The 144179-nt window shown below is 45.8% G+C and overlaps 1 protein-coding gene and 1 long non-coding RNA gene across 2 annotated transcripts; one reads left to right on the top strand and one right to left on the bottom strand.

The window, feature by feature from the left end:
• Positions 1–24121: 24121 nt before the first annotated feature.
• On the top strand, positions 24122–132731 carry LOC125940274 (uncharacterized). Its single transcript, XR_007463505.1, has 3 exons — positions 24122–24206; positions 25049–25103; positions 132679–132731. It is a non-coding gene; the product is annotated as an uncharacterized LOC125940274 (long non-coding RNA).
• LOC119464392 (thyrostimulin beta-5 subunit-like) lies at positions 61242–113506 on the bottom strand. The gene is made up of 2 exons (XM_037725335.2): positions 113168–113506; positions 61242–66390 (listed from the first exon to the last, which is right to left on the bottom strand). Exons 1-2 carry the CDS (start codon positions 113456–113458, stop codon positions 66175–66177), a joined length of 507 nt encoding a protein of 168 aa, XP_037581263.1. The 5' UTR covers positions 113459–113506; the 3' UTR covers positions 61242–66174.
• Positions 132732–144179: the final 11448 nt, after the last annotated feature.

Raw genomic sequence — 144179 nt, 5'->3', positions numbered from 1 at the left:
CCCAAGCTTTCATTTCATTTTGCTGCGATAGTTCATAGTGACGTAGAAATTAACTGCGCATATATATCCTTTTCAGAGCCATTTCTTGTTCCCTTGTGGCATAACTTCAGATCATAATAGCAATAAGTTTTTTTTTCTGAGATGTCGGGAGTCAACTCTGGTGTTATATTCGCGATCGCGTATATTTAGATGAAATTGTAAATGTTGCCAACTATTGTGTCGCCGGCTTTTCCACGAACAGCAAATTGTACAATAATCAAACGTTGATAACATGAGGTGGTACGGGGAAAGAATGTATCGGTTATAAAGCTCATTTTGTAAACATGCTTATACTGGAACACCGACTGCCGGTGGAGACGGTGGGAGCAAAGGCACTTTTTTTTTTTTTTTTTTGAGGAAGACGCCTTTGTCTGTACGTTTTCTGCGCGCAGTCACACATTCGCCGTCTTTCTCTTTCTCTCTTTCACGCACACACAAATTATATATATATATATATATATATATATATATATATATATATATAGCAACCAACCAGACGCTTGCGGTCTGCTTGCTCGTTTTTTTTCTCTCTCTCTCTCTTTTCATATCTCAAATGGGTTTCTCAGAAAGAAAGCCTTGCAGTTGAAGAAAAATTGTCTAGGATAAAACACCGCAATACACAGTACAACGAGTAAGACAAAGTACTCGTGTTGTTTCGTCTTACCCTTGGTCCCGTGATTTGAGCTGTATCATCCTTGACGGTGCTGTACCAACTGGTCTGAACTTCGACAATTCTGAAGATAACTTCGTACTGGTCTGGGGATCAAACCCCTGACCAACTATAAAGGAAACCCATCTAGTTTTCCTTTATAGGGAGAAACTGTAAGAAACCACTCGCAGATAATTGCAACTTACGAACGCAGTAAATTGGAACTAAACGCCGCACTTATCTTTTTACTTGTTTCTCTGTCACCACAGCCGCAACACTGTCATTTTCACACTGGGTGGCATCACATGCAATCAGTGCTGTGAATAATTAGGCAGGTGCGAATAGAATCTTGTGGCGCCCTCATTAACATGCTGTGGTCTCAGTTTACCTGTCCTATTTCATAATGTTTGTTTCATATCATCATGGCATTGCTTTCATCTGAGGAAACAAAAGCGTTTCCAACTAATTCTACCTGTTCGTTACTGCACACCAATTAGCGTAGTTTGTGCAAAAACCATGACAGCATTACTGCGTTTACTGAATCGCTATGTGATTCCTTTTCATTTCTGTGTGTTACTGAAACGTGGATAGGCTCTTGATGGCAATCTGTATGGTTTTCGCTCATACAATTCAGAATATTGTCACCGTGAGTCTGGCCGCTATGGCGGCTCGGCTATATTTATATCGTCTGAAATTAAGTGCAAGCGTAGGTTTGACTTGTCTTTCAATGTTTTGAACTGTGAATCCGTGTGGATTGAGGCTAACTTTTCCCCTTCCAGCAATCTGAATAATTTGACCATTGCATGCATTTACCGCTCCCCATCTTCATCTATCCCGGATTTTCTACATCATCTCGCCGCAGTACTCAATATAATCTCTGCTGAAAACAAGAAAGTTGCTCTGGTTGGTGATATCAATATTAATTTATTGGATACTGATAGCAACTGCACAATAGCATACAGTGATTGCTTTTTTGGTTCCGGGATTGAGTCACTAATTTCATCCCCCACTCGATTTTCAGCCAATGGAACTGGTACTCTCCTTGACCATGTTTTAAGCAATATAACACCAACGCCACACGCAGGTGTAATTGATGTGCTTATCACTGATCACCTTCCCGTATTTGCAACTTTCGCCGCTTAACTACCTCGCAATAACACGTGCCATTTTACTTCTAACTTACATCAGGATAACTTTATCAATACAATTCACGGCACTGACTGGACTTCCATTAGCAACTTGCGTGATCCTGAAAATGCACTTGAGAATTTCTGCTCCTTGTTTCATAAAGCTGTGTATGCAAACACTAAAACTGTGAAATGCAAGAAACTATTTAATTTTTTCCATAATCCATGGTTAACCCAAGGTTTGTTAACTAGCATGCGAAAGAAAGATAATCTCTACAGGAAAACTAAAAAAAAACAGCCATTCAACGTGGGTCTAATACTTAGGTATAAAAAATATAATATGTTGAATAACCTTCCAAAAATATCAAGACGACTTTATTATGAAAAAGAATTTTGTAAGACAAAAAATAACCCCAAGAAAAAATGGAAACTTTTCAATGACTTTTTAAATAGACAACAGGTTAGTAGAATAATTGATAAAATAAATTATAAGCGACAAATCTATACTGAGGCATCCGGCATTGCTAACTCATTCAGTGATTACTTCCATGAGATATACAATAATAGGCCCGTAGCTTCTTCCTCTTATCCGTTGTAAACATTCATTTTTTCTCTTTCCTGTCACCCCTGATGAAGTGTGTTCTACAATCCTAAATCTAAAAAACTCTAGCGCCGGGCTAGATAACATTTCTGCATATCACTTCAAGCTCGCTGCTACATATATCGCGGAAACATTAAGCAATATAATTAATCTCATTTTTAAATGTGGTACCTTTCCGAGCTCCCTCAAGAAGGCTAAGTTAGTCCCAGTGCACAAAAAAAGGTGACATCACAGAGGTCCTAAATTATCGCCCTATCTCTATTCTGTCTGCAATTAGCAAAATTATTGAAAAATTATTTCTTAAACGCCTTAACAAGTACCTTAACAAATTTAAGTTGCTAAAGCCTTGCCAATTTGGTTTCCGTGCAGGTAGTTCAACCAATCTAGCTTTACTATCATTAACCGATTTCTTAAAGGCTTTCATTGACAACGGCAATGTTGTCGGTTCCGTATTTCTTGATTTCAATAAAGCCTTTGACACCGTTAATCATGATATTTTATTTCCTAAACTATAATCATTGGGTATACCTGGTCCACCTTTAGCTTTTATAAAAAATTACTTGCTTGATCGCGAACAATCAGTCTGCATAGATGGCGTTTATTCAAACGTTAAGGTGATTAATCAAGGGGTGCCGCAGGGTTCCATACTTCGGCCTTTATTGTTTTGCATCTATATAAATGATTTACCTGATTACATTAATCTTTCTAGAGTTGTCCTTTACGCTGATGATACCACCATTTCCATGTCACATAAATCGTTAACAATGTTAATCACTAAGCTGAACAATGAATTAACCCAAGTTGTTCAATGGTGTCGTTTAAACTACCTAAGTTTAAACCCACTTAGAAATCAGTTCATGATTTTTAAAACATCTCAAAAATTTCTCCCTTATCTACCCCAGGTAACCATAGACCATCATTTAATCCCCAATGGCTGAATACGTATCTTTCCTTGGCATAAAATTAGACCCGCACTTGGAGTTCAATAATCATATTGCTTATGTGAAACAAAAAACTGCTTTTGGTATAAGAGCTCATTAAATCTCGTCCATTTTTTTCTGTTCACGCCTTATTGTCTTTATACTTTGCCTTCATACATAGTCACATTACATATGGCATTACTTCGTGGGGAAATACATATAACTGTCACCTTTCGCCCATGCAGCACATTCAGAACCAGGCCAGTCGCATTATTACCAAGAGTTCTTTTTACTCTAATGCTTCTCCGCTCCTTCAATCGAACTTCATTCTTCCTGTATCTGGTCTGTTCAAATTTAATTTACTTATTATTGCGATAGCAATTATATGGACACTCCAAAGCAGATTTCTGCCGTCGGCGTCGCCGTCGTTGTCGGCGTCGCCGTCTCCGTGAGGTTCCGTATGACGTCAATGGAGATGAAATCGTCGCCGCGCGCCGCCGAACGCGGTATGTGCGAGTGAAAGGGCGCGAGGGACGCGCGCTTTCACGGGGAGTGAACCCACGGCGGAGAACAAACGCGCGTTCTGCGCCGTGCTCCCTTAATGGCTGCAGAAGTAGGCGTCTCTTTCCTCCTTTACAATCACCATATATGTAGAGCAAACGCGCCTTCTTCCGACGCGCGAAAGGCCGTGGGGGGGGGGGGGGGGGGGGGAGGGAAGGGAGGCGGCGTTTAGCTGCGGCACCAAGTGTGCCTATTTATATCAGAGGCTCCGGCAACAGTCACCAACGCCGCACGCTTTTTGTGCGAACGCGGGAAAAACGCCGACGGCGTCGACAACAGTTCTGCGTGTTGCCGGTGCTGCTGCATGTCCAAGTTTATACAGCTGATAAAGCTAATATCATTAGTCCGTATAGCTCTCTACAAATTTGCTATCGCAATTGATGCATCGCCTTTCAGGCGAAACTGCGACAGCTTTTATTCTATTTAAATTACTTAACAAACAGCTCGCGTTTCAAATAATACTCTAGGTTGCTCACAAATAGCAATAGCACTAGGTTTGCCCATAATCACAACTTTCTATTACCTAAATGTAACACAAACTATGGCAAAATGACCTTACTTCTCGGCGATTAAATTTTGGAATAACTTACCCTATGCACTTAAGTCATCATCAACCTTGCATGCATTCAAGTATGAACTTAAAAATTTCATTTTGTATAACTATGTATAATTTAGATTGATAATGTGAGTAATTTTCTTCGTTACATGTATGACTCCTTTTATAGAATCGTGTGTACTTCTTTCCACTACTATGTCCACTATTTATTTACTTGTAGATTGCATAATTTTTATACTGCTCTATCAATTAACCATTTTGTACTAATCTTCTTGTTAACCGAGGGTCCCGCTGCAGTCATACGACTTTGGAACCCTCGCCTGTATACTACTAACAACCAACTATGTATCCTGAATGAATAATAAACTGAAACTGAAGCGTAAAGCATTTGATATTTCTAAACTCTCATAACACTCGAGCTAAGCCTAACATTCGGATTCAGCCACTAAATAACGTCTTGCACCTTAGCCTGTTCGCTGTTGTGACTTCACCGGAGCACAATGCGTGTATGCCACGGATCAACACGATGCCACTTGCTGTCCTGTTTAGCCAACGCATGCCATTGATGATTGGTCCATGTTAAAGGCTTTCAACCAACGCTGGGGCTATCAGAGACACTTTATAGTGGAGGGCTGTGGTCTAATTTTCACAGCCTGAGGCGCCTGAATCTAAGTAGATGGGCGTTTTTGCTGTTGGCCCCCACCGAAATGGGGCCACAGGGGTCGGGAGTCAAAGCCGCGACCTCATGCTTAGCAGTACAACTTGCCAGCCACCGAACCACTGCGGTGAGTACGCCTACCATTTCACAAAAGCTTACTATAGGGTGACAGCTGGCACCAGTGAATCAACAAGCGTGACAATCAAGGGGTTTTGAGGCTTACGAGTGAAATCTCATTAGATCATGGATACACCACTGGTTCAATTATCCGTTTCTAAGTTTGGTTTCCTTCAAACCAACCTTGCTTTCCATACTGCCGTAAAGTTTATAGGTTTGCGCTGTTTTCACGAAGTGCCACAAAATTCTACAAGTGTTCTGGCTCTAAGAGCTTCTTTCCCAGTCAGCGCGGTGTGGTGGGCATCTTATCCATAGTGTGCCCTTTACGTAGTGCAAGCAAAGCGATTTTACAACTAAAATATTATCCCTGCAAGTCCCTGGTGCTTTCCAACTTGTGCAGAATTTGTGTCAAGCCGTTTTTATAATACGTGTAAATCTATCATTAGATTTTATTGCAAGGAACGAACGCCTTTGTTGCAAGAAACGCAATTTATGTATAGCTCCAACCGCATCGCGCATTAACGCAAAGTCAAACAACGTCGGTTCTTTTCTCACTGTCATGCTTGCTAAACGCCCCTGAAAAAAAAAAAACTTAGACACTTGCATAAGATTTCCAGTCTATAAGACCAGCTGCAAGCGTCATGGGCTAGCGGGGGCCTTCGAGAACATTGCACTGTTTCCGTGAAAGACGCAATAAGACTCGAATGCGCAGTAAGAGCTCATGAACCTAAGCGGTGGCCGGTTCTCTTTTCATTTCCTAGCAAATGCCTTGGGGCGGCATTAGTTGGGCGCGCAGTACACGAATCCTTTACTATTTAGGCTCCCCCGTTAATTTCTGACGGTGCGAGTAGGAAGAAAATAAAAGCCTCGACGTAGCGACCTGCGTCTATTCGTCTCGCGTTCTTATTCACGCGTTCACTGCCTGTCTTCACGTTCGCGGAAGACCACACCAGCTCACCCTATAGAGGTAAACCAAAAGTATCCGAGGGTTCGTTGGTGTCTTTCAGATGCTATTTGGTTCGGTTCGTCGTTTGGGAAGATCGCACATGCCCCAAATGCTTCATTTAGAGGGCGATTTTCTGTGGCATCGCTTATGTAAAGCCTATACGCTTATGTACAAACCACTATAGCATTACTAATGCATACAACAAATGAAAAGGATCAGATGAATTAAAACATTTACGCGTAGGCTGTAGTTCGCGCGCAGCGGAACTTCTCTGCTCACCTCGTGGGGATGTCGTGCGTGCGAGGGTTGTATAGGAAAATCATTTTCAACAATGAGTAGCCGTTACCACTGCAGTTGCTGGCCATACGCACGCAAGCAGACGTATTGCGTATAATCACGATAAACAGAAACAACAACAACAACAAAAAGAAAGCTTCGCAGATTTGCCTAAATCCGAGCAACTCCTACATCAATGACATCGAACCTGTATAGATGAGCTTTCACACCCTTCAGTCGTACTTGTGTCCTGTAAGATGGTATGCACACGTGCCTAAACATTCGTGACACTGGTTACATGCGACGCCACGCAGTGTGAAAAAGTACCGCACTTGCAGAAATATATAACGCGGCTTTTCGCCCCGAAATTTCTGGTCTTATAATGCGCCTCGCGTTACATTCGTGTTCGTGACACGAACATAACGTGTGCTTTTTGTGTATCACTTTGCGGATCTGGCTCGGTTCACCGTGCTCTCCGCGTCCGCTGGCACTTGGCCTTATATACGTGAAAGCTGCCTATCTGCGACTTGTCGTTGAGCATTTCGCGCCGTATTTCTTCTGATTTAGAACGCTGTTCCATCAGTGATTAATCCAACCTTAAGCAAGACGATCGGCGCTTATGTGGAGGGAGATGCGAGTCAAGCCAGCGATCTTGGAAGTCGCGTGATGGATAACCGTGCAATCCGTGAAAGACTTTGCTGCGTTCGATTGTGCCGCAGGCGCTTCTCAAGCGCTGCCTCACCTTGGCGGGTGCCACCGAGCAGCGACACCGTTCTCGGCCACAGTGACAACGATGCCAGTACCCATGCTTTCACTTTATTTTGCTGCGAAAGTTCGCAGTGACTGCCGGCATTCCCTTTTACGTGTCGTGTTTTTTGTTCCCTTGCGGCATAACTTCGGCTTATAATCGCAATATATTTATTTTCTTATTTATCTGAGGTTGAGAGTCCCCTCTCGCGTTGTATTCGTGGTCGCGTTATTTACGTGCAAATACGGTAATACACCTAACACAGCGAGTAAGGACAAGGAACAAGTCGGAACATGACAATATCTAACTGTCCTCACAGTTAGCGGTAACTTGTGCTCTAAGAAGAACGCGAATAGAACGTTAAAAAGATAAATGCAATTTGACGCCGTCATAAGAGGTAACCCCCATTTAATTTCCCCATTTCGCCTCGTCGTACCTATTAGGAAGAAAAAAAAAACATTTTAACGCGTTTCATATCGTGCACTGACTGCTCCATCTCTGGCGGATCTCAAGATATAAAATAGTAGAGGTTACTTGCTATAAACGCGGCAGTGCGCGTGGTTAGACAAATGACCGGCATTGAGAAACATCCTTTCTTGCGGCAAGCGGTGAATGTCTAAATTATGCAAAGCGCGCTAAAAGAACCGACTGCAGCACAGGCGGCCACGCGGAAGCGCTCGGTCGACCTTCCTGCTAGCGTAGGAGGAAATCGACAACGCACCGCGCTCAATGTTGACACTTGTTATCTCTTCCGATACGTCGCCGACTGGGTAATACGATGTGTAAACAAGATTACATGCCAGCCACGCTTTTCGCCGCTTATTCGATAAGGCCCCACACGAATCGATCATTCGTTTGTCTCTTTAGGCGGACGTGTTTTCTAAAACAGTTTGCGCAGTCTCGAAATGCACGACAATAAGGAGCTTAGAACACTTCCTTAACCACCTAAGACCCCTTTGCAATGAATTGCACACTGCCTTCGGGTTTTTTTTTTTTTTTTTTTTTTCAAAATGCACTCGGAAGCGATTACTCGAAATATTCATTCTGAATATGAATTTCGGCGCATGATGAACTGCACGGAAGTGGTTTACTCATATTGGTGTCATCCGCTTTCGAGCAAGTTCGCACTAAATTGATCTAGACCTCCGTGTTTTCGCAGACGGCGAAACGGAAGCTTGAAGTGCGTTTCAAGTTCTTTGAAATTCCTTGTGAAAATCCAGGATGCAGCAGCAACATGGCAATGCACTGCGCATAGTTTCATCTTCACCTCCGCGTTTAAGCAATAAATTGAATTTTTACCTCAGCGAACATGAGCAGATGGTTACTATACTGCCCCGCACTAGGAATGCAGCTTCTGACATCTAACTAGGGTATTTATATTTTTAACTATGTATTTCCCATTCATGACATACCAGTAGACAATAAACAGCTTGAAAAGCTGTTTTGTCCCCTGGCTCAATTCGTGTCTCAAGAGGTTAAGGAATTCAAGTAGTGACGTCAAAAAAAGAACAAAGGAAAGAGAAGTTGCAACGCACATTTTGGACGTCTTATATAGTTGCACCTTAGAGCGCATTGATGGTGAAGACCTACTATTTATCCTAGCTCTAAGTGAAACGTCTATCAATGAGTTGCTTATACATTGAATGAAAAAACACGAAAAAAAACGGGAAGGTGTAATCGCATTGACGCAGGAATGCCGGAAATTGTTCGCGTATCTGTTTTCATTATTTTCTACATGTACGCGACTTATTTCCGATTCTCTCCGGTAGCGGCAAGGCAAAAAAAAAAAAAACATGCACATTGAGATGCGTGTAAATTGAATTTCTTGTACATGTTCATTGCGATGTAGTGTAACCACTATGTTGACAGTATTGTTACACACTACACCGTATTACTTGGTGTAGGTGTTTTTTGTATGTTACGCAGATGTTTGTTTTTCTGAACGAACTACTGCACTCAATATTTAATGTAATGGATATACAGAAAGCAAAATGAAATCACTTTTCACGCATAAAGTTTTATTAACGAGATGTATGTCATAAAGAAGATATAAATTGTTAAAATCAAGATTGTGCGATAAAATTGAACAATGTTTGTAAACACACGTTCATATCTACTAAGAAAAAATGTTATGAAAATTATGATATACAAAATGTATTGCCGTCTATTAGGCATCATCTCCGAAAAAATCAAAATGTTTAATTGGACAAGTATTCCGCTACAAAAATTTAACTGCAAGCACTACCGGTGGGCGTGCCGGGCTGCGGCCGCCGATGTTGCGGGCTGGTTTGCGTCATCGTCGCTTTCAGCACTCCAAGTCCGATGAAAAGTTAGCGCCCTCTGACTCACTGCTATTCGATGTAGCAATAATAACAGCCGCAGAGGCAGCGGAATCACGATATCTGCGATCTCCTGAAGCGCGCGCGCGCCGTTTCCGAAGCCGGACATTTTTTCGTTCTGCTTTCACACCAACAACACTAAGCAGGATCAATCCTGACCTCCCTATAGACTGAATGCCCACACTGCGGCCACGAATACAACTTCGAACACATGCTCTGGCTGTGCCCTGCCAACGCGGACCTTCCTGATCAGTACTCCTGGGACTCAGCTCATCGCTCAGTTCATGGCTGTCCAGAGGGCCCGGGCCATCGCCGCATGACTGTCTACCAGCCCCGACCTGGGTGGAGCCGCCGTATTCATTGGCGGGGCCTCTGGCCCCGCTTTAATTCTTTCTTCTCAGGACCTAATTAAAGTTCGTACTCACTAACTCTGCTTTGACCATCGTGAAACTTCGGACGCGTTTAAAAATGCGGGAAAAAAGCGAACTGCTTAGAAAACTGAAATATAGTTCTCCTCCTTCACGTCCGATAGCACAGTATGTCCGTGAGCGCCGCGGAAGCTCTCGAAAGCGGCATTTCAAACCATCGATAGAGGGCTAACCATGCCCAATATGCGCGGTACGGAAAGAGTTAAAACGCTAGTACGAGTACATGTTTTACGGGATGCTCGACTTGCCATGTTCCGTCACTAATGGTGAATTAATAGATTTTCTTTAATTATTTGTAATGTCGGCAGCCAATAATTTGTTTCCGAGGTTTGAGCCAATCATGCTGGCATAACTGTACTGTAGACTAAATCAAGATATACTCTTTAATTACCATCTCTCATTACCCTATCAAAAAAAAATAAACCCCTTAGCCCCATATCAGTATTCGCATATAAAGCCCATCTGCAGCTAGAGAGAAAGAGAAGACCGCTTCTCGGGCTCTTGACTTGTATTTGGTTGTACCCAAGTGGCCTTGGTGAATTTTTACCAGTGTTTCGCGCCTCATGCTGGCGCGAATAACAACCTTGCATTCCTTCAGCAGAACTCTCTGGACGTGGGAGAGCTCACCAGCAAATGGCTTTAGCTGGCGTTCGACCTGTTCGCCTCAGCCCAGACGTTCTAGCACGCTGCTCAGGTACTGAAACTTACTTGTCTCAGTGATCAGTCTCGTTAAAGTTCTATGACTCACACGAGACGAAACCATACTCACGGCGTGTACTTCCGCATCCTCAGTGTCGGTGTCAATGTCTATACGCTCTCGCCGTTGATTGAGGCCCGCGACAGCATGTCGACCAGGAAGAGAAGCTTTCCTGGAACAAAAACAATTCTAATGTAACGAAGTAGTCGCAAAAAAAAAAAAAAACGTTGTAGCCAGGATGGCATATCACCGATTGCCTTCTAGGATATCGCAATCAGTGATCGGTGATCAGTCTCCACAATAACGTTTCGTCCATATGTGAAGTGATTAATCTTTCACAGTCATACACAATAGCCATCGCTTCTTTTTCTATCTGCGAATATCGCTGCTGGGTTTCCGAAAGAGCTTAAGACGCGTAAGCGGCCGGATTCGATTCGGCATCATGACACTGTAGTAAAGCAGCACCCGAGCCGTTCTATAATGTATCGCACGTTATCTTATGGTACCTTCGACTGGTCGCATCCATCCCCCGAAGTAGAGTCGTGCAGATCCGCCGTTCCCCGAACTCAGAGGTAGAGGACAAGCGCGCAAGCCGAACGTGTGACTCGCTCTCGGAGGGGGAAATGGCAGATGTGAAACCACGTGACTACTGCTAACGTCCGATGTTTCGCCTATCCAAAGCTAAACCGGCGGATGCGCCGGTGGGACGACCGTTCGTTGAGCCACCAGCATGATGCGGTGGACGGTCGGTGAACGCTATGGTGGACTTGGCGACCGTCCACCAGCTACGGTGGACGGTCGCCAAGAACGACGACGCTGTGCTGTGATGACGATGCTGGAAACGCTCTCATCTCGACGACTGCTCTGACGACAGTGCGCGGAGCGCCTCAGAGCGCTCGACGCGGGAGGAGGGCGATCGAAAACAACCAGCCGAACGCAAGGCGCGCACCCTCTTTCAACCAGCCGAAGACAACGCCGCTCGCGAGAGCGATCTAGAGCGCTAGGAGGCGACCAGTCGAAGATACCATTAGTTTCCTTCGCAGGGTCAAAAATCGACAGTATTGGTTGTTCGGTCATGCTTTCGAATAGCTGTTTCCACTCTCTGGCGTGGTTCGCCGTCCATTGAAATACTGTGGCCTGCTTCAGTAAGCTTCGCATCAGTGTGGTCATGTGCGCCAACGATGGCAAAAATTTGCTGAAGTAGTTTGCCACGCCGAGCATTCTTTGCACCGATTGTTTGTCCTTCGGCTCTGGGATGTGCACCATGCATTGTATCAGGGAGGAACTCGGCCGTACATCCTCAGTGCTGATTACGTCCCGCCCAGGAATTCTATCTTTCTTCCGCCAGTTGTGCATTTGTTTGCGTTGAAGGTCAACCCCGCTCTTTCCGCCGCTTCTAGCACTAATTTTAGTCGTTCATTATGCTCTTTCGTTGACGTGCTCCAGACTAATATGTCGTCAACATAAGCCCTCACACCTGGGAGACCCTCGAAGATTTCATTTCGAATTTTCTGAAAGACTTCTGGCGCTGACGAAATTCCGAAAGGTAGCCTGAGGAAACGGTACCGCCCGAAAGGCGTTGCAAAACTGCATACTTTTGAGGTTGCCTCGTCCAACGGTATCTGGTGGAAGCCCGCGTTTGCATCGAGGCATGTGAAAAGCGTTGCTCCGGCCTGCTCCGCCTCTATCTTCTCGCTTCGGCATGTGGTAGTGCTTCCCTTTTGATGCAATCATTAATCTTCCTCGGGTTCATGCATACCCTAAGCCGCCCATCCTTTTCACGCACTATTACAAGTGGGCTATACCCAGTCTGTGGGCTCTGTCACCTTGGCAATGATCCCGCCTTGCTCCATATGCGCTGCAGCTCCTCACGCAGTGGCTTCCGAAGGGCTAGCGGTACCCATCGCGCTGGTTGCACGGACTGGCACGGCATCATCGCGGAGAACCATGTGGTAGCGACGCTCCACGCAACCTGCGCCGCTGAATAGATGACGGAACTCATCTGCTACTCTTTCCGTTGCATCTTGCGACACGCTGTGCACTTGACGAGAAAGAAGCCAAAGGCGTTCGAACGCTTGAAGTCCCTAGTAGTGCTTGCCCCTTCCTCACGATGAAAAATTGCAGGATAGTGTTGTGACCATTGAGCTTCATTGCCGACGTAATGGTGCCACAATGCTGAATTTCGCTTCCTCCGAAGGACCGCAAAGTCGCACCGCTGGGCTTCAATGATGGCTTTGGCTGCATCTTGTTGAAGACACCGAGCGGAATGAATGTTGGCTTGAAAACCGGTGTCAACTTTAAGGCGCACTGACGAGTTGCCAACTTTTGCTTGAACAAGCCAGTCACGTTCCCTGACTGTGTTCCTCAGAGCGATGTTTAGTATATCGAATTCCCCTTCGGCGCCAGTGAGCTCACTGATCTGTTGGTTTGCTTTACAGCAGACAGCAAAATGGTTCCTTCGCTGGCATTTGCGACAGGTACGCCCAAATTCAGGGCAGCTCCGGGGTGGGTGTGTTCGTGTGCACCTTTGGCAGTTGTATGCCTGCTGTTCTTTACGAGGGCCAGAGCGCATCTTCTGGACCGGGTCCACTTGCTTATGGTCCCGTTCCCACAATTCTTGGTGCGCCGATGTTGCTTAGGCAGCCTTGCAGATCTGTTCTGCCGTCTTATTATTATCTCTTAGTAAGTTTTCTCGTATTTTGTCATCATTTGTACCAAAAAAAATTTGGTCCCTGCCCATTGAATCGAGTAACTCTCCAAAGTTGCAGAGCCGTGCTTGAGTACTCAAATCCCGTAAAAAAAGTGTACGAATGGCTCGCCTTGATCCTGCATTCGCTTCCTGAACAAGTAGCGCTCGTGTACTTCATTGCTTTGGGCCTTGTAGTTTTCGTCAAACGTTTTGACTATTGTCTCGTAGTCGCTGTTGCTCTCGCCGTCGGAGAAGGTGAAGGTGTTAAATACCTTAAGGGCTACTTCACCAGTAGTCAGGAGCAGCGCAGTTTTCGTTGACTCTGGTCGAGGCTTCGCTGGGTCCGTCACCGTCAGGAATAGCTTTAACCTCTGTTTGAACAGTTTCCAGTTCTTTGCAATGTCTCCTTTTAGGTGAAGTGATTCCGGTGGCCGTACGAAATTCATCACACTACTCCTTTCTTTGGTCCGTCCAGAAGTTCCGAGAAGTGGGCGTCAACGTTGGCCACTTCTGACACCATGTATCGTAGTCATGGTATGCCGAGTTCCAAGGGGATAAGAAGCGCAGCTTTATTGAGCAACAGGTATATTTATACTGTAAGCACCAACAGAGGGCAAGTGCGTATCACTCAGCAATGCGTATCAGCTGCAGTTCTGAGCCGGCACGGCGCAGGCTGCCCATCGCGCATACGATACAGTATGCAGAAAATGCCCACCCTGTCTCAGACGAAATACACCGAATGATGGCACAGGTGCCCGCTCATCTTCGGATACAGTGGATTCCACGTGACACTATTTCTGCCCACAACACCTCCGTGGACCATTTGCGTATACCTGCCCATATTGACCACCTCGAGCGTCCGCAGCTACAATCAAACACCTGTTGTTAGCATGCCCGTGGTCTAAACCAGATACGACGGCGCTACCTGCAAACAGTGGGCATTCATACCACGCGGCCACCAGACTGATTCTTGGCTCTATGGAAACAACCATCGATCACTATTGATGTTAATCGCCGAAACCGGCCTACATTTCTATATTAAGTTTATGCCGTTGGGCGAACTTTCGAAATAATAATATAATAGCACAAAGGTGCACTCGTAATGTTCACCTGCTACAATACACGTTGCCTTGCTTTGCTTGTCAATGTCTGAATTCTGGTGGCGCGACGTTTGCGAGTTGTTTCATCGTTGTTCAAAGTGTTCAGGCAAAAGTAATGAGTTACGACCCTCTACCAGATAATTATTTACCTTAGCTGCATTCGTGCTGCTGCTGAGAGATGCGATCAGCACTCAATACCCAAAGCTTTTATTGTGATAGCAATATATGGACACTCTAGGCGAATTTCTGCCGTCGCCGTGAGGTTCCTTATAAAGTCCGCGGGTGATTAAAATCGTCGCCACGCGCCGTACGCTGTATGTGCGAGTGAAAGCATGCGACGGTGAGCCAGCAATCGCGGCTCGCGCACACAAGGGCGGGAAACGGGAAGGAAGCGCAGTCTACGAACAACGCTCCGGAAGGAGGGTAGGGAGGTAGAGGGGTCGCGCCATCCGCGCACTCCCGCCGCGCCGTAAGTCTCCGGGGGGAGGGTGGGCAGGCAGAGGGGCCACGCTTATACTGCGGCCGCGCGGTCCCGCCGGTATGGAAGGCTCCGCGGGGCATCTGAGAGAGGGGGGCGGGGGGGCTGAGTCGGTCCTCCCTGTGTTTTCGGGGCTAAGAAGCGTTGATGCGAGCGCCGGCACGAAGCTCAATTCGCTAGCTGCTGCTGCTGGTGCTGCGCTTACTCACTCCAGCGTTTTCACAGCGAGTTTCCGCGGTCATTGAGTCAGATGCGTTCATGTTTGCTTGTGCGCGCGTGACACCATGCTTGTTAATTTAGCTAGTTTATACGGCTGATAAAACTACTATCCTTATTTGTATACCTATCCACTAATTTGCTATCGCTATCGATGCTTCGCCTTTCGGGCGAAACTGCGACTTCTTTTTCAGCATGCTAAGAAACGATGTTCTGTGCATCGGTGCAATATCGACACCCGCGCGAACTGACGTTTTGCTGCACCCCTTTCCGCTTTTGGAGATATCCACTATCAAACTAAAAAAAAAAGAACCCACTGTTGTTCCTCTCACTTTTTCAACAACCTTTTTTTATGCATTGAAGCACAAAGGTAACGGGAGCGCCTATGTGTTTCGTCCCACACTTTGGGAAATATCTCGAAACTGGTATCATCCTGGAATTCATTTCAATTGGAAACGTCTTGCACACTCACCGGCTACAATTCGTAAATTGCAATGCGCCGTAAAGTAATTCAGAATTTAATTAGTGATTCTTTAATTAGTTAAATATGTGCTTCGACTTGGTGCGCTAGTGGTGTCCGACTCTTCGAATACTCCAGCTCAAGGACAAAAATTATGCGTTATGCCACAGGTTATTTTTTAAAATTCCGGGAAACAAAACTGATCACCCTGTATAGTGTAGCTCAATGCATACAGTAAAGTTGTTAGCAGCGATTGTGAAGTGTTCTGTGTGTCTTTTCTTTGTGGTACTTCTTTTGCACTACATCATGTCATTAAGTAAACACCTAGCCCAACAACATCTCATTCGGCAGTGCATTTTGTTATATGTATACCCTTCAGCTGCATCATGCTATCCAGCCACCTGCATCAAAAATGCAACTCGAAGTGATTAGACTTGTACTTTCGAATAAAATAGTTATACGCTTCGCTTTATACCACAACAGGCTAATATTTATGTCATGAACATTAAGTGACGACTCTAAAATGATTGAGATATCGTACCTTTCGTCCCTTTAACATCGAAGAACTTTCGGGGCGTTTTGCATCACAGGGATCAGACAAGGAAGGGCTTCTAGTTACGCCTACACGACGACGCAAGAAGTGTTCTGTGGTATATAAGAAGAAGGAAGCGAACAAACGGGGTGTTTAGGTAATGCCGTTGCTGTTGCAAACTTTGTCCACAACACGCCGCTTTCTGCTGCGTTATCCCGCTATTCATGCAGACGCAACGTCACGGCGAGAGCAGATAGCACGGCGATGGTCGACGCTCGCAAGTGTAGACGCCACGTCATTGCAAAGCCGGCAGCAGTAACCACGGGAACTTAGTAAAAAGAAAAGACAATTCCTAGGGGACATCTAGAATAATAAATTTGCTTGCATTTTCAGCACCAGTTGAATTTAACAAATTGCAGTATAGGGTTGAAAATTGAGCTTGGTGCATTTTATTCATTTTTATCATGGTACCAACTCTATGATAGCGCATGAACTGCAGCTTAAAAACAAGTTGATTTTGCGCAATTGTGCTGTGTCAGTTGTACTCAGCTGGTTCATTATCACGTACGGTTGTGCCGTAGTTCCCGATTGCGCATTTTAGGCAATGAATGAATGAATCAATGAATGAACTAATTTCTATTTCTAAACTACTGTGGTCAGATGCTTTCTTTAGAGCAATGGTATTTGACGCATGTAAAAAGAATAATTGACATTGAGTATATCAAGGCGTGCTTCGTCATTACGTTGTAAACAGTGACGTAAACACAGCTGCCGGTGTCGGCCTGTGAGAGCTCATTAAAAGTTTCGATATCAAACAGTGCAGGACACAATCGGCCGGCGAGCTCTAAGAAAACATTGAGAAGATATGAGAAAAACATGCCGTTTTCTATAGGCTGCCCAATTTCATCGAACTAAGCCAGCTTGCCGAGTTCGATGTAGCAATTTTGTTTGAAAGTACAGACTGTATCTGCGTGACGGGTTTCATTTCAGAACAAAGGTTGAATGGCATCTTACAGGACGTGAATGCACTCTTGGGCCAGTTAAATTTTGGTGCAGTGCATTCTCCAGCGTAGAAACGGGACAGCCAATTACACAAGACAAGACTGAGCTTCTATGAACTCGTATAAAGCCAGCTCAGCTCAGCTCATAATCAGGGCTCTGTGTTGTCTATTTGATTACCCCGATCCTGCGCTAACAAACATCATTATAGGACATAATCTCCTGTTAACGTCGAATGTGAAACGACTGTTGTGTACCGTATGTAGGAAAGGCAACACATGGGTGCAGTGTATTGTGTTGTCTTTCTTGTCCCGTCCTTTACCGCTGTTCCAAATTTTTAGAATTTAATAAGCTTCCGGCTTTCATTTTGCACAACTATATATTTTATTGAAAAAGATAGTAGTATGACTCCAGCCGTTGGAATCATGTCGATTGAGATTTGTGGTGATCATCATCAAGCGTAGTTGGAAGGACACGAGAATTCTTAGCTTCACTGGCCTGCGATATGAGTTGGAAAAGTTGGAAGCAAGGCGCTTCCGGTAACACGAGCATGCCAATCGAAAGCTAGCTAGCTTATTCTGCGAGACGACGTGTATTTGCAAGTACTGACACATATCAGTAAGCAACGAAAAAGCGCTACAAGAAAATCACGGATGAAAAAGCAAACCACAACGTCTGAAGCTACAGAGGAATACCGTTCGATTCCATACTTCTGTTACTTGAGAGAACTAGCGAAAAAAATGAGACGCATATACGAAGGGAAGAAGAGACACCACACCGCTGGACAAGCAACTGACATATATTTGAAAAACAGACCATCCCTCGAACACCAAACCACCGACGAATGCGCAGAGCTCTTAGCAAGGTAGAAAAAGAAACTTTAAATTGATAAACACAATTACCCAATTTCTACTTCCTTATGTTTAAAGCTCGGCCTTTGAAGAAGTTATCTCTTTGTTGCTCAGAGAGATAGAAGAAACGCTGATGCATTTTCCTTCCTCTTGTACACTGATGTGAATCGCCTCAAGTATTTGTCTTTCGGTTTTCGTGCTGCCTGACTGTTTGGAAGCTGTGGTGGAAGACATTTAAACGAATTCGAAGTATGCTCTCACACTATAAATTTTACCTTTGAACTTCCTAAAGAAAACAAGCATTACGTTTTCAAGCGAAGATTGTATTGCCTCACAAGTGTCGGCGGCGGTGGTGGTGGTTGTGTCACGCTGAAAAGCGGGCCGATCCTCGCGATAGTGCAGAAAGGGCCCAACTGAATGGCACATACTTCTGTCATGTGGGCCGATCCTGGTGACAGTGAAGAAAGGGTCCAAGCTCAATGGCGCACACCCCTGTGGCCTCGGGGTCCTGGAACGCGTCCTTGAACTACCCTTGTCACGCGCGGGACCCAAAGAGACAAAATCACCAACCCTTCCTCTGTCGAGAAAATGGTGCGAAGCGAAGCTTGTCGTCCGATTCTATCGTGAGGGCTTCCGAAGCCCAGGCGAAACGTCAGCGAAGAGCCGCGGATCCCGAGTTGCGGGAGCGCGATGTTGAGGCCAAACCTCAGCGAAGAGCCGCCGACCCTGAGTTTAGGGCAAACGAAGCGGAACGCCTGGGACAGCGTCGTCTTGCCGCGATCTTCGCTTACCCCCATTTTCTCGACAGGGAAAGGGCTTGCGATATATATATATATATATATATATATATATATATATATATATATATATTAATGATATAACACTAACTTTACGAGATGACAGCCTCGTTTGCTGGATTTACCCTCGTAGAACTGAAAAGGTTTTGCAACCGTTTGAATCAAGACATTCTAAGTTATTAAAAAGGAGTATAGCCACATTATGCTTCCGGAGTGCACTACAGAAAAGCTGTTATTACGTCATCCAGGAAAGACTTGACCATCAAGTTCAACTGCAGCGGGTTTTCCTGCACAAGTGCTCAAGTTGGTAGCGGAGTGCCTACGTGGAAAACTTAAAATACAAAATAAAGGACACCAAAAATCCAACAAAAACATAGAAGAAAAATGTTCACGTGGTGCCTTATATTCATAAAATGTCGCACAATATCAAGAAAATTGCTGGGCGGCATGGTGTACAAGCCGCGTTTTCCACTCAGTGTAAGCTGTCAGGACTGTGCACGCGCACTGAAAATGCGGGAAAGAAGAGGCCTCCAAAACCAAGCATGTGAACAAATACGATAAGTGAGCAACGCATGTTATCAACAAAATCCCATTGACGTGTGGTAAGTTCTATACTGACCGAACCGGCTGATGCGTCAATGACCGGATGCGTGAGCATTGCCAGGTTACCAAAAGCTGGTAACCTGGCTTTTCACTGTCGTCAGTGTGACGGTGCACCACTTTTTGAAAATGTAACGATTCTTGGCAGAGGCAGCACGAAACCCGAAAGAGAAATACTTGAGGCGATTCACATCAGTGTACAAGAGGAAGGAAAATGCATCAGTGTTTCTTCTATCTCTCTGAGCGACAAAGAGATAGCTTTGCTCAAAGGCTGAACTTTAAACATAAGAAAGTAGAAAGAAATTGGGTAATTGTGTTTATCAATTTCAAGTTTTTGTATCTTGCCAAGAGCATTGCGCATGCGTCGATGCTTTGTTGTTCGAGGGATGGTCTGTTTTTCAAATATATCTCAGTTGCTTGTCCAGCGCCGTGGTGTCTCTTTCCTTCGTGTATGCGTTTCATTTTTTCGCTGGTTTTCTGAGATATCAGTATGAACCACCTGGCCCAGCAAGCTGCAACCACTTTTTGTTATCTCTGGCTGCTCCATGCTCTCGCTTGTTTCTGTCGGCTTTGATTTACCATTTTTTTAAACACGCGTAATCATAAATATTACTGTAATGTAAATAGATTTACTCCTGCAGGACGTAGTAGTATTTTTATTTTTTTACTCGTTTGATTGTTCATCTTGAAATGCGCGGGGGGGGACAGGGAGTAAGGCTACTATAACACGCGGAAGGGTACATCAGACAGGATGGCAAGGCGCCTTACTCGTGGTTTGATCGTGTTGACGGAACTGTGGGGGTAGATGAGAGTTCACTTCGCACTCGTTCGCATCTTGGGCGAAGCAATGACGATGTTGCAAGGCAAACTTCGCCTTTAGGTAACGCACGCCACGCACTCGCCCACGCCCCACGGGGAAGCGCACAATGCGCGCTGTTCTGTGCGGGCCGTCGCTTATATAGCATCCTTTGCAATAGGGCACGCCAATCAGGCCTCCGCTCTTCCTCTTTTAACGATCCCAAGTAGTGCATACAACTAGCGTTATTTTCTGCACGGAGACACGAAAGACAAATAGGACAGAGCGCTCTGCACTTCCTGTCGGATCTATTGTGTTGTCGCTTCTTTGAGCTCGAAAGAATGTCTATATTTCTAAACAAGTTGCCAAACACAATTTTTTTACAAATATAATTTGAAGCCCCGTTTACATAGATGTGTTTGTGAGCTCACTTCCGCGTCAGAGAGAAAGGGAAAGGTCTTTAGAGAAAGGCAAGGAGGTTAACCAGGCTGAGCCCGGTACGCATACCCTGCACTGGGGAAGGGGGGCTGAAAGATGAGAAGGAAGAGTGAAGTTGGCACTTTGCAATGGTGCACGCACAATCAAATCAGGAGTGCATCGTCAATCACCAGCGGTCGTGGAGGTTGGTGCTTTTCAAGAACCGAAGCAACTCTTTCCTCTGTGAACGCGTAACGCTTCCGTACTTTCGCATACAGGCACAAGTTCTCAAAAACGACAGGGTCATGCCCCACATACGATGCACAGCAGTCGTCGCACATTCGACGATGTCAAATGGTTATGTTATATACTAATGCTATTTTTCAGCACAGGAATGGGTTATTAGAAAACACAGAGCGCCGACTAAAGGCCGAGCTGATTTACTACGAGTTTACAGCGGCTCTGCCTTGTCTTGCCTAATTGGTTGTCCCGTTTCTACGTTGGAAAATATACTGCGACAAAACAATTGACCCAAGAGTGCATTCATGTCCTGTAAGATGCCATTCAACCTTTGTTCTGAAATGAAACCATCACGCAGAAATAGTCTGTACTTTCAAACAACATTGTTATGTCGAACTCGGCAAGCTGGCTTATTTCGATGAAATTCGACAGGCAGCGGAAACGCCGTGTTTTTCTCATCTCTTCCCAATGCCTTCTTAGAGCTCGCCGCCCCATTGTGTCCTGCACTGTTTGGTATCGAAACTTTTCATGTGCTCTGATAGGCCGGCATCTAGGGCTGTGTGTACATCACTGTTTACAAAAGAAGGACGAAGAACACGTTCCTGATACTCAATGTGGACCAGCCGCGGTGGCGTAGTGGCTATGGCGTTGCATAACTAAGCCCGAGGTCTCGGGATCGAATCCCGGCCGCACTTCGATGGGGGGCGAAATGCAAAAACGCCCGTGTACCCTGCATTGGGTGCACGTTAAAGAACCCCAGGTGGTTCAAATTATCCCGGAGTCCTTCACTTCGGCGTGCCCATAATCAAATTGTGCTTTGGCACGTAAAACCCCGGAATTTAACCTATATTGAACGTCGATATTCCTTCTTACATGCGTCAAATACTATTGCGTTAAAAGAAAGCATGTGACCACCGGACTTTAGAAAACCATTCAGTCATTCATGGTCCCAAATTCGCAATCAGCGACTACGGCGCATGTATGCAACCATACGTGATAATGAGGCAGCGGAGTAGAATTGCAACAGAACAAGTGCGCAAGATGAGTTCAACTTGTTTTTAAGCTGCAGTTCATGCGCTCTCATGGAGTTGGTAGAATGATATGTGAATATACTAATGTACCCTCATAAATGGAGAGTACTTAAATATCCTTTTAGTATACAGTCACGTCACTTTTGTTTTTTCATAAAAGGAAGTGTATGACCAGCTCAAATATAGTGAACAAGTTGCACCGGATGCACTGGCGCTGTCTTAACTGGCAGGCCGTTTTTTTTTTTTTTTCGTCAAGTATGTACAAATTCAAGTTTATATATTGTAATGAAGGCTACATTGAACAATCCATTAAGGCTATTATAACATTTGGGGAAATGTAATCTAAAAACTGCAAAGCTTACACTAGGCCGCGCAAAGCTGGACACAGTGAAGCTGGCCGATCGATTGCATCATAATCTAAGAGATACCCGGCATAACCAAGCTCCGAACTTAAACTTACAGCGCAAACACCTAAGACGGACCACAAAAGGAAGATACGACACACACGGGCGCTAACACCTGTTAGTCAGCGCCAGTGTGTGTCGTATCTTCCTTTTGTGGTCCGTCTTAGGTGTTTGCGCTGTAAGTTCATAATTATGTACCAACTAGGCCCAAATGAAGTTTTATGAAATAAATAAGCTCAACTCAGGCATAGTCAAGGCCGAACCTAGCTGCTACTACGTTCAACCTAGATACAACCAAGTTCTACCTCGACATAGCCAAGTTAAACCTAGCTCCTACCAGGAGACGCAACCGATCGGCCAGCTTCGTTTGTATCGAGCTTTGCGCGGCCTAGTGCAAGCTTTGCCTTCCTATTACGACGACAGAAGAGAAGCGAAATTGCACGCTGGAATGATTAGCGGACACGCAGCCAGCTGTGGAAGACGACGACGACGACGACGAACGCGAGAGCAGTGCTTGAAAGCTACCTTGAAAAGCCTCAATCCTTGCTCAATGTAATTTTAAATGCGAAGCATTTCTTGGCGAACATTTGCCACTTTGAAAGTATCTATCTAGCCGTCTACGTCTTAGTGCTCCTATAGTAGTTCCGTTAACTTGGTAGGTACCTAAATTCGCATGTTATGACAAGAGTATATGACAAACATAAATGATAGGTCATGACATGAATATCATGACGTGAGTGTCATGTAGGTCATGAAACACCCGCATACGTCTTGATGCTCTCATATAATCGTTTCATTAACTTGGTAGGTAACAAAATTGGCATAGTATGACAACAGTGCATGACGAACATAAATGATAGGGCATGACATGAATTTCATGACATGCGTGCCATGTGGATCATGAAACAGCCGCCTAAAAAGACAATGACTCGGCGAAAAACAACATTCAAAAACCAACGAGCCGGCTGCGGAAGAAGACGACGACACTCGAGCCAATGCTGATGGTGATAGTTTCGTGAAACGCGCACTTTTTAGGGCTGGCTTAAAGAGCTTCGCTGTTAAAATGAATTTGCAAAGTGTGCATTTTGGCTATTATTTAATTACCTGCATCCGCCGTTACTGCGGCAGATAAATGTTGCTCTCAAGAACATCTTCCGTGAATCCTTAAGCAACGAAGGCAAGATAAACAGCATACCAGTTTCCATCGTCCGGTATTCGCGAAAGTTTCGGTGCCGGCCGCAGCTGCCCCACGCAGTTGTCCCATCAGATGGAGCAGACATGTCTACTCTTCTTCGCGCTCGATTTCTTTCGGGAAACTCAGCTTAGTAGAAAGTCTACTGACGGCTTCATCGCACGGCAACGTAGCTCCTCTCAACGCGGCTTCTATCGAGGCGGCAGAAAAACTGCTAGCCGCACGACACGCGCGCCATCTTCCGATGCGATATTCCTAAGCGATAACTTTCGGGGACGCGATCGCTTTCGCGAGACATCGCGTTACTCGGCGGCAGCGTCCCTGAACCATGATCTTTGTGACGAAAATGATTGGTTGAGAGGACTGCCTCTACAGCGGCTACCTTGACCGTTCGAGCAGACGCTGAGTCATGGCGGCGGCACACACCGCTACTGCTGTGACCAGGGCCGCGATTTTGTAGCGATGTCTTATGACTTATTCTACACTAGACTTATCATCCACCGCTCACGACCGGCTGATTCCGTTGATAACGCGAGCGGACCGTCGCTCTGACCACTGACAAAGCGCGATAAGCGCGAAAAGGCATTATTACCGGAAAGGCATCGCTACAAAATACCGGCCCTGACGGTCCATTATATCTGAGCGCACATGCGTGATAAAAGGCATACGAATCAGAAAGCACGTAGCACGTGATACGGTGGAAGCTTTCCATCCATATCAGGAAAAACTTGGATACTTGAATGTGAGTAGCGTCTATTTCCTTCTCTTTTTTTTTTTTAGTGTGAATTAAGATTAGCGATGGTAATTTGGACTGGTCGTCTCCATCCTCCGGATCATAGTCTCGCAGATCCGGCGTTCCTCGAAAACGGAGGCAGAGGACAAGCACATAAGTCGAATATGTGACTTGCTCCCGGAGGCGGTAGTGGCAGAAGCGAAACCACGGGACTACAGCAAACGTCCGATTTCGCATGGCCAAAGTAGAGCGCTGCCGGAAAAAACGGCGAATGCGCCAATGGAACGAACGTTCGCATGAGACGCCAGTATGCAATGGTCTAGGTTACGGTGGACCGTCATCAACAGCGGCGACATTGTGTTATGTCGTGCACCTAAAGCTGCTCGACGCGGGAGGAGAGCGATCGAAAAGAACCAGACAAGTGCAAGGTGCTCTTGCTCTTTCGACCAGTCGAAGACAACACTGCTCGCGAGAGCGGCCTAGAGCACTCCGAAACGACCATCCTAAGATGCCATTCGACTGAGTGTCTGCGTGCGCAGGATTGCCTTCTGTGTCTATTCTCTCTGCTTGATAAATGCCTCAATTTGTGGTCGTCCTACATGGGTACTGGTGTAGCACCTGTCCTGTGTGCGCTCTTATGTGTGCTGTAAGTATGACGAATGTCAACCAACTCGCACATGGAACTGTTCCCCTTAATGTTCCACTATGCACTTATTATACAACTTCTTGAGCTTCTTCATTCATGTAGGTCATTCACGTAGCGTAAACAGCTTCTTCATGTAGCCCATTACTGCGCAACTTGAAAAATTGGGAGCGAATTTTGCTATTTGTATGTTTTGCTGTTCGTGCAGGCCGTCAACCGAACATGACACCAAACAGCAGCACGCCTCCTACGCACCCTTAGCGGTAAGTAAACCTTTCGCACAACTACCCGCAGGTTTGGGCGAAGCGAGCTAACGTAATTAGACGCAGTGTTCCCTGCGCAGAACAACAGGTCATTAGGGAGGTAGGTAACCGCCAACGACCACCGCCGCCGCCGCGCAAGTTATGCAAATCGTCGACTATGCCAGCGCTCAAACGTGAGTCGCCTTCGGAAACGGTGTTCCTCTTTAGAAGTTGCGCGGCGTCCTCCAATTTGGCACCCTGCCACACTATTGGAAGGTGCGACGCTGCGGAAACTGCAGTGCGTAGCAGAAGCTGGTGCGCGGAAGAATATAGTTCCGTACTTCGGCGAAGCTCCATCTTATGAAGGGTGTTTGTATGTCTACCGCGGCGAAAGCACTCGCCGTCGATGCCTCGTAAATTAACGTTAAACGATATAGCTAATAACGAGGATGGATTATAAACCGCAGCGAGTATGTTGCTCTCATCGATGAGCAAAACATGGGCCACAAGGTTCTAAACAAGAAGAGGTTTTAATTCGGCTCAACCGCCTTCGTGCGTTCGGTCGGCGCCTGCCGAGGACACCCCCGGCACGGTGTGCAGACCGCTTTTGCAGCCTTATCGTGGGAAAATCGCAAAGACTAGTGCGCAGGTGCGTGCGATTAGATGATCACACGTGCAGGTAGAACAGGCATGGTGCGAGTTCCTGCAACACACGCACACGCACAGCCACACACACTTGAAGTTGTGCAAGTTCGTCGATGCTTGACACAGCCTTTGTAGCGTGAATACGACAGACAAGAAAGACGGGACAGCACGGGCACTACGGGCTGCTGAATTATTACTTCTTAGAAAAAACAGACAAAAAATAAGACATGCATGAAATGCGCATGCGCACAGCCCCCGTCATGGCTCTCTAGGGCACGGGAGCGGTGCACTTTCGTGACCTTTTGCGTCGCATATAGGCGAGGAAGCTGGAACGACATAGTTGCCTCTGAGCAAGCGCTGCCAGGTAGACAGGTCAAGGTAAGTAGACCTTGGACAGGCCATCCGCACTCTTGGTCATGTGCCCTTCCTTTTATCGCTCCTTGGATTAGCAGGCTAAAAACCCTACCCCAATTCTAAGAGTTGCGGCTATCTCCGCTCTACTATAAAGATTCAAGAAATACTTTGATAAAAGCCCCAAACCAAGCTGTAAATTGTTTTCTCATGACGTCACGGGTGCAGCATCTCACCGTGCTAATACCCGAACATGGCTAACTCGATGACTGCAGTGCATCATATGATGAATCGCACATTGTGTTGCTTTTTGACGCTGACCGTTTTTCACCGGAGTATCGCTGTTGTTCATTTGTCGCTCGGCGCTAGACGCACATGTCGGGCTGACGCGTTGCGTGTTTACGTAGCTTCTCGACGTACTGGTGCCCTACGAGATCGCGTCCACCATGGCGTCAGTGCCAGCCTTGTATTGTAAACCTTACTTTTAGATGCGAAGCAGCTTATGGTCGGGGCTATATCCCTCCCTCAGTCCGCCGTGCGGCGTCCACAACCGCACTGCACATGCGCATCCTCCTCCTCCCCCTCCTCTCCTTGTATGTATATGTATAGTATATGTACGCCAAGCTCCGGCTTCCGGAAGCCGGCTTCCGCTTCCGGTTCTACTTCCACTTCTGGTTCCGCTTCCGGAAGCCAGCTTCCGGCGTTTTGCCCGAATGATCCCCCGGTGCTTCGCCCACTCATCATCATTTAATTCGTCCTCTCATTCTCCTCCCTCAACGCCGCGATGAGTGCCACGGACAGCGCCAGTGTCAGCGCCGTGGACAGCGCCGCAGAGAAGAGGGCTCGAGCCGCTGCCACGAAACAGCAGCAGCGACAGGCCGATCAGAAAACTAATGGGAACTTGAGTCGGGGGGGGGGGGGGGGGGGGACCCCCATGGCTGCTTCGCATACTACTCAGGGTTCGATCACATTACGATCACATCTTATTATTGCGATAGCAATTATATGGACACTCAAAGGCAGATTTCTGCCGTCGGCGTCACCGTCGCCGTCGCCGTGAGGTTCCGTATGACGTCAATGGAGATGAAATCGTCGCCGCGCGCCGAACGCTGTATGTGCGAGTGAAAGGGCGCGAGGGGCGCGCGCTCTCAGGGGGAGTGAAGTGGTTCTTGAGGGAAAGGAAAAGGTTGGCGCTATCTTCTCAAGGGCTGCAGAAGATAGCGCCAACCTTTCCCTTTCCCTCAAGAACCACTTATCATCATCATCATCAACGCACGGCGGAGAACAAACGCGCGTTCTGCGCCGTGCTCCCTTAAGGGCTGCAGAAGTAGGCGTCTCTTTCCTCCTTTACCATCACCATATATATGTAGAGCAAACGCGCCTTCTTCCGACGCACAAAAGGCCGTGGGGGGGGAGGGGGAGGGAAGGGAGGCGACGTTTAGCTGCGGCACCAAGTGCCTATTTATATCAGAGGCTCCGGCAACAGTCACCAACGCCGCACGTATTTTGTGCGAACGCGGGCAAAACGCCGACGGCGTCGACAACAGTTCTGCGCGTTGCCGGTGCTGCTGCATGTCCAAGTTTATACAGCTGATAAAGCTACTATCATTACTCCGTATAGCTCTCTGCAAATTTGCTATCGCAATTGATGCTTCGCCTTTCAGGTGAAACTGCGACAACTTTTTTCTTACTTACCGTCAAAAGACCAACTGTGTGATTTTCTAAGTTCAATATAAACGAATAACCATTTATTATTTATAAGTATATGTATTGTGTTTTCGCACCCATAGTCGCATCACAGCCGGTCAAGGACTGCAGTTCGTTTCGGCAACTCTCCAGGATACTCGGGCTAGCCATCCAGCGATTGAGGATGACCAGTTACACCCTTGCGCCCACAAAATGATCGAACACTTTCACCGGCAATTCAAAGCAGCTAGTATGTGCTACCATGACTTATCCTGGTTCTAGGCTCAAACAGCCGTCACCCTAGGTCTCTGCGCCCCTTTCAAGCCCGACATTCAAGCTACAACTCTACAGCTCACCTACGGGGAACCACGGCTCCTTCCCTAACAATTCCTCTCGGAATCGTCTGACACGGCCACCTCGGATCCCTCCAATTTCGTGGGACAGCTCTGATGCACCATGACCGCCTTCTTGTCGGTCGCCAGCGGCAAATATTTTCAAACAACCCCCTTTGTTTTCAAGGAGGTTGCAACATGTACGCACGTCTTTCTCCGGCCTCCTTACGCGGCACCCTACCAAGTTATCCATCGCGACGACAGAACTTTCACCCTGCACATCAAAGAGAAAGACGTCCACGTTTACATCGACTGATTGAAGCCGGCATAAGTTCTCTCCGACGAGACGAACACTTCCAGGGCTCCCCATTGGGCTTCAACAACCCTCGAGAATGCCTCTGGGAACGTACGCCACCCGTTGTGGACGTCAGGTTCAATTCACGAATAACCATCAACCCTGAGGTTTCTTTACTTCTCAGGGAGCGTTTGATGTGGCGATACACTATCTCCACCAGTAAACGCACAGCTCTGCCGTAGTCTTCGCCGCGTCATCGCTTCCTTCAGCGAGGCACACCTTCCACGCCTGCGCACCTCACTGTACTGGATAACAGTAACGGATATAAGCAGGCTGCGCGCCACTGAAAAATAATTGCTCACCATGCGGACCGCGGAGCCAGACTTGCAGCCGTGGTTCACGGATTACTTTAGAGAATGTTGCAACGCATTCAGTGGTTCTTATATAGCAAATGAATAAACCAGCATATGGTTCTCAATGTTGGAATCCGTGGCTTCGTAATGCCACGTGTGTTAAATATATATAGTATGAAATGCCAAGTATATTTGTTACCGAATTTGTAGAACCTATTTACGAAGTGGCATGTGTGCGCAGCATGCAAAAAGCTGAAAACGTTTTCCTAGCGCTATTAAAAATCATTGAACGAAGGATGCCATTGAATGCATTAGCAGTGTTTGACGTGTTTGAGCAAGGGAAGCTTAAGTAGAAGCTTTGATCGCGAGGTCAACTCCGATGCCGCCTGTTCTAGTGCAAGTACGTAAAGCGCAGAAATGCTCCGTTTGAGTGATGTGAATGCAGTTTGCTGGTTTGAGAGTCAAATTCTACGAAACCTTGGAAACGAAATTTTGATTCAGGCCTTCATGAATTTTTACGAAAATCGCTGAAGCTTGATAAGTATACAAAAAAAAAGGAAAATAGAGAAGCACGAAGCTTGCAAATCCGTAACTTGACACTTAAACCAGACATCGCAGTTCTGTGAACTGCATCAGTTAGAGCACCTAAAGTGGACAGATTTGGTGTATATCAGTGATCTATAGCTTACGTGAAATAGCTAGTGTTTACGATATTTTTTTTTTCAAAAAGCGAGCTCGCACAATAGGGGTATATTTTAAAACAGTGCACAATACATCAAATACGTCCGCTTTAGATGTCATAATAAGTGCAGCTTACTGAATTGAGATATATTTATTCATTGCCGAGTTAGAGTTGAAAATTTGGGGTTTTCTTCAATTCGTTCAGGTTTCAAACCTTTATTGTAAAAAAAAAAGTGACAACCAAAAACACCTGCTTCCTACAGTCACTACCTTTTAAGGTTTTCATAACACGTCGAAATTACCCACTAAACATTGTCCCATTTATTTATGTCACATTCCGATCGTGTCAACTGTTTATTTTCCCCTCAAGCACAGAAGTTTGGAACAAATAGCATGGTTCGCTTAGAAAAAAGCCATTCAAAGAGTTCGCACAGAAGATTGTACAATACATTCTAGGCTATCTTTCTATTTTATAAGTTACTGAATGCGCTCGTACACTGCCCTGAATTGTTCTTGTACCAAATATTCATTGTATATTACATGTACGTGAATTGTGACGTTTGCTTTCTTTTTCGTTATTGTTATTTTTGTACCCGCTGCTGCTAAAAAGATTAACGTGCTCACAGAGTGTCAATTCGGTTCTTGCGAAAATAAAACTGTAGAATTGGCATTGCTTCAACAAAAAGAATACATTCTAAAAGAGTTTGGAAAGAAAGCTATAACCGTTTTAGACTATTTGTAGATTTGTCTAAGGGTGTTTCACTTTGTTAACTGTGAACTTCTGATCAAAAGCTTAGCCATCATGGCTAACGTGGTTGAACATTTGAGTTAGTAAAATTCTACCTATCCCCAATGGCAACAAATATTCAAAATAATGAAATTACTGTCATAGGTTACGAGGTAGTATGTGGAGTTCTGCAGGAGAATATATTCTTTCATGGTGGTATCATATATAAATGAAGTGGCACGTATTAATGGCAATCCAAAGTTTGTTACGTATACCGATGGGGGGATCGGTATTTTCTGGTAAGAACGTGCATGATCATTATATATCTGCAATCCCACTGTACAACGATTATGGCAATTATCGAATGTCGCGAAAGTTAGCGAGAGTAAGGCAAAGTCGATTATTCTTAGATCAAGCAATCCCGCAACATGAAAATATTGTTTCAAACGGTCGTAGCATTGGAGTTATTGATCATTTTAAGGGCCTATTCCTGGTGTTTTCTGCCACTATGTTTGGGGTAGTCATGTGAATCTGCTATATCACGTCAGTCTGATTTAAGCCTATTAGCATAGCAGGAATAGGTTAGTACTTGTGGGAAAAAAGAAACACCTTAGAAGAAAGCAGTAAGGACAACATTTTTTTATTATTATTATTCTGTTCTCAGAGGTGAGGGTGCCTGCAGACGGCACTGGCTTGTCCTTATTTACAGATGTGCCCCAAACAATGCAAAATTTTCGAACATTGGAGAATACATGACAATGTATCTCTGATGAAGTTCTTTCTCCTAAAGTATTTTTTTTTTTCAGAGCGCCGGAAATCTCTGATGCTTGACACTATGATTGTTCCTGCAACAAAGAACCATTACGACGAGCACATGTGACTGATGCTAAAGGTTAAAAAATAAGTGGCTAAGGGGTTCGCGTTAAAATATGCACTACAATTAGTTCAGTGAAAACCACTTTTACTCACCTCATATTACAAGTTAAGTTGCACCAACCAGGGCCCTTTAAGTTAAGTCGCACCAACCAGGGCCCTTTAACCCTTTAAGTTTTTAAACAGCGAAGCTGTTTAAGCCAGTCGTAATTTGTGGTTTGCGGTTCGTATCAAGAAACTATCAAGAAATAAAAGAAAATAAACTTTCCTGCCGAGGCGTGATTCAAACCCGCGTATACCTACGATCCCAAGGCTAGCGTCGTAACCACTAGGCTATACATATAAAGCCATTTTTTTCTTTATACATGGAAAACAAAACTGAAGATGAAAACTGAACTGAACAAAACTGAGGCAAACACACACATGCGTCCAACAAGTGCATCCAGTCAGGCGGAGGTTCCTGCGCAGCGTACACACTTCTTACATAATCTGCACTTTCAGTGAAAGAATGATCTTGTAGATCGTGGGCTTTCGGCTTGGCGATCACACAGTTCTAGCTCTCCATAGGCTTTACAAACCCAGTACTATGAAAATGTCATAGAGAGGACCGCCAGTAATCTTAAACGGTAGGAACCTAATTGCGCCATGCTTGCAGAACATGCATTTATGCGAACCATACGATTGCGTTTGAGCTTCGTCGTCTTCGTCCACAGCTGGCGCGTTCGCACTGCCCGTGCTCTGCGCGGTGAAGAAGATGTTTTTCGCGCTATGCTCGGGAGAGAGATAAAGACAATGAGAGTGAGAGAGAGAAAGAGAGACGCATTCACGGAGCGGGTCTGCTGGAACGAGTTGTCGGCATTGCAACATGGTGTCGGTGTAGCAAGCTGAGCTATGCAACATGCAGTGACGGCCGTAAGTCCGAGACGCGCAAAAAGAAATTATCATCATCATGAGTAATAAGATGAAAAGTTCGCGCGCACTTCCGTAAAATGCTGGGCTACGATCTCCCAGCTTCGCTGTTTCAAGCGTTGCGCGGCCGAGTGCAAGGTTAAGCGTTTTTCCCTCATATTATAAAACGAACACAACGCTTTATTTTTAGTTATTAAGTATAGGAAACGAATTAGACAGCTAATGGCAAATTCAGTCTTAGTATGTTCCTCCCTAGAGAGTGCAGAAGGTGCGGATGCGTCAATGACATGGTGAGACAGAAACACGGAAATGTACCGGTACGTCATTCACACTGAAAGGAGTAAATCCAACCCTGTCGAACCTGATGTATTCCACAACTCGAAGAGTCTGCTTGCAACGACGCTCTTGGCAAAGTACTTTTCCCTTGTTCCGGTAGTGAAGCGATCTTTGTGGAAGAAAACTAAACCGGCAAGTTCGATTTAATTTACCAGCGCACCTTAAAAAAGAAAACGAAAATGGCCATAATTGTCCTCGGTACTTTAACGCCTCGAGCCGCACGTCTGTCGCTGTCGTCTGCTCACTATTTTCTAGAACAGACGATTGTATGGAGCGCTGTACGCATGCATACAACACGGGGGAAGAAAGAGCACAGCCCCGCTCACTCATCTCATTGTCTGGCACTATAGATGTAGTTTCCGCAGTAGTGCACACTTTTAGCCATATTGCGTTGCGGCCTTCTTTCATGGCTCTTGTAGGCTGAACACTCTTGCTGTTCACCTTGGTTGCCAAGCACGACAGAGCCGTTGAAGAGCGCATTCATTTACCTGCATTAGACCACGGTGCGCGGCTTAATATAACGTAGTTGTCTCGAGTAGGTCGGGTACGGGCTGACATCGGTGTGGGCGAGCGAGAGGCTTTAATAAGGATGCAGTTGCGCTCGAGTATCTAGCGTCTGCGTGATTAAGCGTCAACACGTCGCCGACTGCGTGTCAGAATGTAGAGCACACCATATTTTTTTTTTTTTTTACGGCGAATATAGGCTGGTCATGCGAAAGCAAGCCTTTCCGTGCCACCTTTGGTTAGTAAAGGCTACCATTTGGTTAGCTTTGTCGTAAAGGTTAATATGTCGTTTGAAGTGCGTAGGACAATGTGTTGAGGTATACGTTGCGGGTGGCGGTTAGTCAAATTCTGCCAGCAGCCTTGTTAATTTATCCGCCACTCCTCCAACAACAGCAGCTGATTGTTAGTACACAACATATGGCAGACCACTGTTACCCCTGTGGTGTCTACGACAGCCACAAGTACACTCCACGATTCCGGGAATTACGAAGAAGATCCGTCATTCCACAGTGGCTCTACGACAGTTGACATAGTCATCACTGAACGATGCATATGAACAAAGAAGGCAGATTTAGACTGATGGATCTGTTTTAGCCACCAGCTCCACAGGCGCTTTTATCATCCCGTCCTTACAAGTGACAAGGAAGTTCAATGTGTCCCGCATAATGACCTCTACGGCAACAGAACTTGCCTCCGTACGTACTGCTGTTAATTACATCGTAGAAGCACCACTTCCAAAGTGCGTCATTTTTTGTGACTCCGAGGCAGCCCTTCAGAGCCTGCAGTCAGCATTACGATGCAAGACCCATAAGCAACTGGCGTTTGAGACCAGAGAGGTTCTCCATCAAGCCCTCATGAACGAACATGACTTCATCTTTCAATGCCTGCCGGGGCACTGTGGCATCGTCGGTAATGACCTTGCTGATGATGCCACCCGGTCAGCCCATAAGGAAATCCTGACAGTTCCTGTGCCCTTATCAAGAACAGACGCTGCGAGAGGTTTTCGTTTACTCGCTCAAACCAAGACTGAAACTTCATGGAACACACCGATTTTCTCGAACTGTCGTCTCCACCGGCTGGATCCTACACTGAAGCTGCAAATTCCATCGAACTTCATCCGCCGTGATGCAACTTTACTTTGCCGCCTCTGGTTAGACGTGGCTTTTACGAAAGCCTACTCATTCCCTATGGGCATGTCCGACACACCGATCTGTGACTCGTGCAACTATGTATGATGAGACGATCGAGCACGTGTTGTGTTTTTGTAATCTTTATGACATCGAACGCGACCCTCTTCGGAGTGTGTTGAACCGTTTAGACAGCAGACCATTTTCAGATACAAAGATTCTTGGGTCATGGCCCCACGCGTGGCAGGCTTACAAAGCGACGCGGGCGTTGCTACAGTTCATGAAGTCGACTGGCCTCAGTGACCGATTGTGAAGTGTTGGACAACCGCACGTGTTCATACTGAGAGTACTTCCTCTCTCTCTCTCTCTCCTTTCTTTCTTTTCATGCCTTTAATCCTCTTCCTCCGTATAGGGTAGCAAACCGGACGTGCGTCTGGTTAACCTCCCTGCCTTGCCGTTCTACGTTTTACAGCGAAGCTGTACACTTCTCGTTGCTCGGAAAATTTCGTGACGTAAACACAAAACTCCAGGTTAACAATTGAAAGCATGCATATATATATATATATATATATATATATATATATATATATATATATATTGTTACGGGAATAACGTTTATTTAGGGAGTACTGCTATATCCAAGGTTGGGACAAGCAGCGGCGACGGATGCAAGGCTGTCGCCGCGCGCCTCTGGCCACTTCGTCGCCGTCGTTATCGTCCGACCGATAGTCGCAGCCCCTTCCCTGTCTCGTGGCACTACCCCCCCCCCCCCCCCCCCCCCCGGGGGGCGAGAGCGCCGACCCGGTGCTTGCGTACGGCTGAAGTCTCGCAACGTGCACGATAGCAGAGGGCGGGGGCGTAGACGGCGCGGTGACTGGCTCGATCTCATACGTAACGTCGGTGACTTGACGTAGCACCCTGTAAGGACCATCGTAGCGGGACAATAGCTTTTCGGAGAGACCGATGCGGCGGGAGACCACAGTAGCCCGAGGGCGCCTGGGGAGTAAGAAACGTCTCTGTGGCGACTACCATACAATATATATACCGTATTTTCTCGCATATAACCCGCGCCAAAAATTGAAAAAAAGTGCTTAAGAAGTGGGGGTGTGGGTTATCTGCGAATATTCGCAAAGGGAGGGGGTGGGGTCGGCTTCACGGCAACGCGCGGCCTGCCGTGCAGAGTCCGCATTGTCCGCATGCCTATCGACATCTACGTGTGTTAAGCCAATAAGAGGCCAACACAGGTTATTGCCTGATCCATATTCACAGTCTGGTTAGACGCTTTTTGGCACGGAGGAAGCAAAATGCTTTTCGGTATGGGTGTTCTGTGCTTTTCGCACGCTTTGCGCACGAGTCAGGTGCCGTTTCTTGTACGCCCAGTTTGCACAGTTGGCCAGCCCTAGGCATCATGAATGTGTCTCGGCGGCAGTCTTTCACTGTGAAAGAAAAACTGAAGATGATAGCTGCTGCTGAAGAAATGGGCAACAGAGCTGCTGCGAGATGGTTCCGAAGACGATTACGTCTTCGAGAGCGGCGACGAAGCCTCGGATGGCAGCAGTGAATCGGACGACAGCGCTGACAACGTTGCGGCGGTCGTTTTGAAATAAATTTGGTTTGAAAACGAAATGATGGCTGCGCGTAGTTGTAACTTCCTAGTCCTCATTTTTTCGGATAAGCGTGCGGGTTATATATACGCCAGGTTATTTTTTCCTTTTTCGTAGAGTTCAAAGTTAGGGGTGCGGGTTATATGCATGAAAATACGGTGTATATATATATATATATATATATATATATATATATATATATGGTGACGTCACACGCTTTCATATATAAAAGGGAGACCCGTCTAGCAACTCATTCAGTTCGTTCTAATACTGCCATGGGTAGACCACAGAAATTAAAGACACCAGAAGAAAAGCGTGAATACAATGCTCGACCATGGGAGGTGTTTGATACAGCTTCGCTGGACATTCACGTTCGCAGGGCGGGATGGCGGCCAATTTTTTTCCTTCTCCTCCTCCTCCTTTGCATGAACGGCCTATCACGTCAAGATGCCCTGGTCAAAAAAATTTCATCTTATACTGTTCATATGTGCTAGCTTTTGCACTCAGGTTAGCCGTCCTAGGTGACTGCAGATGTCAAGGTTACAATCAAATGACGTTACTAAATACAAAGTATATGAGATATTCTAGTATATACAAAGCATTGATTCTCGCTCAAGTATGCACTCATATTATTGTTTCTATACCGTGTGTCCGAGCTAACGTTACCCAAGCCGTTCAACGAAAAAAAAAATAAGAAAACACGGTGCAAGGTACAGTTAACAGCTAACAGCAAGGCTAACTTTAGCTGAGACCCCCTATATGTGTTAAAAACACGTTGTGAGTGAGCGACTTGTTTCCGTAAACATTTTCTCACTTGTTTTGCAACACATGTCCTTCATCTTTGGAACGCGCCTATAGGTCATTCGATGGTGTGTCGTTTGTTCTTCGGATACTTATCTGTTCGTGGCTGGGTGAAATGCGCGTTGCGCAGACAAATTTCATCGTTTTGTACGTAGCACACTGCTTACGTGTAATAACCGCACCCACGCATTGTCAAATTGATTTCCTTATGAGGTCCCGCTCCCACCCACTCACGAAAGGCAATGGACTGAACATTTAAGATAATTTTATTGGATTTATAAATTAGATTTGTAACCTTGCTGGTTTCTCCTCCAGAATTTGTGGCTACCAGTAATGACGCTAAAGTGTGCTTACAAGTTGCAGCGATGAACGCGAGCGTTCATTGTTTTTTTTTTTTGCTGATAGCAGGTACGCACGCGTTCTATGTGCACGTCACGTAGACCTAACGCCCCTGCAACTAGCTTAGTGTCCCGTGTAAGCTCGTTTTTTTTTTCAGTTCTTACACTTTTAAAGTATGCTGCTGAAAAAGGAGAACTCTCTTGTAACAGAAACATCTGCAATAATTGGAAAGCTTACGCATGAATTATCATGGACGAATGTTGGTGACAGAGGAAGTTGAAACGAAAATCAACTCGACGGCACTCGTTAGCTTCGCGATTAATAATTAAAGCCACCTTTACCACACTCGCTCGAGGTGATTCGCTTGAAAGTTAATTTTTGAAAATTGACTGAATTGAAAAGTCCAACACGAATAACAGAGATGCGTGCCTCGTAATCAGATCGTGGTTCGGGCACGTAAGACCCCAGAATTTACATTTTAATAACAGAGACAGACACAGGTTTACAGGACAAATCATGGCTAGCAACTGTTTATTTTTCCGCACATTGTTATATTTACACCCGCAAAAAGGAGCGTGAAACACCATGCACCCTCCTTCACACCACATCATCTTTTTGCGCACACGCAAAGCAATTATATGATGCAAAGAAGGGTGGTGTTTTGTCGCTTTCATTCCATCCTTCTTTTTGCAGCCATAAAATTGACAACGTATGGAAAAATGAGCAGTTGCTAACCATGCTTTGTCCCGTATTCCTGTTTTTATATCTCTGTTATTCGTGTTGTTATTTCAAGTCAGCGTGTCAGGGCTGAGCTCGACAAAGCAATAATAAATTGCATTGCTGCGCACATCTGGTCTTTCTGAGATATCAAGTTGTTGAAATACTGCGGATTATTACACTACGCCCAAACTGCCTTCGCAACAAAATTGTAATCTTCTTAGCAACTTACCAGGGGCAGTTCCTTCAGTCATACAGGGCCCAGTTCGTACCAATGCCATTCCACATTCTCGCAGACCTTTCTGCTAATGAACAGTGGTCAACAGCTCTCGTGTTCAATCACGTGTCTGTCTGTGCATCGTTTTCAGCCATAATTTCTCTGAACAGTTATGCAAGACCAACTAGCCAAACAGTCCGTCTTAACTTAATGCAAGCCGTCAGCGGTGTTATCCCTTGGTCGTTGCAGTCCTGTCGTGGTCAACGTTGTCGTTCGTGCCGGCTCTGCCGTCTTGTCGTCATTGCTATAATAGTTCTTCTTTCTGGGGTTTTGCGTGCCAAAACCAGCTCTGATTGAGGCACGCCGTAGTGGAGGGCTCCGGAATAATTTTTACCACCTGGGGTTCTTTAACGTGCACTACAACACAAGCACATGGGCGTCTTTGGATTTCGCCTCCATCGAAATGCGGCCGCGCGGCCGGGATTCGATCCCGCGGTCTCGTGCTCTGCAGCGCAACGCCTTAGCTGACTGGGCCACCGCAGCGGGTGCTATAATAGTTGCCGTCACTAAATGGACGCATGAACAGACTGTACGCGCCTACCGTACTTCATTCGGAAACGTTTCGCGAATTAGCTCAGCGGTCGTCGGCGTTGTCGATCCAGCTGCCGCTCTTTTAACAGCGGAGCTGTTTAAACTCTTGGTTAGGCCGCGTAGTGCGAACAAAAAACTGCGCCTGGCGATGACGTCACCGCGCGTTGCCTAGCAACGCCTGGCGCAGCTGGTGTTAGGCGTTGCTAGGCGATGCAAGTGACGTCATCGCTTGGCGAGGTTACTCAACGCCACCTAAAAAATGTTATTTTTCTAGGTATTAGTAGTGATTTATTAATGAAAAATGCGTGCCCCGGCTGCAGCCGGTGTCGAGATGCGACATACTGCATTTCGCGCCGGCCTCGTCACCCAGAATGAACCGCATTCGCGTCTCATCGAGCAAGATGGGCTGGTGGATAGCCGTGATTATGGAAGGCGCGAAGACCGACTGCTCTGTACTCCAACGTGTGCACCGTGCCGCCTAGACGCATGCACATTTCATACGAAACTAAGAGTCTCAGGATGATACGAAACTGCGAACTCGCTGCACGTGCCGCCACCAGTATCCATCAGCCTATCTTGCTCGACGAGGCGCGGATGCGGTCCATTGTGGGTGACGAAGCCGGTCCAAAATGCAGCATGTCGCATCTCGACGCCGGCTGCAGCCGGCGCACGCCGGATACGTCGGCCTGCTGCGCTTTCGCTGGCGTGTCGTCCCCGTGACGAGTGCGCTCCCATGCCAACGCTACGTCGGACTATAAAGTGGCCTTTAGAAGGCTGCCCGAGTATCGGGACGATACTCGGAGTCGCCTAAGTTTGGCTAGGAATCAGCCAAGCCAAACCAAGTTAAGCAAAGGAAAGCAAAGACAAAGCTAAGAACCAGCCAAACCAAACCAAGTTAAGCAAAGGAAAGCAAAGTTAAAGCTATAGGGAAGGGCCACCAACTTCGCTGTTTGCCCAGTCTTCGCACCACTTAGTGTGAAGCTGCCCCAATTTTTTTTCTCTCAAACTCTCGTTTGAGCGGCTCGCAATTTCATTTCGTCTAGGCCATGGACAGCTACGCCATACTGATGTCACGCGTTCCGGCAGCCACGTGTTCTTCGTCGTCTGGCTAAGCGGGCAAGTTTCTTCGTACTGCGACATTATAAAACTTGCAGCGAACAAGAAATGGGTGTGCCATTCCCACGCTTGCGCTGTTTCACCACCGCCGATACTTCAGGATGCAATCTACACCGGTGCTCGGACAAGCACTGGGTCCAGCCGTGAGAGCGTAAGCAACCCGTCCACCCACGATTTCGGCGAAGGGTGTAGCGTACCGTGCACGTCACCTTCGCACTATTGCACAACACGCGAAGAAAAGACAAACTCGTTGGGTTTCGAGTTTCTGGGCGTCTTTGTTAGTGTGTGAGTTGTGTTACGATTGTACGACAGGCACAAGGTTCTCCGTGAAACGTTTATATCACTGCGTGGCCTGAAAATGGATCCGTGCTGCTAAACGTTCGCCACGTCGCCCCTTTAGGGCTGCTCAGGGGAAGTATGCCTTCAAGAGAAGCCCGCTATTTCGGTGAGATGAAGGAGAAAAAAAGAAAAAAAGAGAGGGAGGGGGGCATGTGGCTACAGTGTTGTCTTGTCCGATTTCCGAACGAACCGAATCGAGAGACCCTGAAAACGGATCAGCTTAGAGGCGACAGGAAAAGCGTTTGGTGTCGATAACTATACGATGAGAAAGTGTGCGAATTCTTTCAGAGGACCGCGTTCTAAAGAACTCCTAAGTGCTGCGCACAGCAACGTTAGCTTTGCCGATGACGGCTTCAGTGAAGAGTTTCCCTTAATCTGCACAGAGACTTCTACTTTTAAGTATTTTGTAGTAAAATTACCTTATCGTTGTCATGACGATAGGTTCATGGCAGTTCTTTTGCAGAGCGCATGGCAGGACACATCGAGAGCCTATAGACAACCTACTAGGCAACCAGCGCTGCAAAGCGAAAATGAGGCAAGGATAGAATACATCCTCCAGTTAGTGGCCTTGAAAGAGCAGCTGTCATTACTCTCATTGATTCCTACGAAAATGTGTTCATGGATTAGGGACTATTTTATACACAAGGTCTCTCATTTGTTATCAATGCTGTTCATGTTGTTATTGTATTTTTCTATCTCTCTTTCTGTCTATTTTGTGTCTTATAGTTCGCGCGTACTGAAGGGTCCTTTTTCTTTCATTCGTTTTTTCTTTTTCTTTTTTCTTGTCTATAAGCGAAATGAAGTAGCCAGAGACGTACTGCATCTCCACTTGAACCTTACGTATACGTCCCCTCTCTAATTTTGGAGGCATCCACTGTGGCGTCCCTCATACTATATTGTATAGTCCCAGTATTGCTGTGGGGAATTGAATTACACAAATAAATAAATAGATAAATCAGCATACTCACTTTAGAAGAAACCGTATCGCGTGACAGATCGTGATAATCTTTACTAATTCACAGTGTGTGCTCGGGAATTTCCTTTTACCTTTTCTAATTTTCTGTTGTGGCTGGCTATATCCCCCTCCCCCTTTTTTTATTGTGATAGCATTTACATTGACCCTCCAGACTGATTTCTGCCATCGGCTTCGCCGCCGCCGTCGTCGCCGTCGCCGTGAGGTTCCGTATAAAGTTCCGTATAAAGCCCGGGGGGTAAGGGTAGGGGGGCGTTCTATGCCGCGCGTTCCTGTTCGGGCCGCTCTATCTTGAAAGCTATCTGCGGTGGGGACAGAGTCCGCCCTACGCTGTGTTTTCGCGGTTTAGTTCGCGTTGATGCGAGCGGCAGCACGAAGGTCAATTCGCTCGCTGCTGCTCGCGCGCTTACTCACTCCAGCGTTTTGGCCGTTTTGACAGCTAGTTTCCGCGGTCATCGAGTGAGATGCGTTCATGTTTGCTTGTGCGTGCGTGACACCATAATGTTAATTTAGTTAGTAGGACTATGTTTACAAGTTTATACGGCCGATAAAGCTACTATTCTTACTTCGTAAAGCTGTCCACTAGTTTGCTGTCGCAATCGGTACGTCGCCTTTCGAGCAATACTGCTGCTTCTTTTTAACTGCAGGGCAGTTAAAAAAATCACCGCATATCTACGAAGTGAATCATGATGAGTGGGGCGAAGCACTGGGGATCGTTATACCATAAAATCACCCGTGACATTGCCCCACTCGCGCATGCGTGACAACGCGGTGTACAGTATATACAATGTGTTTTATTGCTCATAACGAGTATATCGTGTTGAGTTCTGGGTTGCGTTTCGATTTCATTATTACCGCTTTACGGTCGGTGAAATGCAGAGACAGCGGTTCTTATAGCGGATACATCCTAAAGTTTGCAAAGACGAGGTCTATGCACGTTCCCCTCGTGGTCGTGGGTTGCTTGTCGCAAGAGATCCACCGTAAGAAAGCAGCTTGTTGTCGGCGTTGCCGCTTTGCCGCCGCTTCCATCAATCTCGCCTCCGGGGTATCTTGGCCGCTTCCCGCGGCCTCAAATCCGGGTCCGCTTGGCGTTTTTGCTGCTTTGCCGATGCTTCCCGCGCCCTCGCCGCCGGAGTAGCTTGCTGTCGGCGTAGACGCTGAGCCGCAGCATTCCGCACCTTACGTTCGTCCATGGCAGAAAGAGATTGTGTGGTCTGGAACCCGCCATACACAGCAACGCCATCTCGTGTATAGCCGTTGATCCGCTGCATGCAACGTTTCATCCATGACAGACACAGAGCGTGGCAGTCGATGTGAGCACGGACGACGGCGGACGGACAAGGCTAGACCCTAAGGAGCTTCGCCCCTAAAACGCGTCAAGTGCTCAGCGCACAGCATGTCAGCACCCTAAATTGGCGAGCAGCTGTAAGATCGGCGACATTATGCGCAAGGGCACGAAGTATACACCCTCCGGTGCTAGAGCATCGCCTGCTACACTGTTCGCACAAGGAAGACACACGCCCTGACCTGGTTATCTGCTCACTTCTTCTTACGCAAATCCTGTATGAAAACATGCGTAGATATTTCTTTTAATCAGATACAGATAATGTGTGCGAGCGTCTCATCACTGCTATGTCACACGTGGGGCTATTGGCTATACCAATAAGGAAGGCATATGAGTTAGTAAATGCAACGCCTAGCCAAATACCGTACAGCATGGTCTGTTCACGTCGTGGTAACCCAGCCGGTAGATGCATCCGTATCTCCAGAGACAACGAACGCACACAACACATATTGCAAAGTATGGGCAAAGTACATTCATGACACGGGGCAAAGTACATCCACGGGGCATCAATCGCAGCCCAGCCGCAGCGTCTGTTCGCGAAAGCGGAATCAAGACACAAATGCAAGGCGTGTGCTCTTCTGAAGTGAATAACGTATAGCAGACAGCATTCGAATTGGAGGTTGTTATGCTCGCTTGTCATACTATTGTCGATCTTGCCGCTTTGAGGCGCTGACATGGCGTGAGGTCTGTGCGGTCGACGCTCGCGCGTTCTGGTTAAAAAATTGCAAGAGTGTACGTTTCTTCTGGTTGAACCATGTGTTCCTCCTCCTCCCCTCTCTCTCTATTGTGCTAATGCAGGTCAGTCGAACTGTTTCGCCGATTCCTTAAAAATTCCGACATTCTATCTTACTAGCCGGCGTTCTTGCGCTACAAATGATCATAACCTGGTAACTAATCAGAATTATTCACTGATTAGTTTGTTAATTATTGACTTGAGCGCGCATACGTCGTTTGCAAAATTTAAGCCGTGCAGTAGTCAAGTCGGGCCTGTTTAGCATAAGTCCTAAGACTAACTCCTCTTTCGAGATACCCACCCCCGAAGTGAGCTATAAATGCATTGGGTGTGCCTTCGGCCTAAGAGCACACGAACACGAGCTGAAAGTACAGGTCGAGTCATAGCGACACCTGTTAAACCATTTAATGGAGCTGCTCATCACACTATGAAGAAACGATATTCCTTAGGAGCCCAATAACAAAAACAGCGCGAGAGGTAGTCGAGGAAGGAAGGAAAGAAGGAAGGTTAGCCAGTCCTCAGACCGGTTGGCTACCCTGAGCTGGGGAAAGGGGTATAAAAGATAATATAAAAGAGGTGTTACAAAAAAAGGGAAAGAAGAGCACACACACGTACACAAATAAAAATTCGAGGACGCGTAAGCTTCGCGTTTAAGAGGGGAACGCGATAGCCTTATCGAGCCCGTTCGCATCGCATTTTTCTTTGTGAGTAGGCTTCACTGCAACAAAGAACGTGGAAAAGCCAGCTTACAAAGACCAAGCTTACACCGATCCCCTTTAAGTCAGCGTCACTATTAAACAGTAATGCATTGCTGGGAAGACGTTTTTCCAGGGGCATTATAAGTCGTCTTATATTAAAATGTGAAGGCCTTAGGACGTTTTTTATTATTTATTAATTGTTTGTTATTGCCCCGACGCACGCGCGTGTCCAAAACGCATTAGGCCGGCGAAGTCCCAATTTGATCTGCCGAGGGTGCGAGCGCCATCTGGATGTGATCTTCGCAAGTAATCTTCCCGAGCGCGCCGCTGTTGGTGTGGTAGAAATGCTGGAAAAAAGGTTTGTGGGATTGAGTTTCCTCATAACAGAATGATGTTTTCTCCTACATTACAATCCGCCGCCACCATGTATGTAGGTTTCGGTTAAGTCGTACTTTACCATTTTAAATGCGAAGCATTTCTTGGCGAACATTTGCTACTTTGACAGTATCTATCTATCTGTCTATCTGTCTATCTGTCTATCTATCCATCTATGTATCCTAAAGTTCCCTATAAAGCCCGGGGGGAATGATAAGGGGGCGTTCTATGCCGCGCGTGCCTATTCGGGCCGCTCTATCTTGAAAGCCATCAGTATCTATCTATCTATCTATCTATCTATCTATCTATCTATCTATCTATCTAGCCGCCTACACCTTTAAGCTCTAATGGTCGTTTCGTTACCTTGGTATGTGCCAAAATTGACATACTATGACGAGCATATGACGAGCATAAACGATATGTCATTACATGCGTGTCATGTAGGTCATGGAACAGCCGCCTATATCTTGGTGCTCTCGTGGTCGTTTCCTTAACTTGGTAGGTACCAAAATTGGCCTAGTATGACAGGAGTGTATGACGAACATAAGTGATAGGTCATGACATAATGTCATAACATGCGTGCCATGTAGGTCATGACAATGACCAAGCGAAAAAGATTAACACCCGCCGTGGTTGCTCAGTTGCTATGGTGTTGGGCTGCTGAGCACGAGGTCGCGGGATCGAATCCCGGCCCGGGCGGCCGCATTTCGATGGGGGGCGAAATGCGAAAACACCCGTGTACTTATATTTAGGTGCACGTTAAAGAACCCCAGGTGGTCCAAATTTCCGGAGTCCCCCACTGCGGCTTGCCTCATAATCAGATCGTGGTTTTGGCACGTAAGACCGCATAATTTTAAAGAAATATTAACACTCAAAAACCACTTAAATGGGTTCGGAAGTTGGTACTAGTGAAGGGACCACTAAAGGATGCTGGTAGAAGTCATAGTCATGAGCATGACTGAGAGAAAATGACATTCACTCAGTGAAAAAAAAAGATTAACACTCAAAAACCCACTGGAATGGGTTCGGACGTGGGCACTAAGTGAAGGAAACACAAAAGGATGATGGTAGAAGTCATGAGCATTACACAATGAGAATGACGCAGCGAAAAAAGAGTAACACTCAAAAACCAATGAAATGGGTTCGGATGTGGTACTAAGTGACGGAAAACGCTTAAGGTTGATGATCGAAGTCACAGTCATGAGCATGACTAAGGCTTTCGCCTTTAGGTCTCTTAGGTGTAGCTAAAGGGACTCCTGAGGTCTCATGACATGCGTGTCATATAGGTCATGAAAGAGCCGCCTACGTCTTGGTGCTCTCATGGTCATTTCGTTAACTTGGTAGGCTCCCCGCACACTGCTTCGCATAACATCGATTCCCACAGGGCATGGGATCTGCCGGCTTTTTCTGACGAGTTTCACTGTGAGAAATTTCATTTTGGTTCACTAACACCTTGCGCCACGCGGAGAGCCTGCGCAGTTGGGATGGTTCAGGATGATTTTTTCCGCCACGGACGCCAACACGGACACCGACGCTGACACCGACGCCGACACCGACGCCGGCGCCAACGCCTGATTTTCTGCGACACGTGGCCCTTAACTCTGTCGCGTTAAAAATGGAGTATACGGCACTGCAGTCTGTCTCTAAGACCAGTCATCCGCAAGAAGCGTAACAACGCTTTCAAAGCCTTCTGGGCAGAGGAAGGTCTCGGCCAGTGTCCCGGGACCTTTTCCTCTGACAAAGAGCGCTTGTCAAGTCCATCTAATACTCTTGAAAAGTTATTTCCTGGGCGCACTGAAGCGGGGGCACACACAGAGAAGGTGGGCAACTGTTTCCTCGCAGCTATATACAGTTATCGCACCAGTACAGCTATAATACAGTAGGGCTGTTGGCCATTCCGATCCGAAATTAATAAGAATTCGTGAAGGCCACACCAAGGCACAAGCGGCACAGAAGCGTCTCCTCAGCTCTAGATATTCCTGACGGAAGACGGAGCTATAGATTTGGATCCAAGTTGGGGAGACGAGCGTTAGTAAATTCCGTCGAGTTCCACTGTGCAAGTGTAAGTTCACGTGCAAGCGAATAAAGCCCTCTAGCTGCGTCTGTTCTGGATAGTGGTATAGTCCACACTGTGGAGACCATCATGATCTGATCGGGCCGCCTCATCAGCACGCTCATTTCCGTAGGTACCGCAATGACCCGGTATCCACTGATACACTATGTTGTGTTTTTTTTCTCTCTATTGCGCGATAATGAGCAAGTCTTATGTCCGCGACTAATTGGTCATTCGGTCTATGACCAAGTGGCGACATAATGCACTGGAGAGCGGCCTTGGAGTCGGAGAAGATTGACCATGCCTGCGAGCGTTCTTCAATTAAGAACTCGAGAGCAGCACTGAGGGCGGCGAGTTCAGCAGCCGTCGATGATGTAAACTGCGATGTCTTGAATTTTAGGGTGACGGACTTCGCGGGAACAACCACTGCTCCTGCTGAGCTTGCAGAAGAAACTGGACCATCCGTGTAAATGTGAAGGCGTCCGTTGTGTTTCTCATGCAGGAACAGTAGTGTGGCTTGTTCTAGGGCTAACGACGACGATTGTGTTTTCTTATGGATTCCTGAAATGGGTGGGGGGACTTCGAGGGGATCTAGGCACCACAACGGTAATGGTGGTCTTGCTGCAGGCGTGAAGTTCGAGGAAAGCACTGTACGATGCGAAGCAATAATATCGCTGAATGCAGAGTGTGGCCTAGAAGTAGGAAGTGAGGCGAGGTGGTGTGATGGAATCTGGGAGAAATGCCTGACGTGCGTTGTTAAGGTATGGATGCGAATATATGTTGTTATTGGGTGATCACGCGCGATGACGACAGTGGCTGCTGAAGATGCACTTCTTGGAAGGCCATGGCATATTCTCAGTGTTCGAGCTTGAATCGACTGGAGGATTGTACGTTTGTTTCGGGTTCTGCCCAGTACAGGTAAGCTGTAGCACATGAACCCGAGGAAAAGTGCAGTATAAAGTTGAATAATCGCTCGTACAGATAGAGACAGTCGAGGATTTTCTTATGAGAGATATTCGAGGCCTTTCTTATTAGGCAAGCGCGTGACGTTTGCGTGTTTGGTCGAACTCTAAATATCAGTAAAATGAATTTTCTCGTTGGTTATGGGGAGGGTAATAGTTATCAGGCCTCTATGGCTGTATATCCACAGCCACGCCACACATCTTTCTTAATCCAAAGAAGCATAACTTGAACGTATCATCAAAAAAAAGTTTGATGCAACGCACTAGGTAAACCCATATTGGTAAAATATTATTGCAAGGTTCTCAAGTCAAACCATGGCTGTAATAAATCCCGAAATATTAATTTGGTGTTCTCTTTAACAGTAGCTAAGCCATGCTGTAAGTTCTAACGGTTACGAAATGTCCTGAAGGTTTTGACGGGTAACATTTGCGAGTTATAAAGTATGTAATTTTTTATAATATAATTAAGTGAGCTTGTTGCTGGGCTCATTGGTTGACATTTAGGGCAGACAGTAGGAAGGGAAATATTCACATAAAAATGAGACACACAGAGCAGCGTTGCACATGGACGAGATCTAACCCTTGTGGTAGTAAGATAGGCAATGAATGCGATAGCAACACAGCAATGTCATACGAAGTAAGGTGAGCGGCTTTGGTAGCAATATGAATTGTAGTAAACATGAGCTCATTAAGTAAGCAGGTGTGCTGCGGCGTAAGTAGACAGACATGAAGAGAGACTCGATGACCACGAGAAGGCGCGTGTGAAACGGTGGTGTTGATGAGAAGCGCTTCCCGTGGGCAGCGCGCGTGCGAAGGGACACACCTGTAGCGCTGCACTGCCGATCCGGGCAGCATTACATGTGTAGCGTGCGTTGGAAAATGTGGCCCGACTATCACTAACTGAATGAACAAGCGTGGTGTGAGCGCGCACAAACAAACATGAATAGATCACACTGAATGACTGCAGACAACGACTGTCAAAACGCTGGCAGCAAGCCCATACGCTGCAGCGGGCGAAGGTACGTGCGGTCTATCGCTTCAACAGAAACTGAGCGGCGAATGCACAGTGCATAAAGGTCAGAGCCGTGTGGAGATAAGAGACGGTGCGGCGAGCGACGAGCGCGGTTGTTGGCGGAGTAGAAATGCTCCGAGAACTGTAGAACTGTTCCGAGAAGTTGTTTATGGTGACGCTATTTATATATAAAATGTGTATCAATTTGAGTTTCCCCGAAGTGCGCACCATGTGAAATAGACAGCGGGCTAGTGGTAGAGCGCCTAGTGGTACAGAGCCATTCTACTCTGTGAAGAATTTTGAACGAAGGTACGAACGCATTTATTATCTTGATCGGTTATCATCGTGACGATAGGTACGCATACACATTCTCCTATCACCTTGTCTCTACTTTCCTATCACTTTGCCTCCCCTCCCCTCTCTCTCCCAGCGTAGGTAGCAAACCGGACCTTCCCCTGTGGTTAACCTCCATGCCTTTCTCCTTTCTTCTGTCTGTCTCTCTCTCTCTCTCTCTTGTACCACTTCTGTTATTATTACATTGATTCCATCATATTCGCGTATAGTCTGGACTCCCGAGGATCAAAGCTCTCGCGAAGAGCGGTGGCAGGAACAATTAGCAGGCACAATTAAGAGATTTAAAACCAGCCGCTCTGTTGAAACAATCCATAGACTTCGACTTCGCGCATTCTATAATAAATGCTTCTTGTATAATATAGGAAAAACTGAACGTGCCGGGCATGTTCTAGTGAAGAAGCTTAATAAGACCAATAACATTTTTTTTACATTGTAAAAAAATGCCATACCCACCGTAAGAGGAAGCAACAATACCGTAGGAGGTTTTCAGCGAAGCTACACGGCTTGTATAGGCGACCATTATCATTTGGAATATCTTGACTCAATAGTCATCAGAAAATTGCAACGCAGTGCTGCAAGCGATATTACACATTTTTAAGGGAAGCTTTATGGGCTCACAAGTGTCGGCGGCGGCGGTGGTGGTGGTGTCACGCTGAAAAGTGGACCGATCCTGGCGATCGTGCAGAAAGGGTCCAAGCCCAATGGCAAAAAAGAAAGAGAGAGAGAGAAAGATAAAAGATGAGAGAAATAGACAGAGACAGAAAGAAAGATAAAGAAAGAGAGAGAGAAAGAAAGAAAAAATCGCCAGCCCTTCCCCCGTCAAGAAAATGGGGATAAGCAAAGGTTGTCGTGTGTGTACTTGACCTACTACTTTCCCTTCCCTTTCCTACTACTTTTCGTTCCTTTTCCTTCTACTTTTGTTTCCCTTTCGTGCAACTTTTCCTTCCGTTGCTGTGTATACGTTTCCTTCGCTCGATGTATACATTTAATAAACGTTTATGTTTTATTACCGTGACATGTCGTGAACTTTACGTTACCCTGACGAAGGTCAGATACACACACGACAAGCTTCGCTTGCCCCAATTGCTCGGCAGGGAAAGGGCTGGTGATTTTTTTTTTTTTTTAGGAATCAAGTGTATCAAAATGTTATTAAATTAAAATATGGCACTTTTCATCTCGTTCTTCTTGCTCTTCTGGAATCGCACATGTGCTTGTTTACGTGTCTATTTGTGCCTTCGCGTTTCCGTGGATTTTATGTCCGTGATCGCGAGCGCTGTACTTAGCATCATGGCACTCAAAAGGGGCCCCACTTACCACTGCCCGAGAATATTTCTAATGTGTGAACTGCCAGGAACGTTTGCCTGTACGTTAACTTTAGAAAAGGGCTATTTCTATCATCTTTTTTTTTTCTAGTATCATCCCCGTTTTTAGCCCCATTATCGTGTCAGGGTAGTAGCCAGCGTCACAAGTTACCTGCCCTGTACGTACGCTCGCTCTGAAAAAAACTTTGCGCAATAACCGCGAGTAATAGTATTTTAAGCATGAAATGATTTTAGCTATCAGCGACCTTCAAGTGACCTTGAGCCAAAAGTCAGAGCCGTTATCCGGGCACTCAAACGAGAACAAAACGAGATCCTCCAGGCAACCAGTCTTAAGAAAATGTGGTCTCTGGCCCCAACCCTTTGTGCAGGACCACGTTACAGACGCTAGATACTCCCCAAACAATTTACAAAATATTGCTCCGATTTCTTCCTAATGTTTGTTCACAATATCACTCAAGCTGCAACTTCCAGTACGCCGAAGCTTTATTTGTCATTTCCAATGGCGACGTTCAAAAGGCAGACACAGGGCACCATGTACACTTGATTGTCATCTTTTGGCGCTGAGACAGGGTTGCCAGTGCTCTTTCAACGCCAGCGGTCCGTGAGTTGGCCGCTCATTTGCAGCCGACCACTTTGACGCGACAAGAAGAAAAAGTAGCGACAGACGCTGAGCGCACTGCACTGTTGGAAGAAGAAAAGCGGTTAAAGGCGGCGGCACCGTGCACAGGCAGCAAGAGACGCCATATACTCGTAGTAGCCATTTCATGCTTACTACTCTCGATAACGGGAGAGCCCACAATTTTTAAGCGATGCTTTATACACTCACAAGTGTCGGCGGCGGTGGTGGTGGTGGTGTCCCGCTGAAAAGTGGGCCGATCCTGGCGATAGTGTAGAAAGGGTCTAAGTTACATGGCACATATCAGGGACAAAAAAGAAAGAGAGAGAGAGAAAGATAGAAAGAGAGAAATAGAGAGACAGAGAAAGAGAGACGGAGAGAGAGAAAGAAAAAAACAAAGAAAGAGAGAGAAAGAAAGAATAAAAATCACGAAGGTCGGGTACACACACGACAAGCTTCGCTTACCCCCATTTTCTCGACAGGGGAAGAGCTGGTGATTTTTTTCTAACCTCTATCGACTTGCGGCGAGCGCAATCCACGGGCACATGTCCGACAGATAAAAGTGAGAATGCCCGCTCTTATAGATGACAATGAATAAAAATTTAACGCCTGAAATAGACGCCTACGTAATCGTGCCGTAGTTAATCCGAAGTCGCATTTGCTGAAACCTAATTCTACAATGTGAGCGGGAAAAAAAACTGGCTGCGGTTGGGAGGCCGCGTTTAGTGTATTAATGCGATTACCAATCTTAGCCTACTTCCCAAACTACAGATTGCACATGAATGTGTCTTCAGCAATACTATGTGCCACTACATTACTTCAATGTTAATTGCATTAACGCCGACAGTCTTCGTGAGACGGTTTGGGCCATTTTTTCTTTCTTTGTGCCTTTTCCACGCTATCTAACCCCCGGAACAGCAAATTATTCTCTCGGGGGTCAACCCAGCTTACTGAAATCAGTGAAACCAAACCACATTATTCAGGTTATTCATTTCGCATTGCCTCCAGCAGAACCTGTTCGTTGGAGGCAACTTAGAGTGACCTGTTCGCTATCTCCGTGATTTCCGGCGCATTTCAACATTTCAGTTTGTTTGCCATAGCCCTTTTAACAACGAGGAGTAAGTCCCCTTAAAACTCGTGTGATTAGAAAAATCGCAACCACTTCGGAAAATAGAAAAACAAAGTAATAGCATGACACAGTAGCCGGAGAACACTTTCTTGCATTTCTTTATTTTCTTCACCACACTTCATCGGGGCAACGTTCCAGAAATGCGGGAGAACACACTCAGGATGGACAAAATGCAATTTTTTTTCGCTCACTTTCTAACACACATCAGCGACAAAAAGTGCATCACACGAACAATACACTCCGCAAGAAGCTTTCACGACGTAAATTTATCTCTCCTTCGGCTCAGTTTATCTCTTCTATTTTGTGCTGGCACACATTGGCCAGATACGAACACGTGAACGACTGTGCGAAGATCACGGGACAACTCCAGCACAGCCAAGTCCGAAAGAGGAAGTGCACGAGCAATGCCTTAGAGGGAGTACTGCTTCCTATTTTCGAAATTGTGGAAAACTCTACCACGCGATTTTCCCACGAAAAAGGATAGCAATTGGCAAGTGCGAAGTTTGGGAAGCATTTGGAAGTTATTTGAATCTCATGCTAAATTCTTTCTCTGAACTCAGACCCGACGCCATCGACGTGTGTGTGTGTGTGTGTGTGTGTGTGTGTGTGTGTGTGTGTGTGTGTGTGTGTGTGTGTGTGTGTGTGTGTGTGTGTGTGTGTGTGTGTGTGTGTGCGTGGTGCGTGTGCGTGTGCGTGCGTGCGTGTGCGTGCGTGCGTGCGTGTGCGTGTGTGTGTGTGCATTTAATGCTTGCTTACTGAACATTAAATTTCCGGACAATTTTTTTGGAGGTGGCTGCATTTTTCGTAAACACTAAAAAAAATCGGTGAAGCTTGACGGCTATCACTTGTTGCAGGGCTAACTTGCGCTGAAAAACGATGCTGAAAAATTTTTGGTGCGTCTTCTTGGCTCTGACGAGTGGCTGAGCATTCGTATGCAGTACTATCAGGATACCTAGAAACATGAACACGCAAAAACGACTCATTAAGGCAACTACATATACCGAATTAATTTTAACAGGACGGGGGAACTGGGAGCCAAATATTCAGAAAAAAAAACGCGACGAGCGGCTGGGGAACTTGAGTTGGCTTATCATTTTCATGGTTATCGAACAGTAGCTAAGGTATGTTCTCTCTTAAATTTTGGCTGTGTCCTCATGAGCTGTTTACGCCTGTGTTGTATTTTCGCTCTTCAAGCCCTTCTTTTTCTTTATTTTCTTCACAATGCATGAGCTTGCTTTGTTAGCATATTGTTACTTTTTTTACTTGTATTGACAGTGCCTTTTAATTAAAGTTCTTGTTCTGTTAGAAAATATTTTTAGACATGCTGCATTTCCTGTGACTACACTTCCTGTTGGTAAACTAGAAAAGAAGTAGATACACAAATGTTTGCCTGTAGGCTTTACAAGGGGAAAAACGATTCCTTCACAATGCATTGGTGAGTAAATGTGGCACGTCGAATACTCAAACAAAGAGCAACTTCAGCAATACGGTCATTTGTGGTAACGCCAACTGCCAATGCCGAACAGAACTGACAGAAGCATTCGCGTACACGAATGTGTAACCATGATTGAAAGAGATCGATATACGAAGCCTGCTAGGAAATCAGCTGCTGCCCCGGTAAGGACAAGTCACAGCTACATCGGACACACACACACTGTGTGCATGTTTTCATTTGCTCAATTCCTCGTACCATTTGTGTTTATTCCTTCGACGATCAAATACTGTGTAGAATCCTGAGACGGATGCTGCCAACGTCTCCGATGCGATCAAATAAATCAGTAATTAATAGAAGCTCCAAGTCAAAATGTTCGCTCCGGATTGAGGATTCCCTCCTTCGCCAACTGCATATCAAATACGATGGTTTGTGTAAATTCTACAAACCTTTAAGGGAGGGAAAAGAATAAGCAGGCAGCAGTTAAATCTACTCAGACTTGGTTGAGTGAATATTGACGCATGATTATCGCGGCAGTACGTCATGGTCATACGGATGTATGGTAGATTTGAAAATGCTTTCTCCGCATCTGTCCAACATATCTGCGCTTAAGTCGCTCTGCCGTATTAACTATAATAGCACAGTGGGGAGGCTTGATTTCTAATGATAGCATTCTAACCGTGTTATTTAAAAACGCTTGAAAATGTACCGATAAGATTAGTAAGAGTGCTGGAGATACTTCATATGTGTGAGTGAGAGTCAACAAAAGAATCTCAGATGAAGAGGTTTAAAATGAAAATGGGGCATATTTATTTCAAGTCAATTCAAGCTTACTTGCAACACTCACAGAGTACAGTGTTTAAGGCCACTCTGGCAAGAAAGCTGCAAGAGTACAGCTTGACGAGGCCGAGGGCCGGGCCACCACCAGGCAACAACAGCAGTGAGAATTTAGTATCAGAAGCGGTTCCATGCACAAACTTGTAATGTCGTAGTTGTTCTGAATTATTGAAATTACTGCGAAATTGATACTGAACATTCTCATAGACGGCGAACGTAAACAGCCCAGCATATTGAAAAAGTAGGGTTAGGTCTTTTGCAAGCAAGCTGAAAGTGTCTGCCAACATGAGATACGTGATTTATAAAACTGCCCGCTTGATTCACATCATGCTCTAAAGAACAATGTACGAAATAAAACGATAGAGCTATACCACTGCAAGCGGAAATGTTTCAGTGGAAGCTATCGGCACGTTTAGAGACCTAGCGGGAACTCTTTTCATGTTCAACAAACAAGCAAAACAAAGAATACCAACCGAAAACGCAGCGCTGTTCTCTATGCGCATAGGTGAAAACAAAATGCAACATGTCTATCACTCATCCTCGCACCTTGATTCGTGCGTGAACCTTGATCGGCAATATTTAGGGAAGTTCGATCAGGCTTGTCAAGCAAAATAATCTTGGATGTGATGGCTCGGAAAACACATCGGTAGCTTTCTTTTCTTTTTTTGCGTGAAACCAGCTCACTTTTATATTTCAAAATGTTCTTTTTTTCTTTCCATCATTTGAAAGTGCGTATTGATTTATTGTACCCAAATATATTTGAAGTACTACTTTGGAATCCTCAACAACTTGGCTCGTTTTGTCGTGACTGGAATGCTTATTTGGGTCCCGCACGTACCGAACTTGAAGTAATGAACTCAGTTCATTCACAAACGTACAAAATTCGGAAACAGCTCTCGTTCTTTCCAAACTAATGCCCGTAACATAGTTTTGCCGGGCCTTGGCATTCAGCGAACTTCTTGTACTTGGTGCTCCGATTGCATCGCCGGCAATAGCTCTCAGCAAAAAAAATTATAATAAAGAAGAGAAAGAAGCCAGCATAGATAATATAAAAAATGTCGTAATATATAAACAAAATTAGAACATTGTATCAAACGAGGCACAGCCAAAACATCAGTGGCCACAATGACTTGTTGGTGTCGTAAATGAAGTGTTTACTCCTTAGAAGCGCAGGCTACTTCTCTGCTGCGACGCGTAATAAATAGAAAAGAAACAATTTAACACTGTTGTAAGTAGTCAAGGAAAGGATAAAGGCAGTAGTTCACAAACGCTTACTTTCGTAGCCGCATTTATGACTAGTCAGCCACCTGCAGTAATTATAGTTTTCCTATTCATATTGCCTGCTGCCTGTTCTTATTAACCACTATAGCGTATGAAATGTTTCATGAATACTGGCCTATAACAAACAGAGCTGTTAACATTACTATTGCCATTTAAGGGACAAGGAACAGGAATATTGAGTTAAGCAGTATTTCTAAATTCAGGCTTCTATAACGCCAACATGGCATGTCAGCCTGTATTTCTTTAGGGAAGCCTCCTTAACCTTTAGAGATGCAAAAACAAAAGACGGGTGGCGAAGCTGCCCTGAATTTTCCGCACCAGCTCACCATGGCGACACCAATTTCGAAAGCGTCTGCTCTCGCCTAAGTAATTGTTATTTTGTTAATATATGTTTCTCAATAATTTTCCAATAATCCCAAAACTTTTTTCCCAATACCAATTAGCATATTCAGCTAAATGATTGAGAGTAGTCTTTTGAAGGAGGAGTTCACTTGTATAACTGAATTAGTGCTGCTCGTCAGTGTTAGTTTACACGCCAACGTGCATGCGTCGGTAAATACTACCTTTATAAAAGTTATCTTATTCGTTCCGATTGTATCGCCTGGTTTTGTTAGCTTCCTTTTAGCACAAAAATTCAAGCTCTGTGTACTTAGCTGCAGGTTTGCTTAATGTGACCATGAATATTGAGTGTTTTCGATGGTGCCTACCAATGTCACACGAAGAAACACGTCTGCAGTATCCTTTATATTCGTGCTTGCGTGTATTGCTGTACCCCACAAAAATTGTACGCATGACTGGCAGTCACTTTATAGATTTGTCCCTTTACGTGAAGAGGTTATGTATGTACATGTCAACACCAACGTAACCACTGGAGTGTCAGCCCTGTTTTTTGTAAAATGATTATATGACTCAAAGTTCATCAGCACAGGTATGATTCCGTTTTGCCTGGCCGTAGACTGAGGCCTCGAAAACTGTGTTTTGTACTCCGGCAGCATTGTGCCCAACTTAAACATTGAGGTTGGGATATAAAGTAGGCGTATCATCATGATCAGCTTATATTCATGTCCACTGCAGGACGAAGGCCTCTCCCTGTGATCTCCAATTACCCGCTCTTGCCCTAGCTGATTCCAGCTTGGGCCTGCAAATTTCTCAACTTCAAATAAGCGTATAGTGAAAAGTAAACTTCTGTGCAAAAGCAATCTTCGGCATATCGTTAGTTAGAATCATTCACCTTTTGTAATCAATACAGTGTAGTCGAACGAATCTGTAAATAATGAGTTCGGAGCTAAATATGTAGGGGTGTTGTAAGGACGCTCTTTGCAGCTCCAGATGATGACAATTTTCTTAATTTATAACATATACGATCTATGAGTATTTTGTAGTTAAGAAGACTAACTTATTTGCTATTCTTATTGTTTCATGGTTTCGGACAAGACCACTTCGGCATCTATGTGGAACAAGGGGAGACACTAGCTTGGTGCATTTGTGTGTAGCGTGATGTTCCTTTGTCTGGTTTTCATTTTGTCTGTGCGCGTATTCGTGTGAAGGACATCGCAAGCAAACGCAGGCACTACTAAAAATGTATCGTGCTTGATTTCGTTCTGTTGCATCAAGTTATTATCCCCAGCGCCAAGAAGTGGGCAACGACTAACATTTGCTTATCTTTTAGCATATTCATTTTTTTGGAGTTAGAGTCACGAAACTAGGGAAAACTTGTAATTAGTGTACAATTAAGTGCTGGACCACCTCGACTAAGATTAGCACAGCCATTTTAATCCAACTGGACTGCTCAGCGGGGTCAAAAACGACATTGAGGTGACGACAAACGTTAAGTGTTGTAATGAGTAAGTTGGTGCGTAGATGCTGTTAATACGTGTGCACCGCGCGCTGTCACACAAGACTGCAGGCGGGACTGTTTGAACAAAATAGAGACGCTTCAGGAGGCTTTATGCACGGGGCATCAGCTTTTAACAGCGGAGCTATTTAAACCGAGCGTTAGTTCGTAACGTGCGAACAGAAAATGTGGGCCGATCCTGGCGGTAGTGAAGAAAGGGTTCAAAAGCAATGGCACATACCCCTGTGAACTAGCGAAGCTGAGCCTGGCTAAGTCTAGCTAAGGATGGTTGGGACTACTTAAGCTTAGTCAGTCATCAATAGTCAATCGATAGCCAATCAATAGCTAATCCGGAAAATTCCGGAAATGCTGGGGATGACTTGGTAGTGCTTAACATAGCCCAAATACGTGGCCAATACCTTGCGATAGCCAATCGATAGCCAATCAATAGCTAATCTACAATCGATCAATAATCAATAAATTCCGGGATATGCTGGGAATGACTTGGTAGTGCTTAGCCTAGCCCAAATGCCGGGACTAGCTAGGTGCCCATCAGCTCCGCCGTCTCTTTAGCATTGCGCCTCCAGTGCAAGCTACGCTACTTTTTTATCAAGAAAGCGCGGACACAAACCTCACTCGAGAAAGATAACGGAAATGTCTTGTCTTAAGACCCTGAATTCTCCCGCACTCTTGCTTTCTTTCTTCTTATTCTATTCAATTCTTCATGAAGATCAGACAGGTGTTTTGTGCCTTCCTCTATCAGTTGCTAGCTTGCTTCCTTTTTCCATTTTGTTTTTACAGAAATTATTGTCAAAGCAACAGAAAGACATTTTGTACGACTGAACTTTTCATTACATATAGCGATAGAAGATTTTATTTTTGCGACTATGTCAAATTGTTTGATTGGTTGTTTTGGTCAATGATCTTAAACTCCCGGAGCTATCAGCTATGACATCTATGCGCTATTACATCTGTGGGCTATGAATGTGGCTCTGAGAGACGCCGTTGTGTAGGGCTACAATTTAATTTGGACAACGGGTATCTTGAACACGTAATCGAATGTTGGTACACGGGCCTCTTCTTTATTTTTTGTGACAGTCGAACTCTACGGCGTACCTGGAACTGTGCACAGCAGATGAGCGTCATAGACACTGAAGCAGAATGACCGCGTATACAATGAATTTTCTGCCATCGTACAGAAACCTTAAGGTTGCGAAATATGTTTGCATTGCATAGCATGAAATTCTCTGTCAATATCTTCGGCTGAGATGTCACAGAAGTAAGTTTTCAGGAAAGCGCACAGATGTACCATTTATAGTTACAAGTAAATCCTTGTCTCAAGGTACTGATTTATCTAGTTGAAAGTGCGAATCCATGGCAGGCATTCGGTGCAGAAATACACAGCAAGCATTCGTTTCCCCGTTCACTGAGTAATTCTGCCCTGGCGGACTCACGTATTCCATGAATCCACTGCCATGGATTAATCCATGAAAAACTACTGATTTCCATTTCTGTAGAGATCGCGCCGGCGTCTTCTTGCTCACCCAATCCCGTCAACAGTCTTGTGTTGCTGTCCAGTGTATGCATACATCATGACGAACACATGTGCTTTTGTGAGGCACGCAGAAGTAAAACTCGTGGCGAACGAACACAGGTGCTTGTGTACAAGAAGGCAAACTCTATGGCGAACGAGAGAAGCAGGCAAACCTGAGCTCAGCCCACAACAATGACACCCTTCAAGACATGAGTGACTAGCGTTATGAACCCTTCCTGCGAGTTAAAAGGAGTCGCGCTGTCCTGGAATCCCGTCAAAGAAATCTGAGCCGCACTCTCGTTCGATCACTCTCTTCTACACTCTCATCTTAGCATGACGTAATGTCCAACACGCCGACACGTTGTCACAACAATCAACCGTTGACGTCACGACATTTGTGCTGCTAGTCCTGTCAGTGCGTTCGACATTCCGGCGGCGAGAAATTGTTAAACATACTATTATGCGGACTGGTTCTTGCAGTCCCTGAAAAGCTTTGTTATCTCGTGCAGTCATTGGACATTCATGCATTTCCATGCTGGTGCTGGTTTGTATGCGCGACTTGTTATATCACGTGAGAGTGGAACGCAACTGCGCTGCTGTGGTATCTTATCCACTGCTAATAAATGAAATAAGCTAGATGGATGAAAATAGTTAGATTTAGAATAGCGTAGGCAAGAGGATTGTGCGCAATTGAGAGGAGCGCTCAACTTTCTGCTCATGCGCACTGCAAGCACAGGTTGCATACTGTTGCACACGCATGCCTTTTGCTATGCTGAAGCTAGACAGTTTTAACATGAACTTATGCGTATTAGAGTCGCTGTTTTACTGTAATACCAGGATGGAGCCGCGCAGCAACAAACCTTATGGCACCATTTTGGGATGCTTCGTTCGAAAACCACGGCGGACATTTTTTTTTTCGCCTTATCCACCTATTCATATTTGGTGTGGAAAATGTGTCTGCAGTGGCAAAAACTTCCAATTACAGCACGTTTTTCAGTTAGTATGCCGTAAAAAGCATAAATTACCTGCAAATCTTCGTTTGAGTACAAAGCGTCTGTACTGGCGCAACTGTTCAGGGCAGTGCAGCTCCCGGTATTAAAAAAATCTGAGCCATCTAATCAAGCTAACAGGAAGTGTGCCTTCGTACACACTTCTCGCCTGTTTACGTATTTTGTAAACAGGTACAGCAACTTATTGTTCTTCAATAAGATGTGCTTCGAAAACGTTCATCGTAGAAACTTGCTACCTGATTGTGACAGGCGACCTTTCTACTTGACGCCATTCGAGACTTTCTTGTCACAAATAGTTCACGTATGCGAGGTTGCAGTTTATAAACTATGTTGAAGCGACTAAAAGCTTCATGATAAAATATAAAGCCAAATGCAGAAGGTGTTGCTGTCACAGCGGTGTGGGAGCGGAGACGAAATGTTTGCAACAGCTAAACATATAGGCTATTTCTAAAAATGGACGAAGTTACATGCGATTGCTTTCATTGGCCGCTGGTGAAATTTCAGTTTACTTGTAGGTTCGAGAGCATTAGCGAAATGCAAAATAAGCTTTTCAGTTCGAGAGGTTAGGCAGCAACAGAGTGCTGTTCTTTGCAAAATAGAGTGCTCTGAATAATGTTATATGAAATGGAAAGAATTTCACATGAAGCAATTGTGGTGTACCGAGTTCATGAAAACTTTCAAAATTAAAGTACAATAGAAAAAATTAGTTTTCAGCGCAGTGAAGTGCTCATGCTACAACGATTTCTTTGAACCAAACGGTTTTCGTGATACTGAAATGAAAACTTACCGAGGCATTCCAGAACTTTTTATTCAACTTATATTATACCAGCTAAATAAATTTGAACAAGACTGCATGTTTAAATACGTAATTCCAGTTCGAATTTGGTCTAAGCCATAAAACAAGTTGGAGCAATCGGTAAAATATTCATAAACGAAGCGTTGCCGACTTTTGTCATTGCTCCTGCCTCGCCACATTTCTTCCCTCTGTTTATGCGCGCATTTAAGTTATAGAGCAATAAAAACCCCACCTTGGCAATGTGTGATTTGATGTGGACTACGCCCCATAATTTAAGGATGAAGGCTTCAAAAAATGTGCTTTGCAGAAGTTGAACCAACCGAGTCCTTGATAGTTCTGGGATCTAGGCAATGCACAATGTCCACACCACGTGAACTGCACAGATATATGTATATATTCTGTCTTTTTTGTTAGACGGTTAGTTGAATGACATCGTAGACGAAAAAATTCAGTTTGATTAAAATACGAGCGCGTTTGATTAAACTATTCGACTACTGATTACGTTATCATAAAATACACGCAAATACTTTTTCTCAAAAAATAATTGCTGTCCCCCTGTCTACACGCAAGACATCAATATCGCCGTTTTGAACACTTCTGCTCCCATTGGTGAAGAACAAACCTAGTTGCCTTGAAACGAAGCCAAGTAGGCGAGGTTTAAGCAGTGTCGAAATTGCTATGAATCTGCTTACCAATCTATTACAAGAAGTCAAGACAAATAACGTCGCTGATTTGAAATAACTTCGCTGAGCGGAAGCAGGAAAAGTATAAGGGCTCTAAATTTTGCTGTTTCTTAACCCCAATTTATAATGCTACATCATCGCTTGCGTTAAGCTACACAGGTGTAGCGTCAGCTGTTGACAAGCGTCCTCTTACTTTTCACTCAGTAACACTATGGGGTACCTTATTAATCATTGTGTACAGCTTGAAGGATACATGAGAATGCATTTCGAAGAATGGTAGGTAAAAACAGGCACCTTCTCTAAGCAAGCTACGCCTTTAGGGTTTTTTTTTTTTTTTTCCGAGCAAGACCAGTGTAATGAACGGGACAAGAAAGGCAGACGCTGCCGTGCCCCCAATTTTTTATCTGTTATTTGCACTGTTTTCATTCTAAATAACATGTACCAACACGGTCAACAACAAAGTAGCTTGAAGCCTTTAGTTTTCGCTTCTCCCTGGACGTATAGATAGCATACAAGTCTAATTTTAGTCTCAGCTGCAGACAATCTTTCGTTGAAGACACATCAATAAACACGTTAATACTTCAAAATATAAAAGCACGCGATACTTCACCTCGGAGCTTGTGAGGACCTTGAATAAATAAAATTAACGTTGTGCGGGAGTTCACAATTGCCAGTTTTTGTCACAAGGGTTTATTCATAGGGATCACCATGTAATGTACATCCAGTGCTCTTGCACTGCGCGATTCTGTACAAGGACCTCAGGAGTATCACAAGTGCAAAGGCCTGAACAGCAGCAAGGAACGCCAACCCTGCAACATCTGTCCCTTGTCACGCAAGGAACCTTGTGGAAGGCAACGAAAGGAGTGACGCAATCGGTAGCCATCATTTACCAAGAACTAGAATTACACTAGAGTCAGCGCTCTGTGTGTTCACTTCGTTCGTGACCGCTGTCTTTCTGTCGCGCTGTAGTCAATAGTAGAACTACACCGCCCACCATCGTGGCTGAAAGTGCCGAATTCATCTTGAGATTTGGCGATGCACTGTGATCGTCGTTACCCGCCTGAACGTGTCTGCTCGGATAGTTCCATTTGTGCTCAGATCACGATTCTGGCCAGAAGCAATGATTTCACTCCCAGAGAACTGATGGAAGCGTTCTATATCTCCTCTAAAGGCAGCGCATGCATGGAAGATATGGCAATTTCTTTATTTGGTAGTGAGGAGAGGCTCTTGCGCGGTATGTAGCAGTGACGCAATGACTTCATACACGTTTTATATAATTCCTCAACTATCAGGTGGTGGACCTCGGTAAAAGCGTGACGTTTATTTCACCTTATGCGATAGCGCAAGAACGTTCTTATGCAACCTAACAGCGAGTACGACAATGATCAATAAGCGTATTTTATTGAAAATCATGAAGGTAGAAACGTGTAGACAGGAGTTGTTTCTACCGCGGACATGAATTTATTCATAGCCTAACAACACGTAACTGGTGAAGCGTTCTGCTGGCCTGCTTGGTTCGTCTCGAGAAGAAACAAATAAACGGTTACAACTACAGACACAACCGACAGAAACTGTGACAAAGGCAATTTGCTTGAGCAGGATTGAAATGGCGTGATATACTGTAACTTTTTCAGTTCGTACCCTGTGGAATTTACGTACATTCCTTTTTACTTAATGGGACTCTAAAAAGCAGCAAGTCTCTTTTCACAAGCTAAACCTTCGTTCAAGGCTTTATGGGCATTTACTTAATGTAATGGGGATTGTTACTAGTGGGGAGAACGGACGGTCAGTTTCCCGTTATGAACTTGGCGCCTGACCTGCCGTACCGGTAAGTTAACGTGAAGTTATTGGTTTCTAAGTATACTTGCCTGTATTGGTCGTCTCTGCGCAGAAATGTCTTCGAAACATGCCAATTTGAATTCTTGGCTCCATTAGAATGAAATTGCTTTTCGTTTGGCCATAACTATTCTAAGCTGACGCTGTCTTAATTCATGACGTCATGGTTGGCTAATTCAAAAACTTCCAAGTGTCAACGCCATCTTTCGTTTTTGCGCATTCTCTCGCGTACTAAGGCTTACAAGCGTTATAGCGTCACAAGCTACATTGGCCTTTTGGTATTTCGAAACTGCAGTTTCCCAGTACAGCTTGCCTTCATGTTCCTTTGTAATGCGTCTCAAAATTTGCTTTTTTCCTGCTCGAAATGAAACTTAGTTGCGAGTTAAAGTCTGTCTCCTGCCTCTCTGTTTCTTGTCACTGCTATAATTTGCGTTTCTTGCCAGAATTCATACGCGTTGAGTGTCCAACACTTGTAATTAGTTCTTTGTTGAAAATACGCTCTGCGTCCAGTCTTCAACACAGGAAGAATAGGTCATTGAAATCGATGCAGTGACTAAGCAGTTCTTCAATATCCTCTCGTTGCCTTTTACATGATCCCAGCCCTGAAATCCCTTATAGGGGTTCAGAGATAGACAGACCGAGCGAGTAATTTTAGACATGCAGAGTTTTCTACATGGAGTTTGTTGCAGTTGTCATAGAAAGGCTTTGACAATGCACAATTATGGTCCAATAACACAATTTTTTCACGCTTGCCTTCAGCAGAATTTGAACACAGGTACTACCTTTTGTTAAACGTTAAACATTGATAGTAAGTTCTAACGTAATAATCGTCAGCACTCAATTTTTCTCATGTCCTTCAGTAACAAAAGCAAAATATGGTTTAAAACTTAATTTAAAAACGATTATTAAATGGTTCGAAGTCGTGGAGACAATGATTAAACATCGCTTGCACGTTCAGTGAGTTTTTTTTTTCTGCAGAAAATTAAGGAAACGCCAATAAACGCTGATGGTGAAGGACTTGGCAAAGGCATTGGCTTCCTTAGGGATTTCAAGAGCGCTAAGTTTTGAGAGTTAAGGGTCTTTAAGCCTTATTATTAAGGCGAAAGTTGATGCGGCAGTTTAAGCGAAAATATGGGCACGATATCTAATCGTCATTTTGGTGTCTGAAAATTTATTTCAGTTTGCTAGTTTGTCGGGCAAATAACACATCTCGATTGTAGGATTGTTAAAATTATATTGGCTCTGGCATCAAAAATATATAACGGTGAGATTTTTTTGTCAGTATATACCTTCAGCTTACAACCAATACGTTCAATACGACCACCCACATGCCGACAAATGCCTTTATGCGCGTGGTCACTACGCCGAAAGTGATTCAAATCTTTGTCTTAATTTTGACTACATTCATTATCACTGACAACACACGTACACTATGATGTCAACATTCGAGAATTCGGTACCAAATAAACTAACACTTATTTGGAATCACGAAACAACAGGTTGGTCGAAGTGCTTAAGTTGATGGCGAGTACTAATCTTCATTTATTAGTGTGTGGACCATGACAATTGACTGAATGGAAGTGAAGACTGCATGTCAAACGACATCCATCAGACAACCTCTCTCTGCCGTATATGGCACTAGTTGCTTTACGAGCAAAGCTTCCAATTTTTTAGCAGATGGAAGCATAAAGTTATTGTCCCGCTGTAAATGAGCACTTCAATTACCACATCATTTCTTTCACTTCAGCTTAGTCACAAACTTAATTCTCATGTCAGGCTCATACCGATGACATTGCTGGTTTTCACGTAGAATGCACTGTGCACTCGTCTGAAGAAAACAGTGGCACAGAAAAGGGAGTCCGGAAATTGCGCTGACTTATTCATCACCAGTACATGTGAACGAAAAAAAAAAACATTGTAGCCTTCTTCATCATAAACTCAGACGTTCTGCGCATATGACAAGGGCTGTTTGCCAGAGGGTCCACTATCTCTCCTATGCCAGACATCTGCAGGGTAAGGAACATATTTCTTCAATAACGCCGAACTTTGGTTCGGTTGGGGTAGCGTAGTTCAGGAATTCGTAGGATCAGTACTTAGACATAGCAGCGCAATGTGTGCGTCTAATTTGTTGCGCTTCACTGAGTGCTGGTCCTACAAATTCCTGAACCATATTCGTCCAGACCCTCCAGAGTCTTGCATATTTGAGCCTCACCCCAATGTCCGGCGTTAGTCGTGGTCATGAGGGCACAGAGGGCACCGGGAGGCATTGGACAAATATTCTGCATTATGCTGCGCAGGAGAAGCAATAGACGATATGTAACATTACGCAAGTGTTCTTCTCCACACATCTAGTCTGATCTATACAAGATGGCTGACCTCGGACTATATCGTCGTAACTAAGGCATCAACGTGCGGACTGGTGCCACTATCTCTGTTGCCTTCCGTACCCCGCACCACCCAACTTCGGTGTACCTCTCACTTTTAAAGGATATACTAGCGGGAGGTTGGCCATCTTGGCTGGGGAAAGTTAGATGCGTGGGAACGACTGCTTACGTTATATCGCACAGCGTCTAAGAATTACCAGCACTCGCATTGTTGTTGACGCGTACCGTGTTTTCCGGACCAGCAAATAACACATGACAATCATGTCCCGTCACCAATAGTTACCGATAGTATATCCCGTCCCTCTTTGCGCGTGTTCCAAATCACCGTGTAGACTTTGGTGTCGACGCCCTTTTAAGCCCTGGGCTAATCCTGATATAGACAGCAACATCAGCTTCGAGGTGACATCGAATACTGCAGTAGTGTAGGCTCTGAAATACAGGAGCTTTGGAGTGGAGGCGTAATACAACGAATGCTATTAAACCAGACTTGCATTCGTGTTCAAGTCTCCTTGACCTGACCGAGGCCTCCACACCTTAAGCGAGAGTGCTGTTTAAGCGTGGCTCCCCAGATTTGGTATGTGCGTGATTTGTCGAACTACAGAAGCCTGTCTCTAGTCATCTGTTGTGAAACAGGTTACTCAGAGCCAAAGTCTAAAATAATAGGTCTGAGAAGTAAGTCGTTATATTTCTACTGGTTTTGTATTCCTGTTTACATGGCTTCAAAATTTTGACACTAGTGTCAAGACGTTTTCCTGTTTCAATACTTGGGAAAGAAGATGTCTTAGAAATCAAGTTAGACAACTTTGCTCGCTGGAACTGATCCGAACATTTCCTTTGTTCACGTTGTTTCCACGCCGTGTGCACAATTCATTGTGTGTCACTCAAAAATAGCTCCAGTGGTACAATTCCCGATCACTTTCGGGGATACGACCACTGTCGCGAGATTTGCAGTGCTTCGACACCTGGCGGGTGAGTGTCTACGGGCGAAAGCGTTCTTGGAACTGTGCTAAGACAGCGTGTTTGGCACTATGCGAGGAATACTGTCGGCCGTAGACGCCAACGCGTCCGGTGCCGAGTCACGCTAAATCTCGCTGTGTAGTCGTAACCCCGAAAGTGATCGTTTCGAGAATGCAGCCCCGGGTTCCTCGCCACTCGTCGCGTTTTTCACCGCAGAAAGTGAGCTCGCTCAGTCCGTCTCTCTCTGTCCGGGCGTGGTGAAGATGACGACCTCCTCTCTCAATTGGGCAGCAGCGTCTTGCCGAGCGTCCCGTGCAGTCCAAGGCCCCAGCGCGCGTCTTCTTTAGGGCCTGTGGAGGGAGGCTGCTGTCGGTCGCCAACCGCCGGCAGAGTCTAGGGATGCCTGAAGCCCTCACAGCTGGTCCAGGTGGAGTCGCAAACCTGGCACGAGCAGCTGAGTGCCTCGTAGTACTCGTACGAGCGCAACTCGTCCCTTTCGTCCAGGTCCTCGGGGTCGCAGAAGCGCAGCTGCACACGCATCAGCTTGCGCGAGCCGTATGTGCAGACCGGGTGGAAGGATTTTTTGAACGGGAACCGCCAGTCGGCAATCTGCGAGAGAAAAGCGTACGAAACTGCATTAGCAGGCTGGTCTCGGCATGATATACTAGAAAACGTGTTGTCGGTTAATGCATTGTTAATTGTTTTTTTTTCATGGTGCTTATTTCAGGGCACGATTCAATGACACTCACTGGAACATAAACAAACGAGTTAATGACAGTCCGCTCTATTCGCTCATAAACAGGGACACATACAACGAGCCCCACAAAGACAGAGAGAGAGAAAAATAAACGAGAGGATATGCAGAGAGGTCGATCGCACGAGTGTCCTGAAAGGTAAAATAAAGAGAAAGGTAAAAGAAAGGAGGAATAGAAAAAGGAAAGGAGGGAGAGAGTGAGCACCCTAGTGCACACATGATACACAGGAGGACTATAAGCTATCAATCAGGCCGGTGCACTTGAAAAACTACATTAGGGCGCGAATAGCTCTTCGCATGGTCCCAGACTCAAAAAATAGTCTCGAGCCCAGCCAACTTAAATTTGTCTGGAGAGACAGGCATCGTACTAAGGACAACAGGTGCTCAATACTTTCCTCGCAACTACAGCAGTCGCCCTCCGGGCTATCGGTCATCCCAATAATGTAAGTGTAAGTGCTTGCAATCGCCACTCCCAACCATGGGAGCCACAGCAGCGAGAGATCCTATTCATTATTGGAGCACGCTGCTCAGACAACGGCCATGCTTCACAGAAAACATTGCTAAGAATAAACGCCTTACTAATACAGAATGTCACTCTGGACTAAATTCAGTTGGATCATGTACATCGCTCAGTTCGACAGTAATTTGACTGAAGTTGCATTGCTGAAGAAGTTGTAATTCCGGCGTTTTGGTCCAACATGCGTGTTTTTCACAGGCTATGCATTCCTGTTTTGCCTAGATGACAGGCTAGAGAAGCTAAATTTTTTCCCGTGATGTGATGAGTGGTTTTCGTCGCCGCCGTTCCGCTCTGTATAGCATTTCAGACCTTGACTCAGCGCTTGAATTTGCTAACGGAAACAAGAATTCCGCCTACATGCTCTTCCTAGACAAGCTTTCGACTCGGTTCCGCATAAGGCGATTATTTTCGCTCTTGCAACCGCGAGAATTTCGGTTCATCTGCTCCACTTTGTGAACAATTTCCTATCCGAGCGTCGGATGAAAGTGCGTGCCGGAGGAATAACGAGTGAATTCCGCACTGTGAAGTTCGGTGTCCCACAGGGCAGTGTTTATCGCCGCTTCTGTTTAACACCGTACTCTCCGCGCTTCCAAGTTGCTTGCCTCGGGACAGTGACTTCCCCGTGAGCATAGATATCTATGCAGATGATATTGCTCTGTGGATAAGCGACCCTTCACACCTTGGCCCGCGGCTTTGTGCAAGCTTGCAAAGAGCACTGAACGCGACTTCGAAGTACTTGGGTGAAGTTGGCCTACAGATGTCACCTGCTAAGTCGGCTGCAATAGCATACCCCCCTAAACAACGCGCTCGTCGAACAATGAGCCGACTGTACCTTGACGAAACGCCGATAAGCTGTGTGCGACAACGCCGTTATTTGGGCTTAATTGTGGATGATCGCTGGCGTCCTGCCAATTTGTACGACGAAAATCGCAATCCCTCCTTAAGTATGTGGCCTCCTTGACTGCTAGAGGTGCTGGCTGCGACCAAACAACGGCTCTGCAGGTGTACCACTACCAGTCGTCTGTACTCTCAGGCATGATGCACGCGTTACCATGTCCTGAACGTACCACCTAGTTTGATGGCCCAACTGGAACGAGATCATCGCCTTGCCCTTCGACTAACGCTGGGGTTACCTCGTGAGGCGCAATCTGTTTCATTACTCACTGAAGCGCATCAGTTACCCCTGAGGCTCCAAGCAGACCAGAGAGCTAAATATCGTATTGTCATGGGTGAAACAACAGAGACAGCCAGGAGTCCATTTCTTTACCGGCATCAGACCAAGGAAAAAACGTCCTCCTCTTCTACCAACCCGAAAGCGTGTACGTGCCACATCGGATGGCTGATATGTTACGGTATGTGCCATTACCCCCTCTCCTAAAGAAGCATCATCTCGATGCTGCAAATGAGGGTAAAAAAGGTCACAGTTTCGCCCTAAGGGCGAAGCAATGAATGCGATAGCAACACAGCAATGTCATACGAAGTAAGGTGAGCGGCTTTGGTAGCAATATAAATTGTAGTAAACATGAGCTGATTAAGTAAGCAGGTGTGCTGCGGCGTAAGTAGACCGACATGAAGAGAGACTCGATGACCACGAGAAGGCGCGTGTGAAACGGTGGTGTTGATGAGAAGCGCTTCCCGTGGGCAGCGCGTGCGAAGGGACACACCTGTAGCGCTGCACTGCCGACCCGGGCAGCATTGCATGTGTAGCGTGCGTTGGAAAATGTGGCCCGACTATTACTAACTGAATGAACAAGCGTGGTGTGAGCGCGCACAAACAAACATGAATAGATCACACTGAATGACTGCAGACAACGACTGTCAAAACGCTGGCAGCAAGCGCATACGCCGCTGCGGGCGAAGGTACATGCGGTCTATCGCTTCAACGGAAACTGAGCGGCGAATGCACACAGGTCAGAGCCGTGTGGAGATAAGAGACAGTGCGGGCGAACGACGAGCGCGGTTGTTGGCCGAGTAGAAGTGCGACCCCCCCCCCCCTCCCCCGCTCCCTCCGGCGTTAGCTTCCCGAGCTTCCTTGCTTGCGCGTGGGAGATTGAGTGCGTTCGCTCTCCGTGATAGCGCGCGTCCCCGCACGCTTCCGCTCGGGCATACGGCGCGCGGCGAAGATTTTATCTATACGGAACCTCACGGCGACGGCGACGCCGACGCCGACGCCGACGGCAGAAATCCGGTTGAAGTGTCCATATAATTGCTATCGCAATAAAAAATGTTTAAAAATGAGGGTTACAATATAAACGAAAGAAATGTGTCGTAACGAGAAATAACAATCTGCTGCTGTGAAAGACGGAACGAAAGCAAAAAAAAAAAAAAACATAAGACACAAGAAAAACGAACAAAAAAAAACAAAAAAACGACGCTAAGTCGTCTATGTAGTATAGTCACTCGACGGTCGAGTCACAGCGCAAAAAATATGGTTTGAGTCTTGAAACATGAACGACCTCAGATTGAGGAAGCCGACGGGAATTTCTTGGGGTGCCTTCTAGGAGAACCTCGTAGGTAACGTCGCTGAGTCATCGTACAATCTTGTAGGGACCGAAGTAGCGGCGCAGCAACTTTTCTGACCGGCCGTGCAGTCGGATGGGTGTGCACACCCACACTTCAGCGCAGGATTGTAGGTAACCTCTGGGTGGCGAACGTTGTAGCGGCGTGCATCGGCGGTTTGGCGATACTGAATACGACATCGCGCGAGGTGACGGGCCTCCTCGGCACGCTGGGTGAACATGGCCGCATCCGTGTGAAACATTCCGAAGTTGTCGGGAATGAGCATGGCGTTGAGCATCGTGGTGACCTCTCGACCATAGACTAAGCGAAAAGGGGGGAATCCTGTGCTTTCTTGAATAGCGGTGTTGTACGCAAAAGTAACGCAAGGAAGGATATCGTCCCAGTTCTTGTGGTCAATGGCTACATACATTGATAGCATATCCGCGATCGTCTTGTTAAGGCGTTCTGTCAGTCCATTTGTTTGGGGGTGATAAGCAGTCGTTTTGCGATATGCAGCTCCACTTAGCCTCAAGACTTCCTGTAGCATCTCGGCTGTAAAAACTGTCCCACGATCAGTAATGACGACAGCTGGCGCTCCGTGACGGAGGACAATGTTGTGCACGAAAAAAATGGGCGATATCTGCTGCGGTAGCTTTCGGGAGTGCCTTTGTTTCCCAGTACCGTGTTAGGTAATCGGTAGCGACCACAATCCACCGATCGCCGGACGAAGACGTGGGGAATGATCCCGGCAAGTCCTTACCAATCTGATGAAATGGCATCTGCAGTATTGCTATTGGTTCTAGCATTCCTGCTGGCCGCACAGGTGGAGTCTTACGTCGTTGGCAGTCCCGACATGTGCGAACTTACTGCTCCACAGTCTTTGCGAGACGTGGCCAGTAGTAAGAGCGGCGAATTCGTTCCAACGTGCGTGTGTAGCCTAGGTGTCCGGACGATGGTTCGTCGTGACAGGCACGTAAAATATCGTCACGAAGCGAGGCCGGCGCAACTAGCAGGCATGTAGCTTGCATATGGTCAAATTTCTTATAAAGGACACCGTGTCGGAAAACAAAATGAGGCTAGCGAGCGTGGGAAACTTCGAGGAAGGCTTGACGTGCGCCCTTCCAGGATGACAGAGAATAAGAATGAGAGAGCTGAGCTCCAAGTCGTCGCGCTGTTGCTGAGCCATGTCAGTTGCTGATACGGCAGAAAGAAAAGTGTCATCCTCTTCAAGGTCAGCGGGGGCACTTCATACTGGTGCACGTGAGAGAAAGTCAGCGTCGGTGTGTTTGCGTCCTGACTTGTGAACGATGGTGACATCAAATTCTTTCAGTCGAAGGCTCCATCGAGCCAGGCGACCTGAGGGATCTTTGAGATTCACAAGCCAGCAAAGAGAATGGTGGTCGCTGACTACTCTGAATGGGCGACCATACAAGTATGGCCGAAACTTTGTTATGGCCCAGACAACGGCTAAACATTCTTTTTCTGTGGCAGAGTAGTTTTTCTCGGCAGCGGATAACGTTCGGCTCGCATAGGCAATCACACGCTCTACGTCATTTTGCCACTGAACCAAGACAGCTCCAAGGCCGACGTTGCTGGCGTCTGTGTGCAACTCCGTGTCAGCGTTCTCGTCAAAGTGACCGAGTACAGGTGGGGCCTGGAGAAGGTTTCAGATGGTATCGAATGCGAGGCACTGATCCTGACCCCAAACAAACGGGATGCCTTCCTTCGTAAGTTGGTTGAGGGGTTCAGCGATTTTAGAGACATTTTTGACAAAGAGTCGGTAGTACGCACAGAGCCCCAGAAATCGGCGTAGATCGCGATGATTTGTTGGCAAGGGAAATGCGCCGACGGCGCTCGTTTTCTCGGGGTCTTGGCGGATGCCGGCATGGCTCACAACGGGACCTAAAAACTTCAGTTCTTCGTACCCAAAATGACATTTTTCGGGTTTCAGAGAAAGTCCAGCTGTTCGAATTGCCTGAAGAACTGTCTGAAGGCGCTGGACGTGCCATTCAAACGTGTCCGAAAAGACCACCACGTCGTCGAGGTAAACGAGACACGATTGCCATTTCAGCCCAGAGAGAACCGTGTCCATGATTCTTTGAAAAGTAGCTGGCGCTGAGCATAACCCGAAAGGAAGGACCTTGAACTCGTATAGGCCGTCAGGAGTAATAAAATAGGTCTTTTCACGATCACGCGCGTCAACTGCGATTTGCCAGTAGCCACTGCGTAGATCCATTGAAGAAAAGTAGCGAGCGTTGCGTATACGATCCAAGGAGTAATCTATCCTGGGCAGAGGATAAACGTCTTTCTTCGTGATCTTATTCAATTTTCGATAATCGACGCAAAAGCGCAAGGTACCATCTTTCTTCTTTACTAACACAACTGGCGAAGCCCAGGGACTGGTCGATGGCTTGATGACGTCGTCTTTAAGCATCTGCTGAACTTGGTGACGTATAGCGTCTTGTTCCCTTTGTGACACCCTATAGGCATGTTGTCGAACGGGCCTTTCGGTAGGTTCGGTAATGATACGATGCTGGGCAAGCGGCATCTGGTTAACCTTCGTCGTTGTAGCGAAACAATCGTGAAAAGAATCGAGTACGTCCAGAAGCCTTTCTCGTTGTTCTGATGGTAGGCTCGGGTTCACATCGAGAGTGCTCGCGAACGCCTTGGCAGAATGGTCGCACGGCGAAAGAGCAGCTAATACAGGCGGATCGTTTACGTCGGCAATTTCCGCAAAGTATGCAATAGCGGTGCGTCTTGCAAGATGATGATATTCCTCGCTGAATTTCGTGACCAGCAGGTGAGCCTGTCTGTTTCGATGCTTAATAACTCCTCGGGCAGCGCAGATTTGTCGTGCAAGAAGGAAAGACAAATTTTCCTCCGCAATTACAGCGTCGGGGACGTCCTGTTCACATTCCACACCGACAAAGAGGCTGCTGCGAGGGGCCAGAGTCACGGGTTCATCGGACACACGTAGCGCGGTCTTCGGTAACAGGGTGGTGCTGTCAGCTTCAGAAGTAAATGGGTCCTCGAACGACACCAGCAACTCACGTAAGTCAATGATTGCGCCGTATTCACAAGAAAGTCCATTCCAAGGATTATTGGGCGGGAGCACACAGGTAATACGAGGAAAGACCCCGTGAACGTCGACGCACGGATTCGAATACGTGCCGGGCACATTCCAGTTGGCATCACCAGATGGCCACCTGCAGTGCGTAACTGTGGTCCTTGCCATGGCGTGGTGACTTTCCTCAATTTAGATTCCAGTGCGCCGCTCATAACTGAATAATCTACACCGGTGTCGACGAGGGCAGTGACATCATGATTATCAACAAATACGGCAATATCGGCAGAAATAATCTTAGAAGTGTCGGAAAATAAAGAAAAACCGGAACGGTCGTCGTCGGGTCGTTGCGTCGAGGGAGGTTCTTTGAATGTTCGTTGGAAAGCGACCTCACCCCCAGAAGCCGCGGTTCCTAGTTTGCCCTGAGGGGATTCGGTGACCAGTTCCTTAGGAGAGCGTAAGACGACGAGAGCAAGCTAGGTGACACGGACCGGCGAGGGGATGGTGATCGCGATTGGCATCTCTCCGCAGCTTGCGAACATCATCCCACTCGTTGATGCTGGCAACCCGATCGAAGTGGTCCAGCCAGTCTTCAACATCCTCAAAAGTGTCTCCGTGGAATGGTCTGGGTGTCCGTGGCACATGAAAAACATGCGGGAGAGAAGACTGGGCATCGTAGGTTTGGCTCGCCTGGTTATTTCTAGTCTCGATGACAAAGGACCGAATTCGGGGGGTAGTCCTTGAAGCCGGCGGCTGCTTCTTGCTGTGGGAGCTGTGGCTGTCTGTAAGGTGCTAGGAGTGACGACGGAAACTTAGCAACCAAGGTGCATTTACCCAGCACCCTCCACCAGTAATGTCACGGGCGACACAACAGAGACAGCCAGGAGTCCACGTCTTTACCGGCACCAGACCAAGGGAAAAAAAGTCCTCTTCTTCTACCAACCCCAAAGCGTGTACGTGCTACATCGGATGGCTGATATGTTACGGCATGTGTCAATATTGAGCGTATGCATCGCGCATCGAATGGTCAATCGCTCCTTGATCGTCTGATTCAGCGCCCGTTTCCCGCTTGGGAAAAATGGCCGTATTATTTATTAACACTGCTGATATTCCTGAACATGATGCTTCAGTTACGCATCCGCCTCCAAAAGATATCGCCAAACACGTATTCCTCATTTACCTCACAATCCCTGACATACACAAAAAGTCTGATATGCCTGTTTTGGCAATATTCCAATTGGCGCAGTCACACATGTTCGAAAGATTTCCATATTATCTTCAAATATTTACATATGCATCTGTACACAGCGACGGTTAAGGCGCCTCTGCAGCTTTTTTCTGCCCTTCGACTGAAGTACGACGTATATTTAGTAAACCCCATCCAGCCTCGTCAACAACTGCGGAGCTAGCAGCAAATAATGTTGCACTGAAATACGTGCAAGATGAGTTAATCACATTGAATATTGCCATCTTTACGGAGTCCCGCGCTGCACTTAGCAGATTACAACGCAATCATCTTGATTGCCCACTTGTGAACAGCATTACTGACTCTGCCAACAAAATTTCATCGTGTGGGGTATCTCTCGTTGCTCAATGGGTACCTTCACACGTAGGGATCGCCGGAAATGAAGAGGCTGATCGGCTGGCTTCAACTTGCACTCATAACGACTGTGCTTGCCCTGAAATCTTGTGCAAGCTTGATGACGCTCGTCTGCTGTTTCGTCGCCACCTACTCAAGCAGCATCCAGACCAGCGCGCCGCAAATGGAACATTCCAGCCTCGCGTTCGCGGTCGAGGCTTGCCTCGTCGCGCTAGAGCGCAACTCCTGAAGCTAAGGGTTGGCTGTGTGAACGTGTGCGAACGTTTATACAGACAAGGACGTGTGGCCAGCCCATCGCCTACGTCTTGCGGTTGCTGCGAGACACTTCAGCACCTGATCGTGGAGTGTCCCGCTTTCAGTGCGCAGGGCATGTCACTGGTGAGGGACTATCATCTTCTTGGCCTGCGGTGTACCACTCTAGACGAATCTTTGTACCCGAGTGGTTGTGCGTCTCGACGCGATCAGGCTCATCGCGCTCTCCTTACTTTTCTGGAAGTAACGAACTCAAGGGCACGTTTGTAACCCAGAAACTATTTCTTCTATTTTGCATTCTTTAGTAGCGTGACCTTTATTCTTTGAGATCCATTATCTCGCTCTTTTAGGGGCGAAGCTCCTTATAGCGGCACCCGTTCGTCCCCGTCGTAGTAGGTAGCCACGTCTAGTTTTGTGAATTGCTCAATAGATAGCGTTGTGTGTCCCTATATGTATGTATACCCATATATACATATATATGTATATGTATAGTATAACCGGAAGCCGACTTCCGCTTCCGGTTCCGCTTCCGGTTCCACTTCCGGTTCCGGAAGTCAGCTTCCGGCTTCCGGAGAACGCTTCCGGCGTTTTAGGGGCGAAGCTCCTTATAGCGGCACCCGTTCGTCCCCGTCGTAGTGTGTAACCAGTCTTAACGCTAGTACCAGATGTCGGTATAAACTAAACGTATTTCTTTCTCGTCCGTAGCTAGGGGCGCTGCATTGCACAAGGGCGTTCGTTCCCGACGCGCGCTCTCTTTCTCTCTCGTTCCCGACGCGCGCTCTCTTTATCTTTCGTCCGTAGCTGTGGTTTACCCGAATGATCCCCCGGAGCTTCGCCCCACTCATCATCATTCACCCCGTGGATATGCTGTGATTTTTCTTTCCTCTTTCCTTCCTATCTGCCCTTTCTATGTTTCTGTCTCCTCCTTTCTGAAGAGTAGGCAGGCGTTGTGCCCCTTCCAGTGTCAGTTGCCAGCCTTGCTCCTCGCTTTCCCTTTCTTGTGTATATGTTTTCAAATCAAATAAAAATAATAATTCCTGCAAGTGAACACATATCAAATGGTAAATCGTCACAACCATAGTTGGCACCATATATCGCACGGAATGTGCGCTTAGATAAATCTTTTTGAATAATTTGTAGAAGCGCATCCGAAAATAAAGTGGCATCTCTGCAGCTTACAAAGCAATGATCAATGATTTCAGACACATTGCACAGGCGAGGATTAGTGGGTGACTCAAGCAGTGCTACGGGATATTATAAATTCAATGTATCAATTCAACGTAAAATATTCAACAGTGCAATATGTCAGTGAATGATTCAGTGATTAAACACATTTACGATATAAAAAATATGAAATTGTTTATTATGGAGGCCTCAGAAATTCAAGGTTGCACTTACTTGCTCTTACCAAAATAAAGGAGGCTCGAATGAAATCTTTCTGTTCGATTTGCACTAGTACGTAAAGCCTTGTCATCGGAACCACAGTAAGAGCCCCTGGGCAGACCGTCAGTGAACCATGTTAAACGTATTGTTTGCGCACCAAATTGTGCGAAGTTGCTTAGGTGAGTGGGAAGACTTCCGCACATACGTTACAGAATCAAGACACAGATAAAAACATGTTTAAGTACGCCTAATTAGTCGTGCCGCAATTTCTTAAAAAGAGCTTTTAAAAAGAAGTCTTAAAAGAGGTTTAGGTTAGCTGGCGACTGGCACGTTTCCTTGCCCGCTGATAGTGATAATATGATGGCAATGAATTCATTGTTTTACAAGTGAAACATAATTTCACCTCTGCCAAACCAACACCAGAACTTCGGGAACAGTGTTCAGCGCTCATTTCTCTTCATGGAATATAAATAAACAATGTTATAGACCTTCACAAACATAAACCGTGCAACTTGAAAAGCGCAATTAACTTTATTGCGGCTATTGGTGGTGAATATTATATCGTCAGGCAACTTCTTAAGGACGTATACAGAGAGCAGCATATTTCTCGATCCTCTTCGACTGTTGGAGTTATGGCACAGAATTACGTTGAAGATTGCTGCCGCATGCACGTGATTCGCGGCATAGTCACTGCTTTCATGCGATATAGACCGATTAGGGGCAGGATGTTTCAAAACTGGAGTTTGGTTAAGCAGTGGTGCGCTGAGTCTGTAGTCTCGTCTGATCCTCTGCCGTCCTAAACTTAGTCCTTTCCTTTGGCATCCGTTTCAATAAGGAGTGCCGTTATCTGTCGTACGCATGCCATCCTGCTCTCCGAGCTTACTTCTTTTTCTTAATTTCAGCTGAATAATCACCTGTGCAGGTCTGTTGTCTAATCCTTGCCTCTCAGATTTTCCGAATACACGCTGATAGAGATCACGGACGCTTCTCTCTGCGTAAACATTTCCTAAGCTAAATCACGGTTACATTTTGGCACGGCCGCTGGATAAAAAAAAAGGAGGGGGGGGTATCCAGCGGCCGTGAATTTGATTAGCGTGCAGCGACCAGGTATGAGTGTTTGAAAAATGTCTACGGTAGTAAAGAGCATAGAGTACACTTCGTGTGTGTGTGTGTGTGTGTGTGTGTGTGTGTGTGTGTGTGTGTGTGTGTGTGTGTGTGTGTGTGTGTGTGTGTGTGTGTGTGTGTGTGTGTGTGTGTGTGTGTGTGTGTGTGTGTGTGTGTGTGTGTGTGTGTGTGTGTGTGTGTGTGTGTGTGTGTGTGTGTGTGTGTGTGTGTGTGTGTGTGTGTGTGTGTGTGTGTGTGGTGTGTGTGTGTGTGTGTGTGTGTGTGTGTGTGTGTGTGTGTGTGTGTGTGTGTGTGTGTGTGTTGTGTGTGTGTGTGTGTTGTGTGTGTGTGTGTGTGTGTGTGTGTGTGTGTGTGTGTGTGTGTGTGTGTGTGTGTGTGTGTACAGGAGGAGGACGACTAACTCTTCTCCATTATCGTATCAGGCCACCTTCCTGTAGCAATGCTTGCTCTCACCGTCACCATATAGCACAAAAGAAAAAAATCACCGGCCCTTCCCCTGTCAAAACAATGGGGCAAGCGAAACTTGTCGTGCATGTATCTGACCTTGGTCAGGGTAACGTAAAGTTCACGACATGTCACGGTAATAACACATAAACTTTTATTAAATGTATACATCGAGGGAAGGAAACGTACAAAGCAACGAAAGGAAAAGTTGCATAAAATGGAAACAAAAGTAGAATGAAAGTGAACGAAAAGTAGTAGGAAATGGAAAGGAAAGTAGTAGGTCAAGTACACACACAACAACCTTGGCTTACCCCCATTTTCTTGACAGGGGAAGGGCTGGTGATTTTCTCTTTTTTTTTCGCTCTCTTTCTCACTCTTTTTCTTTCTCTCTCTCTTTCTATCCTTCTCTCCCTCTCTTTCTTTCTATATTTCTCTTCTCCTTCTCTCTCTTTCTTTCTTTCTCTTTCTCTCATTCTTTCGTACTTCCTCTCGTTCTTTCTCTCTTTCCTGCTTTTTTTGTCCCTGGTATGTGCTCTTGGGCTTGGACCCTTTCTGCACTATCGTCAGGATCGGCCCACTTTTCAGCGTGACACCACCACCGCCACCACCACCACCACCACCGCCGCCGACACTTGTGAGCCTCCAAAGCTTCGCTTAAAAAGATATGCAGATCCCACACACTCTGGGGAACATGATGGCCTCCCTGTCTTCCCTTTATCCCTTCTCTCCGTGTTATGCGAAGCATTTTGCAGGTAGCTGGCAATCCATCATCGTTCGGAGTTGAAGACGGCGTTGAGCGCTCCACAAATTAAACGTCGTTCTTGAAAGTATGGTGGTGTCCACAGCGAGAGCCTGCTTCTGTCACAGTAAATGAGTTCTGAACTCTGCAGAAATCCATGAAGTCTGTTGATTTTTTTTTTCAGGACTACTTTAGAAAGTGTTCAACGAATGAATGGATCAATAAATTACGAGTGCAATTTGAAGACCTTTATAGGCCGTCGCGTTGTTCATGAAGAAGAGAAGAGCCGGCAATGTGCTCTCCTACGGAGCGTCAAAAACGTTAGCTAAACTTCGTGGAAATTCCCGAATGGGAGAATACGTTTCGACAACAGGAACTGTTTTAATACCGGTTTTAATTTATCATGGTTCAAATATACGGTTTCAAGGTAAGAGCATCTCCGCAATGGTATTTATTGTTAGGAACACTTCTGTGTAGGGAAAAAATGGGAACTACAAAATATGGACGGCAACAAGCATGTCCAGCCCCTGCTTCTTTTTTTCTTGTTCGCGCGCGAAGAGTAACCACAAGATCGACTTCATCGGTAAGGACCAAGCAACGATTTTCAAGAGCACCTGGGCTGTGCCTGGGCTCCATTAGTGTGGCCCATTACGTGGAGGGGCGAAATCACTTCACCAGCACTCAACCATCCATTCACAAAGAGAACATAAGAGGAGACGTATACGACCCTCGAGGTTTCCGAGGACAGTGACAGGCGTTTTTCTTTCTTTCATTAACGTTTTCTTGAAGCCACTTTGCGAAATTACAGTCCTGGTTGAAGAGAACTTGAGGCCATTACCTTTTCTTCTTCTTTTTTTCTCTCTTTTTGAGCCTCCCCACGAGAATACGGTCCTTATTTGAGTAGTGGCGAAGCTTTTGTGTATTTTGCGCTTTTCAAAAGCTGTATTCTTTCAACGCAAAGCAATTCAGCGTCGTAATAATACGTGACGCCATCGACGTGTGTAGAACATGTATTGCGGTTGATTTTCTTTTGTTATCCTGCCCTTCTATCCTCCCACAGAAAACTCATAGACTCGTCTGCGTCACCGAAATTGCAGCCTCAAATACTACTGTCGTCTGCTTCACTTCAGGCTTCGGCTCCCACATCTATAGTTTCCCTACAAAAATTACTAGAAAAAAAAACTGTGGCGCTGCGATTGTTCAGGCATCATAGGAATGATGGGTTTGTGTAGTCTTCGTGCTTGACGTTTGACGCTTGACGCGTTCTTGTGTTTCTAGCCATTACACTTTCTCTGCCCTTATTAGCCAAAATGTTCGAGCACTCATATTTTGCTAAATGCACGAAGGCGATTAACTCTGCGCACGTGCATGTTCATCGCAAATTGGTCCATTTAAAACGCCCATAACGCCATGTTTTGTTTAACACGATTATTTGCTTAGTCACAAAGTCCTTTGATGTCAGAAGGACAAAATTTAGACAACTCCATGCATGCTATATTCATTATTGCCACCCTGCTTGACTGACTCGCCGTGCTGCCAGCTCAGCTCCCGCGAACACTAGCGCCCGACTTCCCTCGAGTATATCCTTCGTAGGAAGCTGAATTCCCACGTCGTCTGTGTTGGCTTAAACTCGTTCTGCTCCCGCTGAGCAGTACTACAGGCGCGACGCGCTTCTAAACTCCTGCAGCGTTCTTAGTCCCAAGGTGCCGATCGCTAACCTCAAGGCGTACTCCTTGCTGCGCATTTATACCGTACCCAACCAAAAACCGTGCAACGTCGCTGGGCCACGGTGGTTCAGGGGCTACGGCGTTCTGCGCACGTGGTTGTAGGCTTGAGTTCCGGCCGAGGCAGCCACATTTCGATAGAACGGAATGCCGAGACGCTAGTGTAGTTGCGTTTAGGTGTGCGTTAGAGAGTTACAGGTGGTTGAAATGAATCCGGAGCCCCCCACTACGTGTCCCTCGTTACCCACTGAATATAGTTTCGGGATGTTAAGCCCCATTGTTAGGTTTTCAATTTGACAGACGATTTCAACCTCGCCTCCTTTCTCTTCATTAAAATCTACTCCTCCTCCTCCTTGACAGACGATTTAACAAACACGCGTCTAATGGCGACAAGTTTGGAAGGCATTCATGTACGTTAGCATTGCTGGTCGAAGCGTTTAGTGATAAATATACTCATCAATTCACTCATAAAAGTACTTTCTCAGAAGATCTAAATTTTGGTCTAGTAGCTGCAGTATTTCCCTAACGATGAATCAATTTTGGAATATGTGACTGGCGATCATGTGATATCTTCGACTTGTTGCATGAGAATACCGAGGAGTGGAATCTCTCAGGTTGAAGGAACTGGAGAATAAAAAAAAATTGTGACCGCCTTTTATGATTGCCTCCTGATAGTGTGTGGTGGGGTTATTTAGTGACGTTACACCGTTATCATTACCGGCCTATGTAATCCAAACTGCAAGACCAAGGCCTCTCCCAGCGATCTCCAATTACCCCTGTCTTGCACCAGCTGACCTCATGTTATGCCTGCAAATGTACTAATTTTATGACCGCGCCTGTCCCTCTTTCTGACTCCCTGACTTCCTCGACTGCGCTTCCCTTGTCTTGGCACCAATTCTGCAACTCTAACAGACCAGCATTCGTCTACGGCACACTGCCTTGCCCAACTCCACCTCTTCCTCTGAATCTCAAATAAAGTATTGGCTACCGCAGTTTGATCTGTAATCCACACTATCTTCCTGTCTCTATGCGCTACGCCTGTCATTTTTCGTTCCATTGCTCATCGCGTGATCCTTAACTTAATCTCAAGCTTTCGTTAACCTCCAAGTTTCTGCTCTAAATGTTAGTACCGTTAGAATGCAATGACTACAGTTTTCCACCGTAACGTCCCACTTTCTTCGGTATTGTCTGCTAACTCTCAATAACAGACATGCCAGGGGATTCATCGTGAGAACAACGCACCAACGAACAAGAGACTAAGTGAAGCGAACATCAGCATCTCCTGTCTGTTGGCGCATTGTTCCTAAGATAAATGTTTGCCAGATTGCCCAGGTTTTGGTTATCTTACATGCTAGCGGACGCGTGCACCATGGGAGCACATCACGCACTTTTCTTCTGACAGGCTCATAAAACGAGGTTTTCATCTGACAAACGATGACGTCACCGCTCTCTAACTGAACATCATGCCCTGTGACGTCACTGCTGAAGGCAATCCAAAGGTTCTCAATAAACGTACAGGGATTGCCGAGTGCTTTGGGCAGCGATGTTTTACCTTTCGCTCACAGTCGCCATAATCATCAAATGGATTATTTGTTCTTTTCTTTTTCTTTTTGGCTGCTTTGTTCTTCATTCTTTGGCTTCGGATTGGTTTGGGCGCACTTACGTGATCGCTTCGGAAGTCACGTTTCATCACCCAATAACCGGCGGCCTCGTTAACGTGAAGAGCAGCTATATGCGACATCGTGAAGTGCTCATGGGCTGTCCAATGCAGTATCGATCAGTCTTGCATATGGGTGTCCCAGCTAACGTTAGCCAAGCTGTTCAACGGGAAAAAAAGGTTTAGAACACACGGTGCAAGATACGATCTCAAGACGCAGGTTGTTCGGTCGTCACACCTCTGACAACCTAACGCCAAAGATTGTATGTTGCGCCGTGTTCTTTTTTTTTTCGTTTCTTTTTTTTTATCTTTTGTATCTTTGAGCAGCTTGGCTGACGTAGCTGGGATCCACATCATATCTGATGAACATTTTTGCTTCTTAGCCTCAGTTCCGTAGTAGTGTGCTGAATATTTAAGCTTGGCATACAAAACATGGGAATGTTGAGAACTCCGTATGCATGCTGGTTTTGCGGCTCAGAATAGTTCGGGGTGCAATTTGTCCGCGGATTTTGTATTTGCGTGTTCCAGTGTGTCTAGGACTAGATGGCATGCGGACCTCATTTACTCTGTTAAGTCCAGTCTAGAGTTTTGAAGCTTGCGACGTTTCTTCTTTTAATTATTATTACTGTTATATGAAATGCAGTTTCCGTAACCATTGTAGGGTGACTAAAACTATTTCGTTTAATGACCGAGAACGAAAGATACTGAAATGTGAACAAAGGCCATGACGAATTTCAGTCATTAACTAAGCGATGTTTATCTATCTATCAATCCATCGATTTATATATTTCTTTCAACAACTTAACGTGGGTGGAGGAAAAAAAATAGGGGCAGCTTCACACTAGTGGTGCGAAGACTGCAGGCAAACAGCGAAGCTGGCGAACCCACCTAGCGTTATCTCGGTTCGGGCAAGTTTTTCCGAGGATATTCTTCGAGTCTAGGCCATGTTTTGCGCAAGATCGCCCCGGAATCATCGACAGCCCAAGGAGCGACGAACACTTGGTCATTTAAGTATGGGGGCGCTTCTGGACGCTCAAACACTTTTTCTCGGTTTCGCGGGCTCGTAACTCCGGATCCTCTGCGAATAGCCGATGTCTCGCCACCGCTTCGGCGGCGCGATTCTCGGGATACTACGCACGTCGGCGGTGACGTCATGCTTCGGCAAAACTAAGGCGAAGGAAGCGATGTGGCGCGCGCGATGATGTCACGGCTCACGCAGCTGTGGCGAGGCTCGGAGCGGTCGGTGCAGCTGGGGCGAAGCGTTGCTAGGCGACGCATGGTGACGTCATCGCCAGGCGGAGGTTTTGCGGCATACACTCGGCGGACCATCCTGGAGCTTAAACACCTTCGCTAGTTCACAGGGGTATGTGCCAGTGCGCTTGGGCCCTTTCTGCACTACCGCCAGGATCTGCAGCAACTGACTAGACCCCGCCCCTTTATAATTATGTTGTGCAGTGCGCAATACTGGTACATTTCACAGCTACCTGTGCAAGGTCATGTACTGATTATTATTTTTTGGCATCCCCTTTGAAACGGGGCGATGACAAATGTTCATTTAGCATGCTTGAGTAAATCAGGTACGCTATACATGCGTTTCATTCTAGCATATTGTATATATCTCCTTAATCTTTTCTTCTCTTCCTTAAACCTTCTATATCTACCTTGTACCGCTACCGATAACAGTAACAGATGTGGTCCCATCAATTTTTTTTTTTTTTTGCCAACGACACTCTAGACGTCTCTTGCTTATCTGGACTGCTGACCGGTTGGTGCTTCCATTCACTTCAAATTCAAGCGCTTCTGTAAGGTGTGTGTTACTGCGGGCCTCACCTTCGCATTCCATAAGGATGTGCTGAGTGGTCTCCGGATTTTTGCTGCACCAGACACATGCCTCATCTTGTTTCGAATGTTTGCTCCGGTATGTTTTTGTCCTTATGCAACCAGCTCGAGCCTCAAGTACAGTGTACTAGAAGTAGGGGGTAGTGGGTTCAGGAGAGGGCGCGCGCCATACGATGGCGTGAAGCGGCGAGTGTTGACAGGTCCCGGATGTATGCGGTGGCGCTGCGGTAGCGTGGGCTGTAAGCTCGGCATTCCCGGCACGGCGGCAGCGTGTTGCTTTTGCTTTGTTTGCGTCGCTGTGCTGTGCTGCTGTGCTCTCTGACGTCGCTTGCCGAAAGAAGCAACCCACGTTTTCTTCGCTGTAAAAGGGGTACGACAGATGCAATGCCTGGCCGCAGGCGTCAACGTCATTGCTTCGCTCCCGGGTGCAAGACAGGATACCAATGGACGAAAGGCTGACATTGATAACTGACATTGATAAACTCATCGAGTCGGGTAACCTGTCATTGGCAGAACGCAAGCTACATCGTATTTCTTTTGAACAGAGTGGCTACATCATAGAGAGGGGTGATGACCGGCTCATCCACTACATGGCAGGTTATGTAGCGCGCAAATTTATTGCTCGTAATGACTGTGTAGAATGCAAAAACTTCCTTCTGCAAGGACTAAATGAGATAACCGAAGACGATATGTTCACTGCTATTTGTGACAAAGGAGGGTGGCTTTACCCGTCACGTGTGCTTTTTTTAACAGTAAGAAAGTTGGAGAATGTGTTCACCACTTTCTTCAGCCAGGAAAAGCTGTGTAGCAACAGCATAGTAGATGTCATGCTGTTGGGCAACTCTCAGATTTCATATGGTGTAGGGTGCAGCGAGCACTCCGAAGTGCTTACTGCCAGCATAGTGAAGTTTTATGTCCCGACAAGGCTTCACTTCTATGTAAAATGATTTAATGAGTCACGGGAAGCGCGTAGGAAAAAGAACTTTCATGCAAAGATGAGTAAGTGCTCATAGTTGTTTCTCTAGCCTATGTTCAGTGCATGAATACCAGGAAGTGCTGTATAAACAGAATTTAATGATGTACATTTGAGAACTGGCAACACCTGTATAGCTTCAAATAAAGAATTGTTGTGTTCTCGAAAGTTTTCTCTTTTTTTGCATTCAGCCATGTTTAGAAAGCATGCAGACGCCCATTTTTTTCCACTCCAGCGCTTTGGCTTCTTCTGAGGGCAGATAAATTTGTTAAAGCCGTTAACAGCTCAATGCATCAAGGAAGCTTAATATAAATCTAGGACGGCACGAGAACCTGGAGGCAACTACAAGGTCGCATCGCCAGGCCTTTGCGAACCTTGAGGAATCGTTAGTTACAGGGAATGATAAAAATGGTTTATTCAGAAAGAGAAACATAACGATGTAGCTTAACCGTAATAATTCTCTTCGGTGGTTTCTAACAAATCCTGACCGCACCTTTCGACAAAATTACAGAACATGGTTGAAGCTTTAAAATTGTCACGTTTGCGATAACCAGTTATCACGCACGGAACGATATAAAAATAAACTGAAATAGAATCGTCTCGGTTTGTTCGTGGAACGCCCCAGTAATACATATTACATGTACCGACGCCGCGAGTCCGTGTTGGGCTGCATTCGAAAATCGGCTGTTCCATATGTTGGACGCTTGGCTGTCTCAGCGTTTCCTGCGTTAAGTGGTGGGCGTTCAAAAGCCAGTAAGCCCGGCAATCCCTGTGGGCGGCGGCAATTACTTACGTGAGATGCACTGAGATACAGAGCGACGATTCCAGGCTGCGATGCAACGCGTACCGCGAGTTTCATACAGCCCATGCTCTGCTGGCGCCACGTCGCGCCGTCAATGTGAGAAGGCTTGCATGCGGGCGCTCCCTGAACCCACTACCCCATACTTCTAGTACACTGTACCTCAAGTAACAAGGCATTCCCCCTTTGTGTGATCGTACAGATTCTTTCTTCTAATTTCTTTCTTGCCATTCTTGTAAATCTCCATGGTCTTTTTGTTTCCATTCTTTGCAACTAATTTACTGTTTCTGTTTCTCTCGCTTTCTTTTTGATGACTCCTTATTGTCTATTTACCCTTTAATTTACCCTGTACTTGGTTGATAACTTCCTGAGCGAAGTTTCTGAGCGGCCGGGTTGGTGGCACCACCTGGTGACGCCGACTTTAACCAGAGAGGACACGGAAGGATTATTTTACTTAGCTATACTGGTGTAAAGTGAGAGCAGTGGCACAATCGTTAAAGTACCACCTTTTAAATCGATGGCTTTATTTGGCTCTCCTCCTCCCGCTTTATTGCAGTTATGAGAGAGGAGTCAACTTGGGCCACTAGGTACGTGCTGGCAGCAGTCTTGCCAAGCAGACAACCTGGGCCATAGAGTATGCGCCCGAATAGAAACTTGATGCTGGCGGCTGTCTGGCCTAGTAGACAAGTTGGGCCACTGGGAATGGCGATGTTGATACGTGCACATTCTTGGCCAATTCCCCTTACTGGATGTACCAAGGTGATGCAAGGGTTATGTATAGCCTAAATAAATGCGTTCGCAACAGACATCTCTGCGTCGAGCGCAGCCGCTCGATGGATAGCCATTGTTGCCAAGCTTCAGCCAGAAAACTAGGGTTAGTGTGAGTTGCTATAGGGGGTTTGAACTGGAACGCTGTGATTACAACAAGATATATACTTTGTCGTGATATCATTTCGAATTGTGGTTGACAGTGAGATCGCCACTTCAAGTATCTGCTGATGTGCCCATAAGGTTTCGTTATTCACGAATGGCATGATGAATAAGCAGCAGGTATAAGGCATGAGGAATAAGCAGCAGCAAAAAAAAAGAAAGCTATCGCTGTCATTGAAGATAATCTTCGATGGTTTTTGCCACATCGTTCTTTTTCTTAGGATGAACACCCTACGAATGTTCGCGTAAAACATTAACCTGTCTTACGTACGACCTCCTCAATTGTGATATAACGCGTTGTGCTTGGACACAGCGTCACATGATGCCGCTACCAGCGTTGTTGTTGCAGTTCATGTAAAGTGTCATGGTGCTTAGCGCTAGGCTTTGCCAGTTCATTAAGGTGTAAGCCTTATACACATACGTCTCATTAGGCAGTCGACCTTGAGCGAAAACGCGTCGACGACACGAAAGGTACAAGAAGGCTATGAACCCTCGACCTTTGGTGGGAGTCGAACCCATGACCTTTGGTGCTAATGAAGACGAAGTTAATTAAGGTACGGTTAATTAGGATATAGTTAATTTATGCACTCAACCCACTAACTTGAGTGGGAGTCGAACCCTCGACTTTTGGAATTAGGAGGGCTCACTAACCGAAGTACACTAAGCGAATTAAGGGGGTGACTAAGCGAATTAAGAAGATGAGTAAGCGAATTAAGAGGAATGACTAAGCGAAGTAGACTACGCCGAATTAAGGGGGATGTGTACGTCATGTGTCCGTCGTTAATGCATCGGCACTTCAGCTTTCGCCTTAAAGTCACCTGAGGGATAACATAAGAGACCCTGTGAATTTTGTTTGTGTCTGCCCACCCCTTTGCACTAAGTACCATAGTCAGAATTCAGTGTATGTCTCTGGTAATTCAGTATACCGTTAATATATGTTTACGGATAAGCTAAACTCGCGAATATTGTGTTACAAATGATGCATGTCTAAGTTGAAAGTAAAAGAGCAGTACGTCATACCAGAGTAGTGAGGTAGAATAAGGTTAAAACACATTGCTGAAGGTATGGATGTTGAGAGATCAGTTAAAATTACTTATCACTTTGGTGCGGTAGGAAACGAGTGAACAGGTTGTGCATTACTGAACAAGATGTTATGCGCCTTTTATCGAGTACCACCTTCGTTTTCACTATTACCGAATTAGATATGAGCACGCTCCCAACTTTGTCTAACGTATTGACATCGGAATGAGCTGCTACAGTCGTGACCCACGTCCCAATAGTTGTCGCCTCTAAGCGGAGAGAGGCGTGGATAGGTGTTGATACGCCGAGCTAAAGCTAATGGTGCGCGTTCAGAATGGCATGCTTGCCAGACCCTATCTGTTTTGCATAATTCACTGGCGGAGCGTACTTACTCGTCATCGCGGTCAAAGCCTTATCCGATAGGAGAACCAGCAAAGCCCGCTTCCGCTTTCTTTTCATCCAAAACTGCAACCGCTACGCGAAACGTTCAGTGTGCCCAAATGTGGGGCACGCCTGGGAACTGCTTACTCGAAATGTTTGCATATCAAGCGATTGTTGGTGACGAACTGATTGTGGCTTCGCGGTGGCCTAACGTTTCGAATATCAAGTAAAGGTCGCTCAGCTTTGTCTATGGTTTTCTTGTATACGCTAATGCAAGCACACGAAACACCAAAGAGTAAAAGCTGCGGATCAGGACCCGCGTGTATACTTTTTTGTACTTTATACTACGTCGCCGAAACAGTAGCTACAAGGGCAAAAAAAAAAAAAACAACTATATATCCGAGGTAATGAGATCAGCCAGCCTCGTCTTCTCCCTAATATTCGTCAAACAGATGCGCACCGTTCTCTAACGAGTTTAGCGGCGACGTGGCCAGAATGACAAGGTATTCCCGATAGGCCTATAGCCTGCGCCGTCGAAAGGTCACGTGTTGCTCCGCTCTCGAAGGTTTGACTAGACTTGGTCTGGTCTGGCTCGTTCGCGATTGAGTGGGCGACCCTGGTGGCCTCGGCGCGAAGCTGTACAGCCGGATGAACTTGCTTTCTACTCGGCAGTGTATATGCGCAGTGCGCTAAAGTCCCCAGGCTCACGCTTTGTCTCGTGTGTGTGCGCGCCAGGTCAACTCAGAAGCTTTGGTCGTGTTGTGCATGTTATATGACAAAGTCTGCTGCTGAGGTCGTGAGTTAGCTTTCCTGCCGTAGCAGTCGCATTGTGATAGGGACGGGAAAATGGTGTTATGCAAAGATAAATTACGTAAAAGAACATAACATTTTATGCCTTGTCTGTCGCACCTTACTGCGTTACTGCTACCATAATCGGACTCCAATGATAATAATTAAGTTAGATTATCACTACCATGCCCGGTTTTTCTCGTAATACAGCTTTAAATATGTTTTCTACGACTTTTGTACCATTTTCGAGGCGCTCTCACACGACCGCCCAAGTTTCGCAGGTTTCCGAATTAAAATAAAGTGACTTGTACATGTATCAAATATACATTTAGGTATCTGTAACGGTGGACAGAAGGGCGGTGTCTGAAAGGTGAGGAAGACGAAGATTAAAGCTAGTGTTCGGGCTACCATATTATTAATATTACGAATATGATATTAGGCATTACGATCATCTATCAAAATAAAAAAACAATCGTGCTCTGTTCGCATTTCTTCGCGCTAGGAAGGTGCTACCAACGCCGTTAACTTTAAGGCCAATTAATATACACGTACGCGTGCCGGCGCACGAAAGCCCGCGCCCACTTGCCTCACGCATGCTCAGATGGTGCAGGACAGATCGTACGCGCCGAATCGGGGTTTGATCACAGATATCTAATGTTTACGCACGCTAAGACATAGCATTGTCCAACATGGCGGCACACATGGCTCCCTCTTCAGCGTGAATTCTCGTGATGGCTACGTTCGCACTCGCGTTGATGGCCAGTAACTGTTGAAACGAGCTTTCACTTTCTCTAAACTCACCTGAAACGTTAGTTATGACCGCGTAGCTCGTCCAATTTCTGAGATAGTTCTGCGATTCCGGCGCCCGTAGGCCTAACGGGACACGTCCGCATTATCTTGGCTTTAGTATGTTGGCACGAGGCACCAGATGAAACAATGTCTACCAACGCGAAAATGTGAGCCAAGTGGCGCGCGCTGGCGCGCGTCTTATAGGTTCAAACCACCATTACTCCCGAGGCGCGGCAAACGCAAGGTGCGTGGGCGCGTAGTTACTACGTACACGTAGTAACTACGTGTACGTGTAGTTTGGCCTTTAGACTCCATCGTTTTGATCCCGTAAGAAATTAGCGCCTCTCTAGAAGAGATTGCCAAAGGTTTAGAAAATCGATTTGCAGCCCAGCTTGCGGTTATTCACTATGCATTAGACTCTTCGGATGGCTTCACGTCAATTTCATTATCTGAGCTCAGTCAGAGTGCAGCATGTTTGCCGAATACAGCCTCTGTCCCTGACGGAATCACAAATGCAATATTGAAACTAGTGTTACAGGAATCACCTAACGTTCTCTTAGACCTGGTAAATTATTCGATTAAGAATACTTGGATTGCGTTGCAATGGAAGCTTGCCAAAGTAATAATGATACTTAAGAAACAAGGGGGAGGGTATACATTGGAGAACATTATGTCCATTGCGCTGCCTACAAACATAGTAAAATTAATTGAGAGGCTTATTCACCTCAGTATCATGAAATCTTTCAATGATAATTCAATTCTTAGTCCCTAGTCAGATTGTTTGTAGGTCCTGCTGCTCCATTTGGCATGCCCGCGTCGACTTAGAAAGCCAGATACAACTTGCTCGACGTCATAAGCAATACGCTGCCTTAGTGACGCTCGATATCGCTAAAGCATACGATACTGTGGAACGCACTGTTTTGATGAATCGGCTAATATCTTGTGGTGTTCCTGAATATATAGTATCGTGGATTCAATAATTTTCAAGTGAAAGAGAATTCTATTGCTAAAAAAGCGGCTTTTCCTTTTTTAGGTACAAGCAAACGAGAGGAGTACCGCAAGGTTCAGTCATTTCCCCGGCACTTTCTAATATTCTCATGAGCCCAATTCCCCGTCATGAAGAAGTAACAACTTATGTTTATGCGGATGATATTGCGTTTTTCGCATCTGCAAACGACATCCACACGTTATATCAACGACTGCAAACTTATTTTTGTGGCCTGGAGAGGTGGTTACATGTTAACCAGTTTTTACTCAATGCCAGCAAATGTGCCATTCTCGTTCTTCCGATACATGACCCAGTGCATATCTCACTCTCTTACCACCTTCAAGACATATACCACAGGTAAAGTCTATTAAACACCTTAGAATAATTTATAACACATCTCTCAACTGGCGGCTACACATAGATCATGTGACTGGAAAAGATGCTCGTGCAGTTGGTATTTTGCGTAGGCTGAGCAGTCATCGAATAGGATTGAGAAGAGATACACTTCTAATGATATATCCCATGTACGTACGTTCGCCCTGTATTAGAATTTGGTTACGTGCTCTTCTTTCGAGCTCCAGTCTACACGTCCCGCCCTCTGATCCTCTTCGAAAGAGAGGCATTACGTTCGTGTCTAGGGCTTCCTAAATTTGTTGCAAATTCTGTTCTTTATCTCGAATCCCGTGTGCCTCCTCTTTCGTGCAGGTTCCATCTTCTGACAGTGCAGACGCTCTTGAGAATTTACGAATCACCGCTGCGCCGTTCTCAAGCAATATTCGTTTCCCAGCCTGCGTTGTTGTTTGGTGCAAACTGGCCGCGATCACATACTCCGCAAATTACATTCGTGCAACAATTACTTGACCATTTGGATGTGCACATCTGCGATGTACTTCCGATTCTCGACAGATCTGTTACCACTGATATTCAATTCGATGACATTTTTCCTAAGAATGCAAAATTACTTCCACATTGTATTCTAGATGGCCTATTACAAGATCATCTGCAGACCCTTCAAACAAACATCGTTATTGCGACAGATGTTTCGCAATGTGAAGAAAAGTCAGCTGTAGGTATATTTTCCCCAATTCTTGATTGGACATTTTCTCTTCGGTTGCCAGATTGCATACCCATCTTTTTAGCCGAATTCATGGCAGTGGTTCTGGCTCTATGCAAATTAGGTCCGTCTAGTACGTCAGCCGTGATAGCCACTAATTCATTATCATTGTGCTCATCAATCACTGCTTCTCGTGACTCTCGCGTAATGAGGACGTTTACTTGAGAAGTGTGCGTTTAATTTGGATGCCTGGCCATAAAGGACTAATTATAAATGAAATTGCAGATTCTCTAGATCGCAAAGCAGCTCGACTTTTCCGTATTGTCCTTTGACTGCTCATGTCACTGCTGCTGCATTTCGCAAGAATGTCATTATGCAGGCGGTGTCAAGCTCTGCTCTAACTCTATGAATTATAGACATCTTCTATACCCTTGACACAAATTTTTGCCAAACACACAAAAAAATTGAAGTGTCCATCGATCACGAGGCTCCGCTGCCGTATACCTACGTTAAACGTTTACTCACACAGGTCTGGTCTGGTGCCCTCACCATAATATTATGCTCATTCTGTGGCGTAGCGGAGACAATAGACCATTTATCATCTTGTAGGCGTTTTTCTCTCTTAAGAAAAAAAAGACTACTAGAAATCCCGCTTCGGAATATTGGCCTACAGATTTATCGGAGCCTGTGATCCTATCTTTTGGAGCCTCTATTATTGGGTTCAGCCACAGAAATGCTTGCTTGGCAATCCAAATTTATCTGATTGAATCTAATCGATTATCACGCTAGACTGATAGTCCCCCTCCAAACTATAGTTTTCTTTTATTATTTTATTTATTTTTACCTATTATTAGTTTATTTTCCCCCTCACAAAATCTTACTTTCTAAGCTTCGGCGTTCAAATCGTTAATTCCTTCGTTTATATACACCGAATATAACCACCCGATTCATGGCCAATCCCCCACTGTGCCTATGTGCCACAACCACACAGGTAAACAACAGCAACAACAACCATGCTTGTCTCCGTCCGCAACCTCCTGCTCGCGTCACACAAGCCGACAGGATAAAGACCTCATCAGCCGCGCATCACCATGGAAGTATTCCTCGCCACCCTGTGAAACCTCAGCGCACAGATCCACCACCGAAACTGACCAGCATCATCCCCGCAAGCCTTGGCCGCGCCCGTGGAAGACTTCGTGCTCCACGCAACCGCTGCATCGCGGTCGGAACGGGAGATGGTCGCCAACTTCTGTGAATACGTGACCGGTGAGGCATTTCGTTTCTACCTCACCCACGTATTTGATTATAATAAATCATGGAAAGAAATCAAAGATGAAATGGTCAGTCGCTTCAAAGTATATGATGCATCATTCACCAACTGCAAGAATTTAAATGCAGTTACGCACGGTCGCAACATTGCACTAATGAGCGGGCTCATATGAGAAGATCGTCGGCGAGTTTTTCTTGTCGTGATTCCCCGCGAAGAGGACGCGCAATCGCACGCCTAGCATGAATTTGACATTCTCAATAAGAAAAAAGCCACTGCACACTAAACGATGTGCACGTCTATGCGTTTCTTCGAAACCCAATATTCAACCGGCTGTGACCTCCACACATCAGTCAACAATATGCGCGTCTTCAGCACGCTGCAGCACTGATGTCGTCGTTGCAGCTTCTGACGTCGTTGTTCTGATGTCGGTGTTGCAGCTCCTAGAATGCGCGGGCCACTACGCACTTTCAAGTCACACGACTCTTCTGTGAACATTACGCCGCAGTGCATGTTTTACACAATTGATCACGACGTCACGACATCGCAGACAGGCGACCTTTCTTTGGAAGAACATGGTCAAGCCACATCCGCTGGACACTACCCAGCGACCAATCACCAAGAATTGCAAACTGCATGAACACAAACTTTCGTAACAGCAACAAAAATCGAGGGAATAACGCAACAATCAGTTCTTCTGATGAAACGAAGCCAACTTGCTTTCTGCCGCGGTCCAGCTGCGGACCGTTAACTGGGCTTTGGAGGTCGCCGAAAGTCAAGGGTTTACGGCCACCTCACGCCGCCTAGCAGAAGAAACCCAGTAATTCAAATAACTCTGCATCTCAGGAAAATAAAGCTTTCCCTCCTCCTCCTTCTGCCAAGACGGAATCAGAATACCAGAGCCAGCAATAACGCACGTGCTTTTCAAGGCGAAGACAATTTTGAGCCACATACATCTGAAGGTCAAGCTGCTTCGCGATTCACAAGTTTTCTCCTGCGCACTCATCATCATCATCATCATCAGCCTATATTTATTTATGTCCACTGCAGGATGAAGGCGATCTCCAATTACTCCTGTCTTGCACTAGCTGATTCCAAATTGCGCCTGCAAATTTCCTAACCTGATCACCAAACCTATAGTTTTCTGCCGTCCTCGACTGCGCTTCCCTTCTCTTGGTACCCATTCTGTAACTCTAGTGGTCCATCGGTTATCCATCCTACGCATTACATGGCCTGCCCAGCTCCATTTATTTCTCTTAATGTCAACTAGAATATCAGCTATCCCCGTCTGTTCTCTGATCCACACCGCTCTCTTCCTGTCTCTTAACGTTAGTCCTAAGATTTTTCGTTCCATCGCTCTTTGTGCGGTCCTTAACTTGTTCTCGAGCTTCTTTGTTAACCTCCAAGTTTCTGCCCCATAAGTTAGCACCGGTAGAATGCAATGATCTTCGGCGCACTAATCCTCAACAATCGAATGCCGCTGCAGAAGTGTCGCACGCGCCAAGCAGCATCGCACGCTGTCAAATTACAGAAGCGTCCATTATGAATGACGTCGCAGCAGCTTCAGAAGTGTCTTCTCAGAAGCCTGGTAAACTACCCTCGCCACCAGACAAGCCTCACAAAAAGGAGCAGTGTACCAGCTACCAATTTATCCCCACTTAAATTTGCGAAAGAAATCAAAGGCGCCGTCATGCGTCAGTTAGCGCTCTTTTACAGGAGGCGAACCTGGAAACTCTAGAGGTAAGGCGATATCGACAGAGGCTCAAAATGTTATACTTAATTCATCGGGAGCATGTAAAACTACATAAAAATTGTATATAAAACCTTGTACACGGCGCCCAACGCGTTAAACAGATTCATTCAAGTTAGACGAGCATCCGCACCATAACAATTTATTTAAGCAGTAGTTCTTCCCCCCGAACCATGCATGATTGAAACGCCCTCCCTGAAAAATTTCCGCAAAGGTCAACTTTATCATCTTTTGTGCACGCTCTTGTCAACCTATGATCCGAAATCGTTTCCCAAGATCTCTGTTGCATTCCATATAGTATGTGACATAGATCATGTCACGTTAAGGGCACTCTTATTTTTGTTTGTATAAGCCACTGTGTAAACATGTGCTGTATTGCAGAATGTCTTGACATCTTCCTTTCCTTTTTCCATTGTTGTTTCTCTCTTTTCTTTTCTGCAATGTAATGAGATGACGCTTTGCTTGTTTCCACCTTTGAGGTGCATTACGATGACGCTTATGCCTAACGCGTTGTTTTTCTTTTCTGCTTACTGTTGTTATTAGTTCTCTATTGTCATTATTTGTTTTTGTGATTTTTGTATTTCCCAGTCAATAACTTTTCTTGCGCTATCCAATGTATTTTTTGAATAACATTCTTTTTTTGTGTTTAGCGTGTTGTTAAACCTTTTATGTACTATCGGCATCAAATGAAACGCGAACAGAGGAGCGCGTGGCCGAAGCATAACTGAAGGTACAGTGCGCCCCGTCCTGTCCTCACCATTGACAGGCGCGCACAACCGGTTTGACCGAACTGCAAAGTGATGCTGCCTCTTTTCGTTTCTGTTCTGGTTCTCTTTTGCTTCAAAGCGAGAAAATAAAAATCGAAAAATATGTACAGGTACTAAAATATCGCAGCATAGGGCGAGTATTATCGCACAGTGCGGTGGAACCGTAAGTGCTATCGGTTTCAAGTGAAACGCGAACAGCGGTGCGCGTGGTACGGTTCGCGCCATCATCATAACTGCGCCAGTATCTTTTCTTGCTTTGAACTAAAAGAGAACCAGAACAGAAATGAAAAGCCTCGCATGGCGGTCAAACCGGATGTACGCGCCTGTCAATGGTGATGACTGGACGGTGCGCACTATACCTTCAGTTATGCTTCGGCCACGCGATCCGCTGCTCGCGTTTCATTTGACGTCGATAATACATCCCACTCCTGCCTAGGGCCTGTAAAACAGGCTGGTAATGCGAAATAAATAAATAAATAAATAAATAAATAAATAAATAAATAAATAAATAAATAAATAAATAAATAAATAAATAAATAAATAAATAAATAAATAAATAAATTTCGATAGAAACGCTACCTCAATAAATGTCGCAACGTCACCAACATCAACAACTCCAAGATCAACTGCAACAACCACAACGACTTCGAAACGGAAGACGACGGAGAGCGTCGCCGAAAGCATAGTTGCAACCAGGAAAACGTCAGAGCGCAAGGCGAAAATACCCAATTAGAACACAACAAATACGGCGTTTTGCAAGAAAGAAACGTCGCCGAACACACCTTCAGCACCACCTATCAGGACTGCTCCCACCCCAAGGATTCCTGCGACAACGCTGTGCACAAGGACGACACGGGCACTTTCCCGGCATACCGGACCAACAGAGACGTCGCTTCAAATGACTCAGTCCAGCTGACGTTCGAACAGGAGACACCGCGTGTCTACAAGTCGGCCGACACCTCAGTTCCCACGGCTGCCATGTGTCCGAACCTTCTTTCATCGGGGCATGTATATATATGTCGTGCGGAGTGCAACAGCAAGCCTCGGCGACCAGAGCTCTTCTTGGGCCGTATTCTGAAACGTTCCACTTCGGCGAAATTTATTTTTTCGCTTTCAGGCGCGCGATGATTGGCTGTTTTAACAAAATTGGATGAGCTGATTGGATGGCTGAGCCCGACGTCATTCTATTTTGCTCAACCAGCCAATCAGCGCGCGCCTGAAAGCAAAAAAAAGAAATTTCGCCGAAGTGGAACGTTTCAGAATACGGCCCCTGGACGTACGTCACCGGACTGCCGCACATTTCTCGGAAGTAGTGATGACTTTAAAACCAGAACATTGTAGTATTCACAATCTCCTTGCTCCCTCTCACGTTGCTTTTTGCTCGCGCTCACTTGGGGAGAGGGGGAATGTGTAACGGTGCACAGAAGGACGGTGTGTGACAGGAGAGGAACACGCAGATTAAAGCTAGCGTTCGGGCGACCATGCTTGTCTCCGTCCGCAACCTCCTGCTCGCGCCATATATATATATATATATATATATATATATATACGTGTGTGTGTGTGTGTGTGTGTGTGTGTGTGTGTGTGTGTGTGTGTGTGTGTGTGTGTGTAATACGCTCTTGCAATATTAGGATGCAAGAGCAATCTTGTGAATTTGGCCCACACACGCACATATATGAAGCAAGTCGTGTTCTACAACACCAAAAACAACGAACACCATTTTTAGGCATCAACGGACCACATATTTAGTGAACTTTTTTTTTTCTTTTTTTTTCTTTTTTATTGGGGATGCGAAACGTGACACCGCGCGGCTCGGCTCACATAGTACGCAGCTGTAGGTGCCTCGGTGCTCCACGACGTTTTGTAGACGACTTCCGAAAAATGCAAATATTGCATAGAGCGTCTAAAGAAGCCTTAATGTGCGTAATGAATGTTATAAAGTACGAAAACTATACTCTGCTTCATAAATACGGTGTAATGCTGTGCAAGCGAGAGCGACTTCGTGCCCTGCCCATACCCGCGAACAGAAAGTATAGCATGTCAAATATCAGGCGGTAAGAAAGCAAGAGCATTAATTTCCCTGAGTTTTTAATGTCATACGTTAGAATAGTGAAACACTAACGTGGTATAGCGCATATTTATGCCTCATAATATTGTTTCGCTTTTTCTGTTACCTGTGTTCTTTGCACCAGAATTTCAATACAGATGCCATCCGCCTCGGGGCTGTCTAGACAAACGTTGCTGTTGCCATGGCGGAGGTTGGCGCCTGCAGCATTAGCGTTACGCGGAAAATAGTTCGTGCGCTCAATGTCGTTCAGATAGGAATAAATTGTAAGAGTCGTTAAACGAAACCATTAGTGGCTAGAAGTAAGTGTGACGTAACCAACCCCTGCCTTCTTGCGATTCCAAGAATGTGTAACGTCGTTTTATTGTCTGCACCTCAAAGGAAGCTTTCACGCCCTGCTTCTTTTGTCAGCCCTACTTTTCTGACACCCACCCTTTATATAAAGCGGTTTCTTTCCAGATTCAGAACTATTCCTTCATATTTAAATGGACATCACAGAATCCAAGTTGGTCTAAATTAATCCAATGTCCTGTGCTACGACACCCATCATGATCCTGTGTGTAGCTTTGATACAGAAATCCTTGTCAATCAATCAAACGTCGTGGCGTTGAACAATCTGTCATGACTCCTTCCTAAACAATCACGAGAAGGAACCGCTGTACCCTATAAACTGCCACGTGTCTTGAAAGTAGACATGTACTTACATGTACTTACTGTACTATATACTATATTATATTATGGGACGATTAATGATAAACGGAGGAAATCAGTGTCAGGACGAATTATTTGGAAAGGTCTCCAAGGCGTACTTGCATTAGCAAATTCCTAAAACAGATTTCTGCAAAAAGGCTGAGAGGCTACCTAGAAGACTTATTGTATATTAACTGCTGCAGAATGCGAAGTTTGGCTGCTCAAGTTTCCGCTATCCTAAAATCGTAGCTAGAAACAAAACTCCATACAAGAGAAAGATAGACAGAAATAATCAAATTTTTTCACAATTGCTTAGGAGAAAAGAAAACCTGATTTTATAATACAATCGTAAGACAACGTTGCAAATTTATACACGCATAAAATTCACGCATAATAGAGCCATTGCATGACCTGTTACTAGCACGAGCCTCTAATCATGCTGAATTGTTGAGTTCACAGCTAAGTGTTTCTCTTTCTCACACTTGCATCTTAGGCAACTTAAGTTTGGCGTCGCCCAAACACAAAGCGCAAGTAATTTTCGTCGCATCACGCTTGTTGACACCTTTCAGTTCGAATCCCTCTCGAGTGAAGGAGTCAAAGTGAAGAGCAATATCCCGCTTGCTGTCAGGGTTTAGAGAGTGTGCCCATCAAGCGACAGTGGACGGTCCTGTTATGGGTGAGCGAGCGGTCAGTCACGCTTACATAACGGTACTCAAGCCACGTCGCACTTTTCGGCCGTTTGCGTAACATACACTGCTTCGCGGCATGTTTCCGCTGTTTTCTCGTCGGGACGTCCATCTCGGGCACTATTTGATTGTTCCCGCCTGCAAGTGTAAACGCCAGCTTGGAATCATCATCCGACGAGGTTGCTTTTAAAGGGCACTAAAGAAAAACACAATTAGTTTAGATTGACAAATTATTTCAAAAATCTTTTTGCTAATTTTCGTGGTATGAGGTTGATTACTACAAGATAAAAGAAAGTCTGCCTTTTTTTTTTTAATTCATGCTGGAACTCGGCGCCGGTACGTCGGTGCAATGTCAGAAATTAAAATTGCTTCTTCTCCTTATTTGAGCCACGTGGCGCCGTAAAGTCCTCGAAACTTGCTACCTTTGACCCTAAATTGGCTCCTTTAGAATACAATGTCGTACATCTTTACTGATAAAAAAATTATATACCCACGTAGACGCCATAAAAATCTATGACATCACAGCGAGCGTGGTGCGAGAATCTCGAGGCAGCGTCACCTGTATTTCGGTCTTGCATATTTTCTGGTTTACTATCGCGGTAAGAGTGTTTTATTGCGTTAGCATTCTTAGGGTACTCCACTCACTTTTCGGAGGTCTGTGTGTGCATCTACGTACATTTGTATCTAACCAGTTTCCCGCCTACCTGGGTAAGTTTAGTCCATGGTCGAATGGGAAGCTGTGCGCAGGGAACGGCGTTTGAAACCAACCGTCGGACCAACTTGGGTGGCTGAGTATGTGGCACTCTTCAGCGAACCTCTTTCACGCCGACATGGGTCGCTGTAGACGCAGAACTGGGTCGGTTCAGTGAAACTCTTTGACGCCCACTTGCAACACTGGTCACGTGCCACTCGGTCTGCGCTGGTCTTGATTGAGCCTCTTTTGTGCCTACTTGGCTGACTGCGCATGTGCCGGAAGGTGTGTGCCGCTCTTCAACGGACGTCTTTGACGGCAACTTGACAAACTAGTTACTTTTGTGCTTTAATGCATAAAACGACGTTCCGTTAAAACCTGGAACGCCTGTGCATTTCTCCGCAAAGTTCGGAAATGAATATCTCGATATTGGTGTCGTCCTGAGAATTTCTTTCAAATGGTTCCGCCTTGCGAACTCCGCCGCTGCAATTTTTAAATTGCAATATGGGCCATAAGGTAATTAGCTTAAAAAGGAATTAGTAATTTTTTGTTAATTAGTTGATTAGGCATTTCAATTTTTCCGCATGTAATGTACGCCTCTTCGAGTAGACAGGCTCACGAACTAAAATTGTGCTATCTGCCACAGGTAACCTTTTAACATTTTTGACAGTGTTTGCTGGAACACTGTATAGCTATATCAATCAATATTGGGTATTCTCTGGCGATAGAAATCTTTGCAGCGGTTGAAGCACAACGTGGCACACCTAAATATCGAGGAGTCCATGTTCTTGTTGCCCTTCTTACAGACAAGTCGGGCAATCTGTATCCTAACAATCCCGAAGATGCTGCTCTGTGTAGTTCTATAGCATGGATCTTACTGATGCTCGCCCACGTCTACCTGCGAGGAAATTAGAGCATTTGTGGAATGGAGCATAGCTTCTCCTTTCACAGTGAACAATGTGAATACCGCGAAGGGTTTCTGTCGATGAAGATGCCTAGAAAGCCGTGAGATCTTGTATTTGAGCCCACCTATCGAAACTGGGCACCAGGCCTTTGACTTGCGCGTAAATGCCACTAATGCGCGAAATACTGTCGAAAGCGTGTACAAAATCCTTAGAGCAAAGGGGCACAGCACTAACAAGAAACATGCTAGACCGGTGAGTTGAGTCTGTCAGAAGACGACAGTGACATATGATAAAGCCAAAGACAAAATCTTGCGATCAACGGGCCGTACATAATTCGATAAACGATTCTGAAATTCTTCGACGACGTACTAATGTCGCGAGTAAAAAGAAAAACTACTGGCGTGCAGGCTCGAACACGTCTTTTAAGGGGAAAGTGGTCTATACGTGAACGCTCAGCGCAGTCAAAGAAAAGGAATTGCTGAATCCGCGCGAGCAATCCGTGCGAGACGAGGTGCATAAATAGGCGGCATGATCAAAGCTCCTTTTTCGAACGAACGCCCGTGATTTCAAAAGCCGGTGCAAAGGCGTGACTTCTTTGTGTGCGGCGTACTAAAAGGAGACAGATTCACACAAGCATTGCGCTGATTCGACGAAGATTTTTGATGAACGAAGATTGCTGCGGCTGCTCTGAACAGCTCCAGAAACATTCTTTTTTTGTGTGTGTCTTCAGATGAAGCACTTGTTTACCGGAAAACATTTGAAAGGAGACGGATGTGATGGGCAATTCTTCCTCTAAACCATCTCGTTCCTTTAGAGCAAAAATGCATGTTGACTACTGGCGAAAACGTTTATAACTTGTCTCAGAGATAAATATGTGGAGAACAACGCTTACTATAGCGGACGACAAGTCCCTGCTTGGTTATAGTTGAAGTGGCATAGAAACAAAGAATAAGCAGTTTGCTACGACAAAGCGCTGACTTTCACTTTTAGGCAGATGAGTCGAAAGTCTGCACTTTGTGTCGTGTTCTCTATGACATTTGCCATCATCTTAACGCGCTGTTTTATTAGTAGTGAAGAATAGTTGGCAAAAAAGTAAGAAGGTTTCAGGGAACACGTTCACCGCGATCCGATGGCATAAAAAGAAACCATCAGGGAAATAGACGCGCTTATATCAGGATGTGCTCACAGAATATGTAAAAGTCATATGACCTTTAAGTTCCTTTTTCAGGGTGTCACGCCGGGCTAGACAGATGCTAAGGAGCAATACGACAGGGAAATGCCGCGTTTGCGTTTTTCCAAGCTGTTGCCCGTTTCGCTAACCATAGCGCTACAAACGCAGCACAAGAAACCTATTTCAGTAGTCAAGCTCGTGACTTTTTCATAGCTTTCTTTTTGATGCGTCTACCATCAGCGTAAATTGAAACACGAAACAGGCCAGAACACCCGTTACATGTACTCACATGAAAATACGATGTCAGTAGAGATACCAGCAGTCACAGAGGTATTGTGTAATCAAGGAGAACAGGAGGCATACGTGAATATCTTGGCAAATATCTACAAGAATTCCACAGCTTCCTTGGTTCTCCACAAGAAAAGTAAAAAGTTAGCTATCAAGAAAGGGGTCAGGCAAGGAGACACAATCTCTCCAATGCTATTCACTGCATGCCTCGAAGAAGCATTCAAGCTCTTAGAATGGGAAATATTAGGAGTGAGGATCAACGGCGAAATATCTCAGCGACCTTCGATTTGCAGATGGCATTCGCCTATTCAGCAACAATGGGGACGAATTACGACGAATAATTGAGGACCTTAACCGAGAAAGTGTAAGAGTTGGGTTGAAGACTAATATGCAGAAGACAAAGACAATGTTCGATAGCCTGGCAGTGAAACAAGAATTCAGGATCACCAGTCAGCCTCTAGAATCTGTAAAAGAGTACGTTTATCTAGGTCAGTTACTCACAGGGGACCCTGATCATGAAAAGGACATTTACAGAAGAATAAAATTGGGTTGGAGTACATACGGCAGGCATTACCTAGTCCTGACTGGGAGCTTGCCACTGTCGTTGAAAAGAAAAGTGTACAATCATTGCATTCTACCGGTGCTAACATGTGGGGCAGAAACTAGGACGTTAACAAAGAAGCTCGAGAACAAGTTAAAGACCGCACAACGAGCAATGGAATGAAAAAAATTGTCGCAGTTTCACCCGAAAAGCGAAGCATCAATTGCGATAGCAAATTAGTAGAGAGCTATACCGAGTAAGGATAGTTGTTTTATCAGCTGTATAAACTTGGACATGCAGCAGAACCAGCAACGCGCAGAACTGTTGTCGACGCCATCGGCGTTTTGCCCGCGTTCGCGCCGAACGCGCGCAGCGTTGGTGACTGTTGCCGGTGTCTCTGGGGGCGTATCGGAGGTTTTCGACGAGATGATAAGTGGTTCTTGAGGGAAAGGGAAAGGTTGGCGCTATCTTCTGCAGCCCTTGAGGGAGCACGGCTCAGCGCCAAGTGCAGAAGATAGCGCCAACCTTTCCCTTTCCCTCAAGAACCACTTATCCTATATATATCCCTTGAGGGAGCACGGCTCAGCGCCAAATGAGATCAGAATGGGACACTCGTCGAGCAGCGTTGGAAATTACCCACCTTCTCGCCTCGCAACGTTTTTTTGCATAAATACGCATTTGGTGCCGCAGCTAAACGTCGCCTCCCTCCCTCCCGTCCCCCCACGGCCTTTCGCGCGACGGAAGGAGTCGCGTTTGCTTTCTATATATGGTGATTGTAAAGGAGGAAAGAGACGCTTAATTCTGCAGCCCTTCAGGGAGCACGGCGCTGAACGCGCGTTTGCTCTCCATCTGCCTAAGCATGATGAAGACAAAGTCGAGGTTATCCTCCGCAAAGTGATGAAGAGGGCCCTAAAACGCACACGATCTCCTCCCCACAAAATTTCTTCAAAGTCAAAAACTCAAAAATATGAAAAAGTGAACCTTTCCAAGAAGGACTTTTTGAAAGAGACTATTTTGGATCAGGCGGTTTCCGCTACCGTTCTATCTTCACCATAGGGTCTCTAAAAATCTTGCAGTGGAATTGTCGTTCAATTGTTTCTGCTACTACAGATCTATCGTATATTTCTTCTCAATTTTCTCCAGACATCATTATCTTACAAGAAACCTGGCTTTCAAATGGTCAAAAATATTCTCTAAAATATTATCGAATGTTTCGTTTGGATCGGCCTGCCAGAGGTGGTGGCGTTGCTTTCTTGGTTTCAAATAAATTTAGTCACAAAGCAACGATATCGTTTCAAAGAATGTCTACCGAATGTGAAATTTTAGCATTAGACATTTCACTCCCAGACTGCTCCCCTTTTACCTTAGTTAATTTATATTTCCCAGCAGGAGTGCAGGATACATTTTCTCTAGACACCGTATTAGCTTCCTGCAGAAAAGACATAGTATTCGCTGGTGACTTTAATTCACACCATGTATCTTGGGGTTTTAAAACTGATTCAGAAGGAAAACGCCTGTGGGAATGGACTCTTGATAATAATCTATCTTGTCTAAATTCAAAAGTTATTACGTTTCTTCGCGGACAGTCTCAATCGGCTATAGATCTCACTTTCTCCAGCTCATCTTTAGCTATATCATCGTGGAATACTATAGACTGTGCTACGAACAGCGACCACCTCCCAATTATTTTTCAAATTGATTTCCCTGTGATTTCTCTTAGAAGGAAAAATAACTCATTTATAAACTATAACAAACTTCAAAAAGACTTGAAGTCTACGATGCTTTCACGTACGGATATGCAAGAGGATATTAGGGCTCTGAGCCTCTGTGCAGTTTTAAAGCGTTCCGCGAAGAATGCAACAGTTAATTTAACCTGCAACACAGGTAAACCATTAAGTCCGTGGTGGAATTCAGATTGCGCGAGGGCCCACCGAAAACGAAAAGCTGCCTGGAAGCAACTTCTTTGTAATCAATGTCCAAAGAATTGGAGTGATTACCAATTTGTTGCTGCAACATTCAAGCGTACGATAGATAAAGCCAAAGAGGAGTATGATATGAATAAATACAATCATCTGTCTAAATCAAAAAACAAAAAAGCCCTTTTTAGGTTTTTACGCTCTCGAAAAATGATTCCAGTTCCAGCAAATATTGACTCTTCCGTGCTTTCGCCACGTGAATTATCCGAATTATTAGAAAATATTGGAAAAGGACTGAAAGATAGGTTCACTTCAATCATTCCACCGTACATAGTGAAACCGTTACCACTAGAGGAATTTAGGGAAGTCACAACACAAGAACTGGCGGATGTTGTTCGCTATCTGCCTTCTTCAGCGCCAGGACCAGATGGAGTTACCACAGCCGTGATAAAAATTCTGTATGAATTGTCCCCAGAAGAAATTTTGAATATGGTAAATTACTCTTTAAAAAATGCGTGGGTACCTTCAGAATGGAAACTTGCTAAGGTAATTCCGATACTTAAAAAACAGGGAGGTCGATATGATTTAGATAATATTAGACCAATTTCCCTAACATCAAACTTAGTTAAACTAATTGAACGAATTTTAAATTGTCGAATTACGACCTACATTTCTGAAAACTTAATACTTAGCCCCTGTCAAATTGGTTTTAGATCAGGGTGCTCGATTTGGTGTGCGCACGTAGATTTAGAGAGTCGCATAAAACTTGCTCGTCGCCGAAGAGAATATTCAGCATTAGTGACCCTGGATCTAGCAAAAGCTTATGATTCCGTGGAACATAGCATACTGATAAAGCAATTAGAGAATTACAGGTTTCCGAAATACATCACGGCGTGGTTGTCAGAATTTTTAAGGGAAAGAGAGTTCTACTGTTTTCAAAACGGATGTTCATCGTCTAGGTATAAGCAACAGAGGGGAGTACCACAAGGATCAGTATTATCTCCTGTTTTATTTAATATATTTTTAAGCTCCATCCCGCTGCTCCAGGACATTCATGTGTACGTTTATGCTGATGACATCGCTTTTTTTGCATCGAATGCTGATCTACATTCACTTTATCAAATGTTACAAAATTACTTATCTATGCTTGAAACTTGGATTGAAACCATACATATGTCTCTGAACGTTAGTAAAAGTGCACTCCTTCTCTTTCATTTAGATGTTCCCGTTCACATTTCACTGATGTATCGTCAAGAGTTCATTCCTCAGGTGGATTCTCTTAAATATCTGGGAATTACATATGATGGAACACTAAACTGGAAAAGCCACATTGATAACGTCGCGTTTAAGGCAACTCGGGCTGTAGGATGGTTGCGTAAAATCAGTAACCGACGATACGGGCTGCGAAGAAACACATTAATTATGATATATAAAATGTATGTCCGACCAATCATGGAATTTGGATGTGTCTTATTTTCTGGGTGTCCAGCTTATAAAATTAAACCTTTGGTACTATTAGAAAAGGAAGCTCTGCGTTTGTGCCTTGGACTCCCTAAGTTTGTTGCAAACAACGTTCTGTATATGGAAGCGCGACTACCATGTTTAATTAGTAGATTCCAAATCCTTACTGTCCAAACGTACCTAAAGTTTTACGGTTCTCCCCAAAGAAGATCAATGTATGTTTTCATTAATGAACCAAGTACGTTTTTTAATACTCATTGGTCGCGACTGCACACCCCTCAGATCGTATTCGTACAGGCACAGCTATCACCACTGAATGTACAAATTCAATGTATTCACCCAATAAGTCAATCCAAGAAAATCCTCCAAATTGAATTTGACGATATCTTCCCCTCGAATGCTAAACTAATGCCATTCCAATATTTAAATGACCAATTACAAGATTACCTCTCTCACCAGGAAACAAACAATATAATAGCCACGGACGCTTCAATGTTAAACGAAAAGGCTGGCGTAGGCATCTTTTCTCCTTCTCTTAGTTGGTCCTTTTCTATTCGCCTTCCGGATTACACGACTATTTTCATAGCAGAATTATTGGCGATTGTTTTAGCACTGCGCAAACTACCCCCGAATCAATTATCAGCTGTCGTAGTAACAGACTCTCGGTCGGTATGTGTGTCGCTTTCCTCGGCAACGAATTCAACTATCTTAAATGTGTTTCAAAATTTAATCCCTACAACGTTACAAAAAATTAATTTACTCTGGGTTCCTGGACACTGCGGTTTATACATAAACGAAATGGCAGATTTATTAGCCAGAACATCTTTAAATGGACCTGTGCTTCATATTTTACCGGATACAGCTTACGTCACTGCATCGAGATTCAGAACGTTTAGCCTACGAAATGACTTAATCAAATTATCGCTGATCCCATCTACAGACTTTCAGCATCTCGGTTTTGGCTGGAATAATCAGTGGTGTCCTTCTCGGCAGTTAGAAGTTACATTCTCCAAATTACGCTGTCGCATCCCGGAATTGAATTTCTATTTACACAGAGCTGGTCTGACGATGTCCCCTCTGTGCCAAAATTGTAAGGAAATTGAAACAATAGACCACTACTTTTTATCATGCCGACGTTATTCAAACCAGAGAACGAAATTACTCGAAGCTCCACTCTGCAAAATTGGATTAAGATTAAGTACACCAGTATTATTATCATTTGGGGCCTCCTCCCTCGGCTATTGTCACAGAGACGTTTGTTGCGCAGTCTTTCAATTTTTAACAGAAACAAGACGATTACCCTGTTAATTATAGTAACCTTATTCTACCTATCAGATCAGTATTCATTTCACTGAAATTTGTTTCTCCAAATTCGTTAGTAACATTGTATTTTTTCTGACCTTGATAATAACTATATTTTTCACCTTTCGGTTAGTCTGACTGCTCGTTGGCACAATACTCTAGGTATACAAAATTTTCTTTGTTTTTGTTTGTGCCTTCTTTACTTTGCGTATCTCATTGTCAAAAAGAATTTTTTTTTTTTAGCTACCTACTGCCGCCCGATTCTTGGCCTATCCCCCTCAGTGGGTGCGAGCCATGGTGAAGGATCATCATCATCATCATCATCAAGAGGGCCCTTGACCTCCCTGTCACCACTTCTAACGCGAGACTTCTCGCTTTGGGAGTGGTGAACACCTTTCAGGAGCTCAAGGAAGCCCACCTCATCAACCAATATACACGTCTAGCTCAAACAAAGTCGGGACGGCATTTGCTTGACCGGCTCCACTTGAAACATGAGTTTCATATTCAAGAGCGGGTCCGAGTGCCCGAGCTCTGGAGACGCGCCGTCAGAGTTCGACCCCTCCCCAGAAAAAATGGATAGGGAAGACCATAGTGGTCGTCGCCAGGCGAGAGCGGACGCCTTGCAACGCCACTATGGCAACAAACACGGAGTCTTCTACGTGGATGTGGCCGGTCCATGTCGTAGGGGGTGGTATACGGCAGTGGTCATACACGAGGAAAAGCAAGTAGATGGGCTCACTTTCAAAGCCCCGGGCTCAACGCAAGCTGAAGAAGTAGCTATCGCCCTAGCTGCCTCTGATACCCGATCTCAATATATCATAACCGACTCGCGTGGGGCTTGTCGAAATTATGAAGCTGGTTTGGTCACCCCGCTAGCGGAACGAATATTGCAGAACTATAGCAACAGGGGAATCAACCCTACCCCCCGTTGCCTAGTCTGGACTCCGGGCCACCAGGGCCTAATAGGGAATGAAGCCGCAAACACGGCGGCCCGAGCACTCATCCACCGGGCGTTCCACTTAGAACCTGAGTACCTGGAACCCGAAGGCGGCCATCTTCTTATTTTTAAAGACATCACGACCTATTACAAGGACAGGCACCGCCAATACCCAACTCCTGCAAAGGGGTTGGGCAAGGCTGATGAACGCATTTTGTTCCGACTTTTCACTAACACTTTATTGTGCCCGGCAATCTTAAAACATTTCGATTCTTCCTTCACTGGCAAGTGCCAATACTGTGGGGAGGTGGCTGACACCTACCACATGGTTTGGGCTTGCCAGCTCAACTCGGCTCTTCCCCCCAACCCTAATCCAACCCGAGAGGAGCGGGAGGCGGCCCTGCGTGGTGGCTCAGACCTTAAGTCCCAAAAGGCCTTGGCTCAGAGGGCTAAGCTGGCGGCTGGTACCCATGGGGTCCCGGAATAGGGAGTCCACCCACTGCGAAGCCCCCTAAGGGCTCCACCTCTCTCTTTTGTTTTATTGCGATAGCAATTATATGGACACTTCAACCGGATTTCTGCCGTCGGCGTCGCCGTCGCCGTCGCCGTCGCCGTCGCCGTGAGGTTCCGTATAGATAAAATCTTCACCGCGCGCCGTATGCCCGAGCGCAAGCGTGCTGGGACGCACGCTATCACGGAGAGCGAACGCACTCAATCCCCCACGCGCAAGCAACGAAGCGGGAAGCCAGCGCCGGAGGGAGCGGGGGGGGGGGGGGGGGGGGGGCACTTCTACTGTGCCAACAACCGCGCTCGTCGCTCGGCCGCACGGTCTCTTATCTCTCCGGCGCGCAAGCAAGGAAGCGGGAAGCCAGCGCCGGAGAAAGCGGGCGGGGGGGGGGGGGGGGGGGCGCACTTTTCTTCTGCCAACAACCGCGCTCGTCGCTCGCCGCACCGTCTCTTATCTCCACACGGCTCTGACCTTTATGAGCCGTGCATTCGCGGCTCAGTTCCTGTTGAAGCGATAGACCGCACGTACCTTCGCCCGCAGCGGCGTATGCTTGCTGCCAGCGTTTTCACAGTCGTTGTCTGCAGTCATTCAGTGTGATCTCTTCATGTTTGTTTGTGCGCGCTCACACCACGCTTGTTCATTCAGTTAGTAATAGTCGGGTCACATTTTCCAACGCACGCTACACATGTAATGCTGCCCGGATCGGCAGTGCAGCGCTACAGGTGTGTCCCTTCGCACGCGCGCTGCCCACGGGAAGCGCTTCTCATCAACACCACCGTTTCACACGCGCCTTCTCGTGGTCATCGAGTCTCTCTTCATGTCGGTCTACTTACGGCGCAGCACACCTGCTTACTTAATCAGCTCATGTTTACTGCAATTCATATTGTTACCAAAGCCGCTCACCTTACTTCGTATGACATTGCTGTGTTGCTATCGCATTCATTGCTTCGCCCTTAGGGCGAAACTGTGACATTTTTTTTAATAAAGGCTTTCAAGCAAGCAAGCTCCGACGTGCGTTCGCTCCCCGTGAAAGCGCGCGTCCCTCGCACCCTTTCACTCGCACATACAGCGTCCGGAGCACGGCGACGATTTCATCGCCGTTGACGTCATACGGAACCTCACGGCGACGGCGACGGTAGAAATCCGCTTTGGAGTGTCCATATAATTGCTATCGCAATAAAACGTTAGGCCTGACGTTAAAAACAGGAAGAGAGCGGTGTGGATCAAAGAGTAAACTGGGATAGTCTATATTCTAACACATTAAGAGGGGAAAATGTAGCTGGGCAGGCCATGTAATGCATAGGATGGATAACCAGTGGACCATTAGATTTACAGAATGGATACCAAGAGAAGGGAAGCGCAGTCGCGGATGGCAGAAAACTATAGGTGGGGTGATGTGGTTGGTAAATTTGCAGGCGCAAGTTGGAATCAGCTAGCGCAAGACGGGTAATAATAAAGATGAGGAGATCGCAGGGAGAGGCCTTCGTCCTGCAGTGGACATAAATATAGACTGATGATGATGATGATGATGATGATGATGATGATGATGATGATGATGATGATGATGATGATGATGATGATGATGATGTGTAATCGCTCCTAAGTCAGTTTCCAAGCTTCGAATAGTTCCAGGTGTATACGCTTCCGACTCAGAACTATAAATTATTGTCACAAAGGTAGGTGAGTCTGGAGACGGAACACTGCAATTGAGTATAGTTTGGGATTGTTCGCGTCGAAATGTATGCTGCAAGTACATTTCCTTGGCGAAACTCTTGTAATTATATGAATTCAGAACATTTTTATTCGGATTCATACAAACTTCACCGATTTGCTTTTCGCCACTTTGGTAATTCGAGAAGTTTAGGTACCGCGTCAGAAGTCCTGCACTGAAAAACGCCACAAAGATTATTGGAACATTATTCGCTGGCGCAGAAAGTCACACGAATGCTTTCACAGCCTCGCGAGGTCAGCTGGTAGAGTTCCCTACAATAATTATTAAATAGAATTTGAGCACTGAAATCGTTCAGTTATACAATTAAAACAATGAGTACAGTATACGTAGAATGTATCAAATAATGACAGCGCTTGTGCTTGCCTGCTCTTCTGTTTCTTTCCTCGACAAAATGTCGCGCTGTTAGACTTTGAATAGGAAATAGTGTTGCCCAACATTCCTGCTTGTGGCTTCAGTCGTTCTTGTGGCGCTATTTATCGTGCTTTATCTTTATAAATTTAAAGCAACTTCAAAGCTCCGCGATCCGCAACACCCCAACGGCCGCCGCTTCGCGTCGGCGCCCGGCACCACGGCTTCCGCCGCGGCACCGGGGTTCAACCAACCGTGCCGTCAAACAGAAAGAAAAAAAAACATGGTACGCGCGAGCGGCGCATGGCGGCGCCAGCGGTCGAGCACTGGGCTTGGCCGCAGATAGAAACACGCCTCCCGGGGGGCAGGTGTTTGGAGAGTGACGAGGGTGAGAGAGGAGGAAGTTGCACGCTGAGCAGTAGGCGGGTGGAGTTAAAGAGAGGGTAGCGATGACGTAACAGTGGAGAGATCGAGGGAGAGTGTGCGCCAAGCAGTAGTTGAGGCAGAGCTTAAGAGAGAGTGAAGTGATGAGGTAACCATGACGTGCAGGATTCTCCTGAGCTGAAGAGAGCGTGCGCTGGCGGCGGCGTAATAGGTTACCCGTAAAACGAGCAATCGCAGGGAATTGTGGGGCGCGCTGTCTGCTAGCAGCTTCCGGTTCGACGGACGGCGCGGCGGTATCGGCGGCCTGCCCGGCACACGTTTTTCTACGCGGTTTCAACTGTCAGAGGTGCGAAGCTTTCCGTCCGTTTTGTCGACCAGCAATGTCGTATCATTCATGCGGCTGATTTCTAGGTTTCAGTTCACTCTGGGCGCGACGATGACGAGCCAAGAAAGGCAAGAATACGCTTTTATTCATAAACGAACTCTGGTTTTCGTTTAGGCAGCCTTTTTTGTTTTTGTCAGGTTTAGCTCTGCGACATTTGCCGCTGCTTGGACGCACCGTCACTGACTGCTCTGCCTGTGGGTCAGTCAGTCAGATGAAAAAGCTATCTTTATCCGATAATTTATCAAGCGTACAGAAGCATTACTTAGAAAATCAGGTGCTGAGGCGATAGCTATAGTAACGTGGTAAATACTGCCCTGTGATCATCGCTGCAACCGATATCGTCAGTAACGGCGCAGCTAGCGCAATTAGAAAATGATGTGCTGAAAATGTTTGAAAACTGCGTGCTGTCAACGGCATTTCTTGGTCGAAACTTGAGGTTCATTTCAAGTGGTACGTAGTTAGAAGTTTTCGCTTTTTTGTCATCAAGATGGGGAAATGACCATATCGCCGACATATTACGGCTGCGCATCATCTCGCTCGGTGTTCAAACAACTAAGGTGGGCTAGTTGGTTACGAGTATTATATATGTATCTCGCTGTGTCCCGTTTAAATTTGTGCAGTAAAACCATGTTTCATAATACCTTTATATGTGCATGCGAGTACTGAAATAGTTATTGTTGCTTGAGTAAATGTTAGAGAAAGAAATATATTGGGGAATCATTCCGTGTCGGCCCTTACACAGCTCATCGCCGCCTGATAAGTGGCACTGTATACGTTCATTTTCTTTTTGTTCACGGGTGGTCTCTGCCTTGTTACAGTTTTGGAAGTGGCAGCCATGCCTCTGATGCTTGTGCACAGCTGACTCAACAAGGGATGCTGCAAGGCAGTAGTTACATGAGTTTTCCTTTAACGTTTGAATTTGAGCCGCCAACGGCTGAACAGACGACCATGGTTTTGCTAGGCGCCTGCAACCGGGTAATCTTCGAATGTGACAAAGCCGGACTGCAAGCGCATCAATAGGCTTCAACGGCGAAGCGGTGGCCGCGGCTGCGCTTCCTCGAACCGGAAACAGCCAGCAGATGGCGCATCCCAGAATCCCTCGCTCTTTTACGGGTCACCTATGCTGCCGTGAGCATGGCTAGGACGAAGGAGCAGCTTTCTCCCGAAGAAGAAGAGGCGCGGCGTCAACGGCGTCGTGATGCTACTCGGGAGCGGCTTCAACGACTGCGCGCAGATCCGGAATTCCGAACAAGGGCTGCTGAAGCAAAGCGACGGAGGAGGGTTCCAGAGTTTACAGAGAGAAAAGCTGCATCTCGACAATGCTACGAAGAAGCTCACCGTGAAGATAGACAAATCGATGTTAAAGCAAAGTTCAAGCTAAGAAAAAGCAAAATTTAAAGCTAAGTAAAAGCTAGTATAAGCCACCAGCTCCGCTGTTTCATCAGTCTTCGCGACGTTAAGTGAAGCTGGCAATTTTTTTTCTTTTTATTTCGAAAGTTCGCCCAACAGCATAAACTATTAAATATATAAATGTAGGCCAGTTTCGCCAGGTCACATAGAGTCAAAAATCCTAGTTCGGTGGTCTCGTGGGATGAAGGCCCACTCGTGGTCATCGAGTAAGATGTGTTCATGTTTGCTTGTGCGTGTGTGAGACCATGCTTGTTAATTTAGTTAGTAAGCGAATGTCTACAAGTTTATATGGCCGATAAAGCTGCTGCCCTTAGTTCGCATACATGCCTAATAATTTGCTATCGCAAACTATGCTCCGCCTTTCGGGCGAAACTGCTACTTTTTTTTTTTTTACATGCTGCACCCCGTTCATGCAAAGTCGTTCCGTGTGTGGTGCGAGAGCCCATGGCGGCGTAGCGATGGGCGGAAGGCAAGGCAGGGAGAGAGGGAAGAAGCAATGTAGGGATGAATAAGAGCTGTAAGTACCACAATTGCTGTATTTTCGATTCATGCTACTAGTGCATGTTACACACATGATCCATCCACCACGTATGCACCATTGGTGACGGTGGCAGGAGTGTTTGTGTTCCCGGCGCTCGTAACACGAATCGATAAGAAAGAAGAGCAGGATGTTGTAGGTCAACGAACCGACAAACGGAAGGCCGGACGGACAGACGCTCGGAAGCTAATCGCATTTGTACGACTTTTGACCACTGGCACTATAATACACCGATATGACTATTTCACTCGCCACTATAGGTGCAACAACACACATAAAAAAAAAGGCATACAGTGACGTATGTGGGGCAGGCGCAGCACTGACCTCTCCGGAGTCGCAGCGTCCCCAGCAGGACATGGCGGTGACGTCGTCCCAACAGCGGTTCCCCTTGGCGTCGGTGCGTGTTGCCCGGAAGGAGTATTCGCGCCGGTGGCACTCGAGCGTGGTCAGCGTGTCCACAGCGTCTCCGCCAGCACCGCCGACCGCCGAGGACAGCAGCTCGTCTACGTCGTCATGGCGCTTCGTAGAGGACGCCGAGGCAGCGCCCGCCACGAGCAGCCAGCACACGAACAAGGCCACTGCTGGCACCGGAAGCGACCCGCGGACGTTTCGCATAGTGGCTCGTGTCACGTCCGTTCCGCGCAGGTGGCGTTGCAGTTGACGGAGCTGCTGCGGTGACCAAGGATTGGGGAAAAGGAGGAGCGAAGTAAAAATTTTAGAACTACAGAAAGCTAAGCAAGTTGCTTGGCGTATTATCATTATCATCATCAGTTTTTTGTCCTCTAAAGGTCCCTTGCGGGGTATTACATGAGGGCGGAGCATGTACATGAGTAATCACAGTAGTTGTGAAAACAGCAACCACAAAAATATATAACAAATAAACGTGTCAGGGGCAAAAATGGTATGGGCGCTGAAGGCAAAGCGAACGTATACGTAAGGCATGGCAGAGGTGTGAGTAAAGTAATATTAGTTCTGATAATCGGCTAATAGTAACTGCTGAAATTATTGTGGATCGTGCTCAATTAACTACTGATTCTATATGCGCGGTATACGGAAATGCACAAGTGGCATTCTCTCTTTGGGGATACCTTCGCGAGCTTCCCCGTACTACCAGACAGCTGCATGCGGTTAAAAGGATGCTCCACATACGCCGCCTTATCGGGGCTAATCTTGTATACGCACACACCCGACGAAATGGACGAGAGGATGGTGACACCGCACCCTTAATGCGAAAGACAGGAGTTCTGCTCCCACTCAGTTGTTTTTATATTGTGCTGTGAATGGCAATGACCGTATGCCAGTATTGGCATTCTTTTTCACGCGTCGCTAACTGCAACAGAACAAGTCGCTTAATTTTTGCTAAATACTGCCCTAAAGTCGCTAAAATTGGCGTTAAGGCTATCGAGTGTACTTTAAATAATGTAGGCCTTTGGCCTGTAAGACTATAATATAATTAAGCTAATGTGGAGTAAATCAGCTACCGAAGCATTTTATCTTTGCGTAGTGTCGGTGAAGGTGAGGAATAAACATCAAGTTTACCGGCAGGGTGTGTAGTGCTTTATTTTTACTGAATAAATAGACGGTGTTCTGCGATGCCAAATCAGCGCTACAGGCGCTAAAATGCTTTTTAAAGAAGGACCATATTACCTGCTCGTGCTAGAAATCGCTGAACTTCATCACAGTGCCGAGCTAGGTGGCCACGTGATCAAATTTCAATGGGTGCCTACTCATTGTGGTGTCATTGGCAATGAACTCGCTGACAGTGATGCAAGATCGGCATTATCTTCCTCTGGTGAAGTACGGATTGCACACTCGCGACCTGACACCAACTCTGTGATCGAGGCACTCATGCAGGACCTTACGACGGCATGCAGAGCCCATGCTGACAACATCCACAGAAGCCTACATATGATCGACCCAGACGGCAAATTCTGTTTGCCCCCGAAATCCGAATGTTACGCAGAGCAAAGCGTCATTGCAACACAGGATTCGGCTGGGCGTTGCTTTCACCCGTCGCTACGCACACCTCATTGGCCAGTCGAACAGCCCTGATTGTGAACACTGCCAGACGCCTGAAACGCTGGAACACATATTGTGTGATTGCCCAGCATACATGATGGAGCGAAGGACGTTGGAAGGTTCCCTATAGCCAGCGTTGGCAGTCAACCACTGTCGGAGGACGCCATCCTCGGCCCATGGCCTGACACTGCAGCTTCAATGCGGGCAACTAAAGCGCTGTTCAAGTTTCTACAGGACAAGAAGCTAGACAAGCGGCAATAGTAGGGCCACCGTCTAATGTACATAAGCACTCACCGTTCCTCTTATCGCCATCATTCATCCCAGTACTTTCACTCTCTTTCCCTCTTCCCCAGTACAGAGTAGCAGACTAGAGCACACTAGCTCAGGTCGACCTCTCTGTCTGTCCTATCAATAAAATCTAATTTACAGATATAAAGGTTGTCCCAACTATCATGCACCAAGATGTTAAAATATGCAAATGCCACGTAGGCATTTGCAAATGCCACAGGAAAATGCCACATAACCAAGGTAATGTTGTTCACTGTCGCTTTGAGATACTCCGATCATTTCTTGCATTCCGCCTAATTACATAATTATTCTTAATTATTCAACTTCTCAAACGTTATAATTAGATGAAAAGTGTCAATGAGAAAATTGTAGAGCAACATGAAAAACTCCCGATACAGCGTCCTGTTGCTCATTGCGTGCTGCATGAAAGCGTTTTTCCGAGCGTGATCTTTAAGAAGCCCGCGAATACACGCAAAGTGCGTCGAGCGGCCAGTCGCGCGGCAATTTTACGTGCATTCGCGGGCTTCTTTCACGCTCGGACAAACGCTTTCATGCAGCACGTAATGAGCAACAGAACGCTGTATCGGGAGTTTTTACAGCCTCGCTGTAAAGGTTACAGTGACGCTTCACTTCGTGAGCGCGGGTTGCGCGCAAGCGTATGGACGCCGTCAACATATGCACAGCGAGCACCGCGGCGTCGAAGCCCAAAGGGAAAGGGTGCGAACTCTACTCCAGGCGCCTTGCTCCTCCGGCGCTCGCTTCCCTCGCGGCGACAAACATAATTTCGCCCATTTCACAGACGAGGCATCTACGCTTGCACGTAAAAAAATTCTGAGGTGGCAGCTCTCGCAACATACTACCAGCAAAGGTGACGCCAACACTTGCCCCAACTTCACCTCTGAAAGAGTGTCGCGCGCAGGCAGCTCATAACTTAAAGGCCTGTTTTGCGAATGTAAGTGCTAGCGTTAATAGAACATAAAATCACTTTGTTCCTGGCTAAAATATTGTATTTGGCTGAGTATGCTTTTCAACATCTCCCAAAAATATGTTCCATGACGTTCAGGTTTCCTCCTGAAACCAGTGACAATTATAGACATTAATTAGGATCTACACGGCGAAATTAGCTATCTTATAGGCAAGTATGCGAGTGGTTATTGCCTAGTATTTTTAAAGCGAAATCCTTAGGTGTCTATGTTGGCGGTGCCACTGACGGTCACCTTTACGTGATCTTGGCGAAACAGTGCCGTGAGGAAAAATCCGACGCCGCAAAGAGTAAAAACGCGTCTAAAAATGCTCGGATTGATGTCCCATTTCTCAGGGAGGTTTCTGTAATCAAAGTAAATTAGTGGCTTTGAAAATAATATTTGGTCAATTTCGGTTTGGGTGGGAATCAAACCCGGGCCTCCGCGGTGCGAGGTCGACGAGCACGTTTCCCTGAAGCTGCGGCTGATCCACAGTTGTGGCTTACTAAAGGTATGCCTAGTGCGTGCCTCATGGCACACGTCGCGTGGTGAGTGAGTGAGTGAGTGAGTGAGTGAGTGAGTGAGTGAGTGAGTGAGTGAGTGAGTGAGTGAGTGAGTGAGTGAGTGAGTGAGTGAGTGAGTGAGTGAGTGAGTGAGTGAGTGAGTGAGTGAGTGAGTGAGTGAGTGAGTGAGTGAGTGAGTGAGTGAGTGAGTGAGTGAGTGAGTGAGTGAGTGAGTGAGTGAGTGAGTGAGTGAGTGAGTGAGTGAGTGAGTGAGTGAGTGAGTGAGTACCACTTTATTAGGGTCCGGTGCAGACTTGGAGGTTGCCCCACGCCACCCGGCTACTCCCACGTGGAGACGGGCATGTCTAGCCTATACCGGCCCTGTCGCGGGCGCGCTAGACGAGCAGGATTTCGTCTTGAAGGTTTGTGCTGTGCACAAGCGCATCCCACTCGGTCTTGCTGTAAGTCGGGCCGAGCGACCCGCACTCCCAGAGCATATGTGCTAACGTAGCTATCTGCCGGCAAGCGGTGCAGGCGTTGTCACAGAGACGCCCTCGTGCCACGGCTCGCGTGTTCATCGTCGTCGTCTTCCACAGCTGGCTCCAGTGCCGCTGACCATGACAGCGTTCCCATACTGCCCCTCGCGCTCGTGCAGCTGCTCGCGCGTTCATCGTCGTCGTCTTCTTTCACAGCTGGCAGGCATTCGCCTTCACGTTTGTAAAACGTGTAACACTTTCTTACCTTATTTATTTATTTAAACTCAGATTAAACATTAAACTCTGATCAGTGATTCAATCACTCACTCAATTAGTCAACCGACCACGAATCATTTAGTATATCTATTCGTCAATCAATTAATCAGCGTGTTTGTAAGACAACTTATCCGTGAAACATTTATTTAGACAGTTTCCTCGTGAAAGAGGGGGCTTGAAAATTCATGTTCTACAACTTCCCTTTCGCAAAACGCGTGAACATATCTCTTCAAGTTCTCCCCCACGCGGTGACACGTGTTACAACATGATGGAAACGCCGCACTGTTTCGAAACGAATTGCCACCCAATACCGACTGACAGCGAGAGAAATAAATTTAAAATTGGTGACTAATTGGCCCCGGGCACTCTTTCTTTTGCGCGCGCAAAGCGAACTCAAGGGTAAAGGATACAAACGCGTGGGCAGCCCCATGTGTGTTCCCTTTTGTGCGTATGTTGACCCCGTGGAAACGAAATGACGAGCCTATGGCATAGATAGCCCTGGCAGCTGTTTCCTATAGATCACCAACAGATTGTGTTACAACGCAAGACGCTCGCCTCTTATATATGTAAGCGTGTGCACGTAAACATTGCGATTTCCTCTGCCAGCGCGGAAGAAAACAGAACAACAAGAGCACGGGCCTACGCCGTTGCAGACGGCGTCTTGTTTTCGACGGGCGGTCCTAATTGAACACAATGCGATCGCCTACGAGACAATGAAATGCCACAAGACACAAGAAACGACGCTATGATGCGCACACGGTTTACTCGAGCAAATCGCAATTCGATTATTAATCGCTGCGTAGCCTGATATTTCAAAGCTTGTCACGCGTCGATTATGAGAAGGCCAAACAGGTCAAGAGGTAAGGAACGCGCATTCAGGTAATTGCATTTTTCTTCTTTCTTCTGAAACTGGGAGCCCAATTTCATGTCGCGCAGTCAGACACTCTGCATGTGGGCTGTTTTCTCATTAAATTTCTGCGCGAAAGAAACGTTTGCAGGATATTCTGCGAAGGAGCATACTTACAAAATATTGTTCACGGTACCGCAGCGCAGCACGGAAAATAGTTGGGTATTATATTGTCCGTACACTTATGCATCTTAACTCTATCTGAACGTCCTGTATTATAGATTATGAACATATAGACGCATCACCGTTTATACATGCGGTCGAGTCACACCGGTGCACAAATTAAAGTCGCAATCCGTCACGTGAGACGACGTGGCGCTTCGTGCAATTGTCTCGTCTGCACAATCACAAAAAGAAAATTTCCATAAGAGGCATACTCATTGTATAATATCCCTTGCGTGTATACAGTTTCATGTGATTTCATTCATGTTACAGAAAGGAAAGCTGCGTTTTCGTTTTTACTATATGAGGCCGCCGGTTTAATTGTTCGTTATAAAACGGCTCTCACAACCAAACTGAGGAGTTTGCTGCAACGCGTGGGCATCCACCGGACGCTTTTTTTTTTTTTTTTCGTGTAATAAGAACGACGCACCGGGATGGCGCCACTGCATGTGCAAGTATTTCCACGCACTCTTTTAAACTGAATCGAGCACTGACTGGACGAAACCTATGCCTCTATTTTTTCAGTCAGCAGAAAACAATTTCGTACGGCCCGCAGTATGGATGAAAATACAGCCGTTCGGCAATGCGTTCCCGATGGCATCACCAAGGATTGCGCGACATGACGAATTGCGCGACAACCTGCTATTGCGAGACAAATAGCTATAGGACACGTCAGCGCATGCGCCTCTTTCTTCCCTCTTTCTTTCCCACTTCCCCTTCCCCCAACGCAGAGTAGCTGGCTAGAGGAATGTACCTCAGGCCGACTTCTCTGCATTTCGTATCATTAAACGTTTCTCTCTCTCTCTCTCTCTCGCACTAAGCCAATAGACAATAAGTTAGGAAAAGCATAGGAAACATTTATTTTCTTTTTTTAATTGAAATGTGGAAATAGTAAGGGAAATTAAAACGGCCCAGAGGCACAAATTGTCGCTGATGGGAGCCGAACCCACGTCTTGCGCATTGCCCGTGCGACGTTCTGTTGGTAAGCTATCACGGCTGCCGTCCTTCCGTTCAAACGGAGCAAAGTGCGGCGCAACTGCACCGCTAATCGGGAGATCGCGAGAGGAAGCGCTTGGGTGACGCGTGGACGCGATTCACAGCAGCCGCAGCACCCAACCTCCGCTCATGCAGCGCTTTGTTTCCACACCGACGACGCGTGCTACTCTGGCGCCATCTTGTAGCCATCGTCGCCGCAAAGCCCCTCGTGCGCGGCACTGCGCTTTGATTCTCACGCTTTCGCCATACCCTCCTCCACTTTCCTCCTCGCACTGTCTTCACTCTCGCCACTTTCTTTCATCCCCCGCTGCGCTTCGCGTTCGCTCTCATATTTCGCTGTGCTCGTTCACTTGATTACGAGGTAGGACGCCGACACCGACGCTCGCCGCAGGAACGGGCGCCGCTCTAAAAAGCCAAGTGGTCACTAATGGATCCAGTGATCCGCTGTACGACGTCCCTCGTAGTCAACTGAGCTTGTTTTCAGCCGTCGAGGTTCACTGGTTAGTTCGGTGCATAAATAGGTATAGGCGAACAAGAGCGCACAGCAGCCATCTCAAATCAGTCGCAAAGTTGAATCAAAGAGAGCAGCACATTTTTCTTCCGCTTCGTTGAAACACCATGCTATTGCGAGAGTTCGTTCGCGCGCATGATATCTGCTGGTGCAGATGTCTTACTCCAGGAAAGTGTGCTTCATTAAATCTTGCGTCCAGTGACTTGTTTGCTTTGACCACTGCCCAATTGAAGTATCGATCGGTGCACGCATTTCGTGCGTGCATGCGTGTGCGCACATGTGTGTGTGCTGAACCGCTACGAGCATACTACTGCATGTACTGCTCTTATCACGCTTTCAAGCTAACTACAAGTGGGACACCAAGGACAACTCTAAAAAAATAATTTAACAAAACGTGATGAAGATCACAATTATGAATTTCGGCTTAGAAAACTTCCACGCTAGTTCGGGCTTCACATTTCGTGGCTCAAATAACTTTCGCCACGAGGCATCCATAATGGAAGGAATGGCGGTATAGTAGCGCGCATATGGAAATTTGCCCGATTGCAGTAGCTAATCCTGCGACAATGTTATTACGGTCCTTACAACGCAATGATCCCCGGGCTATATAGGAATGCGCTGTGGAACAATGGAAATCGATACGTAATCACCGCAGCAATGAACAAAAGAATTTTTTTCGAAAGGATAGGCCGATGCCAGAAGGAATAACTCCAAGTCGAAAAATGAAAACGCGAGTTGTCATAGCACGCCCGTATCTGTCCAGAGCTGATAAGGTGGCTCCGTTTTCGCGTCTAGCGCCAACACGTTCGCAGACGTTGAGCGGCATTTGCATCGAGCGACTGCGAATCGATTCACGTCACATGCGGTTCGCGTGCTTACTCGTTTTATATCATTCGTGAGGAACCATTGAGCCAACCAACGCGCATGCAGCAAGCGGCTTCTCACGTTCGCGGGAGATATTCGCGGTGGAAGTCCGCTACGGAAGGCTGCAAACGTCGCAATATCTGCTTTCACACATTTTCTTTCTTCTTTTGTGGTAACATGTATGTCCTATTTATAGTGCACAACTGTCCAACCCATTTCGTAAAATTTACATTGAAGCAAAGCTTTCTTAGGCACTATCTTCCTGCATCCGAGACAGTCTAATCAAAGGAAGCGACTTGGTGGGCCGATCCTGATACCAGTGCACAATAGCTGGTGTCCAAATCCACGTCCCAGCGACGGTTGCCTATGAGCAACAGAAACAGGTCTCGAAGGCTATGCTTTTGCGGACTGCATGCGCCATAAGTAATTTCGGAGCCGGAAACACGTCATATCCACCATGTTTTAGACAGCGCCTATTTGGTTTCGCATGAGTTTTAATAATTGCGAAGTTTAGCATCATGAAACTGCACAGTGAGTTATGTGGGCCGCCGTAGTGGAGAGCTCCGAATCACTTTTGACCCACCCGGGGTTCTTTAACGGGCATCTGAATCTAAGTACGAAGGCGTTATTTCATTTCGCCACTATATCTAAACGCTGCCGCTTTGGCCAGGATTCAAACCCGAAACCTCGTACTCAGCAGTAGTACGACATAATCACTAACCCACCGCGGCTGGTCTTTCAAGAGTTTTAGCGTAGTTTAACGTCACAGTAGTAAAGTAACGTCACACCACCCACACTCCACACAGCATTAACCAATACAGCTAACCGATTAGTGTTCCCAGCAGCCTAGATGCATAACAGGCATCAAATGGAGAGGAAGGTCCGAATCTCCGACAAGACATGATGCATTGCGCTTATTCGCCAAGCTATTGCCTACTCCTTGCTTCTCATGCATAGTCTATCGAGTCTAATGAACGCCGACTAACAAACAAAGCCAGTAGTCTCAGATATGCGTTGGAGTGCCTCTTCCTACGTTGAACAATCATTTCACAGCTGAAGCGAGGGAACTACCTAACCTCCAGGCTTTTTGCAAGCAAGAATCGTGTCGCCATTTTTTCCGTTTTTCATCGCGACACGAAGATCATCCACGAAAGAGCAAACTTACTCAGAGGCGCGGCAGTATTTATGACGCGGTGCGAGCACTGCATTTCCGCAAGAATACCATAACTACAGCCAGACATAAATCATCTTCTTTGCACGTTGACGAAGTTCTCAGTATGCTGAAAGTTCCTGGCACAGAAAACGAGTATTCGACTCATCCATCGAAGGCGAAATTTGTGGCGCTACTGCATGTGAGTCGACTGAAGGAAAACGATACGTTTCTCTTCACAGATGCATCAGTTACAGATGTTAGTCCGAGTTCTGCATTTTACATTCCAGCACGTCAAGTAAGGAAGCAAGGAAATGTTACCATCTTTCTCCCAAAACAACTACATCAGCAGAACTTTTGGCATTCTCCAAAGCAGCCCTGAAGACACTATTTCACTGCTTCCATAGTGACCACGCCTCGCTTTGCTACAAAGTTCAGGAAGTATTGACCCTTTCACCTTATTCCTGTCATCAGATCCGTTTACAATGGATCCCAAGTCACATCGGAATAACGGGAAATTAAGTGGCTGACAGAATGACTGCTGTGTCGCATAATTTTAATTAACTCACACCTGTAATATTTGCTGTATCTAACGCCAAGAAAGCACTTCAGGTCTGAGAAGCAGATCATCGAAGTTCATGGGGCTCTAGGAGCGGACAAAATCATATCTGTTGCACAACCATAGACCCTTCATTACGCTACTCACCAAAGGTAACCACTCTTGCATCGTTGACGTTCCTCGTTTTTAAAGCGTTTTGGCACAGAATTCCTTTTTTCCTTGCTAGGTTGAGTTTTTTGTTCCTGTAGTATTTTCCTTCTTTCTTTCTTTCTTTCTTTCTTTCTTTCTTTCTTTCTTTCTTTCTTTCTTTCTTTCTTTCTTTCTTTTTGTGCATGCACGGAAAACGAAGCAAAAGGGAAAGGCTGACATGTGTGGAAAATACTCTTCCTGCTATATAGTATACTCTGGCATAATGATTCAATGACGCGGAACAAGAACAAAAAATAAGAACGACATAAAGATACAGAAAATGTACTTCACAAGCGTCGTTGCACAATAACAACAGTTTGCCACAAAGGTGTAATACAAATGTGCGAACTGCACCACTCAGTATTGCGATCACAATTATATGGACACTCCGGGTGTATTTCTGCCGTCGCCGTTAGGTTCTCTATAAAGTCCAAGGGCGAAGACACCGTCGCCGCGCGCTATACGCTGTATGTGCGAGTGAAAGCGTGAGAGGGGAGCCAACGATCTCAATCTCAATCTCGCCCGCGCGAAAACGAGGAAAGCGGACAGGAAGCGCGCCATCTTTCGTCACGCGCGAGGCACCTAACGTTGCGAGGCATCAGGGGGAGGGATTGAGGGCGGGAGAGAGGGAGGGAGGGAGGGGGGCGACATTCTACTCTGTCTGCAACTGCGTGTGTGGCGGCTGCGCGCGGTCGCGCGGCCGTATCTTGAGAGCTATCTGCGTTAGGGGCAGAGTCTAGGTGCGTCGGCGGCTCGTAGCTTTGTGCGTGCTGTGTGTTCTCGGCGCTCAGTTTGCGTTGAAGTGACATTAAACTCGAAGGTCACTTGGTTCACTGCTGCTGCAGGATTTCCTCACGCCAGTGTTTTGACAGCGAGTGTGCGCGGTCATCGAGTGTGATGTGTTCATGTCTGCTTTGTGCGCTGACACCACGCCTGTTAATTTAGTTACCTAGCGAATGTTTACGAGTTGATGCGGCCAATAAAATTACTATCCTTACTTCGTATGGTTCTCTGCTAATTTGCTATCGCAATCGATGCTTCGCCTTTCGGGCGAAACTGCGACTTTTTCATAACTACATGTCAGCCACTTTTTACATACGAACTATGTTGTCTTCATAGGTAGAAATAATATTTAGCAATGATCCAATGTTAACATTTTTTTAAATTCAGGAACCTCTACAATGACAAGCAGCTAGAAGAATATAAGCACAAGAAAAGAAAATCAGCAATGGAACATTAAATAACATTAGGCAACAAAGAGGGGGGGGGGGGGGGGGAGAAGACACATGTAAGCAATAATCAACAGACAAACAGAACCCAAACATGTTCAATGTATATTTTATTTGAATTTCTTTAAGCCTTTATTTGGGAAATTTTGAAGTCTGAGGAACTGGCAATCTTATTTAGAAGGCTAGATCATCATCATTTTCTTCATCGTCAGCCTATATTTATGTCCACTGTAGGACGAACGCCTCTCCTTGGGATCTCCAATTACCCCTGTCTTGCGCTAGCTGATTCCAACTTGCGCCTGCAAATTTCCTAACTTTATCGCGCCACCTAGTTTTCTGCCGTCCTCGACTGCGCTTCCCTTCTCTTGGTATCCATTCTGTAACCATAATGGTCCACCGGTTATCCATCCCTACGCATTACATGGCCTGTCTAGCTCCATTTCTTCCTCTTAATGTCAACTGGAATATCGGGTATCCCCGTTTGCTATCTGATTCACACCGCTCTCTTCCTGTCTTTTAGCGTTAGCCCTAACATTTTTCGTTCCATCGCTCTTTGTGCGGTCCTTAACTTGTTCTCGAGCTTCATTGTTAACCTCCAAGTTTCTGCCCCATATGTCAGTACCGGTAGAATGCAATGACTGTACACTTTTCTTTTCAACGACAGTGGTAATCTCCCAGTTAGGATTTGGCAATGCCTGCCGTGTGTACTCCAACCCAATTTTATTCTTCTGTAAATTTACTTCTCATTATCAGGGTGCCCTGTGAGTAATTGACCTAGATAAACGTACTCCTTTACAGACTCTAGAGGCTTACTGGCGATCCCGAATTCTTGTTCCCTTGCCAGGCTGTTGAACATTATCTTTGTCTTCTGCATATTAATCTTCAACCCCACTCTTATACTTTCTCGGTTAAGGTCCTCAATTATTCGTTCTAATTCGGCCCCATTGTTGCTGAATAGGACAATGTCATCTGCAAACCGAAGGTTGCTGAGATATTCGCCGTTGATCCTCACTCCTAAGCCTTCCCAGTCTAAGAGCTTGAATACTTCTCCTAAGCATGCAGTGAATAGCATTGGAGAGATTGTGTCTTCTTGCCTGACCCCTTTCTTGATAGGTAACTTTCTACTTTCCTTGTGGAGAACCAAGGTAGCCTGTGGAATCCTTGTCGATATTTGTCAAGATATTCACGTATGCCTCCTGTACTCCTTGATTACGCAATGCCTCTATGACTGGTGGTATCTCTACTGAATCTAGATATTGGGTATTAAATATGCCGCCTTCCATAGGCAGTTCTAATCTTTCGGGTTTTTATACACTGAGCGGAGCCACTATTGAACACATTGCCAAGAAATGTGTCTAGACTACAATTTATTATTTTGAATATACAGAAGCAGCTTGATATAATAGCCTTGTTTTCTTATCAGTGTGGAAAGTTTCAATCATTAATTTCGGACGCGTGTTGTGGGCGGCCATGATAACCGTCAAATACCCCTTAGTGCACTTTTTTTTCTGTAATGTGATAAATGTTGAGTTAATTTGCATTGTCGTTGTACTCCAAATCAACCCACAGTAACATATATTTCTGGTAGAATTGTTATAAATCATTGATTACATTTGCTATAACGTGATATTAGCTGCCTGTTTAATTCTACCTTGTGCTCTTTTCTGGGCCTTAATTTGTGTTTCTTTCTGTAACTTGACTTCCTGTTTTCTGTCTTTAGTGTATGTGCCTATGTGAGCCGATTAATTAATTAATTGATTGATTGATTGATTGATTGATTGATTGATTGATTGATTGATTGATTGATTGATTGATTGATTGATTGATTGATTGATTGATTGATTGGCGAAGTTGGACGTCCCAAAGAAATACTTGAGAGACATGCGAGACGCCGTATGTAGTCGAGGGCTCCCGATTAACTTCGACCCCCTGGAGTTGCACACCCATTGAGGTAAACAAGTGTTTTTGTATTTCGATTCATCGAAATACGGCCATCGGAACCGGGAATCGAACCCGATATTTCCTGCTCAGCGGCAGAGCACCTCGGCCACTGAGGTACCGATGCGGGGGATGAGCTGGTTTTGCGTTTCCAGTGTGTTTTACGTGACCTATGTTGTGAGCCGTTCCTTAGTGCAATTATGTCACCTGTCTTCAAGTTTGTTTGTTTTTTTTTTTTTTGTTACCTCTCTTCTGTTCAGTACCAGCGTGTTATATCATTTTTAATATGTATCCGTTTATATGTGAAAAACATTAGCCGACGGCGCTTGAAGGCGCGCCCACCTTCTTTATATTATACCTATATTTATAAAAATGTCGCTAGAAAAAATTTTATAGTATAACGGGCATTTTTTTACTGTTAGCCAAAGTGTAATGATAATGTGCTTGATTTAATTATACATCCCATGCATCTACTTAATTGTACCGTAAACTTATCTGCCTTATTATAAACCCACTCCAAGCAATTTTTGAATCCTAACTTGTTCCAACATCTGGTCCTCAAAAAAAAAAAAAAAAAACGTCAAAATTCCGCGGCTTACTTACAGGAGCAGGGATCGCGTGTATTTAACTTGCTCGCGTTAAATCTTAACTTGTTAATCTGAAACCAGGCAGAAAGGCGATTTATATGTATATTTTACACTCCATTGAAGGCAATGAATAGAAGCGGACCAGTGAAAAATTGGTGCTAGAGTCATCTAGGTTCTCGTACATAATTTTAGAAAGTGCAGAACACCGCATAGGTCATTTGCTTAGGTTATAAACATCGGTGACCCAAGTTAGTAGTGCATTCCATGACGTCATGGAATGTTGGTGCAGGAACTACAGGTTGGCGTCAGCACTCGTCATTTCAGTCTTTGCGTCTTTTGTGGCTTAATTATTCAGCCTGGACAACTCACCAGCCGAGACCAGCCGGAGTTCCGCCTTAAAATGAAGGACAATAACTCCAGAGAATGTTCATGAATAGCATCTTCAGTTACGGAGTACGCATTTATGCAAGCGGCTTGTCTTTGCCATTTCTGTGAAATACACGGGGCGTTTTCTCTTTTTTAGACCATACTTTTTCTTTTTTTTATCGCCTGAGGAAGATTGCGTATTAATAGTCCTTGAGCTGGATTACCGGACATTATTGCTCGAGAAATCTGAATGCATAATGGCATAATTCAGAAAAATTAAATAATAACTTTTTCAATAATTACTTTACGGCACATGCTGCAATTTACGAATGGTAGCCAGTGAGTTTCTAAGGTGTATGAACTTGTAACAAATTCTGGGAATCGCACGGGTTTCGAGATATGCGCCGTCAAATTTGAGGTAAAATTGCACTATTTTCCCACTTACTTGTTTATCAAATTGCACTTTTATGCATTTAAGCACAAAAGTAACTGAAATGCCCATGTAATTCGCCGCACACATTAGCTAAATCTGATTACTCTCTCTATTGTCATTCTTTATCTATACGAACCTTCGCTGTGATAATCCTGCGTGATCATTTAATGCATGCCTCTCTCTCTCCCCCCCCCCCCTTTTTTTACACAAGTTGCAATGCCTGTAGTCGGTTCAATATTTCTTTCGTATTTATGATTTGCCACTAATATTGTATAATATGCTCTGCTTCATTCTGCTATTGTTCCTTTTAATATTACATAACCCACTCCCCTCTATACAACGTCTCAGCGCCAGAGGTTAGGTCAAATAATTAAAATTATTAAAAGAAAGCAACCGAAAAAAAAAGTTGTCGCAGTTTCACCTGAAAGGCGAAGCATCAATTGCGATAGCAAATTTGTAGAGAGCTATACGGAGTAATGATAGTAGCTTTATCAGCTGTATAAACTTGGACATGCAGCAGCACCGGCAACACGCAGAACTGTTGTCGACGCCCTCGGCGTTTTGCCCGCGTTCGCACAAAATGCGTGCGGCGTTGGTGACTGTTGCCGGAGCCTCTGATATAAATAGGCACTTGGTGCCGCAGCTAAACGTCGCCTCCCTTCCCTCCCCCTCCCCCCCACGGCCTTTCGTGCGTCAGAAGAAGGCGCGTTTGCGCTACATATATGGTGATTGTAAAGGAGGAAAGAGACGCCTACTTCTGCAGCCCTTAAAGGAGCACAGCACAGAATTGGCGCTGAGCCGTGCTCCCTCAAGGGCTGCAGAAGATAGCGCCAACCTTTCCCTTTCCCTCAAGAACCACTTATCAGAACGCGCGTTTGTTCTCCGCCGTGCGTTCACTCCCCGTGAAAGCGCGCGTCCCTCGTGCCCTTTCACTCGCACATACAGCGTTCGGCGGCGCGCGGCGACGATTTCATCTCCATTGACGTCATACGGAACCTCACGGCGACGGCGACGGCGACGGCAACGGCGACGGCGACGCCGATGGCAGAAATCTGCTTTTGAGTGTCCATATAATTGCTATCGCAATAAAAGAAAGACAACGTCAAAATCAGTTTAAAGTCAGCTCAATCTATTTAAGGATCCCGTACATCTTTTGTCACAATTCTGGAAAATTTGCCGAAGGATAGTCAGGAACCCGATTAGTCGTGAACCCCCACACCTACCGAATGGTACACAGAAAATAAACATACTGAAATTTTAAAGAAATTGCTGGCCCTCTCGTAATCGAGAGTAGATGTAAGCATGAAATGGCTACCATACGGTGTCTTTTGCTGCCTGTGGTGCCGCCGCCTTCAACCGCGTTTCTTCTAGCAATAGTCCAACGCGTTCGGCGTCTGCCGCCACTTTTTGTTCTTGACGCATCGAAGTGGTCGGCTGCAAATGTGCCGCCTTAGGTCCCCTGTATCTGCCTTTTGAACGTTGCTATTGGAAATTACAAAACTTCAGCGTAGTAGAAGTTACAGCTTGAGTGATATTGTGAAGAAACATTAGGAAGAACTCGGTAGCAGTATTTCTTGTAACTTTTGAGAGTAACTCGCGTTTTGAGTTCCCGGATAACGGCTGTGTCTTTTGGCTCAAGGTCACTTGAAGGTGGCCGACAATGGGTGCTAAAAGCATTTCGTGCTTAACAAGATTTAAGTTGGGCTTATTATGGTCCAAAGCCACGCTCTGATTATGAGGTGCGCTGTAGTGGGGGACTCCGTATTAATTTTGACCAACTAAAATTCTCTAACATGCGCCTAAATCTAAGTAGACGAGCGTTCTTGCATTTCGCCCCCATCGAAATGCGGCCGTCGGGCATGGGACCGAACCCTCGATATCGAGCTCAGCAGGGCAACACCGTAGCCACTAATCTACCACGGCAGACCACACATGCAGAATGCCTAGATATAAAATAAAATAAATAAAATAAACTACTAAATATAGCGCGCTATACCATTAACCTCCTGAGACCCGAATACACCTATGCCACATAATCGCTCTTCATGGTGTATTTTATTGTCCACTGTAATGTTATGAACATGAAAGACAATTTTTAACTTTAGAATACCACGCTTAGAAGTCAAAAGCTGCGCCTCCATGTACGTGAAAAAAAAAATAAGTGTCTCCATCATCTCCTCAGGTTTGCTATTATATAAACTGCATTTCATCGCCTACATGTAGAGACGAAGATGAAAATTGGAGGACGCTTAAGCTTCGCTTTTAAGAGTGGAACGCGATAGCGTTATCGGGCCCCGTTCGAGCCCCGTTATCGGGCCCCGTTGTAAGCTGGCTTTCCCACTGCAACCCAGATCGTGGGAAAGCCAGCTTACAAAGACCAAGCTTACACCGATTCCCTTAAAGTCGGCTTCAATTTTAAACAGAAATGCATTGCTGGGAATACGTTTTTCCGCAGGCAATATAAGTCGTGTTATATTAAAATGTGAAGGCCCTAGTACATTTTATTATTATTTCAATAATTGTTTGCTATTGCCCCGACGCGCGCGCATGTCCAAACCGCATTAGGCAGGCCAAGTTCCATTTTGACCTGCCCTATGGAGCCTACATGCAAGCGCTGTGCATGTAGGCTCCCTAACCTGCCCAGGATGCGAGCGCCATCTGGATATCATTTTCGCAAGTGAACTACTCTAGCGCGCAGCTGTAGGTCTGGTAGAAATGCTGGAAAAAGGGTTTGTGTTTGAGTTTCCTCGTAACAGAATTATGTTTTCTCGTACATTCAAATTACAATCCGACGCCACCATGTCTGTAGGCTGTGGTTAAGTCGTACTTTACTGTTTTTCTGACGGATTTCAATGCGAGAAATTCAATTTTTGTTCACCCAAACCTTTCACCTTGGGGAGAGCCTGCGCGGTTGGGGTGGTTCATGATAATTTTATCCTCCACAGACGCCGACATAGCACGCTGGCGTCGACGCCGACGCCGGATTTTCTGCGACACGGGGCCCTTAACGCTGTCGCGTTAAAATACGTCTAGCACATAGCCCAGGTTGCGGCCGCGTCCGGTATTTCCACGCAATCTCAGTGATTTCGAAACGCACTTCAGTGTTGCTTTCGACGGTCTGGGACGACACATAGGGGCTAGATCAATTTAGTGTCAAATTTCTCGAAAGCGGTACACATGCACCATACTTCATACCAAGAATGAATATTTTGCGTAATCAATTCCAAGTGAATTTTGGGGAAAAAAGTTTAAGGCAATGTGCAATGTATTGTGCAAGGGGTCTCAGAAAGGCCAAGTGGTCGGTGTGCTTTGAAGTGCCCACATATGAGCTGGCGTTATACGTTATCTTATGCATTTTCCGATGAGCGGTTCTGTTACGCAACTAAACGCAGCTAAAAAACAACTTAAGTGTCCTCAGTGCAACAAGTATACGCCTTCAAGCACACATTTCCTTGAGGGGACACAAAGAAAAAAAATTGTTTAACCTGTATTAGTCAATTACCCTCTTACAGTACCAAAAACGCCAATCTTACCGCGGTCAATTCCTGCGCCAGTGACTTGGCAAGCCAGAAATCACGCAAAGGCAAAATGCTACTGGCGACGCTAGCGACGCTGCCTTGAAATTCCTGCGCCAGTGCACTGTGACGTCATGCAGTGTGGTGGTCTCAGCTAGGGCTTAGTTAATGGTTTATCGGCAAGAATGGACTACATTTTGTTTCGATGAGTCAAAGATTGAGCATGACAAGTTTCTGGAACGGTGTACTGGGCCAATGCGGTCCAAATACAGAAATATTCTTCGAAATCCGTGATGCCAGACTGACTTGAAGGCGCTGGTTTCGATGAAAAAGAAACTTTGACCTTTATTTGCTCTTCTAGTGCTTGTTTGAAGTTTGAAGTTTATCAAAACTGGATCAAATGAAAACAATTCTGTGCACATACTGTGTGGTCCCATAGCCAAAGGCTATAGTTGTGGGGCCATGTACAAAAATGTCATTGGCAGTAATGCAGGTTATTAACATCACACATACTGGAATGGCGACAAAAGTACACTCAAGGAAAAAAGTACATGGAAAGTTCCATAACCTTAGTGACGTACGCAGTTAATTAATAAACAAAAACTCGGTGCAAGAAAGCAGTAGTCAAGGACCGCAGTAAAATAGGTGGGGTGATGAGGTTAGGAAATTTGCAGGCGCAAGTTGGTATCAGCTAGCGCAAGACAGGGGTAGTTGGAGATCGCAGGGAGAGGCCTTCGTCCTGCAGTCGACATAAATATAGGCTGATGATGATGATGATGGATGATGATACACATTAATGAGTGTGTACTACAGGTCTGCAGTGGACATAAATATAGGTGATGATGATGATGATGATGATGATGATGATGATGATGATGATGATGATACACACTAATGGGTCTGTACTGTGGGTCTGCAGTGGTACATAAATATAGGATGATGATGATGATGATGATGATGATGATGATGATGATGATGATGATGATGATGATGAACATGAATTGCTGAATATGAATTGATCAACATATGATTGCACATAAACTGCAATATGAACGTAAGTACATTCAAGGAAGAAGTACACGAAATTATTTTAATAACAGGGACCTAGAAGAGTTAATAAACAAAAACTCGCGCTCAATTCTGGCTTCATTGGAAAGAAAGAGACATCGAACACACATCCGTCACACGAGCAAAACAAAAACCAAAAACAAACGTGTGCGTGAAATGGGTAATTTCTGCTTATACGGCGGATAATTGTTGAAGATATTATTTTTCTAACCTTTGTGATACATTTTTTTTCCTTGCTTCACTTCAAATGGAATGTTCCGCAGTTTTATACCGATACGTTCAACCAACCTGCTGCCATATACATTTCTCATGGGCGCTATATTAAATTTGCCAAAAGTGTTATTCTGTGTTGGACAAGCTGGCTTGCGAAGTATTGAGACAAGAAGTGGTTGGTCGCTTATTACAATGTTGTTAACGCCCTTCGCGCGTTATTGCGGAATCATTATCCCCAAATTGAAAAAAAATATATAAAATTACTTTATCAGTCTAAACTGATTTGTTGTTTCCCTTTATTGTTTCTTTAAAGCGAAGTTTCCTATGCATTCCTTCCCTATGTTTGGTGCGCATACGCTCGGTCTGCTTATCGCCGAGTAAGGTGGGTCGATCCCGGAGGCAGTGTAATCTGTGGTCGCGTGTATCACGTGTGTTGCGTGTTCCGGCTTTCCTTGTCTTACTGATTTGCCAGGCAGACACGTGATCGCTATACTGCAAAACGCGTTGCAGAATATGAACAGTTTTGGAGAACTTAATATTAACCGCCTTACGAGAGCATTGCTGCATATGTGTGCCAAAGTGTGTGCTGGATCTGCATTTTTTTTTTTTTTTCGCTCGACGTAGAATGTTGGTCTCCCACGCGCCGGGCTCAGCAGGTTGGAGTACCAGCCAAGGTGAGATTACATTTTTTTTTTTAGGCTTGCCGTTTATGTTATTCCCGCAGCCTGCAAACAATCCCGAAAACCAGTTAACACTGCACAAGTATTCGCTGCAATAGCATGCTTGTTTCGCGTTAGCGCTACAGTTCGCAACACTCGAACCAGCCGCTTCAACGCCGCTTCGAAACGGCAAGCCGCTTCAAAGCGTCCGTTGTTTTCTCCGAGCGAAAAAGACCATCATTCGCTGCAGGGCAGGCGTTACCTAGTCGACTGGACCAATATATAAATGCACCGGGCGACTCTCCGCGGTACTTGCCTTACGCAAGTGCCGAAAAAACAATAATCGAAGTCCGGGTAATCGTAACACTATTGCACTTTCAGGGTTACGCAACTGCGTCGCATGCGCCCCCACCTTGGGTTTAAGAGAAGCTGCGCAATATCGAACTTGATCGAGGGTTGAGCTCCAGGCTAGCCCGGTGTGCGTAAATAAAGCGTTTTTGATCTCTTTCTCGGCTCAAGAAAAGAACGCGTAGCGCCCGCGTATATAGGCGAGCTGGGAAGAGGCGACGTTAATAGAACGATGGCCAACACAAACAGGTTTCCACCTGTTCTAAGTCCCCAGTACACTTACACGCCAGGCCAATATATTCTGCTTAGACGTTAAGGCCATTTACAGTGTGGCTCGAGCATCGATGAAATCGTGTAAGTAAGTCGAGAGGCTTCAGTCACCAGGAAAAAGAGACGGCGGGGAATTCGAACGGAGGCATCGGAGTGGTTTCAAGTACAGAGATACGCGTAAGCAGAAAATCACGAGAATGAATTTATCATTTGGGACACACTATGAATAAGATAATAGACATAATCAATCAATTAATCAATTAGTCAATCAGTCAGTCAAATGTTTATTATAGTGCTCAGGAACAGCTATGGAGCCTTCGTACTGGTGCATTTAAAAAGTAATACGCGAGACCAAATATACAGAAAAGGCAAATGTGGTCGACAAAACAATGTGAGATAGAGAAACAACTAGGGAAGCAGAAAACGATGGAGGCCGGTGGGCGTAAAAGGGAGTTAATCAAGCACGATTGCCTACATTTATACAAAACACAGGAAATGAAGTCTGTAATATTTTAGTTCACACAGAATACTTATTACACGTCTTTGGAGTCGAGCCATTGGGCAGCCTTTAATGCAGCCAAGCCGGGCAGAAAACGCAGAATGTTGCCTGGTATACCATTGCGCCACGGAAAATTACACGTGATCAAGAAGCTTAGGGCAATATATAATGCCATGGCCCACCTTATAGAGGCCTCAAAAGGTCTGACTTTGATTTTAGTTGAGTTGAGGTATATTTGAGAGGACTACTATGGTCACCAGAACTGCAAATGAGGTGCTTGAAAATAGATATCAATTTGTTCTGGACGCGTTCAATGAGGTCAGAATTGCACGTTCCGCTCCAAGCTACAGAAGCATACTCTAGTAGTGGAAGGCACGCAGTAGAATACAACTTCAGAAAGGCAACAGGTGAGTGGAAGTCATGTGATATACCGCAAACAATACAAAGAGCGCGAAGGTCACGTTGTCAGTATATTTAGCGTGTGAAAAGAAGCTTAGCGTTTTGACGAAATACACCCCAAGATCTTTCATTTCATCGACCTTGAGCAGTGGAGCATCCCGAAGGTTGTATGAAAATTGCACATGGTGTGTTTTCCGGGTATAACTTAATATCATAGTTTTGGAAGCATTTAAGAGTAGCGTATTGTTTCTGAACCAGTTTGAGAGTGAGAAAAATGTCTTTTTGGAGGTCAGTGCCGTCGTGAACACTGTTCGTGACATAATCGCTCATGTTACAGACAGTGCGACTTATGCAGAGGCGTTTATGCGCGACCTCCTCAAGAGCACTCACGAGTAAGGCCGCGCGGTCTTTCGTTTTAACGCGATAGGGTTAAGGGCCCCGTGTCACAGAAAATCTGGTGTCGGCGTAAGCGCCGGTGTCTGTGGCGGAGAAAATCATCCCGAACCACCCTAACCACGCAGGCCCTCCACGTGAAGCAAGGTGTTAGTGAACAAAACTTGAATTTCTTACACTAAAATCCGCCAGAAAAATGGTAAAGTACGACTTAACCACAGCCTACAGATATGGTGGCGTCTCATTGTAATTTGAATGTACGAGAACACATAATTCTGTTACGAGGAAACTCAAACACAAACCCCTTTTCCAGCATTTCTACCCTACCAACATGGGCGCGCTCGGGTAGGTTACTTTCGAAAATCCTATCCAGATGGCGCTCGCATTCGCGGCAGGTCAAATTGGGACTTGGCCTGCCTAATGCGTTTTGGACACGCGCGCGCGCCGGGGCAATGGCAAACAATTAATAAAATAATAAAAAAGGTCCCATAGGGCCTTCACATTTTAATATAAGACGACTTCTATTCCCCTTGGAAAAACGTCTTCCCCGCAATGCATTTCTGTTTAAAAGTAAGTTTATTAATCATGACCATATGATGCCAGCATACAATGAAGCCAAGGAATGCATCGGGGGAAATTAACTATGGCTGAAATTGAAATGCAGACAATTACAATAATGAAAGGCAAATGAAAGTCAACGAAAGGATATACTTGTCGCCTTTGGGAGCCGAACCGACAACATCCAGTTGTGCTTCAGTGTGGTGACGGCTATCAATCCGTCCACTAACTTGGGTACTTATAGATCTAGCGTTGTGAGACGCCCGGCAACTGCCGGGGCGATGTTCCTTCCGGGAGTTGCCTTACGTCGCGCCAACAAAATGTCGCACCCGTACATAGTTAAAACGTCGTCCGAGGAGTCGCAACGCTGGACTTTGCTATCGCTGCCAATGCTTCGCCTTTCGGGAAAAAAATGCCGTTCTTTTTTACAGTGAGGCTTTCTTTGCGAACTCTTCGGGACTCGGCTGACCTTGCCCGCCACACACGACAGCGCTCGTATAACGAGTCGGCTAACATTCTGTGGTCCATGAAGATACGAATAAAGCCGATAACGTGTAGAGGCCACTTTCAGCTATAACATCCAGATCTCCCTTTCCGGATGTGCACGTAATATGCCCGAGTCTTGCATCGGATTGTCCGTGGGACAAACAGAGGATGCCATTCGGAAACAACGGACGTCCGAATACTCCGAAGAAATGGAGTACGAATATCCTAAGAGGAACGTGCAGCGGGTGTCACAAGAACATGCCGTTTGTGTAACTATATCGCAGCCCTTTTCACAAAACTGCAGATGACAACAGTCACTACAATTCAAGAAATCACCCCGTTTGTGCTAAAAACATTAAGCTAGATATTTTAATGACAATTAAGTAACCCGTTAAACAATTCTTATTACTTTGATTAAACAATTATTACTTTGATAACCTTTCACATGTGATCCCGGATTACATGAGGGCAGCTAATCGCTTGAGCTTTATACAACACGAACAGGAATGTAGCCAACACGTCTAGCCACCGCTCGTGCCATTCTTATGGGTTTGTTGACGCTTACAGCTGAATTTCGGGTTTACACTAGGCGTGTTTTATGGAACCTCTATTTCCTCCTCGGTCCATTTCCGCTTACACTTCCGGTGGTTCCCCTTGAATGTCTGCCTGGCTGAGCGACCGCCTAGTTTTATTCTGGCGAAGCACCCATTCGATACTCTTTCATCTCGACGCAAGTTTACAACAGCTATGGCTCTTATCATATTTATTTATTTATTTATTTATTTATTTATTTATTTATTTATTTATTTATTTATTTATTTATTTATTTATTTATTTATTTATTTATTTATTTATTTATTTATTTATTTATTTATTTATTTATTTATTTATTTGTGAACTACGGAGCAAACGCATGCCCGCACGTATTATACTACCAGCAATAAGCTTGCGGCTAAGACCAAAAAATACAGCGTTCTGTATACTCTAACGACTCCTCCTTCCTCGCGCTGAAAATTTCCTTTTATATGTCGCAACGGCCAACTGTTATTTTTATACCTTGCGTTCGGCGATATAAAAACACATTTTATTTCCTTAACACGGGGTGTTCGAATTTCATAGGCTCGGAAGCGCAGTTTGGCACGATAATAGTGGCCATTAATTCAAAGCTACTGAATACACAATCGAAAGTAACATTACGTTTCAACGACATTCCGTCACAAGAACTGCAGTGATTTATATTCCGTTCCTCGACCCCGGCTTCTGAATAAATGTTATGTTTTATACATTTTGAGCATTGCTTTTGCGTGGACCGGCATTAAATTCGGTCGACGCCACATGTATCACAGCACCTGGTTCTAAACGTTTCCGTGAATCCTGGATGCGAAGTACCTGAAATGATATTGCCGTTATAGACCCAAGTTTTAAAAACCGCCGACAGGCTCCGAAACACCGTGCAATGACCTCACACTTTACCAGTGTTCTGTAGCATGGAATGGACTCGTGTTTCAACTCTCACATGTTTTGCTGCGTATCAGTGTCATAAAATTAGTGCCGCTTTATAGACACCTGCTCGCCATTGCCAACCACATGAAGCCAACAGACAATTAAGCCAAGGTAACCACAGGGATAATTAACTCTTCTTTAATTAAAATGTACAATTGTTTATTTTGCGATAAGCTTCATATACTTAATTAAAGAAAATGTAAATGAAACATAACTTGCCACTGATAGGAGTTCAACCTACAAACTCCGCGTAACACGTTGAGATAAACTAATTGAGTGACCGCAGCGGTTGACCCCTTGACTAGGGATCAACCGTTCTTATTTTCTGGGATTTTGCGTGCCAAAACCAGTTCTCATTATGAGGCACGCCGTAGTGGAGGGCTCCGGATTAAGTTTGACCACCTGGGGTTCTTCAACGTGCACTACAATGCAAGCACACGGGCGTTTTTGCATTTCGCCTCCATCAAAATGCGGCCGCCGCTGCCGGGATTCGATCCCGCGACCTCGTGCTCAGCAGCGGAATGTCTTAGTCACTGAGCCACCGCGGCGAGTAGGGATCAACCGTAGCCGTAGGGTCAACCGTAGGGCTGCCGTATCCACCTCTACTGACTCTACTTTCTTGGGTATCTGTGTACACAACATGAATTAACCTATAGGCCTCAGGTGTTAAGCAGGACCACTCACGACCGTGGCGGCGAATTCATTTAACCACAGGCGTCAACGTGATCCTGGGAGTACACAACTGGCCCTCTCGAATGGCGCTGGCCTGCCTGAAGAGATGCTGCCGAAACTCATAAAGATGACACACGCTGTGCCAATGTGTTCTCTATTTTCCTTTCTTGGTCATTCGCCGCTGCGACCTTCTCTTCTTCCTTGTTCTTTAGAAATAAATTTTCCCCGATGCCCGGTCAACATGTGATCCGTTGCGCTCTTCTCAAGCAGATGCACGGATGTATAACAGTCAGAGTCCACGAGTCGCTACAACCAGCATAATATCACCTCGTGGGGTGGGTCACCTTGGCAGAGAGGCCTATACAGTCGACGAAACACTGTTAGTCTGACCCCCAAACTTGGGTTCGAAACCCGTAGTCACTTGAACAGTTTCCTCGTGTTTTGTATTCGTTTAAACGATCCGCGTTACGCCCCGCGAACACCACGTCACCGTAAAAGCGTGGCCCTCGTGCAGCGTTCGCGGTAAATAAAACCGAGAGAAACGACTTTCTGCTTGTCCTGCAGCATGGGGCCTTTCCTTTTACAAGCGAAGCCTGTCTATGTCTAGGCCGTGTCTGTTCGCAGAAACTATCATCATCATGATAGCGTCATCTAGCGTCATCTTCTTCCACAGCTGGAACGCTGGTGCCCCTTGGCGCAGCAACGCGAACGCGCTCGTACCATTGCTCTCGCGTTCGTCGTCTTCTTCCACGGCTGGCTCCGTTGCGGCTCATCATTCCAGCGTGGAATTTCACTGCTCTTCTGTCGTCGTAATGTGGAGGCCACGCTAACGGAGGTATGACCCATTCATTGTCTTGCGTGACGGACCGACTTAATTTTGGAGCGATTTAATTTCGAAGAATCGCAACTGGCAGTTGCGGGCGGATGCTGCTAACCACGCCGCCGAGCAAACTCTAGACTAACGCAAGCGTTTGTAGTTCGACAAGTTTTCTCTCATCAGTGTGATCCGCTCCGACGAACAGCGACACAGTGCCTTGGAAGTGTTGAATGAAGATTACGCTACCTTGGTGTATTTAGAGTTTTCGGTACATGTAAGGAAGCTTTAATCAAGGGGAAACTGGCCTGCGTTCAGCACTGTGAACGGGCACGTATACCCTCCATTTGTTGTGATGGTGATATCCATCTTTACGGAGTGGAAGGGCCAACGAATTTTATTTTTATTTTGCTTTGTTTTTGCTTGCAAGCTCGTTTCTTAGTTGTTTGCAATTATCGCGGAGTCCTGTTTTTAACTTCTGCTATGTATGATCTCGACCTTCCGCAACTTTATTGGACATCGCGTTCTGTATCTGCGGATTTCCCCATATTCTGACGCGGCAGAAAAGACTCTCGCAAAACTTATCCTGCATCATTTCTTCGCAGACTAGCGTTCACGTGCCGACCAGTCATGGTAGCGATTGACGTATTAACTAGACAGAGACGGTACTGACCGTAAGAAAAGCTTCACAAATACGGGCCAAGGTTATCTTATGTAACTTCGTAGCGCGTAAACTAAGGACGAGACACATGCCTTCTTTTTTGTATTTTGTTTACGCGTTATGAAGTTAAATCATGAATGCCAACTAGCCCGATCTCTGCCGCCTTGGGGAGAAATCTGGGTGTCCCTTTGCTTCACTGAACCTGTACTGCACTCGGGACGACAGAGCACCTGTCTGTCCTCCCTCGTACCCGTCAAATTTTGTGCTGGTTCCTACCCTCTAATTATGTACCAACTCGCCCAAAAGAGTTGAGCAATGACCTTAAACGCCTCGACAGCCCACCGTTGTCGGATGATCCAGTTTTAAGGCCATCCAGACGCTACTGGGCTTTAAAAAGTACGGGCCTGGAATGTAGGCTTTGAGTATACCTAATTACTTGCCATATGTTTTACATCCTCCTTATGTTGTCTTCGTCACCCATCATGCGCCTCTTTCTTTCCCACTTCCCCTTCCCCCAACGCAGAGTAGCTGGCTAGGGGAATATACCTCAGGCCGACCTCTCTGCATATCAGTAACTATCTCTCTCTCTCTCTCTCTCTCTCTCTCAGCAACTTGGTTATATCGCAATTTCTTTCCGCTTCCCTCTCGCTTTAGGGTAGCAAAGCAGGTGCAACATGGCCTGCCTGCCCTTTTCTCTCTCTTGCTCGGCGAGTTGGTAGGGATTCACGTTAGGGAAAGGTAGGCGTGCAAAACGCGGACACAAGCTGAATGACAATGAAAACACGAACGCGGCTATCAACTGAAGGGTCGCACGATGGCGGAAAAGAAGAAAGACACAAGACCTACATGAGCGTGCTCAAAGGAGTGCGCGCATGTGTTCATGATTGACGTCATGGCGCTGCCTTTCCTTGAGCATGCGTAGAGAGCATTTAGGCGCCCGCCTTCTTGATGTTTTAAAGCGGATAATTCTTGTCGAATGTAGACCGGCTTTTCCTGCCGGGTGTCTGACCGTTTCCATGGGCCTATTCCGAAAGCAGTGCAGTCTAACAAAGCGTCTCAACCAGGACTGTATTTAAAGCTGTGGTGGTGGTGAATTGTAGCAACAGGCGGGTTTAGCCTGGCGATCAAGGCCGGCAATTGCTCTCAGCTGCTCTCAAATTCCCAAATAGCACTCAATGTCACCTTTAAACCCGGTATGAAACAATGTGCAATCACTTATCGCCGATGCATTCACCTCAGCGCCGATGAAACAATATGCGATCGCTTATTACTGACACATTCGCTCTCGTATTCTAGGCATAGCGAATCTGTGTTCTTTCCCCAAATGCGCATTGGTGTCAGCGATGACTCACATTGGGCTTGCTCCACCCTAACCGGCGAATCCACTAGAGAAACCACCAGTGATATCACCGGTCAAGACAAGGTCGAAACCCCCATCAGCGAACTGATGGACATTGAGTAATTATTTCAAGTGATGTACATATGCATAATTATGCATGCTCTGACAGTGCAAAATTCGGAGATAGTACACAATAGTAATCTCTAACAATTCGCCGTCACATAAACATGTCAGCTTCACCACCCTACGGTGTACGGTTTCCCTCCTGAAAATTACTACGGTTCGTGAGCGTTCTTTTATACAAACAATGCTTAGCACTGTGCAGCGCTCAACTGGAGCTGTTGCTGCCAAATGTTTTCGCCGCTGAACAATGTTCTGTTGATAGTCGGCGCTTGTGTTGTAATTTCTGTTTTACTTGTGCCCGTAATTTACACGCCTGCCTTTCCGTACGCCGTACTGTGCACCATGTGCTGGTGCCTGACAGAGCTCGTACTCTCACCTTTAGCTCGCGCAGAACATCAATTCGTATTCGCTTGTTGCGTAACACTGAACATTTTGTCCCTTGGCTGCACTACACCTATCGTAATAGGTGTCGAGTCATGGACCTTTCTTAGCATGTCACTGGCTTCCCCTCTGCAAAATAAGTTTACTGATCACACCGAGAGATCGTCCACCCGTGCAAAAATCCCGCAGCTGAATGTTAGAGCTATTTTTAGCAACCTTACACAGAATTTTTTCACTTGTTTAGTAAGAGCAAGTGCTTGCTTATTGTTTATTGTACATTTTTTTATTTAATAGATGCGCTAACCTCGGTCGTTGCTGACAAACAGTAATGAATAATCGTACTCTATTCAACAAGTTTTTTATTGCACTAGGGAAGTCGTACTTTTACTTTATTTATTTTTTGATGGTGGCGAATATGGACGTTCTAGGAATCGAATCGACAGTACCGCAGAAAATGACGCAGCTCCAGTTTTTTGCTATCGCTGGTTAAGCTGTCAAGAGTCCCTCTGAGAATTCTTGTTAGCCTTCAGTTTCGCAAATATACGCAGGCGCTGGCTCATGGACGATAAGTTCGCTAAGCCGCACCACTGCAATTTCTACATGAGGATGGCATGCGCGCTTTTATTTAAATAAACATCTGTGCCGCAGGTCAAGCAGCGAAAAAAAAAAAAAAAGGTACAATGCCAGAGCAGATTCATAATTCTCAGGGTCGGCTTCAGTTTTTAATTACTCGCGTCTAGCTCCTTTTAACGCTCCCTTTCAATGTTTCTTTCAGCATTGTGATGGGCACAATTGAATGAATGAATGAATGAATGAATGAATGAATGAATGAATGAATGAATGAATGAATGAATGAATGAATGAATGAATGAATGAATGGTTTCATGTTCTCTATTTCGACGTTTACATTGTCACTAAGGAAGTTAGAAGTTCCGCAGAAACTTGCAAGCTGGAGGTGGACTAATGCGAGGGATAAAGTCAGACAGGCGAAGCTGCCATCCATCTGAATGCAGAATGAATTAAGGTACAAACGAAGCCCGTTTGAGGACTTTTTCCTACACTTGCAAACTTTCCAAAAACCTGCGTAAGATTAGACGAGGACCGAAAGAAGAAAAAAGTAGGTAGGGAAATATAGCAGTAGGCGCTTTCATATGGCCAGAGTGTTTGTTACAGCCTGCTTCGTTCGTTTTTTTTTTTTTTTCGTTTTTTTTTTTTCACGTAATTCGTTACATCGAGACTTCGCGACTACCAATACGCTGCCTACTCCAATTCGTGAGGCACTCGATCACATGAACCGGTGATCATTTGACCTCGAAATTTGCACTTGGAAAATAACGACGAAAACGCAGTATTTCAATGATTCGTAGGCAGCCTCTAATTTTCGTTCCTACATACCGTGGTATACTTCGACAGCTGAAAAAATGGCATGAAAAACGAAGAACAAATCACAAGGCATATACAAGCGCAACGCGAAACAAGACGTACAAATCAGCGAAGAAAATAAAAACAGTGGGAACTGTACAAACTTGGCTGAGCTCATACAGAGCGATGCATGAAGACGCGAAGGCTCCCTTTATAGAAAAATCATAGCATGTCGTAAAATACGATGACATGCTATAGGATCTGAAATAGCGATCCGAAAACGTCCTTGCCCAGCACCATTCTTTTGGTCGTTTTGACTTCGTTTTATTGCTAGTGCTGTACGCTCGAAAAAGATAGAAAGAGAGAGAGAATCCATCGTAGTATTACAAAAAAGGTTGGTAAATCTTGCCACATAAGTTGCCATTTGTGGGACTTTAGAAACGTCAATACTTAACTAACTAGAAGACTGGTTAGGCAATAAAATGCGGAGAAAGATGCAGCTAGAAGGCAGTTCCTCTATTTTCGGTACTAACGGCTTGCTTCCGTAAAAACAAATGACATAGAAAAGAGTGTAATTTACAGATAGCGCGCATTAGGAAATGTTATGGTGCTATGATTTACAAACTTCAGTACGTGTGGCAGCCTGTTGGGAGCAACGATGTCTTGAAGGTCGAGAAATGCTCGTATCTTGTTTGTTACTAACAAAAATGCTACTAATCACTAAAAACTCATGTTACAAGCTTATGTTATACTTTATGCCGAAGGGCATACTGGCGCCAATAAAAACATAATAAAACGACAACCTGATATTACCTTTTCATATTACTAAGTGTCAAATTGATTTAGAACGGTAGTGCGTTATACTGAATCACAGCGATGGCAAACAAGCAGTGGCGAACATGGAAACGCGAGGACACGACATCGTTTATTTCTAACGATTCTCGATTCTAGTGACGTCAACTGCAGCACGCCACTGTAAGTCGGTGCCTCTAGTTGACCACTTACATTGAGCGCTGGTGCCGGTGGCAAATGACTTGTGTCGGCGACGACGACGCTGGTCGAACAGGCAGAGACGTTCGCAGACAACTGTTCGATGATGGCAGCAATCACCGACTGACTGTTCGAAGCTTGCGGGCCGAAGCGGAGTCGTTCCGGTGGTGTTGTTTCGGTTGGCACCGCAGTTAGTGAGCAGCGCGCGACACCTTTTTTTCGCCCTATCCGGCTGTTCTCTAGACGAGCACAGCACCCACGCTTTCTGCCAACGGCATTAGGTGCTCCTTTCGAATGGGAAATAAAAAAATAAAATAAAGCGAAGGTCCTTCTGCCTCCCCGCTCGACAGTACTTGTGCTTTTATTATTGGCAACCGCGACCGCGCAAACCGAAACTGACAGAACAACGGCCCAGCGCCGACAAGCCCGAGCTTGAAGTGAAAGTCGCCTGTTGCTGAAAGTATTTCGCCGATCTACCCCGATGATGGGGAGGGGGGATATAGGGAGGGGGGTGCGCGGGAGGGTATCGCGGGAGGCTCACGCTGATTGGTTGAACGCTAGTGACTCGTCATTCGTTGAGGGAAGCGTCTTTCTTCTTTTTCACCCCCTCCGCGTCTTCCACGGTCCTTCTGATCCTTCTCCACCCAATGTCCCTCCCCTTCCGCTAT

Source organism: Dermacentor silvarum, chromosome 9, assembly GCF_013339745.2.
Source record: "Dermacentor silvarum isolate Dsil-2018 chromosome 9, BIME_Dsil_1.4, whole genome shotgun sequence".
Lineage (NCBI taxonomy): Eukaryota > Metazoa > Arthropoda > Arachnida > Ixodida > Ixodidae > Dermacentor > Dermacentor silvarum.
The sequence above is the reverse complement of the archived record's forward strand: the minus strand, read 5'-3'. Positions and strand labels throughout refer to the sequence as shown.

Excerpts from the sequence above, each read along its gene's own strand:
- LOC119464392 (XM_037725335.2), bottom strand. The coding sequence starts at position 113,458 with ATGCGAAACGTCCGCGGGTCGCTTCCGGTGCCAGCAGTGGCCTTGTTC. Across the intron at positions 66,391-113,167 it reads GACGCTGCGACTCCGGAGAG|ATTGCCGACTGGCGGTTCCC; the intron begins GTCAGTGCTGCG and ends TTTCTCTCGCAG.